This window comes from Pinus tabuliformis, chromosome 6 (genome assembly GCF_031772625.1).
Source record: "Pinus tabuliformis cultivar Carrire ecotype Pingquan chromosome 6, CPIR1, whole genome shotgun sequence".
Classification (NCBI taxonomy): domain Eukaryota; kingdom Viridiplantae; phylum Streptophyta; class Pinopsida; order Pinales; family Pinaceae; genus Pinus; species Pinus tabuliformis.
Genome location: NC_142292.1, coordinates 66,664,782 through 66,808,960, shown reverse-complemented (window position 1 = coordinate 66,808,960; position 144,179 = coordinate 66,664,782). Strand labels below are relative to the sequence as shown.

General features: G+C 40.5%; 1 protein-coding gene across 1 annotated transcript; it reads right to left on the bottom strand.

Moving 5' to 3' along the window:
* Positions 1-111,424: 111,424 nt before the first annotated feature.
* LOC149257257 (uncharacterized) lies at positions 111,425-111,967 on the bottom strand. The gene has a single exon (XM_089367274.1). It carries the CDS (start codon positions 111,965-111,967, stop codon positions 111,425-111,427), a length of 543 nt encoding a protein of 180 aa, XP_089223400.1.
* Between the last annotated feature and the right edge of the window lie 32,212 nt (positions 111,968-144,179).

The following is a 144,179-nucleotide window of genomic DNA, read 5'->3' as shown; positions in this document are numbered from 1 at the left end:
CGATGGATCGGTAGCATTACCCCAAATATGGATGGTATGGCGAGACCATGGTGATGTGACCGGTGAATGAAACAACCCAACCCAATTGTGGTATGGAGGAAAAGTGTCATGTTCAAGAGCGACTTGCTACCATCAAAGTTTTCTTTAGTTTCTCCCAATTTTTCCCCAGTCATTGCTGACCAGTACCTCTTTATTTTTGTTAAGCTTGAGGAGGATAACATATGCTTGTTCTATAACCTGCCCTTCGGGCAAGCCCATCGCTATGTTTTAACAAGCCTAGCGATAGTGAAACTCGTTCTCGTCTAAAGACAAGTTTGTCGCTATTTAATAATTTTACCGAGTCTAACGACAAGGATAACTCGGTCCTTTTCATTTTTAGAGAGTCTGAAAAGGTACATAAATTCAACTCCAAAATTCATTTTTCGTCATCTAATCCCTTAAGTCTGAAAAAGTATAAAACAATACAGAAGGGATGAGTTTTCGATAGTTTTAACGAGCCGAATAAAACAAGCGCTCGATCTTTTTGTGCAATAATCCCTCAGGTCCAAAAAGATTAAAATCTAGAGGAGGGATAGCTCTTTCGGTCGCTTTAACGAGCTGGAAGGCCAAAACTCGGCAATTTTTTCATATTTTACAAGTCAGTTGAAAAGAGCTTAAAGGAGACTCGTCTTTTGAGGAACGAGTGATAAACAGGGATAGCAGCTGATTCCAGGTACAGGTTGGAATTTTCCAATCACGGCAGTGTCACAAGGATGGCTAGGTGAAATCACTCTTCGCAGCTGTTCCTCAAAATGGGTAAACAATCATATGGAGGTGAACGATCGGCCAAATGAAAAGTGGAGGTGACAGGTGCAAACACGACCAAGGCTTTAATGGCTGATGATATTACATTCACGGTGGTTATTTACCGGGTAGGTTCATTTTTTATTTTAAAATGAGCTTAAACACTGGAGGAAACTCTTGCTCATTGCTTATGTTTATTTTTTAACGAGCATGAAGTCCGCGTTAAAACTGCTCGGATCTTGCGTTTATTTTTTAACGAGCATGAACTTTATGCTAAAACTGCTCGATTATATAGTCAAATTTTGATTTTTTACCATAACTAGCTTTTCTCTTTTCAGGGATAGTACTTCATTCTCAATTGCTGCATCAAACTCAGTTAGAAATGAATAACATTTTCTTGAAAATGAGATCAAAACCCTAATATTTCGCTTTGAACTACGTAAAAAACAATTTAAAAGTGTTTTTACCTCTCATTTTACCATTTCATTTGAACTTGGTTTGTTGGAGCTTTGGAGGTGCCTCTTACCCCTTGATTTTCACCAGCTGATTTCGGGAGATTCTGTGGACGATTCTCGGCGCCGTCTGGACCAGGTAGGAGCTAAACCCTAGCTCTTTCTTTTCATGGTTTCATTTTTCCATTCTGTGCCTGTTTCCCTGTCTTTCTGAGCACCTGGGGTTTTGTCAGGGCGCCCTGCCATCAACGCAGGTGGTCCATTCGAAACCTGCGTTGAATGTCAATCTGCCTTAAGGCAGTTTGACCTTCAACGCAGGTGGGACACTGGTTACCTGCGTTGGACACAAAAACTGGTCTTCTTGCATAGTTTTTTGATGAAATTTTGCCAGTTTCTCATCAAATCCAGGAACTTACTCTCTCTCTTGTTTGTTTTGCAGGGATCTTTGAGCAAAATGTCCCTTACATGGCGAGAACGAGAACATGAAGAAGAAGATATGATCGCTCTCCATGACCCTGTCACGATGAACGCGCTGCGGAACTGTGGCCTGCTGAAGTTTTTCCGTATCTCTAGCATGAGAGCACAGATCTCTTTACTGCAGTATATGCTTGATGCTTGGGATCCCATCAACCAAGTATTCCAGATTAGGGGAAAATCCATCCCCTTGACCATAGTGGACATTTACTTCTTGACTGGGTTGTCAAGGCGGGGTGCCCCCATTTCTTTGTCAGGTTCGGCCCGGGGGAATGACTCCGTGAGAGATTATGTCCACCAGTATTGTAGGGAAGGTTCCCAGCCAAGCAGAGACGACAAGGTTGTTATCCGTGAGATTACTGACAGGTCTCTCAGGTCCATTCTGTATACTATTGGTAGGATGGCCGGTAGTGCATCTCTTCATGTTGCCAACAGGTCTTATGTACAACACGCCTTGGAGTGTCTCCAACCGAAAGTATTCAACTGGTGTGATGCAGTACTTGTTCAGATGAAAAGTCAATTGACCAAGGTAAAGGACGGGAAGCTGAAGAACTTTGGATTTGGTTCTGTTTTGACTGCCTTTGCCTTGGAGAAAATACCACTGATGCAGCCTCAGTATATTGCACTCGACCTGCCTTCTCCTACCGAGCCACGCATGCAGAGATGGGTTGACCACATGTCTAGGCATGCTGGTCAATCTCAGATTACTTTCACTGATACCTTCTTCAGGTGGTTCGAGCGCCAGGAGATGGTCTATTCCGAGTACCCATACGTCGGCATGGATTTCCGAGGTGATCCGGATTTGGTGTTACCGGATGGCGAACAATGGGGCGCTATTGGTAAAATCTTCGACCATATTACTGTTTACTGCTCTTATTTATAATGTCCTTGTGCTTTATTCTATCAAGACTTTAATCCAACTCATGTGTGCATGCAGATGTTGGTCCCGTTCGTCCAGCAGTTCGCCCGAGAGCGCCAGTTGCTTCCCCAACAGGGGAGACTGCTGGGAGAGTTATTCTCCGCGACCTTGACGTAGCCGAGACCCTTACAGCTGTGCAGGAGCAGGTTGAGAGCCTTACTCTCGGCATTCCTGATGTGAGGATTGATGAGTTACCTTTACAGTTGCAGCGACATACTACTGGCGTGCCTAGACGATGGACTCGTCTCTTGCGCATGATTGCACAGGCCGTGACGTGCTATCATGAGCATCACTAGACTAGGGTGCCCCCTAGCACTTTTGAGTTTTTGGGTCATATATGACCGATTTTGTCTTGGTTACAGAACATTATGTATGAACAATAAACTGCGTATATATATATATATATATTTTTTTTTTTTTTTGATTTTCGAGGTTTATTATGGTTGAGTTATATAATCCATATGTACAATCATTGATGATGTGTCCCTTTTTATAAATGTCGCAAATGTCTATCTAACACATAGTTTGCTAATGAGTCAGTTAATGTGTTTAAGTTTCTGGAAATATGCTGGTATTGAATTGAATCGAATTGTCTTTCCAAAATCTTAACCCTTAGGAACATCCGATAAATAGCTGGATTGCGAACGTAATATATACCATTGAGTTGTAGTATTACGAGCTGTGAGTCTAGCCTGACGATTAGTCGGCATATACCACGGGTGATGGCATCAGAGAGTAGTTCTATCAATGCGCTATACTCAACGATGTTGTTCATTGATTGCCCAATACACACACCTCTGAAACTTACTAACTCGCCGCTTGGATCAAAAATGGCCCAGGCTGCGGAGGATAGGTTCTGCGAACTACGACTCGCTCCGTCGGCATATCCAACACATGTCTCCAGAAGGTTTGACATCTGCAATAAATGTAAAAAGGTGGATCACTCGACCAAACAAACACTTTAGCGAAAACAAAATACAACAAAAGCATACAGGTTACTATTTAAGCATAGTAACGCTTGAGGTACAACCCGTTGCAGGTTTGCGCCAGTGGAATTCCGTCCTAATCCATTAACTTGTAGGCTCCTTTTGCTAACACTCGTTTAACAATATAGGGGCCCATCCATAAGGAATTAAATTTACCTGCTCCCAATTTATCGGATTCTTGGTCATAAAGCAAGACCAAGTCACCTTCTGAGAAGACACGTGGTTTGACATTTTTGTCGAACTGCGCCTTGACTCGTTTCTTATGGGCTTCGTTAGCCAAAGCGGCGTCACGACGGGTTTCATCCAATTAGATTAATTCCAAGAAAAGTGCCTCTTCTTCTGAAGTTCCGGGGAGGAGATCAATTGCGAGTTTAAGAGACGAAATTTCACACTGGACTGGTAAGACTGCCTCCAGGCCATACACCAGTTGAAAATGTGTGAACCCAGTCACATTCTTTACCGATGTTCGGTAAGCCCACAAGGCTGAGTACAGGATTAGGTGCCACCTTCTTTTATTAAACCCGTTCATCCTTTGCAACATACGCTTCAGGACCTTGTTGATTGCTTCAACTTGTCCGTTGGATTGCGGATAATACGGGGTAGAGCTATCGTGAGATAGCCCTAGCTTGGCAGCTAATTCGACCATCATGTGATTGCGAAAATGCGATCCATGATCTGTAACTATAGCCTTTGGTACGCCGAACCTGGCGACTACATGATTGAAAAATAAAAGGGCAGCTGTTTCACCAGTGTTATCCAATGTAGGCATCGCCTCGGCCCATTTGGTAAAATAGTCAACGGCGACTATAATATACCCATGCCCCCCGGTCAAGGTTGGGTTACATTGCATGAAATCGATGCCCCATTTGGCGAAAGGCCCTACAACAACTATTGGCTGTAAAGGTGTGGGTGGTCTTCTGGTTTTGCTATCAAAAATTTGACAAGCATGGCAACTTCTGACTGCGATTATGCAATCTTTGAACATGGTTGGCCAGAAGTATCCTGCTCGTAAGATTTTTTGTGCTGTTGCATATCCAGATTGATGCCCCCCACACGCGCCTGAATGACACTCATTCAGGGCTTTTTCGGCCTCCTCAGGACTGTATCGATACCACGAAGGTAAAGTGTATCACCGACGATCATGTAGTCTTTCGCTTGGTATCGTATACGTTTCTGTTCTGAGTGAGAGGTGTTAGGCCTGAAATTTTGGGTTTGGAGATAAATTATTATATCCCCATACCACTCATTGCTTGCAGATATCAGAAACAAACTCTCGTCCACGATTGATTCTTCGGAGGTTTCATCGTTAGACGACGATGGGAGATCGCACAATAATTCTGCGAAAACTAGAGCTTTCTTTGATTTGGATTTTACAAATTCCAGATCAAACTCTTGAAGGATCGCTATCCATTTTGAATATTTGCCCCCCAGCAACTGTCGCGACAGTATATAAGTCATGGGGTTGCAATCTGATAAAATGGTAGTTTTCCGAAAGAGGACATAATGTCGAAACCTTTGAATCGCTTGAACAACTGCAAGCGCTAGTTTCTCAACATAAGAATATTTACTTTCTGTGTCATTTAAGTTTTTACTTAAATAATATATAGGATGTTCAATTCCATCGACTTCTTGAACTAAAACCATCGTAATGGTCGTATCCGCTGTAGCCAGATACAGGTTAAAATCTCTTTCATAGTCTGGGGCATACATTAATGATGCTTTTACTAGAGAATCTTTCAGAGCATCAAAGGAAGCTTACGCCACCTGATCCCAAACAAAAGGTATATCCTTTTTCAAAAGACGAGTATAACCTTTAGCAAGTTCTGCGTAATTTGGAATGAGCCTCCTCAGAAAGTTTGCTTTCCCTTGGAGTTTTTGAATCTGAAGCAAATTTGAAGGTGGAGGCAAATTAATGATTGCCTGAACCTTGCAAGGATTGAGTCGAATCCCATCCTTAGAGACTACAAAGCCAAGTAAATGACCAGAACCGACGCAAAACACACATTTGTGTGGATTGAGTCTTATCTTGTAGTGTCGGCAACGTAGAAATATCGCTCTTAAATGCTGCGGATGATCCATCCGCTTTCGCGAATGAGTTGGGAGGTCGTCGAGATAAGGTTGAACGATGTTCTTGATGTCATGGAAGGCATAATTCATTGCCCTCTGAAACGTCGCCCCTGCGTTCTTTAAACCAAAGGGTAATTTTCGATAAGCGAATGTGCCCCACGGACAGATGAATGCAGTCTTTGACTGGTCCTGTGGGCGGATATTTATTTGATTATACCCGGAAAATCCATCCATGAATGAAAAGATTTCACATCCGGCGCATTCATCAATTATCTGGTCGATGAAGGGTGTAGGGTAGTTGTCCTTTGGACAAGCTTGGTTTACATCCCTATAGTCGACACACACTCTAATCGTCCCTTGTTTCTTCATAACAGGGACAATATTCGATACCCAATCGGTTAGAGGAACCGGGTAGATGAAACCAGCATGGAGAAGCTTTTCAACTTCCGCCTTAATGGCAGCGGCTTTCTTGGGGTGCATCTGCCGAAGCCGTTGTCTTACTGGTTTGACATCAGGATACATTTTAATTTCATGTTCAATGATACTCGAGTCAATGCCTGGCATTTCATCATATGATCAAGCAAAGACATCTCTGAATTCGCGAAAAAGAGTGTTATATATTTCCAGTTCTGAAGGGGAACAACCTTTTCCGACATAAATATTCTCTACAACATTTGTTTTAGTCGAGATATTTATGGCTATAGTCTCTTCAATATTGGATAAGTTTCGCTCGGAATCCACCGTATTTACAGTATTTGATAGGAATTCAAAAACTGAAGGGTGATAAAGGTCATGCTGAGTATCTTCTTCATATTCCGGAAAAAGGGAACGATGGTGGCAATCATTCCATGGTGCCCCCTCAATCAACATCGATTGTAGTATTCCTTCGTCAGTCCCATGTACTTTCGACCAAGGATCTAACGGGGTACCATATTCTCTAGACCTATCTACCCAAACGCTTGATGAGCGTTGATTTGGGTTCTCCTCCCATGCTTGAAACATTGATTGCTACAATATTTCTATAGGGCTCGGGGGCAAAACCATTGCATGATCCATTTCGACATCGTCTTCTGAGATCTTCGTGGAAGATATCATGTTGCAGGCTCTTACCAATGCTACTTCCCCTATATATATTGGAGGTGGAAGTGCGAAAGTTCCCATTAATGTGGGGTCTTTCAGTAGGCCTACTCCGATGTCTTGAAGCGAATGGTTACTTCCATGGATCATGGGAATGCTTCCTGTAACTTGTGAACCATTAAGGAGGAAGTTTTGTTGGTCGACGATCGTAATCCCTCCTTCAAACGAGAATGCGATCTTCCTAAAATAAGTCGACACAACAGCTGCCATGGCATAGATCCATGGTCTTCCCAGTAGGATGTTGTAGTCAAGATTCCCATCGATGACTTCAACATCTATTTCTATTGTTTTTCCTCCCAGTTCAACTTTCAAGTTATTAAGGATACCGTACGGGGTATAAGTCCTTCCGTCAAAAGCTTTTAATGTCTTCGAAGATCACGACAAGGTTGGAGATCCTAAAGTTTTCCAACAACTCATCGACATAATACATGTAGATGCTCCCTCATCAATAATTGTTCGGTGAACAGTTTTGTTGAGGGCTTTCACTTGAATAAGGAAAGCTAGTTGAGTTGGTAACTGAGGATCGTATCCTTTGTGATCAAAGGATACAAGATTGGAATCCTTAGCATCAACCCCACCAATAGCCGATAACAAAGGCTGCCTTTGGGATGGGCAATTTTCTAATACTTCAAGAGTCGACATAGCGGATGGCGATTGGGCCAAATCTTCCACTATGTTATAATGCTGCGCCACTCTGGCGCGAGGATTAAATATCGACTTGTGTACTACTCCCTTTGGTGGTTTTATTGTTAATTCAGGAATGATGGGTGGTACAACTTCTGTCGAAGTTGTTGTCGAACTACTTGGTTGATCTTTACCTTTGTCGTTCGACAGCCGCGGATTCCCGTAATCTTTGTTCCTTGTCAAAATCAAAGCATCATTCTGCTGTTTTGAAACCGACAACATAAGTACTTGCGACGGGGAAGCATTTCCAGTATCAACCAGATTTTGACCTGGATTGGGAAATGGATCAGTTAACACGGCTGAGGTTTACGAACTTTTAAAGAACCTCTTCAACTCAGCTTTGTATGGACAATTCTTTGTCCAGTGATCCTCCTCGTCACATATTTGACATGGATATTTCCTATTTCCAGGAGGGTTTGAAGAAGTTTTTTCAGGGGATGACTCACCCTGTTTCTTCTTCTTCCCTTTGTTTTGCTTCTTCTTGCTCCCTGGTTGTTTGGTTTCTTTGCCTTTATCTGCTGATACAGCATTTACTTCCGAAGCAAGAATTTCATCTTTTGCATTTTGATCCGAATTCTTACGGGCTTTCTTAGACGAAGCCTTTGTCGATTTCGCGTTTGCCATGCCAATCACGCCATCGCCGGCATGAGAGTCACTATTTGATTTAGGAGGAGGAGGAATTGAGAATTCCAGTCTAGGGGCGTCAGGTATTTTGTCGTAGAGCGTGCCAGACTGAGTATAAACTAAGTCTAGATATTGTGCACGAGAAATAACTTGCTCCTCTGTTACGACTCCCCCCTTTGCCACATCTTCTGTTATAGCAGGAAGTAACGACTTTATAAACCATTCATTAACAGCTGATCGGGAACGTATGTTTTCACCATCCTACGACGACGACGCCATTCATGTATATGATCGGATATATGAGTGGCAGTTGTTTGTTTGAAGTTGGTTAATATTTCGGTTCCCGTTTCATACCTTATCGGTAATTGAAAATGGGTTAAGAAAGTCGTGGCTAGGGAGCTAAAATTGTCGAACGATGCTCTAGGTAATTCAATATACCATTTTTCTGCTGGACCCGTTAACGTCCTCTGGAAAAGGCGAAGCCTTATCGAATCATCATTTAGGGTGTTTGATGAACACCACAGATGAAAAGTCATCACGTGATTCGATGGGTCTTCACCTGGATTGCCATTGAATTTAGGAATGTCAGATGGAAGTTTGTGAGGAATCGCTGGCCACCAAGGGGCGTAAGCAATCAGATTGTTGGTTAACCGGTGTAAATCGGGTAACTCTAAAGTTGCCACAAATGGTAACTGTTGATTCAGATTAGGTGAAGCATACCCAGGGTACGATGGGATTGCCTGAGCAGTGGGCCTTTGCATACCAGCATAATGTAATTGATGTTGGTATGACTGATACGGTTGGTGGACTTGACCACCATAAAATGGTTGGTTTTGACCGTTTTGAATATACAGTTGTCCACTGTTCGCAAAGATCTACTGCTCAGAACCTTGGTACACTTGCTGGAATTGTGGTTGTTGGTATTGCACCAACCATGGATGTGAAGCCATGTTATGTTGCGCTATACTAACTGTTGGACCAAGGTGTGGGGTAATTGTACCCGTTTGGACCTGTGTCGCCCCACCAGTTGGCGATTGTGGTTGTGACCCAGGATCAAGGGGCTGTTGCATTACAACCTGAGAAATCTGAGGTTGACATACAACAGGCATCGCTTGAACTTGTGACACTGTTACAATAGCCGGTGTGGTCAGGATGTTCGACATAGGTACACACTGTTGCATAGAATATACAACCCTTGGTTGTTGAGGTAGCATAGGTACCCAACCACTTGATGTAATTCCAGTATAACCTAAATACTGTTGTGAACTCCCATATGGATACCCTCCCGGAGGGGGTAATGAAAGGGCATACTACCCCCCATACGGTAGCAATCCGGAACTCAAGGGGATTGTTTGTCCTTGTGGACTAGATTGCCCAAATTGACCTCCAAATGGATCAATCTGGCGAGTCTCAACATAAGAGTTGCCGGATGTTATTCCGGATGAGCAAACTGGAACGGACCACACTGTCGAAATAGTCCCTTGGTGGACTCCTTCTAGCGGTTGTGAGCTAGTCGGGACAGATGGTATGCCGGCAAACATTGTCAGAGTGACGACAGGGGCTTCTGCTGTCGCTGTGTCGTTCGACACAGTCCTAGATGTTGACGGTTGTTTAGACATTTTGAGTCTATCCAATAGATTGCCTAGCGATTCTACAGGAACTTCCACTTGTGGTGGATTAACTTCTGATGAAGGAAATAGAGTGACCCCGACTCCAAAATGGGTTGGAGTACCTGCTTGTGGATCTTCTACAATTTCCTCTATCGCAATCAAACCCGGTGGAAGAGGAAGACTGTCAGGTCCGTAAAATATTTCTGGTGCCGAAGAAGGGGTTGAATCGACAGCGACAGTTGTTTGGGGAGCAAGACTCTCTAAACCGGTTACAGATGGAACTGGTTCAGTAACGCAAGTATTTGCCCCCAGACTAGGATCAGTGTTACTGTCCCTCTGTGGCTGTTGAACTTCTTCTATAGAGGCAGGGTTTCCAGAAATGTTTGGAGTAACCGGAATCTCAGATGTGGTTGGAACACTTGTTCTAACTTTGATAGGAGATTTTGAACCAGTTAAACGAGTTCGCTTTGTCCGTACTGTTTTCGATTCCGGAGACAAAGACGGTTGACTCGTAAGCCTCCGCGAACGACGGGGTTTCAATTGACTTTCTTCCATGATTGCGGATTACTCGATCAACTAAAATACAAAAGGGAAATTGGTGTTTCCGAATTGAATGAATTTTCTTAGACGCTTTAGACACAACTTGCTTTTTCACTTTTAAAGAGTCGAGAAAAAGCTAAAGATGACTCTAGTCTCCTTCGATGTTTTAACGAGCCCGAAGTGACAAATGCTCAGATGGACTTTTTCTGTTATAGAGACTGAAAAAGGCCAAAAGAAACTGCTCTGGAGTTCTAGGCAGAGGGTGTGCCAAACTTTTCGGAAAACCGCAGAATACTTTTTAAGGTACGGGCGGTCGATCTTCATGAATGCTGTGTTCACTGCATTGCGATTAGTAGGGCGGCCGACACGGCTTCCTAAGGATAAAGGATATATGCCTATATGGGTCTCCCAATATATACGCGACGGTACGTGGGAGCACAATCCGTACTAGCGCTATCGTCCCTCAGGAGGAATCACCCACCTTCCACGAGATCAACAGTCACTAGGCTTAACGACGCCGGAACACGTCTCTAGCCTAGACCTCTATGTTGTGCGTTATGTTACAAAGCGTTGTTAGGTTCATTCAGTTTATTTTAGGTTGATCTTTTTTTAAAGTTTGCCTTTCAAGGTTCACCACGAGATGTATGATACAAATTCCTAAATGCAGTCTAAAGATGATAAGCAAGCTTTATATCTTTTCAACTTTGAAAATCCTAGCTACTAAGGGAAAAGAAAGACACCATCTTTTCTCAAAGAGCATTCAGCACACTCTAATGCACTTTTCCTAAATCCAACATGCAAGCTATCAAATGCAAAATGCACAATGCAGGTGTTTGTTTTCCGCTTTCTTAGTATTGATGCCTACAAAGAAAGCTTTTTGTACAACTTTGAATTTGCTTTTAAATGATCAATACAAACAAGTTCACTTTTCGAAATCAGAGAAGATAGAAGAGATTACAACACTTAACGATTTTCGAAATAAAGACTTGTTTTGACACTTAAAAGAGACAAATTCAAACCAATAAGAAAAAGTAAATGTATAATCAATCTGCAAATAGCCAATGAACTCTCTTCTAAGACCACAATTAATCAGATCTGAATCAAAGGCTACAGGATGATTACTTTACTCATGCAAAGGAAAACTGTAAATGACGCCACAAACACATAAAACACTCACAGTCTTTTTGTACAAAAGGAGGCGGAATCTAAGCAAAGAAAAGGAGTTATCTGACTGGTACCTATGCTGGTTAAAGGCTGCAAAAAACAGAGATCAAAACAGGGCAACAGAGAGCAGAGAACCCCAGCTGCACAAGGCCAAACTGGTTCAGCGCAACCTCAACACTGAGGATTTGACATTCAGCGCAGGTAGCCCTCACGGGACCTGCGTTGAAATGCAGACTGCCTTCACAGCAGTTGCGCTGAAGGAGAAACTCTCGTTTCTCCTGGGTTCTGGGTCACAAATTGCTCAAAAATCAACAGTTTCAGGCCAAATCAGAAACACAAGCAAGGTATAATCAAAGGGATGCTTTGAAAGCTACTAAGATCTATCACAAGGATCATAAAATCCTTTGTGAATCCATTGTTCAGATCATAGACAAGTCCAGCAACTGGATCAAAGCAGCAACTTTCTACTTTGCATCCGGGAAAGATGCAGTTCGATTGTTGTTGTCAAGTCTATGAAGTAAACAAAGGATGGAAACACAAATGAAATGACTAAACAAATCGTCCCCAGCGGAGTCGCCAATTTGTTGTGGGGAAAAATGCCTATGCAGGATGATCCTATCCACCTAAGGTGTGACAGTGCCTTAGCAACAAACGAATACAGCTACACTGGTTTCTTCCTTTATGAAATGTGAAAGAAGAGAGATCAATAGACTTACCGGTGTCTTCCGTTTGTCCCTCGATCCAATCTCCCTTCTCTTTGGGTGTTCACAGCTACTTGTCTTCTTGCTTATCCAGTTACAACTTCCTGCAAGATCACAAGAGAACAGTTACTTGCGACAAGAGAACAACTACTTGAGACAAGAGAAGAACACTACACAAATACAGATGTTCACATTCATAACTAGTTTAGGATTAGAAATAAACCAAATACACTAATACATTTATACATCAAAATACATCAGCATATAGGAGAAACCAAGATAGCTTTATTGATGAATAACAAGGTTCAGGAAGAGATACAACCCAGAGGGCTCCAATCTAGCATCTCCTTCCCAACAAATGGAATTCCTATCTTCAGCCCCTTCAAAGCATTAAGCACCCAATGATCCCAGTCTCAAACCAACAACAATTCTTTGCAATAATAAAATTCCAGCCTCCAGATCTCATGGAGAAGAGATCCATATATAGATGTTTGGAGAGAGGATGAGTCAGCTTGCGATCTGACTAGTGTCCTCTCCCTCTATTAGTTCTTGAGTCCACTTGGAGGTTCTTGCTTCCACTTGGAGATTTGGAACCTCTTACTCATCACCAGTCGAATTCCCTAAGGCAAGTGTCATTTTGGAAGCTTCCTGGGTTCTGACACCTTGAGGAATGAGTCTGCCACTTGTCCAATCTCGCTCAGCGCAGGTAGCCAGTGTTGGAGTTGACATTCAGCGCAGGTAGCCAGTGGAGCCATTGACATTCAACGCAGATGGTCAGTGGAGCAGTTGACATTATCTTGAATTGACTTGTTTTTGAGCAGTTTCAGGTAGAGAACTTTTGTGAATTGCTGTGGTTTATTAGCCTTGTTCCTCTAGGGGTAGGAACAACATGTTTAGGGACTTTGGATCCCTTAGATTATGGACATTTCATGCTCAATGCTGTAAGGCACAAAAATTTCTATAACAAGTGTTGTTGCTCCAACAACTCTAGAAACAAAAAATATACAACCTAAATCAGTATGATGCACCTGTCATCAAAGTCTCTGACTGCTATTGCCTCTGTCGACTGAAAACTCTGCACCTCTGTTCTCTTTATTATCTGACTACTCTAGCCTCTGTCACTTTGATCTCTGACTACATCAATCACATTGATTCCTCCTGCTGCATCTGTGCTACTGGTGGTTCTATCTCCCAGCATGCATCCGCACTGCACCTCCTCTCATCATGTTGCATCGTGCTGCCCACTGTTGCATTGCAACTCAGTTACTGAGAAGTAAGTAACTGATCTCCCAACTGACCTCCCTGTTGTGCTAGAAGCACCCTATGATGCTGAAGCGCCCTCTACCGCTCCATTTGCATCTGTCTCTACCCACTTAGCTAGTCCTCCTACTCCTCGTCGGGGCTCCCGTAGCAAGGTCTAATCAAAGAGGTTGGGTACCTCAAGGATCCCACCCCTATTTCAGCCTTCATGGGACTATCACTTCACATCACCCCACCTCACACTTAGAGGTATGATTGCATGTGATCCCTCTACTGGCTTGGCTCAAAATTTCCTCCTACTAGAGGTCTTTGCATGAGTGGATGCCTCCACTCGGTCTCCTCTTGAATTCTCTAGTTGTGGCTACTCCACAACCTCCTTAAGCTGCTTCACCAATTGTGGCTCCTCCACAATTGTCTGAGACTTCTTCTGGTGCTGCATGTTGAGAGGTAATGTACTCTCCCTCTCAACCACCAAGTCTCGAACAGTTGCCTTGCTCCTCAAGGAATTGCATGCATCTTGAACCTCAAGAGCATACAGGTTCTTGACTCATGAACCGATCTGCTTCACCTGTCTTGTGGTGATGTTTCTAAGGAAAACCTTTCTCTTACTAAAGACAACATTGTAGCCTTTGTATTTGACCATCAAGATTGATACCAAGTTCTTCTTCAGTCCTGGCACATACTTCACATCTATCAAGGTGATAGAAGCTCCATGCTCCCTCTGAAACAAAACCGTACGTTCACCTAAAGCATGGTACTTTCCATCATCACCCATCTCTATGCGCATCTGGAGGTCCTTCTCCTTCAAGGTACTGAATAAGCTCTTATCGCCAGACATGTGGAATGAGGATCCACTGTCAAGAAACCAACCACAACCGATCATCGATGAAACCATGCATGCGATGAGGGTAAAATACAATTTGAGCTGAGAGGCTAGGGCCTCACCTTTAGATCCTTCCGAGGATCCCTTATTGGATTTCTTCAATGGAAAATTTGTTTCATAATGGCCCACCTCATGACAATTAAAGCATCGCACTTTATATTTTTCAATCTTCTTCCCACCATGGGAAGAACTTGATTTTGAATGAGAATCCTTCTCCTTCCATTTCCTTTCCTTACTGGCTAAGGCTAGATTTTCTTCATCCTCCTTGGATGAAGAACCATCTCTGGTGCTTCTGCTGATCTCCTCCTGCATCAGATCCGACCATAGTCATTCCCAATATAACAGTTTCTCTCTTCCATTCACTGAGTCCTGGTAGCTATGCCAGCTCTTAGGAAGACCGAGGAGAGCAAGACTCACCATATCATCATTGGCTGTCAGGATTCCTACATTTCTAAGCTCATCTCTATAGGTGGTGATCTTGTTCAGATATGTGGAGATCGTGTCTCCCTTTTAACACTTGATTTTCCGAAGCTTGTCCTTCAGTTCCAGCTTCCTCTGGTCACTGCTGTTATGATATAGATCCTTTAATGTATTCCACATTGAAAATGGTGTCTCCTTCCCATGGAGACTCAAGACAATGTGGTCTCAAACTCCCTCGAGAAGAATCTTCCTCGCTCTCGCCACACATTTCTTCCATTCCACCAATTCTTGGGGATTAGCTACTGCTGGCTTGGGGACTTCCTGATCAATGAAGTCCTTCAAACTGTTATCCTCTAATACTGCTTCCATGCGATCCTTCCAGGTTATGTAATTTGAGCTGCCGTCAAGGCATACTCAAGTCTCAAGCCATTGAACGCCATTGGTGAACTTTGAGATGTGATAAGAACTCGATTCTGTACCTACAATCAAGAAATTCAAAACATCAAACTTCTCCCTTCTTTGTATACTATTCTCCACTTTGATCACCTTTGCTCTGATACCATGTAGAAATTCTCACTGTAGATCACTTGATAATGCAATGTAACTAAAACAAAATACTAGATCTACTTCTACTATCAAAATTGCGGAAGCTTAATCGATTTTGAGCAAGATCAACCAGAACACATATAACAAAGAAGAATATTCAATCACATATGAAACACAGAAGAATACTCTAGGGAAAGCCTCAGCTAAAAACCCCACTATCTGTATTATCATACAAGTGGACATATCTCAGGATTACACAAAGCTTTAGCTCACAAGCTATCCAATTCTTAGTATAATCCCTCACTGCTACTCATAGATAGAATAGACAACACATATGCCTTCCTTCAGTCCTCCAAGCCTCCTATTTCCTTGCGTAGTTTCTCCTGGGTCCTCTAGCTGCAACCTGTGTGATTCTCACCTCACACACAACACTGACCTCTGAATTAACTGTGCAATCCTGAAGGAGTTAATTCCTTCTGCATGGATGAGTTTCCTTTATAGGAAAATTCCTCCAAGTGATAGTACATTGTCCTTTCCTTTAATCTCAACTGGGTCTTTCTCTGAACTGACATGCATGAGTTATTTATGAGAGCATATTCAGTTATCTGAAGTACACTAGTTGCATGCATGCATGCATTGACTAATTGAACTCACAATTAGTTCCACAAACTGTTGGAACTAATCTAATTGGACTTAACTCAGTTAACTGAGCCTAATTACAACTCAAATACAAATCATCCTTATTTCCTTAATTAAGGGATAACTTTCTCAATCAAAGGGATAACTGCTGCTTGTCTTCACATAGACTTCATGTTTGATTTTCTCCAACTAATTAACTCAAGATGAATTAATTAATTATTTTTCAAACAACTAGTGAGACTAAATTCGAATTTTAATTCTCAATTTTGATTCAAGGACGAATCAAAATTGGAATATATCCTAAAATGCTATTTATAGCATTTCTATTTTTTTCCATTTCCAACAGAGTTGGAGTATATCCTGAAATGCTATTCATAGCAATGCTATTTTTAGCATTTCTTGTTGCTATTTTCAATAGTGGGGTGGATTCGAAGCTGAGTGGGGTGGATCTCTGAACTGAAAAACCCATGACCAAGTGGTCCCTGAGCCGGATTGTGGATCACAGTAAAGCCACTGGCTTAGTAACCCATGAACCTGATTGTGGGTTTCTATAAAGCCAGATTGTGTGCCTCGATGGGCCTAGGAATCCTTACCGATGAATGGTGAGATATACGGTAAAGCCAAGAGGTGCATTTTCTCTCCGTTGGGCCTAGTAGTCTCAAGATGGGATGTACAGTAAATCTTGGAGAGTATTTCTCGGTGTAGGGCATAATGATCCCTGGATCAGACTGTGGATTACGGTAAAGCCTGAGAGACTAGGATGCACTCAAGTTCCTCACAGTGTAGGTAGAGAACTTCGGTGGCATCCATGCTTGTTGGTGTTTTTGGTGTGTTCTATGAGTCCCACATTCATGCTTGGAATATGGCACAGGGGTGATTGTATGAAGAAAGACTTGGCTCAACCAATCTATGGTCAGGTGGAACGTGGTAGTCCCATCTCCGATCGGTTTATTGCATCCATTAATGAGAAATCCATTCCCTTTATTTTGATGTGTAAATGTACTAATGTATATGTGGATTTCATGGTTGATATGTTATGATATTTCTGTCCCTGTTATGCTGGTTATATGTATGTTTTATGATAGCGACTATGTATGGCTCTCAACATGTTTTTACTTGTAAATGAATGGATAATGTATCTATGGCCTAATATATGATAGTGCTTCAAATGATATGAGGGAACAATGGTTCATAGCGATTCTTAAATAAGTATGAGATCCCTACACTTAATTCTATTGTTTGCACTTGTAGGTTACATGTTGATGATATGTTTGACGAACGCTTGTCAAGGATAACAGGGGTTTGGTTAAGGTATTGTTCAACTTATTGCTTTTGAATCGTTGTTTCCTTGTACTTTTACTAATTTTAAGCTATCTACCATTCTGGGCAATGACCTGGGCTCTAGGCCTGAAAACGTTTCCTAAATCCTAGTGTCGTTGGCACAAAATTGGCAATTTTAGTCTCTGGTCACTGGTAGGTAAGCCTATGAGAGCGAATTTGGGTTTCTGTATGCTTTCTTTCTCGTAGCATGGGAAATACTGAGGCCTAACATATCTAGAACATCAGTGGGACCTAAGGAAAGGTTTTCTGAGTGGCTAACATGTCTCCCGAGGATTTTGAAGGTTTTATTGGATGACTATGTGTGATATTTCTGTTGATTCCAATTTCCTTAAGGTCACATAGGAGGTAAAATCCAATCATAGTAGCCTCTCATCTCATGTTTACCTTGATTGGATACTTAATTGTGTAGATGTGGGAGGAGGGTGTTACAGGAATTATAGGATGAAGGTTGTATGAATTTGAGGTCTGCTGAAAGGAACCTATGCTCAAAATTGGATCCAAGATAGGGTTTAAAGGAGGGATGGATTTAAAAATATTGTCCAGAGGTGACCAAGGGCTATCTAATGAAATATTATTAGAAGGCATAGGCCTGGTGGGACTAGGCCCCAAAATAGAAGAAACAAAGGCAACAATACGATAAAAATCATATGAAGTTAGAGGAGAAATAGTACCCAAAAGCACTGGGAGCTATCCATTTCCTTCAAATATCTCTTTGAAAATGACTGCCTCAACTTAAGGTTCTTTACGCTCATCCTCGTCGACTTCCATACCATCTTCTCCACAACCATGGATAGGCGAACTGACCACTTGTGCTGATAGGGAAAAACCCAACCCTTCACCCTATTTTTGCATACTGCCTCTTTCAAAATACCACCTTGGCCCTCCATTTTCCACTAGGGATAAGCTCTTCCTTCTTTTTCCTCTATAGTCCACTGGGAAATCTCTAACTAGATGTCAAATCCTATGACAACATTTGCATCTGAATGGAAGTTCTTTGTTATATAATTGTTAACATGAGTGAGTCCATTGATGGGAAATTTGAGGTTTTCAAACAAACCTTCCCTGGGATCAATCTGAACTAGAATATTGGCCACTCTTCTTGTATTTTTAGTTAGAAAAGAGATATCAATTTCTAAGAATTCACCAATTTTATCTCCTATTTCCTTAAAAATATCTTCAATCCACATCTAGGTTGGAAGAACAGGTAGTCATATCCAAACATGGACTGCCTCCAACCTTTCTCTATGTGCATCAAAAAGAGGGTTCCACCTCTTTAGGATGATCAAAGAAGTTTCTACGCTCCAATTCTTCCCAAGAACCCATAAGACTATAACAACCGTGGTGAAAATTTCATGTAATAAAAGTTAATAAAAGCAAAATAATAAGCACAGTTATGGGACACTTATTCCAAGCTGAATGTTGGAAAAAAAATCCTAGTGTGGGTGTTCATTTCAATTATTATGGTTAAAGGAAATTTGTAGAGGCAATGACAAAAGCTTTGGAAAATAAAAATGGCATTTTTGGCACTTTAATTATGAAAATAATGGAAATTAGTAGAAAAGGAAGGTGAAAAGTACCAAGTTGCATACGAGGAGGAAAATGAAGGAAAACAATGGAAAATGAAGAAAATATAGGCCACATTAATAAAAAGGCTTCTGAGGATCAGTTCATGGAATTTGGTTAGTTCAATTTTGGAGTTTTCTCTCTATTCTCTCTCTCTCTCACTCTTGTACACTTAGAGTTTTCTTGGAGCACTTCAAATTTGGACCAAGAAAGGAAAAGAAGGAAAATATGAAGCAAAAGATGAAGCAAGACAAAGTAGGATCAAGTTGCTACAACAGGTTTACTTGCAGGTATCGATTTGCATGTGTGATTTCCTTGCTATATTTGGCATGCATGGTTATGCATGTGTGTTATTGGTTCTCTTGCTATCATGGGCATGGATTTTTTAAGGTGTGACAATGTTCTTCAGCCTTGCCTTTCCATTTCTAGATAGCCATGGTGTGATGGGGTTCTCATGTTTTGGTTGAGCTGGATTGCCAGAAGGATTCAATGTTGAGTGAGGTGGACCTCTAAATGAAAGAACACATGAACTAATGATCCCTGAACCAGATTGTGGATTGAGGTAAAGCCATTTGCCTAGTGACCCTTGAACTAGACTATGGATTGCAGTAAAGTCGGGTATTGTGAACTTCGGTGAGCCTAGGAATCCTCGAACGGTGAATGGTGGGATATACGGTAAAGCCTAGAGGTGTTTGCCCTTGAGCAAGCCTAGGAATCCTTGTCGGTGAATGACGAGATATATGGTAAATCCCAGAGAGTGGTGTCTCAATTATGGCAAAGTGATCCCTAATCAGACTATGGGTTGTGATAAATCCTAGAGACTAGGAGACATGAAAATTCCTCACGGTGTAGGTGGAGAAATCCAGTGGCATCCATGCTTGTTTATGGCCTAGGGATTCGGTGATGATTGCAGTAAATTCTGATTCTATCGATGAGGGTGAGGTGATTTAGCCTCAGGAAGCCTTGGTTGGTTATTTTGGTTTGAGTTCCACATTCATGCTTAAAAAATGGCATGGGGGTGATTGGATGAAGAGAGATTTGGCTCAGACAATCTATGGTTGGGTAAAATGTGGTAGTCCCATACCAGGTTGGCTTTTGCATTCAATAGTAAGAGTTCCTTTCCTTGGTATTTTCTGTGTAAAAGTATTGGATTATATGTGGAATTTATGGATGTTGTATCCTCATTATTTCTATTATGTATATGATGGTTATGAATATCTTTTACGACATTAAAAATGTATGGTTATCATCATGTTTTGATTTGTAAATGATTGAACAATGAATCTATGACCTGATAAATGATAATTCAACCAATGTGATAAGGCATCAATTCTTCTTAGTGATTATCATATAAGTATATGACCCATATGCGTAGATATATTATTATGACCTATAAAATGCATATTTGTGACATGTTTGACGAAATGCTTGTCATAACTAGTAGGGGTCCAGTCAAGTCTTTGTTCAAGAATTTGTATTGGCATTATTGTCTTTATGTTTCTTTTAATTTATATAAATTCTATGAAGTTCTGGGAAGTGATTGGGTCTTAGCACTTGAATTTAGCTTTAAATCTCGCAGTTGCTGACATAGCACTAGAAGAAAAAGGCTACAGTTGCACTCAGGTAGGCTCATGGGAGTGACTGGGACCCTCGGTTTCCTAGAGGGCTTAGCAAGAGAGTGATTGGGGCTCTAGGTCCTTGAACTGCTAAGTTTCCTCAAGGGTTGGTCACCTGGAAAGGTGGGGTAGCTCCTGAAGATTTTGTAGGATGTGTGGATTGTCAATTTGGTTGTGTTTTGTTGGTTCCACTTTTGTAAGGTGATCTAGGAGGTTGAATAAGATCATAGTAGCCTCTCATCACATGTTTACATCGGTTGGCCAGTTACTTGGGTAGAGGTGGGAGGAGGATGTTACAAAGTGGTAACAGAGCATCTTTCACCCCTTGGGCAGGATGAGTGGTGTGTTGTTCATGCGTTCATGTCAGTTGCATATGTGTTCTTATGTTTGTGGTCTATGTACTAGATTTGCATGCATGGTATTGGTTATGGTTATAGTGGTGTTGCCATGTGAAAAGTTAATGACGTTGTTGTTGGATGTGTTTATCATGAATTTATGCCAGTTATGAATTGGATAAGCATGTCAATTTTTGTATGTAATGTGTATGCATGTGTGTCATACATATGTTGTTATGCATACAATGATATGGTTATAGTGCCATGCATGAGGTCATCATGTGTGGTGGGTATGGTCATGCATTAATGACTGGATAATGGGTTAGATGATGATTAAATGATGATATAATTATGTTTATATATATGTATGTATGTATGTATCACGCTAATTTGGTTGATCTTGTAGATGAAATATGCTCCCTGAGTTATACTAAGGTACTTTGGTTTAGTTGTGATTTGGTTTAGCTGACATAGTATGCATTGCAGGAAGAGATCAAGATTACTAACAAGATGGTAGACTACAAATATTTTCCCTATGAATAAGATGAGTAGAATGGTATGGGGCACTCTTTTGACTTAATATACACATTGAGGAGTTAGAATGAATAAATAAGGAGTTGTAAAGCAGATAATGACAAATTCATGCAGGCACAGGGGAAACAAGCATAAGTTAATGCAATAATTATTTAGAATTTGTTAGGATTGCAAAGACAGGGACCACTCTAAATCAAATATGGATAGGAGGGTGGGACTAATGGGGAATATGGCAGTAGGTCTCATGGTGGTCACATGTCAGATATAGATGATACAATCAAGGATGGTAGATTCTTGGATACTCCAGATAGGAGTGGTGATGGACACAGGTACTATGCTAGTTCTGGTTTTGATAGGCATCAAGGTCATCGTCATTATCACCCTTACAGGAGGAGTGATAGGGGATACTTTCCAGATGAGTTTAAGAAATAAAATCCACCCACTTTTGATGGAGAGTTGAAGAAGCCCGAGGATGTAGAGGCTTTGTTACTTGGCATGAATAAGTTCTTTGCACTGCATGAGTATACAAAGAATATGAAGGAAAAAATAACTATCTTCATCCTCAAAGGGAAAGTGGATATCCAGTAGGAAGATGTAAAATGGGTCAAAGACATTAGGAAAGAGGAGTTGAGTTGGCATGAATTCAAGAGACTCTTCAGAAAGAAGTAATTTTCTGAAAGGTACTACGACATCAAAGCCAAGGAATTCTATAAGCTCAAAATGGGATCGATGACAAATGAGGAGTATACAACCAAGTTCTTAGAGCTATTGAGGTATGTACCATATCTTAAAGGTGAAAAGGATAAATTTCAAATATTTTTTAGTATAATTCCATTAGCATTTAGAGATCAGATTGAATATGATGAGCCTCGGTCACTTGAGGAAGTTATTTGGAAACTAAAGCATTGCTATGAACATTCAACGCGTAAGACAAAATCTTAGCAAGGATGGAAAGGGAAAGATAAAAGTAAAGGATGACAGCCGAAAAGAACAAGGCCTCAGAATGCAGAAGAGAAAGAGAATGTTGCACCACTGAGAAGTTCAATGCAGCTAGACAGGGACATGGGACACACCAACAACATAGAGGTGATGGTACAAGACGGTTGGAGTGTTAGACGTGTGGTAAGGAGCATCTTAAGAGGGATTGTATGCAGAATCAGGGTGGTAGGCCTCAAATCTATAGTGCAAAAGAGGCACAAACTGTTGGGGATGTTGGGAAGAGAATTCCTTGTATCTATGCAACATTAGATAATAGGCAGTCAAATCATCAAGAATCTATCATTGAGATGGACGGTAAGCTTTGTGATCAAGTTGTTTTTATTTTGATTGACCATGGATCTAATTAAAGTTATATTAGTTCTGACGTGGTGTATAAGTGGTTTGAATAAAGAAGTGCATGCAAAATCATGGTTAATACAATTGAATATAGGTACAAAGAAGAGAGTTCATCATTGGGTAAGAGCTTGTGCATTTGAACTGAATGGTATGCCTACATCAACACATTTGAATGTATTACCATTGGGATCATATAGTATGTTGTTGGGTATGGACTGGTTATATCTGCATAGGACCAAGGTGGATTGTTATGACAAATCCATTGAATGCTTGGATGACAATGGAGAGCAAAGAATCTTGCAGGGCAAGAAAAAATCAACATCAATTAGGATGGTGACAACTATGCGGGTAAAGCGCAGTCGGAGAAAAGGGTGTGTATTATTTGCAGTACATATCTCTAGTGACAAAGGTAAGGAGGATGAGGATACATAGATATTGAGTAGGTACCCAATATTGCAACAATTTTAGGATGTGTTTCCAGCAAAGATCTCAGATTTTCCACCTCACAGAGAAGTGGAATTCTCCATTGAGTTGGTACCAGGGGCAGCACCAACATCAAAGGAAACATATAGAATGAACACTCCAGAGTTGGTAGAGCTGAAGTTACAGTTGAAGGAAATGCTTGAAAAGAGTTAAATTAAGCCAAGTGTATCACCGTTGGGTGCAATAGTCTTATTTGTGAGGAAGAAGATTGTGTCAGACAGGGATGCAAAGTTCACTTCCTATTTTTGGAAGGAGTTGTTTGCAAGTGAGGTACAAAGTTGGCCTTTAGTATAACTTATCATCAAAAAACAAATGGAAGGATAGAGATGGTCAATAGGATATTGGAATATATGTTGAGGATTTATTTGATGCATCAACAATGAAAGTGGGAGAGTATCTTCCACTGGTTGAGTTTTCTTACAATAATGGTTACTAGGAATCACTGAGGATGGGTTTGTTTGAGGCATTGTATGGGAAGAGTTGTAATACCCCCATCAGTTGGAGTGAACCGGTGAATAGGTTATTGATTGGACCAGACATGTTAGTATAAATGGAACAGGAAATGCAAGTAATCAAGAAGAATCTAAAGGCAACACATGACAGGCATAAATGCTATGCAGATTAGAATAGGTTGTTTAAGGAGCTTCAGGTTGGGAAAAAAGGTGTACTTTCACATCAAGCCAAAGAAGAGCTCCTTGCTGATTGGATCGTGTGCCAAGGTGACACCTCTATTTTGTGGACCTTTCAAGATTCTTGAAAGAATTGGACTAGTATCCTATCGACTTGCACTGCCTCTAATAGTGAAAGTCCATGATGTTTTCCATGTGTCATTGCTTAAGAAGTATGTTAAATATTTTAATCATGTGGTTGAATGGTCTATAGTGCAAGTGGATCCATATGGAGAATTCCAGCTGGAACCTCAGTGTATATTGCAGGGAAAGGTTCTCATGCGCGCTATGTATCCTTCTTTATTTGTTGGTTGAGTGAATCTCCTTGATATATGTTTTGGTATATGTTTTGGGTATATGTTTGGTGTGATGTTTTGGTATATGTACATGTGTATATGGATGTAAATACCACCACGATCTATGTTATAAAGCTCTAATAAGCGGTATGGGTGTCATGTCATTATGGTTTCCATGTTGTTATGTTGTCATGTTTGTTTGCTTTTCAGCAGGTTGATCATTGTAAATACTGCAACGAGCTAAATTATAAAGCTCCATGGGCAGTATGTTTTTCTTTCAGCAGTCTTGTTGGTTGTAGGTGTCATTGAACACCGAGGATGGTGTTCCCCCAAGGGGGAGGGTTTTGTAACAGTCCTGGTGAAAATTCCATGTAATAAAAGTTAATAAAGGCAAAATAATAACCACAGTTATGGGACACTTATTCCAAGCTGAATGTTGGGAAAAACATCCTAGTGTGGGTGTTCATTTCAGTTATTATGGCTAAAGGAAACTGGAAACAACAATGAAAAAGGATTTGGAAAGGAAAAATGGAATTTTTTGGAATTTAATTATGAAAATAATGGAAATTAGGAGAAAAGGAAGGCAAAAGGTCACAGGTGGCATGTGAGGAGGAAAATGAAGGAAAATAATGGAAAATGAATAAAATAGAGGTCACATTAATAAAAAATACTTCTGAGGATTAGTTCATGGATTTTGGTGAGTTCAGTTTTGGAGTTCTCTCTCTATTCTCTCTCTCACACACTCTTAGACACTTAGAGTTTTCTTGGAGAACTTCAGAATTGGATAAAGAAATGAAAAGAAAGTAAAGAGGAAGAAAAAGATTAAGCAAGATAGACCAAGATCAAGCAACTACAACTGGTTTACTTACAAGTATTGATTTGTATATGTGATTTCCTTGCTAGATTTGACATGCATAGTTATGCAGATATGTTATTGGTTCTCTTGCTGTCACGGGCATGGGTTTTTCTAGGTGTGACAATGTTCTTTAGCCTTGCCTTACCATTTTTAGATAGCCATGCTGTGATGGGGTTCTCATGTTTTGGTTGAGTTGGATTGCTGGATGGATTCGAAGTTGAGTGAGGTTGATCTCTGAATGAAATAACACGTGGTCTAGTGATCCTTGAACCATACTATGGATTGTGGTAAAGCCACTGACCTCGTGACCCCTGAGCCAAATTGTGGGCTGTAGTAAATCTAGGTATTATGTGCCTCGTGGGCCTAGGAATCCTCGACCAGTGAATGGTGGGATATACGGTAAATCCTAAAGGTGGTTTCCCCTTGTCAGGCCTAGGAATCCTTGTCGATTAATGTCAGGATATATGGTAAAAACTGGAGGGCGGTGTCTCAATTATGGCCTAGTGATCCCTCAATTGAACTATGGGTTATGGTAAATCCAAGAGACTAGGAGATAGGAAATTCCTTATGGTGTAGGCGGAGAAATCTAGTGGCATCCATGCTTCTTTATGGACTAATGATCTGGTGAGGATTGTGGTAAAGTCTGATTTTATTGATGAGGGTGAGGTGGTTTAGCCTTGGGAGGCCCTGGTTGGTTCTTTTGGTTTGAGTCCCACATTCATGCTTGGAATATGGCACAGGGGTGATTTTTTGAAGAGAGATTTGGCTCAACCAATCTATGTGTTGTCTCCTTCTATAAAGAGAGTTCCAGTTGTACAAAGATAGAAAAAGAACAAGGATGTTTGGAGCTAGCCTCCAAGCCATATGTTATCCATGATAACCCCTAGAAATAATTTTTAGTTTGATTAATCATCTGCATCTATCTGCTACTTTTTTGAAGGAGGTTGTTGTGCTTTGAAAATTGGAGATTAAAGGAGGAAGAACAGGTCCAGTTTAAATTGTTTTGGAGAAATTTTCATATTCTCTTAAAACCGTTTCTTTCACAAACCCCATTTTTTCCTTTGTTTTTTAAACTCTAGCCGTAGTGACCCATTTTTAACTCTCGCCGAAATCCCTTTTTATATTCAACTCTAGCCATGTTTCCCATTCCCTTTTGAAATATTTTAAAACATTCAGAAAACATATCAAAACCATTTTTAAGCTTCGGGACTCACAAACCATAATCTCTATCAGCCCCTTCCCTTTTTGTGATACATATCTGCCCGTCACCACTCCTTCTCACTAGCTACAATAATCCATCCTCCGCCGATATCACATATCGCAAAGTTCCCCGCCGAGTATCATATCGTAAGTCCCTCCTTAGCTTTTCCAATTGCGATATTTACTCTGCTTGCCAATTGGGATAAAATATTTTTCGCCGATCACGATAATTCCTTCCCTTGCTGATTGGGATATTGAAATCGAGGATCACACAAGTCAAAGTCCGTCCTTCACCGATTTCCTTCCAAATTACGATTACGATGTGGGAGAACCCTCTTGAATGTGATATTTTATGAGATACATTCTATAAACCATCACATCCAAAACATTGGAAATCACCCTAAATTAATGTTAAATACCCTTTTCCCTTTTCGATGGCGATATGCGAGTCCTGGTTCCGGATGCGATATTTTATGTATCATGCTTTATGGAAATTTTGCGTTTGGACAACCAGAAAGCAATATGGAATGTGGTAAAAATTCCCTCTCATGTATTGTGATTGTGATACTAACAGGCCCAGATCGACGACCTATATCAACAAGCATTAAAATGTCTATTTCACTTCCGCTTAGTGCGATGATGAGGGTATTTTTCTGTGTATATATAGTAGCATGGTCACCAAACAGAGAAAAAAGAGGTAATACTATGTAATGGCCAATTGTGATTTCCCAGGTGGGCCCAACCCTTGCATATCAGTGATTGCAAGTGTCAAGGGGAGGCACCGAAGGTGAGCATCAGAAATCACTGATATGTAGGATTTTGTTTAATAAATGGCCGAGTCTCACCGACACGATCCCAAAGCTCCTAACACCAAAGGACTAAAATCTTGATCGTAGCCCCCAGTCACATGAAGCAAAAGGGGATAAAGTAGATCAGAATGTCCGGTCCCACAAGGACCTTTAATGGAAAACCCCGATGCGATAACTCTGTGATAAAGTAACACAAAACTTTAAAGGCATGGTGGGTTGGAGATTGAGAAATTTAAGAAAGGAGATGCAACATTCAAATTCGGCATGGGATGAACCAAAAAGGCCCCTTGTGACACGAAACCAGGGTTGACATTGATAGAGTAAATGAAGAAATGGAAGCTCGATAGGACATGATTATCCAACATGGTGCTCCATATAGAGGGAAGATGAAGTACCGCCCATGCATCATCTACTTTTGTACTGTGGCATTAAACTGATAGTTGGCTGCTCCCAGTTTTGAAGAACGAATGATCCAAGCAATAAAGGTAGAAGCAATGGGAATCGGCTAGGTGGCACAGGAGGCCAAACCGTGGGCAAGCAACAACCTGAAGCAAAGGTGATCACAGGTATGAGAATCGAGATATTTTATTGGCATTTTCATCTTCTCGATTTACTTGTTTTTTCATCCTGTAATGTGTCACCATTTATTGAAGAAATTCAATTTTTGTAGTCATTTTGGGCCACAAATCCATCCTCGACCAAGACATCTAGCCAATCTAACAACTGAGGCTTGGCTAAGAAATTTTGTTGTAATTTCTAATTCAGTGTTCCCCTCTCCAGATAAATAGGGGGAAGCGACACTTCACAAAGGTTTAGAATTCTAAAGAAAGAACTACATGTTGTTTTCAAGATTGTATGATTTTATGATATACGTCTGTCAGAATATTAAGAAAATGGCAGTGATTCCTCCTTCAAGTACTACAGTATGTTATCCTTCTGTTAAATTCCATTATGTTCATGTTTCCTCTTTGAATTCATGTAATCGAAGTTGCTAGAAAGGCTTCATATGTTTGTATTGTCTCTTTAATGCATGTGCCTGTATGGATATTTGATATTATATATTTAAAATTGCACTCCATGAATCATCGCTGCCATCCTCTTTCATCCATTATGTCTACCTTTAGCTCAAATAAGTGTAGAATTCTGGAGGCTTCAAGCTCTATGCGATAAGTGTAGAATTCCTGACACTTCAAGCTCTATGTGGTGAGTTACTCTATCTCCTTATCCTCTCTCATTGCTCTGCTAAAGCTTATTAAACTGTAGGTCCTTGAACTACTCAACCTCCACTAGTTTATACAAACATTTCTACGAGTCGTATATGTGAATAAGTACCAAAAATACATGGCTTATTCCTTTAGATGAATGAAACAACCCATGTTTTTAAATATATATATATATATATATATATATATATATATATATATATAAATACATATATACAAAAATATATGTGATTTCTCCAACTTCTTGAGAATCATATGAGACACATAAAATCTACGTGGTAGTCCCATACCGGGTTGGATTTTACATTCAATAATAAGATATCCTTTCCTTGGTATTTTCTGTGTAAAATTACTTGATTATATGTGACATTTATGTCTGTTGTATCCTCATTATTTCTGTTATTTATATGCTGGTTATGAATATGTTTTATAACAATGAAAATGTGTGGTTCTCATCCTGTTTTGATTTGTAAATAATTGAGCAATGAATCTATGACCTAATAGATGGTAATGTAGATAATGTGATAAGGCATCATTGCCTCTTAGCAATTCTCAGATAAGTATAAGACCCCTATGCTCATATATGTTATTATGACCTGTAGAATGCATATTTTTGACATGTTTGACGAAATGCCTGTCATGGCTCGAAGGGGTCCTGTCAAGTATTTGGTCAAGAATTTTCATTGGCATCATTGTCTCACGTTTCTTTTAATTTCTGTAAATTCCATGAAGTTCTGGGCAGTGACTGGGTACTAACCCTGGAATTTAGACTTATATCTCATAGTCACTGAAATAGCACTGGAAGAAAAAAGCTACAATCGCACTCAAATAGGCTCATGGGAGAGATTGGAACCCTCGGTCACTTGTAGGGCTTGGCGAGGGAGTGAATGGGGCTCTAGGTCCTTGAACTGATGAGTGTTAGTGTGAAAATCTTGGAAGGTGTACCAAAAATACTTCACTAAAGTCACTAGGTGACAAGTGACCCTAACAACAAGTTGATGGCTACTGTCGTCTTAGATCTAAAACACAAATATAATGATATATGTTATATTGAAAAAATTATATGTAAGTTTTTTATATAGATATATTGAATTTAATGGTGAAGTTTATTGAATTTTTGTATGGGGTGATTTTTCTATGAATTTGACTTTCAAACATGAACACAAACAAGGTGACTATGATTATGGGGATATGTACAAGGTGAAGTGTGCTACTTATGATGGTTTTGAATACCCTTCCACATCTCTTCTCTATTGGAGCTTTATGAGTCAAGCCTATGGTATCATGGGTTTAGTGCAATACCATTAAACCTTAGTCGAAAGAGGCTTCAATATGCCTAGCCACTTTGACTTTATGAAAAAACCATTCTGGATTGCTCAAGCTGAGTTATTAGTGATCTTATCATTCTATATGTGCAAACCTTGATATGGGGCGTAACTCTTACAACAACCTTGGGATTTCACCATTGTCTAACGCATGCTAATTTATGGAATCTATTTGATCAAACATCATTTATATGAAAATATTGGTTGAGTAGTATCCTTGGGATTTCACCATTTTCTGATGCATGGTATTGGGTGGAACCCCTCTGATCAAACATCATTTATATGTAGGTCTCGGTTGAGTTTTATTCCTGTGTCTCCAACGGATTATGGAAAGGAAAGAAGGAGCCTAATGGCATGAATTCCACTGTCTTTCTATGGCATGAGGTTTGTAGTGTGGTTTACAACATTCTTTTGTGTGGATATATTCACATGACTGTTCTTGAATGATTTATCTAATTATTCTCATGGTTTTTTTTTTTTTAATAAGAAAATGATTTAATAAAAATGGTTTACTAAATTATTTTCCACAATGAAAGTGATTTTACTATGGTAAAATTAAAATGGAGGGGGTGAGACCTATAAATCTTATAGAAGTCTCCTTTTATGTGGTAGTACATGATCTTAAATGACGTGGGGAGGCATACCCATACCCGTCAAGATAACTGCGTACAAAGAATAATGGTGAGCCCAACAATGTGGGTCTGAGCTACAAAGTACATGATATATGATACATGATACACCGGCATCAATGGGCCAAAAAATAATACAATGAATCCCATATACATAATGCGCTTGGAAAACATAGGCCAAGATTGAATACAATAACATCTGAGTACATGTGATCTAATTCCCCTCAAGATGACATGGGGAGGAGGGATCACAACCAAGGAAGCCCCGCTGATCAGGAAAGGGCTCTGAATACCTGAATGGATCATTTGGAAGAGACATGGATGCGGTGGGCACTGCAAGCGGCAGAAACCGAACCCATCAAATTTGTGGAACTACATCAGAGGTTGGATCAACATCTGTGGTCATCCAGGCATGTGGGGGGCTACCTGAAGGGCCACCCCCTCATGAGTTCTGAAAACATATCACACACACACCTGAGAATCACTAGGATGATCGTTTAGATCACCGAACCGTCAAACGTATGAATCTCAAGCATGCGATAAGGAGATGATGTCGAGGACGTGAGAAACAACCAAGTGAAAAGGAAATAATGAGGTCCTTTGATTGATTCTAGGCACTGAACAAATATGGAATATGGAACCAAGATACACTACCTTCTAGACTACTCTTCTGGAATAAATGTGCTGAGGCCGACAGAAGAGAGCCCGGCAGAGTTGAGGCATTGAGGAATCCTCAACAAAGGCACAAGGGAACATAGTAGAGTGAATGATGGATTCACACCAGGAATGATGATGGAAGGGGAAAAGATGTATGGCATACTAACAACTTCCCTTGTAAGAGCATAAAAAAGTGGTTGACCTAGAAACGATTGACTCCATTCCAGAGGGGATGGTCAATGACTCAAACATGGGTTCAGCAAAGATGGAGTAGAAGTACTGGAGGCCAAAGATGAGAAAAATGGAAGAAATTTAGCATTATGATGAATGAAACACTATAACGGGAAGCAGTGGGGACTCAAAATAAACTCCATAAGTACAAGGGTGACACATATCGGATGCTTTGAACAAGGGTGACTCAATGATGCTGCCACGTGGGGGAGGCCTGGTGGAGACCATGAAAACATGAGAAAATGATGCTTACTCATGATGAAAGTCGACACGTGAGTCAACCAGTGCAAAGGTAAAGTGGTACTGGAGTACAGGTGTCTCAAAATGAAGAGAATCAATTTTAAGAGGCGACAAAGTGAGACCTCATGGAAAAAATGGCTTTCGGGTGAAGTTTAAAATTACCAAAAATAAAGAGAGACCCATTATAGAAATCAATGAGAGTCTTCCATGTTGGCATTATGTTTTCTGGTATGACTGTATGTTACAGATGTTGTACTTGATGGCAACTCCAGTGGTAAGGCTCTCAGTTTGTTGAAAAATTAAGAAGGACGCAGGCAATCGGTTCAGAAAGTGCGTCCCCGCAGGTATACCATGCAGAACCCGCGTCCAGGGACGCCGGCCAGCCGTTCAGGGGGTGCGTCTACCCAGTGCACACATTTCAAGGCAGAGAAAAGCACGTGGGGGTTTCTTGTGTGGTATCTAGCCGACGGTTTTATGTTTCTATGGTGTCGGCTCGTGGTATTGTTCCATTTTTTGGGGAGGAGCTTGCATATATAAAGCAAAGGAGTTCATTTGGATTGTGCAATTGTCTTGGGTTGAATATCTTATTTGGTGAGATCTAGTCCAGATCTAAGAGGGCGAATCTTCTAATGGACTGTGATCTCTATGGCGCATGATCAGATCTGTAGATCTGACTGATTGGGTTTGTCTTGAAGCCTTCATATCATTTATATCTGAAGGGTCGCAGGTTCAGTGAAGGGAAAGTGCGCCGGGACGCAGGTACTGTAAAGGGAAAGTGCGCCAAGATGCAGCACAGTAGAGAGAAACCTGCGTGTGGACGCAGAGCGATCAAGGTTCAGGTGCGTCTCTGAAGCAGAAGGACGCGGCGCGATAGTGTTTTCAGGTGCGTCTCTGTAGCGAAAGACGCGGCGCGATAATATATTTGGGTGCGTCCCTGAAGCAACAGAACGCAGAGCAGTCAAAGGAACAGTGCGTGGACACGCAGCAGAGCAGAAGGATATCTGCGTGCGGACGCAGAGTAGCAGAAGGTTAACGGCGTCTGGTCGCAGGCCACAGAAAGAAAATCTGCGTCTTTGTTTTAAGATGTTCTGTTGATTGAATTTCTCTGTTGATAAGGTGTTCTGGGTTGGTTCTGTTATTGCTGATCTGATATCTGTAGTGGTCTATATCTGTTATGTACTTGTTGATCATCTGATGCTTTATGAAAAGAAGTAGGGGGTTGTAGCTCCCTTCCAGGAGTAGAGTAAAAACGAGAAAGAGAGAGAGTTGTAGCTCTCTGCAGGTTGCAGCCTGCGTACTGGTAAAGGACTGCACCAGTACAACATCATTGTAAAAGAAGTTTCTAAATTGAAAGAAGATAGAGACATATTGCAGCAGGTGGTTTTCACCCACATTGGGTTTCCACCTTACATCTTGTGTTCTTTGGTGTGATTATCTGTTTTTCATGCTCATTATTTTATGGTACTGACATGCAAAAATAATTCAAAGATCAAATAAGGAAGACTTATTAAATTACTTGACAATACTGATTCACCCCCCCTCTCAGTATTATTTCCAACAATTGGTATCAGAGCAGGTCCTTCAGAGAAGCTTGATCGCTTGAAGGTAGATCGTGCATCATGAGCAACTACGAGAGAGAAGCATCAATCAGGCCACCGATTTTTGATGGGACAAACTTCAATTATTGGAAGGTAAGAGTTACTGCATATCTTCAATCTCTTGGTACAGAAGTTTGGGACATTGTAGAAACAGGCTATGCTTTTCCTTCAGCTACTCCTACAGATCCAGCTGAGAAAAAGAAGTATGAAACGAATGCAAAAGCAGTCAGTACTCTATTAGGAAGTATATCCCAAACAGAATTCATGAAGGTAATGCACTTCAAATCAGCAAAAGAGATATGGGACAAAATGGTCACGAGCTATGAAGGAGATGAACAGGTAAAACAAGCTAAACTTCAAACTCTCAGGATTCAATATGAGACTCTCAAGATGTATAATGATGAAAGTGTGGCTAATTATTTTCTTCGGGTAGATGAGATTGTTAATTGTATGAAAAATTTGGGTGAAGAAATAAAAGAGGCTATAGTAGTTCAAAATATTCTAAGATCATTATCCCCCAAGTTTGAATCTAAAGTATCTGCAATAGAAGAAAAGGAAAATCTCCGTGTTCTCACTATGTCTCAGCTACATGGAATTCTAACTGCTTATGAAATGAGAAAGGGAGGTCCATCAGACAAAAGGGAAGCTGCTTTTAAGGCATCAGGCAAAGAAGATTACTATGAAGCAAGCCATGTTCCAGAAAAGGAGGAAGAAGAATCAAATTTTGTCAGAAATCTTCAAAGGGGTTCTGGAAGGTTCAGAGGTAAGCTACCTTTCAAATGCTTTGCTTGTGGAAGAGTAGGTCATTATGCTGCAAAATGTCCTTATAAGGATAAAGGAAAGGAACCTGCTAGATGGAACAAGAAACAAAGTGCAAATAAGAAAAGCTACTACACCCATGAAGATAGTGATGGCTTATCAAACAGTGATGAAGATGAACAAGGTAATAAATATACGCTGTTAATGGCATTTGAAGATGATGATTATGAGGATGCTGTAGATGTGGATAATCTCTATGATGAAATTACTAGACTCAAGAGATGTATAGAAGAAAAGAATGTGATCATTGATACTCTACAATTTCAAATTGATGAAAAGGAAAAACATCTTGAAAAACTAGAAGGTGAAATTGTTGGTCTCAGAAAAGAAATTGAGAAAACAAAAGCTATTAATCTTAAGTTTGTCAAAGGATCCGAAACTTTGGATGAGATTATCAATGTGCAACGGTCTCCTCTAAACAAGACAGGTTTGGGCTATAATGGAGAAACCTCTCAAGCATCCACCTCAAAAAGTTATCTTGATGCAGCAAGAAGAAATGAGCAAAAGAACAATGAAGATAATCAGGTAAAGCAGGGACGAATTACAAATAGAAACTATCAGGGGCAATCCATCTTAAGGGTGAACAAAAGCTACAACCAGCCACAGGTAAAATCTTCTCAGTTTGGTTCAAGAATAGATGAAAATAGAAATTTCAATCAGTTGGCTGGTAGATTCAATAACCGCAGAAGCTTCAATGGACAATGCTTTTCTTGCCATAACTTTGGTCACAAAGCAGCTCAATGTGTTGCATATAAAACAATCATGACTAGGGAAGCCAAAAACAAAGAAGTATGATTACAAAAAGGACCTATAACAACTTTTCGGCTCTTGAAAATGAAGTTGAATGTTCTATTTGCAATAATTTTGGTCATGAAGACTCTGAATGCAGGAGCAGGTTTCAGGAGAAAAAGGAACAAGAAGGGAAAAAGGAACAAGCCACAAGCACCAAAACATGGAGAATAAAGGAACCTCAAACAGAAAGATGTGGGATAGCATTTTATGCAGAAGGACAGGAAAATCTATGGTACATTGACAGTGGATGTTCGAAACATATGACAGGTGATAAAGAAAAACTTGAATCTTATTCTACTTTAGAAAAGGGAAAGAAAGTTTCTTTTGGAAATGATACTCCTGCAACTATAAAAGGAAAAGGTATTGCTCCTTTAAAAGAAAAGGTCAAGGCTGGAAATGTTTTGTATGTTGATGGATTGAAGCATAATCTACTAAGTGTCAGCCAGATGTGTGATCAAAGAACCGAGGTTATTTTCAGATCAAATGGATGTCTTGTTCGTGATCTTGATACAGGTAAAACAGTACTCAAAGGCAAAAGAACTCCAAATAATCTGTACATATTTGAAGAAGGACAACAACAATGCTATCTAAGCAAGGATGAAGAGCACTGGTTATGGCATCGAAGGTTGGGACATCTAAGCTTCTCACAAATAAGGAAAGCATGCAAATATCAGGCAGTTCGCGATCTTCCAGATATCAAAATTCCTGACAACACCATATGCAGATCATGTCAGTTTGGAAAACAAACCAGGACTAACTTTCCAGAGAAAGAAGGGTCAGCTAGCATGCCTCTTGAGCTAGTACATACAGATACATGTGGTCCATTCAGGAAAAGAACACCTAGAGGAGAGGAATACTTGATATTATTTATTGACGATTTCTCCAGGTTTGTCTGGTTAGGACTTATGAAGCACAAAGATGAAGCATTCGAAAAATTCAAGTCCTTCAAAGCCTTGGTTGAAAATGAATCAGGTCACAAAATTAAGTGCCTCAGATCCGACAAAGGTGGGGAATTTACTTCAAATGAATTTTTCGATTTCTGTGATGAACATGGGATAAGGAGAGAATTCTCTACAGCTAGAACTCCTCAGCAAAATGGAGTTGTTGAAAGAATGAACAGAACAATCCAACAAATGGCTCGTGCTATGCTTGATGAATCAGGAACTCCCGCAACTTTCTGGGGTGAAGCTGCACATGCTGCGGTTATTATTCTCAACAAGACAAATGTCCGGGTGAACAGCACTCAAACTCCTCATGAGCTCTGGAGTGGTAAAACTCCCTCGGTAAAGCACTTCAAAATCTTTGGGAGCAAATGCTATATCAAGAATACTGATGAGCAGCTTGGCAAACTTGAACCTAGAGCAGATGAAGGCATTCTTCTTGGCTATTCTCCACATAGCAAAGCATACAAATGCTACAATAAAAGACTTGGCAGAATTGTTGACAGCATTGATGTAGTGGTTGATGAGAAGGGATATATTCCTAGGCAAGTACATCATGAAGATATAGAAGAAGATGAAGGCTACCCTCAAAGACAGAATGATGAAGAAGAAGAACCCCAAGGAGAACCTCAAGAAGAACCAGAGGAGCAGACAAGAATAGAAGAGAAAACTCCATCCAGATATGTTCAGAAGAATCATCCAGAATCTCAGATTGTGGGGCAGAAAGAAGCAGGTGTACAAACAAGAAGAACAGTTGCAAAAGCCTCAAGCTATTTGGCATTACTCTCCTCTACTGAACCACAAAATGTGAAAGAAGCATGCAAAGATGAATGTTGGGTGAAAGCAATGAATGAAGAACTTGAGCAAATCGAAAAGAACAACACTTGGGAGCTGGTTCCTAGACCAAAGGATAAGAATGTTATCGGAACAAAATGGGTCTTCAAAAATAAATTGAATGAAAATGGAGAAGTAATTAGAAACAAAGCCAGACTTGTTTGTAAAGGGTATGCGCAGCAAGAAGGAATAGACTTTGAAGAAACTTTTGCTCCTGTTGCAAGACTTGAGGCCATCCGAATGTTCCTTGCTCTCTCAAGTTTTCAAAACTTCAAAGTATTTCAAATGGACGTGAAATCAGCCTTTCTGAATGGAGACTTGGAAGAAGAAGTGTACATTGAACAGCCAGATGGGTTCATTCTTGGAAATGATCCAAATCTTGTATGCCGATTGAAAAAGGCTCTCTATGGTCTCAAACAAGCTCCAAGGGCTTGGTACTACCGGTTGGACAAATATCTCCATCAACAAGGTTTCTCAAAAGGTTCAGCAGATAGCAATCTGTATATAAAAGTTGAAAATGACAAATTGCTAATACTTGTTGTGTATGTAGATGACATTATTTTTGGCAGCAATGAAGAAGCTATGAGTCAAAGCTTTGCCTCGGTCATGCAGAAAGAATTTGAAATGTCCTTGCTAGGAGAACTGACATATTTCCTTGGTTTGCAAATCCAACAAAAGGAAGGAGGAATCTTTTTATCTCAAACCAAGTATCTCAAGCAGATTTTGAAGAAATATGGCATGGAAGATGCAAAACCAGTATGTACACCCATGGTCACAGGATGTAGTCTCAGTACAAATGATGAATCTGCAGCAGTACATCAACCAACCTACAGATCTATGATTGGAAGTTTACTATATTTGACAGGTACCCGACCGGACATCATGCATGCAGTTGGAATAGTTGGAAGATTTCAGGCAAATCCGAAGGAGACTCATCTTCAGGCAGTAAAGAGAATTTTCAAATATCTTCAAGGGACTCAAAATTATGGCTTATGGTATCCTAGAGATACAGATCTTACTCTTCATGCTTATACAGATGCAGATTGGGCCGGAAGCGTGGATGACAGGAAAAGCACAAGTGGTGGTGCGTTCTTTATGGGTTCCAGACTGGTATCTTGGTTCAGCAAGAAACAGAGTTCGATTGCCTTGTCTACAGTTGAAGCGGAATATGTTGCTGCTGCATCTTGTTGCACTCAACTCCTTTGGATGATGCAGACTTTGCAGGATTTTCAAATCACTTGTACACCACCTATCCCCATCTTATGTGATAACACAAGTGCAATCAGCATCTTAAAGAATCCGGTTATGCATTCAAAAACCAAGCACATACCAATCAAGTACCATTTTCTCCGGGAACAAGTACTTGAACAGAAAGTCAAGTTGGAGTATGTTCCTTCCAAGGAACAAGTTGCTGATATTCTTACCAAACCATTGCCCAGGGACACGTTTGAATACCTCAGGCAAAAGCTGGGGGTTGTTGATGCATCATCTTGTTGAACCTCTTCTTATTGGTGGTACAGGCTCAGGGGGAGCACATAATGCATTGTTGGCATTATGGAGAAGGAGATCTTGGAAATAGCTGCAATATGTCTCTATCTCTTTCATGGTGGTGCGTTGCTACAGATCTGGTTCATATTCAGGGGGAGCATGAGCTTAGGGGGAGCATACCCTTTGCCCTTGATGTCAAAGGGGGAGAATAAAGCTGAAGTTTGTGAGGTTGCCATCAAGTCCAAAGGGGGAGATTGTTGGCATTATGTTTTCTGGTATGACTGTATGTTACAGATGTTGTACTTGATGGCAACTCCAGTGGTAAGGCTCTCAGTTTGTTGAAAAATTAAGAAGGACGCAGGCAATCGGTTCAGAAAGTGCGTCCCCGCAGGTATACCATGCAGAACCCGCGTCCAGGGATGCCGGCCAGCCGTTCAGGGGGTGCGTCTACCCAGTGCACATATTTCAAGGCAGAGAAAAGCACGTGGGGGTTTCTTGTGTGGTATCTAGCTGACGGTTTTATGTTTCTATGGTGTCGGCTCGTGGTATTGTTCCATTTTTTGGGGAGGAGCTTGCATATATAAAGCAAAGGAGTTCATTTGGATTGTGCAATTGTCTTGGGTTGAATATCTTATTTGGTGAGATCTAGTCCAGATCTAAGAGGGCGAATCTTCTAATGGACTGTGATCTCTATGGCGCATGATCAGATCTGTAGATCTGACTGATTGGGTTTGTCTTGAAGCCTTCATATCATTTATATCTGAAGGGTCGCAGGTTCAGTGAAGGGAAAGTGCGCCGGGACACAGGTACTGTAAAGGGAAAGTGCGCCGAGACGCAGCACAGTAGAGAGAAACCTACGTGTGGACGCAGAGCGATCAAGGTTCAGGTGCGTCTCTGAAGCAGAAGGACGCGGCGCGATAGTGTTTTCAGGTGCGTCTCTGTAGCGAAAGACGTGGCGCGATAATATATTTGGGTGCGTCCCTGAAGCAACAGAACGCAGAGCAGTCAAAGGAACAGTGCGTGGACACGCAGCAGAGCAGAAGGATATCTGCGTGCGGACGCAGAGTAGCAGAAGGTTAACGGCGTCTGGTCGCAGGCCACAGAAAGAAAATCTGCGTCTTTGTTTTAAGATGTTCTGTTGATTGAATTTCTCTGTTGATAAGGTGTTCTGGGTTGGTTCTGTTATTGCTGATCTGATATCTGTAGTGGTCTATATCTGTTATGTACTTGTTGATCATCTGATGCTTTATGAAAAGAAGTAGGGGGTTGTAGCTCCCTTCCAGGAGTAGACTGAAAACGAGAAAGAGAGAGAGTTGTAGCTCTCTGCAGGTTGCAGCCTGCGTACTGGTAAAGGACTGCACCAGTACAAAATCATTGTAAAAGAACTTTCTAAATTGAAAGAAGATAGAGACATATTGCAGCAGGTGGTTTTCACCCACATTGGGTTTCCACCTTACATCTTGTGTTCTTTGGTGTGATTATCTGTTTTTCATGCTCATTATTTTATGGTACTGACATGCAAAAATAATTCAAAGATCAAATAAGGAAGACTTATTAAATTACTTGACAATACTGATTCACCCCCCCTCTCAGTATTATTTCCAACATTCCAATGGTGTTGACAATTCATCAAAAAGAGCTATGGTTTGGTTGGAATGGGCAACAAAAACTAGGGTTTTTACTATAAAAGGGATTTTTGTCTCCAAATCCAATTCATTTGCATTGTGAGTTGTGGAGAATTTGGAGAGGAGGAGAAGGCCATAAATCTTGTGGAGATCATAGCAGACAAACCAACTGTCAGAATTAGGATGTACGACTTTCAGGTAAGTGGTCTTACTTATCTAAAATGGCCTTATAACTTCTTGGAAGGATGGTTCTCGATGAAGAATTAAGGAAAGAAAGGAATACATGAATGAACTACCAGAAAAGGTCTAGGATCATCCCTGCCCACCAAGTTAAACATTGGGACTAGATGGTAAGTGTGGAATCACATAGAGTATAATGTTTCAATGTATGGTATGAATCATCTATGATATGCGATGTATATATGGCTCGCTGGAGAGGTTGATAGGACAAACTATCCAAGAAATGAAAGGATAATTGACCATACCTAGATCGTTGAGTTATAGGTTGAGACTTATGTTGATCAAGTGAGAATGTGGATAAGGGGAAAACCATCATGCCCCCAAGCATGGGATATTTCCCTCGAGCATATGCCATGGAGGGAATTGATCTAGTATGCAAAGGTGGAAATGATGCCCCCTAGAAGAAGGAGTTTTTGGATTGCCATTGTGTTCCAAGTACTTGAATAAGGGATTCAAGCATATTGGACCAACTAGCATGAGATCCTTCAAAGAATGATGAGGAAATGTATGGGAATATGTGCCCCCAATCATGCTATGGGTATACTAGATGCATTTAGAGTAGTGGACTCAAAACAAATTTTGATGATGTGGTTCACCATTTGCTTATGGTATGGATGTATTCTGGCGAGAAGAGTGGATAGATACAATTAGAGAAATGAAAGGGTGGATTACCAATCTCGTTTGGCACTGCATGTATGAATCAAATGGATTGAATTTCTAGGTTTGCATACATGGTGTCACTATACCAAATAGTGGCTTTGGATATAATGAACCAACGCTCACCTAGAAAACATGGTGGTTGAACAACAACAATGTCTAAGGGACTGGGTTGTTGAGGTAAGATGGAGGGATGAGTAAGTGGATCATCCCAAGAGTGATCTAAAGTGATATGAGACTCTAGAGGTTCTTCTAAATGGGGAAGAATAATGGTACTAGAGTTGACACTAGCAAATGCACTAGGAGGGTTGGGGAGAATTGCTTCTCCTGGACTCTCAAAAATGGATTCCCCCTTACCCAAACATTGTGTGGAAATGTAATGGCCACAAGGTGGATGTGGTTCGAATTCATGGGTTCGAAGTAAGGGGTTATTGAACCAATCAACCTCACCATGGATGAAGTCTTTGGACTCCACAACATATTGGTCATGGGTTTGCTGTGGAAGGAAGTACGCACAATGGTGCATATCATCCCAAGGATAATGAGGAGTGGTCATAACTTCCATGATGTCTTCATCAAGATGGAAGATGGGCAGACTGGAGGAAGAAAGACCACATGATGGTGAAGAGCTACATGAAGCCTCTTCATGAGAGACAAGGTTCACATACGCATTGTCAAAAGTGGGAGACTTATGACTAGTAGATGGAATATTTACCGATGTTGAGACCGATGTGCTAGATGATGAAGGTTCAACAGAAGCACGAAATGAAACGTCTGGGGAGGTTCTAGATAACAATCTCATGAATGATGATAGGTAGAGAATAGGAGTAGAACTATCCATCATCTCGACATCAGGGGGAGGGATCACGATAGGTGTTGTAGAGACCTCTTGTTTTGGTGTAGAAGTGGGACTAGAATCTGTAGGTAAAGGAGAAGTGGACCCATTATGAGCAGCCTCTAATTCAAGAAGAACTTGATGTGTATCACGAAAGTCTTTGAGACAGGGATGGTTATGGGAATAGTGGCCATAGTTATCACACAAGGCACAAGGGTGGTTTGTGCGTAACGATCAGATCTTCTTAGCTGACTCAGGTAAGGTGACATGCACCTTAGGAATGTTGGAATCAGGGAAGGTATAAGTGACCACATCCTTAACATGAGGGATTTCAAGACAGTTATTGGTGGGATGACCATCAACATCACACAAAACACAAGCAGGAAGAGGCTTAGGAGGAACTAGAGTTGCAGGGGAAGTCTTGTCTTGGTTTCCCTTGTTTTATGCTTCCCCCCGCTCGCTATAAGCTTTTGCAATGGGAATAGGCTCCTATTGAGGTTGCTGAGGAACTGAAGCAAAGGTAGGGGTAGGAACAACCGGTTGGACTAGGGTCAAAGCGGTGTAAGCTTTCAATTGATTAGGTGGAATATTTGTGGGGGGATTGATGTACCAGATTGGGATCCCTAAGGAAATATTGGGTAGACTCAATGTAGCCATGACAAGTGTAGAATAGACTTCGAGAGGTGGGAATAAGAAAGGTATATGACTAAAAGGATAGTGGCTTGGAGGAACTACTCCATAATAGTTAAGGCCTTGGGGAACAATTCCGGGCGGAAATGGATTAGGAGAGATACTAGGAGAAGGAAGTGATCCTTGAGGAATTGTACCGACAGGCAAAGTTAAGTCAGGCACAATAGGTTGTGAAGGTGCAGATTATTGTGAAGGCATAGTGACCCATTTGTGGGCAGCTCGTGATGCTTGGAGCATGCAAACACTTGATGAGATAGGCTCATAAGGAGTAGGTAGTGAGACATAGTAAGCACCAATTAAAGAGGAATGTTTATAGACTCCAAGATAAATATACGAGATGGTCTTATTATCTTCCAAAAAGTAAATCTTGGTCTAATGTGAAGTCTGGGATTTTGGATCATAATTCATCAACTGATCAATTGTGATGATCTTTCCATTGTGAGGAAAACACATCTTACAATGAATTGTAGAGGCGGTGACTGATGTGGCGTAAGTATACTTACGACCGAAAAAGATGTTATAGTCGAGGGGAGCATCAATTAATTTGATGTCAATAAAGATGGTCTTGCGAGCAATTGTGACTGGCTAGTTGCGGTATAAGCCAAGGGACTATGAAGGATGATCGTCGCATGCATGTAGAGTGATGGTGGATAGAGATAGGTCAGGGGAACCAAGTGGTTTCCAAACATTGGCAACCATCACACAGGTAGATGTGCCTTCGTTAATGATACACTACTGGATAGTGGCGTTTCAAATGGAGACTGGAATTTGGAAAGCAATAGATGAAGGTAAGGGAGGGTTATTTGACTTGTCAATATGAAAGAAAATAGTCTGATCATCTTGAGGATCCATGATGCTAGAGAAAATAGTAGAGATTTTTTTGTTGTGATGGGCATGTCTTGAGAACTTCTAGCATTGACATGGCTGCAGGAGACTATGCCAAATCATCTACTATGCTATATGTATGGGCGGTTTTGGCAAAAGAAGCATTTCAACATAACGACCCTTTTTGGATCTTGGGTATGAACTCAACCTTAGGTTGAAGGACCTGTAAGGTACCGTTTGGTGACAATAGAGGCTCGGTAGACCCTTTGGGTTGGGACTCAGTCATAGACTTAGCAGATGGCTTCTCATATTGGCCAGATTGAGTCTGGAGGTTAACTTGTTCGGTGTTTACCTCATCAAAATTCATCATGAGAATTTTATAATCACATTGACCAGGTGGTGGAGCTAGTTGGGCTGCTTGACCTTATGTGGGTTGAGATACTATGTATCCTTGTTGGGGAAAAAGATCGGTAAGCACGACTGGTTGGGATGAAGTGGGAGGAGGATGAGGAGCGGTGGGTTGCAATCCTCGAGAAGTTGCTTGAGCTTCCCATTCTTGTCACGTCCAAGGTAAGAGAGGACACTCATGGGTATACTGACCATAGAATCTACAACAAGAACAAGGTCTGTTCATATGAATATTCTTGTTCTGCCTGGGCTGACCGCCCTATTGCTGGGTTGCGAGATTAGGTTGAGTACCTTGAGGGGCATTGGGTGGAGGACCCTGGTTGCCTTGATTACCTTGTGGTGACTAGTGGGTATTACCCTTTCCCTTGTTCATTTTCTTGGGGTTAGGGGGATTGGGTCCACTCTGTGGAGCATACATTTGTCCTTGTGGAGGAGGTGGTTGCTGTGGTGGAAGGGGAGTAGGCATGGGGGGTTGTGGCACTAGTGCCGAAGGGGTTGGAGTGCTAGACTGTGCATACAGATAATAGGGAGATGGGGTAACATTTGTATAATCAGGAGGAGAAACAACTAGCCTAGGCATATGTTGATACGCAAGAGGATATGCATATGATGTGTTAGGACCTGGGTAAGGATTGCCCTGTGGAGGATTGGGGGAGGGATAATTGTACATGGAGCTGATCCCTCCCTGGGGGTGACCATAAATCATCTTAGGTGGAGAATATGGCTGAGGGTGTGATATGGTTCCAACTATGCAATTAGTGGCATGAGATGCCCCCACGCGTTAGTAGCACCAGGCTAAGGTAGATTGAGGATGAAAGTGTAAACATAACCTTACTGGGCATAAATGAGATCAAATTTGAGAGATATTTGGAGGGCTTCTTCCTTGGATTGAGGACAGTGTGATGTGACATCTTTTGCAATGGGGGAAAACAATGATCTAAGAAACCAATCCATATGGAATCGGTCTTCAAGGTCAGGAGCTCTACAGATACTCCTGCTTCTATGCCATTCCTAAACATGGCCGGAAAGGTGGGTGGCAGAAGTTTGATGGAATGAAGTCAAAAGTTCAGTACCGATGTCATAATGGAGAGGTATCTGGAAATATGAAATAAAGGATATGGTAAGAGTCGCTAAAGTGGAATGGGTTTCCCTGGGATGGTCGACATACCAGTTAGCAGCAACTCCAGTGAGTGTGTGCTGGAACAACCAAAGACGAATGGAGTTAGATGAACACCACATATTGAAGGAGAAAACATGATTAGTTGGATATTCTCCAGGATTAACTTCAAACTTTGGGATGTCTTAAGGGAGTTTAGTAGGCATTGCTGGCCACGTGGGATAGTGGAGAAGAGGATCATTGATAATATGGTTAAAATATGGGAGACTTAAACCAATGAAAAAAGGAAGTAAGGGAGTAGGAGTGACCACAACGGTTGGGGTTCTGCTAGTGGGGGAACCCTCGTTAACACCTGTGTTACTGCCCTGGGTTCCTGCACCCGTATTGGTGCCTAACATGATGGAGATATGTGGTTAGAGAAGATGTGGAATTAGAGGATTAACGAGATGAATCAACAGAATCATAATGATGACTCGATGGAGGACTGGGAGGATGAAATTGAACTCAACATGGAGGATTAATATGGCCTAACGGGATCTGAGGGTGAAACCCTCAAATTCGACATGAAAAACTCCTTGGAGGTGCTATGGTGTGTACACTAAAGAGATAATGATAGGAATAAAAGAGCAACAAACAACAATAGAACACTTAGTGCAATGGTGCCAAGTGTAAACTAACTATTTTAATGATGTTACTCTAATACAAGTGAACACGTCCTATCAAATAAAAATACCTCTAGCATATAGGCGATCAAAATCCTTAAAAAAAAACAGATCTACTATTTTAGATGGCCTTCCAAAGAAATTTTTACTTGACAAAATCTCATCCCTGCAAGCAGAGCTATCCAAAGAAAGGTGGGGTAGGGGATCAACTGTTTCCCATATTTGGTCCTATAAGGTGTTTTCCTAAGATCTGTCACTACGGTTACCTTCATCCCACGGGGGTGGTCGATTCTTGAGCTTCTCGGTAGTTAGCCACTACACAAAATTACCTGCCACGGGTTGGGTAGCCCCAAGGAGAACTGCTCACATAATGACCTAACCTAACCCTCTCTGAATCAGGTTTCTGATGCACTCTTACTTTGACCGTGGGATGGTGAAGGATTTTATGCTCCCTAATATGTCAACATCTATGTCTCAATGAAAATCGATCGATGGGTGTTATTGGAAGCCAATCCCACTGACCCTACACATACACTAAAAATATTGTTTGGACCTGATGCCCAAGTGGGATTAACCTATGCATGTTGATTTATTAAGGTGTAGTGTTTCAAGTCGTGGCTTGGCGGTGTTAACCAAGCTCACGTTCACTTAAGGTGTCAGTGTGTGAAAATGATGTGTCAAGTGGATGAGTTAATTAAACATGTTTCATGATGCCATATGCTGCTAAAAGTAATGTAGAAATTTTGAATAATATGACACATATTCACAGAATTTCTACATGGTATCGGAGCTAGCTGATTTGTAGAAGAAGTTCTACATGGTATCAAAGCTGCTTGATTTGTAGAAGATATTTTTACAGGATATCAAGCGAGGATTGATCATCTGATCTACTATTCAGGAAGTGTTTACATTCTATTTCTACAGGCAGAGTCTGTAATCGGGCCAGGTAGCCTCTGGGTTCATCCTTCCTTTGGAAAGTGAGATATCCGGTGAATGCCCATACAGTCAATCTCTGTACGAGAAATATTGTGTTCTCACGAATCTTAGATCCGAGGCGGTTGAGTTGGTTGCTGGTGGAATTCGAATTTGCAGTAGTGTTTTCTTGGTGGCAACGCAACAATGTCTTTCAACAGATTGAGATTGGAGTATGCTCTTGAGGGCAGCTCAAACTATATTGCATGGAAGGACAGGATGGAGGTAGTATTGGATGATAACGGGCTGAAGGAGTTCATAGATACAGACTTCCCAAAGCCTACTGATGCTACTCAAGCTGATGCTTGGCAAAACAAGACCGCAAAATGTCGAAGGATTCTGTTGGAGGGCGTGAAGGATCACATTGTGTCCAGCCTCCATGGAAAGGCTACTCCATATTTGATGTGGAAATCATTAACAGAATTATTCCAAAGCAAGAGTGATCAGAGGAAGCTGGCGCTCAAAGATAAACTCAGAAACATCAAATGCGAGAAGGGTGACTGTATGCCCAAGTATCTCACGAAGTTCACTCAGTGTCGAGATGAGCTGGGAAGTGTGGGGGTTACTATGGATGATGAGGACTTGGTGAGCTTGGCTCTCCTTGTTCTTCCAAAGAGTTGGCATTCCTATCAGGACTCTGTCAATGGTCGGGAGAAATTTCCAGGATGGGAAAGACTATGGTCAGTTCTTGTGCAGGAGGAGATCAGGCGGAGTACCAGGGATGGATCTTCGTCAAAGGGAGCTGATGAAGAAAATTGCGCTTTGGCTGCCAAAGCAAAAAAGGGGAAGAACAAGAAAGCTTCTCAGTCTAGTGCGAAAGGCAAGAAGCAGGATATGTCCAAGGTGAAGTGTTTTCACTGTCACCAACGGACACTATGCCACTAATTGTCCGCAAAAGAAGAAGAACAAGCAGGTTGTTGGATCTTTAGTAGGAGAGGCTCTAGCCTCACAGTTTGAGCTTGAGTTTTCATTGATCGCATGCTTGGTTTCAAGTGTGATGGGATCGGTGTGGTTCTTGGACAGTGGTCCGTCTTTTCACATGACGGGAGATAGAAATTTGTTCTCTGATCTGGAGGACAAAGATCTTGGAGTGCACATTGAGATGGGCGATGATGGTAGATACAGTGCGACCGGTATCGGTACCATTTCCTTTGAGAGGAAGTTTGGTAAAACCTTCGTATTAAAGGAAGTCATGCACGTTCCAGGATTGAAGAAGAATCTTATCTCAGTGGCGATGTTAGAAGACAAGGGGTATGATGTTGTTTTCAGCGAGGGAAAGGTCTTCCTGCGCAGCAAGACAACTGGTGAGACCCGGAATATAGGGGTTCGAGTGAGGAATCTTTATCAGTTGCATGTAGATGGATACGCAGCAATGGCAAGCAAGGCAGAAGGATTGGTGAGCCGGGATGATGGCGAGTTGTGGCATAGGAGATTGGGTCACCTTCACCATGGAGCCTTGAAGATACTGCAGCAGATCACTACAGGGCTTCCTAAAGGCACACTTGTGCAGTCAGATCAGTGCAAGGGGTGTACTTTGGGGAAGTTTGTGAAAGCCACCTTTCACGAGAAGGATAGTCGCGCCCCGCCAATCCTTGAGAGAATTCACACAGACGTGTGTGGACCTTTCTCAGTTGCTTCAACAGCAAAACACAGGTATTATGTGATTTTTGTTGATGATTTCTCTCGTAAGTCTTGGATCTTCTTCATGCAGAAGAAGAGCGAGACATATTCAAAGTTCTGTGAATTCAAAGCACTGGTTGAGAAGGAGTCGGGGAAGAAGGTGAAAGCTCTTAGGAGCAATAATGGTGGTGAATACATCTCGGATGAGTTCAAGGATTTCTGCAAGGCAGAAGGGATTCATAGAGAGCTCATAGCTCCCCATAACCCACAGCAGAACGGGGTAGCTGAGCGGAAGAACATAACGATTGTGGGTGCTGCACGGGAAATGTTGCATGATCAGGGCCTACCCCTTCACTTGTGGGCGGAAGCATGCAATATAGCAGTTTATGTGCAGAACCGTTGTCCTCATAGGATACTTGGCATGAGTACACCCGAGGAGGCTTATTCTAGTAAGAAGCCTGATCTTTCTCATTTGAGGATTTTTGGTGCTAACGTTTACATGCATGTGACGAAGGATGCCAGGAAGAAGTTGGAGCCAACCGCAGAGGTTGGGATATTTGTGGGGTACACTGATACGCGCCACAACTATCGTGTGTATTTGCCAGACAGTGGTAAAACTGTTGTGCGACGGGATATAAAATTTCAGGAGGAGAAAGCCATGAAGTGTTCGCTTGAGAGGGAGCTACACTTGCATGCAGATGAGGAGCTATTAGTTCCTAAGGATGAGCTTCAGGACGTGGATCAGCCACAGGACGAGGTTCATGGGGTGGAAGAGACCACTCATGCAGCGCCAACCATCAGAGGGCGAAAGCGCTTGACAGAAGCTGAGCGACTCGCTCAAGATGCAGAGAAAGTTGTAGGACCATCTACAGCCCAACGCAAGTAGAGACAGTCACCTAATCGGTACACTGGATACATGGCTCTTATGAGCAAGTGTGTTGTGAATGAGCCATCCTCTTTCGAGGAAGTTGTGAAGGATCCCGCATGGGTAGATGCCATGGTGAAAGAGTATGATTCTATTATGAGAAACAGTGCATGGGAGATTGTTCCTAGACCAGAAGGGAAATTAGTGGTGGGTTCGAGATGGATCTACAAAGTTAAGCAGGCAGCTGACGGGAGTTTAGAGAAGTACAAGGCAAGATTTGTTGCCCGAGGCTTTTCACAGATAGAGGGGATCGATTATGAGGAGACCTTTGCACCTGTTGCAAGGTATTCTTCCATACAGACGATTCTTGCTCTCTCAGTGCAGATGGGATGGCACATTCACCAGATGGATGTGAAGATTGTGTTCCTCAATGGAGTCATTGAGGAGGAGGTGTACATTGAGCAACCCGAAGGCTTTGAGGTCTTCAACAGCGAGTCGCATGTGTGCAGGCTCAAGAGAGCGCTGTATGGGTTGAAGGAAGCACCACGTGCTTGGTACACACGGATAGATAGCTATTTCACAGGACTTGGATTCTCCAAGAGCGAGGCCGATCCTAACCTATACCAGATTGTGGTTGAGGGTAAGTTGCTTATCATTGTACTGTATGTTGATGATTTGATTCTAACGGGTGATGAGCTGTTGATACTGCCATGCAAGAAGAATCTTGCTATAGAGTTTGAGATGAAGGACTTGGGCCTCCTTCACTATTTCCTAGGATTGGAAATATGGCAGCGTAGTGGTGGGATGTTTGTTTGTCAGGGCAAGTATGCTCGGGAGATATTGGAGAAGTTCAACATGCATGGCTGCAAGCCTGTTGATACTCCTCTTCTTGGAGGTTAGAGGAAGGAGGATGCCACTTCGGGAGAAGAAGTGGATGCCACTGTTTATCGAAAGTTGGTGGGGTCGCTGATGTATTTGGTCAATACACGACCCAATATATGCTATGCAGTTAACCAACTTTCACAAGCTATGGTTAAGCCTACCAAGCTCTTCTGGAAGGTGGGAAAGCATGTATTTCGCTACTTGAGAGGCACATCGGGATATGGATCTTGGTACAGACAGGAGGATCCAGATTGGGCAGGGAACTCAAGAGGCCGAGTATATGGCAGTAAGGACATCAGGTACCATCATATTAGAGATTGTGTGCAGCGGAGGATCATGTTGCTTTCATACATTCCAATGGAGGATCAGGATGCTGATATTCTGACGAAGGCTCTCACCAGGAGAAAATTCGAGTACCACCGAGGTAGGATAGGGGTTGCTGATAATCCATATCTTGTCGAGAGGGAGTGTTGAGATCTCAACAAGATGATGGAGCTTAGTGAAAAGAGTCGCCTTCATCAAGTGGGCCCGTAGGCAAATTATGGCGCAAGTTCTATTTTTGGATCCCAGCAGGGATGATCACAGCAGGAGTGACCACAGCAGGGATGATCACAGCAGGAGTGACCACAGCAGGAGTGATCACAGCAGGAGTGACCATAGTAGGAGTGATCACAGTAGGAGTGATCAAAGTCTATTTTTAGACTGGATGTCCAAAATAGAAAAGTCAAATATTATTGTCTCATAATAATATTTGGACTATAAACTTGATCTTATTCTCTTGGAGCACTTCAGTTTGAGCTACAGATGTGGCCCATGCAACTGTTAGAAGGAAGTATGCTTTTCTTATGAGTCATTTGAGTTTTTGCATGCATGACTTCAGTTAGAACTCAATCAGTTGAGTTTGGTGGAGTTGATTGTGGAGTTGATGGAGTTGTGTTCAGTTTGACTTGGTTAAACTAGTTGTAGTTAGTCTAACTGCAAATAGACTAATGATGAGTTGTTAAACTAATTATTAACTCATAATACAACTATAGAATACATCAGTTAACTCAGTTGCATGTCACTGCATGTTCAGTTCAACAGGGACAGGTGTTAGAGGATCAAATTGCTATAAGTTGTGACTATAGTTGTGCATGATGATTTGCACAATCAAAGGGATTGAGTATGCCAATGAATTGGCCAATACCAAGTATTATAGCCTCTTCTCACGTCTTTCCCAGTGTAAGTGATTCTTTGGAGGTTAAATACGAGTTCGGTAAACCATTCTCATTCATTCTTGAGCAGGTATTGAGCTGTGGAGGCAGGCAAGCAGCGGGGGAGATTTGGAGATCGGATCTGAGCTGTATTATGTGTAGCATGTGGAGATAGTACTGAGTACTTGTTAGGAGTATTTTACTATGTATTTTTACATGATTCAATCACTATAATATACAGATAGTTGGGGTTTTTAGCGAGATGCTTTCCCCGGGAAAATACTGTGTTGATATGTGTGATTGATGCTTCTATGTACGCCTGTGAATGTTTCTGCTTCTGTAAATTGATGATCAACGTAGAGGAGGTTATGTATTATTCATGTTCCGCTTATAAGTGTATAATCAGGATAATCTCTATGAATATGTGTCATATTATTCAAAATTTCTTCATAAAATGCCGAAATGCTATAAATAAATCTGAAAATGATGGAAAAATAAACAACCAATAATGCACACAAAGCCAACCCATAAGGGTTACTAAGCATCTAAGAAAGAGAAGGAAAAAAAATCAACTCAAAGACACAAAGAAGAGTCCAAAAGGATCTAATGTTAAGGGTCTGGGATCTAAAGGCTCTAATCTGTTGTAAATGATGTAGACAAGCAACAAAAATCAGAAGTGAAAAATGCTGCAAAGGACATGTGTAAAGCTCAAAGACCTAGGATGCTCAAGGGGATCCTAAGGGGAAAATGGAAAACCCAAACTATAAATGGAGAAAAGGTTAAATAAACCTATCCAATGGATTTGAAAAGTAATGGATCAGATTTGAAAAACAGTGGATGAAAATGTTGAAAACCCTAGACTCCTCACGAAGCAAATATCTTCCTAACAATGTGGAGGCGTACTCTAAACCCTAGAGGGATTTTTCCTACCTCAAAGATAAAAATCAAGTGGATCCAAGCCTAAGGGAGACTGGACAACAAATATGAAGTGCCCATATCAGTATGCAAACAACACTCTCGACAAATCTGTAAAAAAATTGAAAAATTTCCGGAAAATTTCCAGAATGAAGGCACTGACATGGAATTGAGGAAAACAAGTTTTTGAGCCAAAAAGTACGCTCTACAACTCATGTATGGGGCTGAAAAGTGCTCCCTATTCTTGGGAGTCTTGTTCGGTAGATCTTGCATATATTTTTCCATCTCTTGCTCGACTAGTACCTGTGACCCGCAAAAAAGACCAAAAACCCAACATATCCGGAAAATTGACAAAAGAGGGTTTAATACTATAAATAGAAATTGAGAGAAAAAATAGTTGAATAAAACCTTGAAATTTTCTGAAACGTTAGTCATCCAAGAACATTGTTATTACACCAGTGGAGTCGCCATTTGTTAGTGTGAAAATTCTTGGAAGGTGTACCAAAATTTCTTCACTTAAGTCACTAGGTGAAAAGTGACCCTAACAATAAGTTGATGGTTGTTGTCATCTTAGATCTAAAACACAAATAGAAAACCTGCAGTAAAAGAAGATATAACCCAAAACAAAAAGAAACAATATAAAGTATCCAATATAATAACCCAATTGGAAAGACAATTTTAAATGAATTAATATTTTATTGATAACACCTGGTGAAGGAGATCTACAGATTGGTCTGTAAGTCCCCCTCTGTGGGATGGGTCCTTTGATATCCTTGATGCTTCAGAAAATTGTTCTTCTCTCTCAATGTGAAAAACCCAAACAAAAGTGAAGAAATCAAAATGGGAGCTCAAGAAAAATGACGATAATGTTGACAATGATTATGATCATGATGAAGAATGATTGAGAAACCCTCCCTTATATAGCAAAGTGATGAGCCTCATCATTGGGTAACTATATGGACAATAATTCACCTCCTAGCTTAGTCAAATCAACTATTCTCACAATTTATTACATGTTTTTATTATATTTTGTTTAATGAGATGATTCAAAGTGAGATATTATGCCTAGTGGACTAATGTGCATTGAATGTAGGTTTGTGAGAGAAAATCCAGGAATTTTGGCAATATTAAGGGCTAAAACTTGAATGGGACAAGGAAGAGAGATTGTATGAGGTAAATCCTCCTCATTTACTCCTCCCCATTCGAATATTCCTCCATCAATCACACCATCTCGGAGTACAAGAAACCAAGTCATGAAGATCAAAAGGCAACCCAACAAGTGGTAGTCAAAGAGTTAGTTCATCTCGAGTTTGGGAGTTGAGCCTCCATATATTTAAGGAAGTCATTGGAAACTTCAGTTGTATAAATAAAGAGGCTTAGAGCCTCAATAGGATTCGATTTTTTTTTGTAAAAACACTAGTTATTTTTGAGCTCCACACTTGTGGAAGACATTACTATGTAATTTTCTGTTTTGATAATGAGAATGAGCTTCTTCTTGATCCAGTACTGACTTAACTCAAAGGGCTAAAGCTCTTGGGTTAGGGCCCAACCCTAGTAGCAAAGGCTCCTCCTCTTGTATCTGTATGCTTAGATTTATTTCATATATTCATGGTTAAATTGTCCTTAGAAGTATTTCATTGCAAGTAGTGTAGATTTGATTAGTTTATTTATTAGTTTGCTTCCATTTGTGCTTTACTTCTACAATAGTGTAGAAGAGATAAAGAACCATAAAAAAGCTGTCTATAGGTGTTTTGGCCTCACTTCTCCCTTCAGGGATCATGATTTGAGGAAAGGACTCCTATGCAGCCCCAATTAGATAGAATTCTACTTTTTCATAGAATTTAGAGTTTTCTGCACTTAAGCTAGCATTTGATCTAGTTGCAAGAGTAGGACCTAGTCATCACTTTCTTCCATCTTCAGCCTTACAATAGATATCATCAATGATTCCATCTTATTCTACAAGTTTTCCTCATGCATGAAGTAGACAACTAGCTCATTAAAAACTCTGTTTTTCTAGCTTATTGAAATTGTCCTTGTTTACATGATTTTTGGGCAAATATCAATGTTTGATGCAATGCAGGTGTTTCAGAAGTATAAAGAGATCTCATAGCCAACAACCTCCTTCAAGCTTCATCCATTCATGATCATTCCTTTCTTTCACTAAGACCCTCACCAATTTCATCATTTTACAAGGAAACTTCTCCAAGCATGTTGAGCAAATCCAATCATCTCCCAACCTTGGTTTTGAGTTCTGAGTGATCATAGGCATTTTCTTGCTTCATTCCATCAACCAACCACCTTCCTTAAGCCTTCCATCACCTTCAACACCCATCATTTTTCTCTCGGTTGTATCTTGTAGAAATACAGGGAATCCTATAGGGTTTTAGGACATCTTGTAGGTTTTCCTGTAGTGGCTTGTTTTGAGGCTGAATTGAGGGAAAACCTCTAAGAATCTAGGCACGGTCACCTAAGGGTCTCCCAAACCTCCCAACCATCCACCAGAATCCCTAAGCCACCTGCCACATCACCAAGAGAGATTAGATTTCACACTTCTCCATAAAAAGGAAAAAAGACAAAATGAAAAAATAGATTGATTTTAGCTATTTACATGCACAGTAATAGAATGTTGATGTTTTGAATATACATGCTTAAGACAATAGAATTTCATACATGTTAATCTAGCATTCTTTCTAAAACATAGTCTCTTAGAAGTTCAGTAGGAAATGGTGTGTTTTAGCATTGGATTTCAGTCTTTTTCCTTACTGCAGTAGACAAGATTTCTCTTTCCCTCATCGGTAATCAAGCTTCTTCTGAACCCATAGAAGTTTGGCTTGAAAAACCCTAGTGGCCTCTTGCCAGTTGAACAGTGACAAAAGGAAAAACCATCACTTTTACTTGTGTATACAATACTGTCACCTCCAAGTTTGTACGAACCCCTGGTTGATAAAGTAAAGTTGGTAGCCCCAGGAGTTGCAACATTCTTGTTGCAATACTGGTGCTCATCACTTTTTGGCACCATTACTAGGGAGGTGTTTGAGTAATATGTGATTACTACCTTCTTTCTTCCAGTTCTTGTTTTTGATATTCTGCTACTAGTTTCATTTCTGCAAGAGTAATTTAGTTGCTTTCTTTTCCATTCCGCATTCTTTGCTTTCCTTTCCATTCTGCAAGTAAGATTTCGTTCAAGTAGTTAATCTTCATTCAGTCTAGAATTTCAATTTTGCACTCAATTTCAAAGTTTGAAAAAAAAAACTCAAAACAAAAGAAAAACATTTTTTTCATACCTCATAGGAATAGGGATAACTTAGGGAATTTTTTTCCAAACACCCGCACTACTTCAAACAACCAACCTTCCCTCTTCTTTGGTGGCTATGAATTGGAGGAACCCTTAGGTGAGCAACCTGAAATATTTGGAGAACCTACAGTGGAAGAAGAAGAAGAAGAACCCATTCCTACTAATCAAATGGCTAAAAATAGAAATGACAGAGGAAATAGAGAAAGAGTTGAGGTTGCCTTCCCCATCAGGGAAACAAATGGGGATACTAAGATGAAGAATATAAGCCCCTCTGCACTTCCTAATTTCCATGGCTTGACCTTAGAAGATCCAAACAATTTCTTATTTGAATTTGCTGTCATATGCCGAACCTATGACTACACCAATGATGATCAGAAGTTGAAACTATTCCCATCCACTCTCAAGGATGCAACTTAGCGCCGGTTCATGGGTTTACCTGGGGATAACATCACAACTTAGGCTTAGATGCAGTAAGCCTTCAACAACAAGTATCAGGACTACTGTAGATCTAATGACACTAAAGATGAAATTTTTATGATGACCTTAGGGCATGATGAATCCCTAGAAGATTATGAAGAAAGATTCCAACTTAGCTACAAAAGGGCCAGGTGCACACTTGACCCTGAGTCACTAAAGCTAGTCCTGCTTAGAGGAGTAAGGGAAGATCTTCTGGATACCCTAAACTTGTTAGCAGGAGGGGACATCTACCAGTTACCCTATGAGGATATCAAGACTATCTTTAGAAACCATTCTAGGGTAGCTAGGAAAAAGGGTAGGGGTAGTCAACCTATGGTCAGTCCATCCTCTTCCAATTCATCCATCAAGGGTGAAATTGGAAACATGCTGGAGGATTTCAAGAGTGAGATGCTGCAAACCCTTGCCCTATAGATGGACACTATGCACATTAAGAGAAAACAGGAGGAAGTAGAGAGAGCCTTAGCAATTTTCTGCCCTAGATGCACCAGGAGGCACCCTAGGAATGAATGTCCATTGAATTTGATTGAAATCTACTTAGTCTGCAAAGAAAACCACTCCATAGACAAGTGACCTTATCTTCCTAGACTAAAAGATATATGTCAAGGAGCTGAAGGGGTAACCGAACAACACTGCTACATAAACCAAAGGAGACCCCATGGGCCTAGGCCATACCAAAAGGGCATGCAAGGTTCGTCCCATGCATATTACAACCCCAACGAGACCACATCCATTCCCTCTTGGGACCCCTTGCTCATCCTTCCTGGTCTACACCTCCTCCTTGGTCCTTTGCACCTCAGTATCATTCCCAGCCAACCAGCTAGTCATTTCAACCCTATGCTCCACCACAACCTCAGTGGAATGCACTGCCATAGGGGTGGACGCCCCCATACAACAATGCTCCATATTTATTGCCTTCACCACATGATAAACCACAACTTTTACACTTTACTCCACCTAAACAACCCTAGATGCTTGCCTAGCCAAATCCAAACTTGAACAACAGACAGGAACAACCAGTATATAGTGGAGAGACATCCTATCCAGCTTATGCTATGGAAATTCAAGAAATCAACTTGAGATCAAGGAGAGTACTCCCATACAAACAACCTCTACCTCCACCTAGGGACGTTGAGGAAGAAAGAGAGGAAAGAATTCCTAAAGTAAATCTGCCACCCTTTCCTGAGAGATTAACCCAACCCTTCAGCCTACCCAAGAAGAGACTGAACTTCTAGGAGAATTGAAAAATCTATGTGTCAAAATTTTACTTCTCCGAGCTATATAAGATGTGCCCGTTCACAAAAATTTGATCAAGGAGAAGTTCTTCAAGAATCTAGGGAGGTGAAGAAGAGATGCCCCTACCATTAATGTCATTGGACAACTGTCCGACTTAATGCTGGGGAAGGTGATCTGTCCAAAGTGTTTGGACCCTGGAAGCCCTGTAGTAGATGTGCACATTAATGGCACCATTGTCTCACACTTTGATTGATCTTGGGGCTGCCATTAATGTGATGACCAATGACACCATGCTCAAGCTCCACCTCCAGGGTTCATTGAGAAATACCACAATAGTCTTGCAATTTGCAGACCGCTCCACAATGACTCCCGAGGGGATTGTGGAGGATGTGACGGTCTCCATTGAATCATGGGAATACCCTGCAATTTTCATAGTTCTTTAGCCTAAGGCTAGGCTTACTGGTTACCCTCTCATCCTTGGGAGGCCTTGGCTAGCCACTGTCGATACCTACATTAGCTGCAGGGCTAGAAATATGACTATCAAGAATGGGCTAATGTCCAAGTAGTTAGTCCTATATCCTCTTACTTAGACATCTCTAGAACGTGACTTACCTTTATGGCTGGAAGAGGAGGAAGAAGATGAAGTTTATTCCACCCAACTCTATACCTTAGAAACAACCATGGGCAGGGACAACCAGATGAAGATGATTTGATTGAACACATACTCCAAAGTCCAACTCCCAGTACATTGTCCTTAGATGAATTAATAAAGGAAACTCAGAACAACCATTAGATTGATCTATGCTTAGTCGATTCCAATGCTATCCATGTCAAAACCATAGAATTCAGCCCTGAGAGAACTTTGAAAATCAACCCATCCCTTTTTGTTCACCAAGAAGAAAAGTTGTGCAACATTCTAAAGGAACACCTTGATGCCTTTGCTTGGAGTTACAAAGAAATGAAGGGAGTGCACTCCTTGGTGTGTACTCACCAAATTTATATCAAAGAAGGTTGCAAACCAGTCCGACAACCCCAAAGGAGGATGAATCCATCTCTCAAAGATATATTCAAAGAAGAACTGCAAAAACTGCTAGATGCAAGATTCATTTATCCTATCTCCGACAGTGAGTGGGTCTCTCCTTTGGTGTTGGTTCCAAATAAAAATGGTAAGTGGAGGATTTGTGTCGATTATAAGGAGTTAAACAAAGCCACAAAGAAGGACAATTTCTCTCTACCTTTCATCGACCAAGTGCTAGATGGCCTGGCAGGGAAAAAGTTTTTCTCTTTCCTAGATGGATTCAATGGGTACAATCAAATCCAGATCAGCCCGAAAGACTAGGATAAAACCACCTTCACTTGTCCTTGGGGTAATTTCGCCTATAGGGTCCTTCCTTTTGGCCTATGTAATGCTCCTGCCACTTTCCAGAGAGCAGTCCTGAGTATCTTTGCCGAGTTAGTCCATGACGCAGTAGAGATTTATATGGATGATTTTACACCTTATAGATGTGATTTCTAGGAGGCTCTGTCCAACTTAGGTAAGGTGCTGAACAAATGCATTGAAATGAACCTGTCTCTTAGTCCTGAAAAATGTGATTTCTTGATGACTAAAGGGATTGTGCTAGGTCATTCAATATCCCAGCAAGGACTGCAGGTGGAACCAAACAAAATAGATATCTTCCAAAGGGTCCCACCTCCACAAAAGCAAAGAGATGTCAAAAGTTTCCTAGGGTTAGCTGGATACTATCGAAGGTTTATAAAAGACTTCAACAAGTTAGCTTCTCCTTTATTTGGGTTGTTGGCCAAAGACTCTGAGTTTGTATGGTCAAAAAGTTGTCAAGAGGCCTTGGATACCCTGAAGGACAAGTTAGGCACTGCACTGATTCTCCGAGGGTAAAATTGGGCCCTTCCTTTTCATATACATGCTGATGCCTCACACAAAGCCATAGGAGAAGCTCTAGGCCAGATAGATGAAACATTGCCTTATGCCATTTACATTATTAGTAAGAATTTGTCAAAGGCCAAACTGAACTACATAGTGACCAAAAAGGAACTCTTGGCTGTTGTGCATTCATTGAACAAATTTAGGCATTACATTACAGGTTATCAAACATTTGTACATATTGACCATGCTGTACTCAAATATTTAATGAATAAACCTGATGTAAATGCTCGATTATTAGATGGTTACTTTTATTACAACAATTTTATCTAACCATTGTTGATAAGCATGGTAGGAAAAATGTTGTTGCAGATTTTTTGTCTAGATTAACTTTTCCTGCAGGCGAGGAAGGAATGGTTGATGATCCGTTACTGAATGAACACTTATTCGCCATTTCAGTTCTCTCTCCATGGTTTTCTGACATAACAAAATATTTGGTATCTACACAGTTCCCACCGATTTTTTCCTCCAAGGAGAAAAGTGAGATTGTGAGGAAGAGCACCCCCTTCACTTGGATTGGGGGCAACATTTTCAAACTAGGCCCGGATCAAATTCTAAGAAGATGTGTTAGGGAGGAGGAAGTCTTTGACATCATTATGAATTGCCATGATGGGCCTTGTGGAGGTCACTTTGCAACAAAGAGGACATCATTCAAAGTGTTACAAGCTAGTTATTATTGGCCCATTATTCATCAGGATGTGAAAATATATACTAGTTAGTGTGATCGGTGCCAAAATATGGGAAAGCCTACTCCAAAGGATGAAATTCTTCTCCAACCTCAAGTGACTTTCGAGCCATTTGAAAAGTGGGGCATGGATTTCATTGGACCATTGACCCTCCTTCCAAGCAAAAGTAGTATATCATTATGTGCACTGACTATCTGACTAAGGGGCTGAAACCAAGGCAATCAAGGTAGCAACAAAGGAGAAGGTGGCTGAGTTCTTAAGGGAGAATGTATTTTACAAGTTGGGTACCTTAGAGAACTGGTCACTGATCAAGGTAGCCAGTTTACATCCAACATGATTAAAGACTTGTTAAGCCAGCACAAGATCAAGCATAGGAACACCACTTCCTATCACCCATAAGCTAGTGGGCAAGTGGAGGTGACCAATAGAGTGCTGTAGGGCATCCTGACCAAAGTGGTTAGCAGCAACAAAAAATATTGGATAGATAGACTAGTTGAGGTCACCTGGGCCTACAATACCACTTGGAAGACCACCACTAGATTCAAACCCTATGAGTTGGTCTATGTGAAAAAAGGCCCTGCTGTCCATTGAATTTGGGTACAATACATTGAGGATGGCAGCCCAACTAGATCTAGATCTTAGCAGTGCACAAAAAGAGAGATTTCTCTAGTTGAATGGGTTAGATGAGTTTAGAATGCAGGCCCTCCTACACACATAGGTAACTCAAATTTAGAGGAAGATCTAGCATGACAAGAACATCAAGGACAAGCAATTTCAAGAAGGTGATTGGGCTTTGTTATATGATTCTAGATATAAAGAATTTAAGGGCAAGTTAAGGACTATATGGTTAGGGCCTTATGTCATAGAGAAATGTCCTGATAATGGTTCAGTGCAGATCAGAACCATAGATGCAGAAGCCATTCCTTTACTTGTTAATGGGCACCAATTGAAAGTTTACAAAAGGCCATTATCAAAGAAAGAGTTCATTGATGGTATCAACAAGAAAGTGATGGTGGTGGAGTGAGTCTCATCTATTACCTCATCAAGTCACTGAGAAAAAAAAAAGAAAAAAAAGGAGACTCAGGTGAAAACATCCATAAGGTGCTTGAGTCCCACTGTTGGATTGAAATCCTCTTGAGGCAGCCCAATGGTGTCAAAAAACAAAAAAGCAGAAAAACAGAAAAAAAAAGAAAAAAAAGGAGAGAAAAAAAGGATCTCTGGGTGAAAACCTCTCTTAAGGCACCCAGGGAAAGCAGTTAGGATTCAACCCTCTTGGAGGCAGACTAGTTGTTTTTCAAAAAATATATAAAAAAAAAGAGAAAAGAAAAATTATGAAAATATTGTTTGCAGGTCAGTAGGAGAATGATCAGAGCAACAATGGAGAATTCAAAGGGACCTATTCAACTCATATTTTTATTTCTACATTCGCAATTCCACCATTCCTTTCATTTTTTCACTCATTTGTCTCAGCTTGAAAGGGTTCTGTGTTTTCTACAGGATTCCCTGTAAACCTTCAGGATCCCCTGAAAACCTACAGGAAGATCCTATATGAATTACAGTGGCTTGGGAATCCTAAAGGAAGTAACCCTAGAGCAAGGAAATGACCGGCCCATGTCAAAAAAAATAAAATTCCTACATTACCATCTCATTACCATATCTCTCTCCACCTTGATCACCCCTGCATTCATCATCAAAAAAATCAGTTTTCATTTTTTTTTTTTACAGTTTTCAAGAAAAAAACACAGAGAAAAAGGATGAGACAGAGAACAAGGGGACAACACCTGAAGGTTATTCACAAACCCCTAGAGCTCCTCTCTTTCCATGCTCATCCTCAGGTCCCAGCAGTAGAATATGATTAAAATTTTTGAGGGAGAAGCAGCTACAGGACATCCTGTAGGAAATCCTATAGCAGCCTATCCCACAAAACACAAATCATAGGTTGCAGCAAGTTTCAAGCAAGGCGACCCAAAGGTAGAAGAAGATCCTCCAGAGTAGCAACAATATCATCATCATCGACACTAGGTACCTACACATCAAGAAAATCATCAAAGGACAACAAAAGGGAGGGAGAAATCACATGCAACTAACACACAATAAAGACCTCATTTCTTCAACAAACTGCAACAAGGTATTGTTACCATAGGTAAGTATATCGCTTCCACTCTCTCATTAGCATGATGTGATCAAAGGATGTAAAAATTGTGAACGAGTTGGTTTATAAGCAAATGGTGGCCAGTTAACTTGGCCACCTTCATTCAGTCAACAAGGACAAAATAGTTAGTCCTCACACACATGCCATCAGTCAAGTCAAAGAAAAGGAGGATGAGGTCGAAAGAAGTTAAGACTACGGATGCCGGAAGTGGGAGTTGATTACAAGATAAGGAGAATGATGATGTGGTAGTGGGACCAACGGTCCAAAAATAGAGATTCTTACCTCGGTTGCTAGCACACCACCTCAATTGAATAAACCATAAGAGGAAATAAACATTGATCCCCATTCATAGATGCCTTCACATTCTCGAGGCTCACACTAGCAAAGTCGCTCTTAGCCCCTAAGCAGCCTATAGGAGAGGAAAATTTCATCTTTTTCCTGTGCAGGACCTCCTACAGGATCCTATAGGAAATCCTATAGGATCCCACAGGAATCCTACAGGATGCAGTCAGGCAGTTTACAGGATTGGCAGTGACCAATTTCAGAGGGAGAAAAACAGGGGTTGGCTACATCAAGCATTGTAAGGAGGTAGGCTCTACATTTCCTCCTATTTTTCCAAGTGAAAGGAACAAAAAAATCTTCTAGTTTGTTAAAATTGATTGCAGTAAAAGGGAATTTTACCCACATAAATTTCAGTTCAATTTCCTCCTTCATTAAAATTTTGTATCAGAAATCACTACTTCTCCATTCATCAGACAAAATGATAGGGGGGTTTAATAGAAGGGAGCCCATAAACACCATGAGGATTCACCAACACCCTCCTGTGCTAGAAATATTCACAAGGCATAATTGGATGGGGAACTTTGAGAAATTGAGGGGGTATGATGATGAAGTAGCCAAAGATTTTTCTCTCTCCCTCATTCCACTGACCAGGACCCATGCCACTATTGTGGTGAGATTCCTCTCCATAGAGCTCACCCCTGAACTCATAAGAATGATTACCAAACTTCCCTTAGGAGTGCATTGGAGAAAGGAAGACAAGGGAAATAGCAAAACTTCAAAGAATAAATTCTTTTTAGAGTGAGAAGAGCAAGCCTACCATACCCCTGGAATGAAATAAACTACACCTTATAAAATACATATCATGTGAAGGTAGGTATAGTGTGGTATATGGATACCACTTTAGGCTTCTTGAAGAATTGAGGTTTGGAGCAGATACAACCCCTCACCACAGACTTAGCATAACCTACTTTGTTTTTCAATCACTGATGGATATGAGCATGAAGATGAAAGAAGGAAACTGGCAACATTTGGCCCATCATGGGTTAATTAGACTCATCATAGAATATGCCCTTCACAACCTTATAATTCCTATCACATGGGAAATTTTCAGAGACATGCAAACAATGGAGGATATAAAAGCCCTCACATATGACAAGAGCCCTACTGCCAGTGAAAGGGAAGAAGAGGAAACTGAAACAGATGAAGAATAAGTAGAGAGGGATGAAGAGGAAATAGATGAGGAAGAAGAGGAATAGAAAGGGAAGGAAAGTGGTGAAGAAACATAGGAATATGCCAAGGAGGAAACTGATGAACAAGGTGAGGATCTAGAGGGAGAAGAAGAGGAGAAAGGAAAAAATGAGGCAAAAGACAAGGAGGAGTCACCCATGGTGTCTACAGAACCCATTGAGAGAGAGGTAGCAGCAACGCTCACTACCCTTAGCACCCCTATCAAACAAAAAGGAAAAAGACAGAGACAAACTCCACACTTCAGAACAAGAAGAAGTACAAGGATAAGGTAGGGAAAACCTCAAACTCCCACCAAGTTCCCTATTGTTATTGAAGACTCACCTAAATAGTAGGAGAAGATATCTCCTCTTATATTAACTCAAGGAGAAGGATCCTCAGGACAAACCTCCCCTAAGTCTCCTATCACTTATGTGAGAAGGCCTGTGACTAGATATGCCTCATCCAAGGGAAAACACATCCTACAAGATACACAACAGGAAGCAAAGGCAATCCTACAGGATACACAACAGCACCTACAAGAAGCAAAGGCAATCCTACAGGAAACCCTGCTAAACCTACAAGAAACTCAAAAATTGGATAAGGAAGGGAGTATGAAGCAACAAGAAACAAAGAAGGAGGAACCGAAGCTAAAGGAACCTAGTCCTCTAACCTTGACTCCTACTACAGATTTATTGATGGGGGTAGGGTCATTCCACAAAAAATTGTCATCCCATTATTCTTTGAGCTTGAGAAAGAAAGAGAAAGAACACATAGATGGATGCAGATTGCCAAGTCCAATGGAGTGTAAGACATAGGTCACAAGGAGGAAAAGCTCAAAGAGATGGGTAGAGAACTAAGCAGCCTAAGGGATAGAGAGGCCACAATGAAAACTTAATTGGAGGCAGAAAATGCATGGTTGAAAGGACAACTGCAAGAAAGAGAGAATCAATTGGAAACCATGGCCAGTCTATCTTTAGAGGTAATCTAGTGTAGGATGCTAGCTAAGTCCTATGCATTATACCTTAAAGAATAGTGGCTGCAATTCCAAATCAATACCCTATCACAGAGATGAACTATGCCATTCCAGGATTACAGACAGTTCATTAATATTTGTGATCAAAGCACACTAGAGGATAGGGCCAAGATGTCTAAGTTCTACTTGCATAACATGGGCTTGACAGATCTGAATGTATGGGACCCTAATGAAAAACTAGGGGATTTACAGTTGATGGCTTTGGCATCATGGATGAACCATGAGGAAGCAAGGGCTGCAGAAATGAAGAAAATATTGGCAAGGGAACAAACAAAGCCTCTCATGAATAAGTGCTGAGCAATCAAATCCAATGGCTATCATCAACACACATAGTTTAGTTAAAAATGATCCTCAACTTGCACCCAGGTATATTGCGGCCCAAGAGCAAGAAATTACACATTTTGAGGATATGTTCACACTGTTAGGAGATGACAACATGCAAGCTTGCCAAAGGATATGGAATACTTTGCCATACATCTTGAAAATCAGAGAGTACCATTCTCCTCAAAGAATGAGAGGAGCACTGAACATGACACCCATGTATAAGAAAACCATCAAAAGGCTCCAAGTCAATTGGATTGGCTTGAGACTCAGTCCACCAATGCTCTTGGGGATGTTAGAAGGAAGGAAGGAAGAGGAAGAAAGAAAGAAGTGGGAGTAGATAGAAAGGAAGGCAAGATTCTATGCACAAGAAGAGGAAACCACAACAGAAGCATGGGATGTGAGGGAGGCCACTATAGCTATGAAAGACATGGATATTGATTGAGTTGCTCAAAGGATGAGAAACACTTTCAGAAGGGGGTGATGATGAGCCTCATCATTGGGTAGCTATATGGACCATAATTCACCTCCTAGCTTAGTCAAATCAAATCTTCTCACAATTTATTACATGTTTTGATTATATTTTGTCTAATGAGATCAGTCAAAGTGAGATATTATGCCTAGTGGACTAATGCGCATTGGATGCAGGTTTGTGAGAGAAAGTCAGGGAATTTTGGCAAGATTAAGGGCTGAAACTAGAATGGGACAAGGAAGAGAGATTGTAGGAGGTAAATCCTCCTCATTTACTCCTCCCCCATTCGAATATTCCTCCATCAATCACACCAGCTTGGAGTACAAGTAGCCAAGTTATGAAGATCAAAAGGAAGCCAAGCAAGTGATAGTCAAAGAGTTAGTTCAGCTCGATTTTGGGATCTGAGCCTCCCTAGATTTAAGGAAGTCATTGGAGACTTTAGTTGTATAAATAAAGAGGCCTAGAGCCTCATTAGGATTCGAATTTTTGTTGTAAAAACACTAGTTATTTTTGAGCTCCAGACTTGTGGAAGACATTGCTATGTAATTTTCTGTTTTGATAATGAGAATGAGCTTCTTCTTGATCCAGTATTGAGTTAAATCAGAGGGCTGAAGCTCTTGGGTTAGGGCCCAACCCTAGCAGCAAAGGCTCCTCTTCTTGTATTTGTATGCTTAGATTGATTTCATAGATTCATGGTTAAATTGTCCTTAGAAGTATTTCATTGCAAGTAGTGTAGATTTGATTAGTTTGTTTATTAGTTTGCTTACATTTGTGATTTACTTCTACAGTAGTGTAGAAGAGATAAAGAACCATCAAAAAGCTATAAATATGTGTTTTTGCCTCGCTTCTCCCTTCCGGGATCATGATTTGAGGAAAGGACTCCTATGCAGCCCCAAAAAGACAAAATTCTACTCTCTCATAGAATTTAGAGTTTTCCGCACTTAAGCTAGCATTTGATCCATTTGTAAGAGTAGGACCTAGTCATAATTTCTTCCTTCTTCAGTATTACAGTAGATATCATCAATGATTCCATCTTATTCTACAATTTTTCCTCATGAATGAAGTAGACATCTAGCTAATTAAAAACTCTGTTTTTCTAGCTTATTGAAATTGTCCTTGTTTACATGATTTTTGGGCAAATATCAATTTTTGATGGAGTGCAGGTGTTTCAGAAGTATATAGAGATCTCATAGCCAACAACCTCCTTCAAGCTTCATCCATCCATGATCATTCCTTGCTTTAACTAAGACCCTCACCAATTTCATCATTTTACAAGGAAACTTCTCCAAGCATGTTGAGCAAATCCAACCATCTTCCAACCTTGGTTTTGAGTTCTGAGTGATTCTAGCGTTTTCTTGCTTCATTCCATCCACCAACCACCTTCCCTAAGCCTTCCATCACCTTCAGCACCCATCATATTTCTCTCAGCTGTATCCTGTAGAAATACAGGGAATCATGTAGGTTTTTAGGACATCCTATAGGTTTTCTTGTAGTGGCCTGTTTTGAGGCTGAATTGAGGGAAAACCTCTAGGAAGCTAGGCAAGGTCACCTAAGGGTCTCCCAAATCTCCCAACCATCCACCAACATCCCTAAGCCACCTGCCACATCACCAAGAGGTATTAGCTTTCACACTTCTCCATAAAAAGGAAAAAAGAAAAAAAAGGAATAATAGATTTATTTTATCCATTTACATGCACAGTAGTAGAATGTTAATGTTTTGAATTTACATGCTTAAGATAGTAGAATTTCATACATGTTAATATAGCATTCTTTCTGAAGCATAGTCTCTTAGTATTTAGGTAGGAAATGGTATGTTTTAGCATTGGATTTCAGTGTTTTTCCTTACTGCTATAGACAATCTTTCTCTTAGGGTAGACTTCTCTTTCCCTCATTAGTAATCAAGCTTCTTCTGAATCCATAGAAGTCTGGCTTGAAAAACCCTAGTGGTCTCTCACCAGTTTAATATTGGCAAAAGGCAGAACCATCACTTTTACTTGTGTATAAAACACTGTCACCTCCAAGTTTGTACGAACTCCGGGTTGATAAAGTAAAGTTGGTAGCCCTAGGAGTTGCAACATTCTTGCTGCAATACTGGTGCTCATCACAAAGTATGGAGTTAATCTTGAAAATAGAAAATAATAAAATATTATTAACCAAATTTAGATCTAACTAGGAATACTTTAATATATTTATTGGAGAGGGAAAAGGAATTTAAAATGGTTAAATACATTTATTTAGAAATAATTAACAAATAAAATGATTTATTAATAATTTTACGAGAAACAAGAAAGGTGTAAAATCAAAATAATTATTAAATAGCAATTTAATAATTATTCTAATAACAAAAAAAAAGGAAATTCAAATAAATAATGATTTATTTAAATATTCCTAAGGGATTTAGTCAAATGTGACAAGGAATAATTATTAAATAATGATTTAATAATCATTCCTAGAGCAAAATAAATACATAATGATTTATCTAATCTTCTCATAGGGTTTTTTTGATTTAAATCAAAAAATAATTTAACAAAATTAGTTTACTAAATTATTTTCCATAGTGAAAGTGATTTTACTATGGAAAAATTAAATCTACACGGTGTATTTCGATCCACCTAGTTAGAAATGGCTAGGTGATCATTTTTTGGGGATAACAATGAGTTTCCTCAGGGGTTGGCCACTTGGAAAGGTGGGGTAGATCCTAGAGATTCTGTAGGATGTGTGGATGGTCAATTTGGTTTTGTTTTATCGGTTCAACTTCCTTAAGGTGACCTAGGAGGTTAAATCAGATCATAGTAGTCTCTCGTCCCATGTTTACCTCGGTTGGACGGTTAATTAGGTAGATGTGGGATGAAGGTGTTACAGAGTGGTACTAGAGCATGATTCACCCCTTGGAATGCATGGGTGGTGTGTTGGTGATGCATTCATATCAGTTTCATATGTGTTCTCATGTTTTTGGTCTATGTACTGGATGTGCTTGCATGGTATTGGTTATGGTTGTAGTGGTGTTGCCATTTGAAAAGTTAATGGCATTTTTGTTAGATGTGTTTATCATGGGTTTATGTCAATTATGCACTGGATATGCTTGTCAATGTTTGTATGTAATTTGTATGCGTGTGTATCATACATGTGTTGTTATGGATACAATGATATGGTTATAGTGCCATGCATGAGGTCATGATGTGTGGTGGGTATGGTCATGAATTAATGACTGGATAATGGTTGAGATGATGATTAAATGCTAATATGATTATGTTTGTATATATGTATTGTGCTAATCTGGTCAGTCTTGTAGATGAAATATCCTCCTTGACTTATACTAAGGTATGTTGGTTTGTTTATGATTTGGTTTACTTGACATAATATGCCTTATAGGAAGAAATCAAGATGACTAGCAAGATGGTAGACTACAAAAATTCTCCCTATGAATTAGATGAGCAACGTGGTGTGGGGCACTCTTCTGACTTAGTAAACACATTGAGGAGTTTGAAGGAAGAAATAAGCAGTGGTAAAGTAGATAATGACATAATCATGCATACACATGAGAAAAAGGCAAAAGTCAATACAATAATTCTTCAGAGTTTGTAAGACTTGCAGAGACAAGGACCACTCTGGATCAAATATGGACAAGAGGATGGGACTAATGGGGCATATGGTAGTAGGTCTCATGGTGGTCACAGGTCAAATATAGATGACACGATAAAAGATGGTATATTCTTGGATACTCCGGATAGGAGAGGTGATAGGCACAAGTACTATTCTAGTTATTGTTTTGATAGGCATCATGGTCATCATCATTATCACCCTTACAGGAGGAGTGATAGGGGATACTTGCTGGATGAGTTTAAGAAAGCAAAGCCACCCACTTTTGATGGATATTTGAAGAATTCCGAAGATGCAGAGGTTTGGTTACTTGGCATGAATAAGTTCTTTGAATTGCATGAGTATACAAAGGATATGAAGGCCAAAATAACTATCTTCAGCCTCATAGGGAAAGCAGATATTTGGTGGGAATATGCAAAGCGGGTCAGAGACATCAGGACAAAGGTGTTGAGTTGGCATGAACTTAAGAGACTCTTCAGAAAGAAGTACTTGTTGGAAAGGTACTACGTTAGCAAGGCAAGGAATTCTATGAGCTCAAAATTGGATCTATGATAGATGAGGAGTATACAACCAAGTTCTTGGAGCTACTAAGGTATGTACCGTATCTTAAATATGAAAAGGCTAAAGTTCAGAGATTTGTCAGTGGATTTCCATTAACATTTAGAGGTATGATGAGCCTCAGTAACTTGAGGAAGTTATTGGGAAACTAAAACATTGTTATGAACAGTCGAAGCATAGGACAAAATCTCATCAAGGATGGAAAAGGAAAGAAAAAAGTAAAGGCAAATGGCAACCGAAAAGAAAAAGGCCTCAAAATGCAGAAGAGAAAGAGAATGTTGGACAACATAAGAAGTTCAATGCAGCTATACAAGGACTTGGGATGCAACAACAACATAGAGGTGATGGTATAGGATGGTTGGAGTGTTGAACATATGGTAAGGAGCATCTTAAGAGGGATTGTGAGCATAATCAGGGTGGTAGGCCTCAGATCTATAATTCACAGGAGGAGCATACTGTTGGGGATGTTAGGTAAAGAATTCCTCATATCTATGGAACGTTGGATAATAGGAAGGTAGATCACTAGGCATCTATCATTGAGATGGATGGTAAGATTTGTGATCAAGTTATTTCTATTTTGATTGACCTTAGATCTAATTATAATTATATTAGTCCTATCTTGGTGGATAAGTGTGATTTGAATAAAGAAGTGCATGCATAATCTTGGTTAGTATAGTTGGCTACATGTACAAAGAAGAGAGTTCATTACTGGGTAAGAGCTCATGCATTTGAACTGAATGGTATGCCTACATAAACAAATTTGAATGTATTTCCATTGGGATCATACATTATGTTGTTGGGTATAGACTAGTTGTATCTACATAGGACCAAGGTTGATTTTTATGAAAAAGCTATTGAATGCTTGGATGAAAATGGAGAGAAAATAATCTTATAGGGTAAGAAGAAAGCACCAACAGTTAGGATGGTCACATCTATGCAGGAAAAACGTAGTCACAAAAAATGAGGTGTATTATTTTCAATACATATATGTAGTGACAAAGGTAAGGAGGACGAGGATGCGTAGATATTGAGTAGGTACCCGATCTTACAAGAGTATCAGGATGTGTTTCCAGTGGAGATCTCATAGTTCTCGCCTCACAAAGAAGTGGACTTCTCCATTGAGTTGGTATTAAGGGAAACACCAACATCAAAGGAACCATACAAGATGAGCACTCCAGAGTTGGTAGAGCTGAAGTTGCAGTTGAACGAAATGCTTGAAAAGAGATACATTAGGCCAAGTATATCCCCATGGGGTGCACTAGTATTTTTTGTGAAGAAGAAAGATGGCACTCTCAGGTTATGCAATAATTAAAAGCAGTTGGACAAGATGACCATCAAGGAAAAGTAGCTGTTGCTGAGGATTGATGACTTATTTTATCAGTTAAAGGGAGCAACAATGTTCTCAAAGATTGATTTGAGATCCAGATATCATTAGGTATGAATCAAGGAAGAGGACATTTACAAGACAACTTTCCAGACCAGGTATGGCATTATGAGTTTTTTGTAGTTCCATTTGGTTTGACTAATGCTCCAGTTACCTTTATGTGCTTGATGAATAGTGTGTTGCATCCTTATCTAGCCAAGTTTGTTATTGTATTCACTGATCACATTTTGATATATTCTAAGAATGAGGAAGAGCATGCCAAGGATTTAGCTGCAGTGTTGAGATTATTGAGAGAGCATCAATTATATGCTAAGCTTAGTAAATGCAGTTTCTTTCAGACAAATGCATATTACTTGGGGCATATGGTATCTAAGGAAGGAATATCAATAGATACAGAAATATAAGAGCTATCATGGAGTAGGAAGCTCCTAAAAATGTGGATGAGGTAAGATCATTCATGGGGCTAGCAGGATATTATAGGAGGTTCATCAGGAACTTCTCTCGGATTGCATATCCTATTATGTCATTGTAGAGGAAAGATAAATTTAAATGGACAAAGAAATGTGCAACAAGTTTTGAGAAGTTAAAGCAGTTTTTGACAAATGCTTGAGTGCTAAATATTACAGACCCATACAAAGAGTTTGTAGTGTGTACAAATGCTTCCAAGAGAGGACTTGGTGGAGTCCTTACGAAGGAGGAACTGTTGGAAATAATACTGAGGGGGGGGGTGAATCAATATTATCAAATCAATAAAACTTTTTCATTTCCATACTTAGATACATATACGCTACTTCAATTAAGGGAACCCGTGTGTATACACAACTGTGTCTAATGCAACTAGCATATATCCAAAATACTTATGATTCAGTTAATCCATTAAATGTTGATCTTTAGTTAGTGCATCAAAACTTCATTAACCATATGTACAGCAAGTAGGTGTAGTAAAACAAAACAGATCATCACACACAAGAAGCACACATGAACACCATGATATAAGGTGGAAGCCCAATGTGGGTGAAAACCACCTGCTGCAAGTCGTCTCTATCTTCTTTTAATAAGAAACTTCATTTTACAATAGTTCTGTACTGGTGCAGTCTTATACCGGTACGCAGGCTTCTACCTACAGAGGGCTACAACCCTCTCTCGTTTTCCAGGCTATCCTGGATGGGAGCTACAACCCCCCTAGCTCTTGTACTAGCTGATCCATTTACTAGTACGTAGGTGCTTGCCTACTGAATGCTCCAATCTTCACTCATTCTCTAGCTGCTACTGGAAGGGAACTACCACCCCCTTTGCTCTTGTACTAGCTGATGTACTAGTATGTAGACGCCGACCTACAATCTCCTTTCATCCTCCAGGGACCAAATTTCATACATTTTCAGACTAGATACACCTAAAGCACAACATTATAATCTGAAGGCCACGTTTCATCCAATTTTCATACTAGACCCATCAATATCATTGAAGCACAAAACAATCAATACTAGCATCATCAATTTCTGAATCACTGAAACACTGAAACCCTGTCAACAACACAGTCACCAGAACACAGAGCAGACAACAGAACTCTGCAATAACAATCAGACCCAACTGCAACTTCAAATATCATACTTCATAATGTATACACTACTACGATGAACCAAACCCGCGTAGTGCAGGAGGGGTTGCCCTAGGCCATAAGTGCAACATCACAAACCATAAGAGTGAGATTTGGAGCTATAACAGATGCCCCCTAATGTATGAGGTCAGAAGGGGAACATGATGGCCGAAATATATTAAGTAAGTACAAGGAAAGGAACTCTGCCGAAAAACCGATGAGGACTTCACCAGAATTCAGCCTGCCAAGCCACCGAAAGGAGATCAGAAAGAAACACTGTCTGAGGCGGGCATACCCATGCTCAGGAAAAGTAAAGCATGTCCGCATATCAAGTACAAGCGGATCCACTAAGTATACAAGTATAAATGACTGGAAAATACATAATGGATCATCTGATCATAATGAGTAAGTACATGTCTGAATATCACATATAAAACTGTCAATGATGCTGAAAGATGCAACGGATCACTGAAATCAAAGACTGATCCCATAAGGTACCAACTGAACATGATGGAATAGGATGGTACTACACTGCAAACTCAGGTGCCAACATATAGAATGTCGCCATGACTGACTGCAACATATAAGGTGGAGTGGTATCAACTAGCAGCAACAGGAGCAACTGTCAAGTGAACCAATGAATGCTGATACAACCTGAGGTCTTCACCGACCGCCGTGGTACATTTCTACACCATGGGAATAAATGATCTGAAGTCGACCATGTGAGAAATCGTTTGATTACCGGTCATTGATGTATACCGTTAACAAACGCGAGACTACTCACCGATAATGATAATGAGCGTCAAGGTACCCAGTACAATCTAACAAGTGTGAATAGATGAGCTGAAGTCGAACACCTGTAAGAATCTATCAATCAGGAGAAAATGATGGTTTCCCACTGTCGATAGCGAGGAATCTGCCACTAATGACTGCAAACCCCAAGGTACTGCCAAATGGACTCTAGATCTTTGCCCCAGAGCAATGAGTCGGAGTCGATAGGGAAAGATCCGCTAGAAGGAAGGCATTAAGGCATCCTCCATCAATCTAGCGCGAGTGTAACCCGTAGGCCAATAATGTGGAAGGAATCAGACGAAAAAGATGTAGTAACCCAACCGAAGTACGTTTCCGGCGTACACAAGATGTGGCTAGCGCACGGCAGAAACCCTCTGAACCAACCAATAATGAAAGCTGACACAGAGGCGAGGTATCCACCAATAGGGTCAAATGGAAACCAAGGTACTGCACGAATCCCAATGTGTGATAATGTATGCTGATGTCGAACACAAGGGAAACCACTCAGTCAAAGACCCATGATACTGATCGATGCTGAGCACAAGGTGACCTATCAATAATGAAAATAGGGCCAGGGTGCGGTCTCTAGGTCTGCCCTCAGAGCAATGTTTCATCGTCGATAAGGACAAGACCCGCCAGCAAGAAGTCAATGGGGACCTTCTCAAACCGGCACGAGTGAAGGACCAATATAACTGATGTGATGATAGACATGACACTGACAACCAGGGATGGCCGACTGAAAAATGAGTCAAGAGACACCGCAGAAAGGCCGACTCAGGCTAACTTCCGTTGAACAAAAGCACGACTCAATATGACTATGTGGCAGCATAAAATGAATCTGTATAAATCCGTCATGCAGGAGGTATGAACGAACCCTCCATATGATTGGAAGAGATAACCAATCGGGGAGAACTGACTCGATAACAAGGTTATGGCTTACCTAAGTCAAACTAAATCCCACCCACGCGGAGGAGACTTTGCTTTGAGTGCTTTGTTCAAGGGCGACACGACTGACTCTAGCTGCCAACAATAAATGGAAATAACGTCCCTATTCCCGCTCTTTTTGGAATATTTACTTTTTTTGTCTTTTTCTGATAAGCCGGAAAAAGAATAAAAGAATGCTATGGTACAGTGGAAAGAACGAGTGTCGGTGAAACAGATGATCTAGTTCCTGGGAAAGGAACGTTCCTATGCTCAATGCAGAGAGGTGAAAGACTAGTCAGTGACACTCAGAGGTAAGTTCCTTCCACGGATCTGGGTATGTCAAGCTGCAGAAGTCAAGGGCATGCAAGGTTGATTTTGCAGACGTCATGGTCAAAAGTTGGCTTAAACACGAGTCCAAATGAAGCCGGCTATAGGCCAAAAGGTGAAAATGGTCAACATGCAATGCAGAATACAACTCAACACACATAGGAGCCTCTAGGGTATAAGGCCAGAACGAAGCGAAGAAGCAAAGAGGAATGAGTCTTCAACGCATAAGTCATGGCGGGACTACAGAGGACTCCCGAGCCTAGGGATGAAAAATCAGCATGAGTGCCAAGTGACAAAAAGGTACTAACTAGGGCACCCATGATAAGGTAGGCTCTACCACACAAGTCATGATACTTCTAAGCAATGAGAAGGTTCCGCACCATAACTTGGTGGGGTCGATCCTAAGGCAAAATGGGAAAGGAAACTGATAAGTGCACAATGCAGGCGGAAGAACCTAACCTATATGCCAGTTTCGAGAACCAATACCTGTCAGAACGGACCAACCATAAACTTCCAAAGGAGAAATCTTCCAAGCTCTGTAAACATAAATAGGAACACTAGACACGAAGTTAATACATCCCACATATAAACTTCATATAAAATCTTTGTGTTATAGGATACAAAACTTGAAAATGCGTACCTCGTATATACAATATGGTACAGGGAACCACGCAGCCTTGCGGCTTACGCATAATAGTTCTGCTGAACAAACCCCTTGCAGGGCTCAGGCCAAGGGCTCCTTTGGTAGTCATAACTCATGGCTTCAAAGAGTTCCTCTTGTGAAGGCAAAACAAGATCTGAGAAATCATGAGAACTACAAGGATCAAAAGAGGGAATTAAAGGGTCCCATGTCCCTATAGGAAGAATCTCTCGGTCAACTGCCAGGACCAAGTCCCAAGAAGGAGAATCATAAGTCAAAGGATCCTTCTCAGAAGCGATTGAACATTGAGGACTCAATGCCACATAATTCACCCGTGGCTGGGTAGAGTCTACTTGAACACTTGGAACAAACCAAGGGGCATTCTGCAGTAAAGTCGAATTAGGGTGGTGATTATCAGATGCAAGCTGATCAATAGTGACAATATTCCCGTTATGAGGAAAGCACATTACCCGAAAGAGTGAAGACACCACAACATTCATAGCATAGACATAATCACGCCCAAGTAGCATATTAAAGTCTAAAGGGCTATCAACCACCATCATATCGATTAAGACAGTCTTCCCACCTAAAGTGATAGGAAATTGAGGAAGAACACCCATAGATTCACTAGGCCTTCTATCATAGGCTAACAACTGACTCTGAGTTGTCAACAACTTTGGGGAACCCAAAGCTTTCCAAGTCAAAGAGGATATAATACTTGTAGAGGCTCCTTCATCCACCATACATCGATAGACATTTGTGGAATTAACTCTGACCTTTATTTGAAAAGGTGCAACGGAAGGAAGACGAGGCTCAACAAGACTATCCCAATCAAAGGAAACACTCTTAGCACTTGGAGGGGGAACATTCGAAGAAACCGGAATGTCCCCTATACCAGAAGACTCTGTACTAGAGATCAAACAGACTCTTTTGTTAGGCACTTCACCCCCCAAAAGATAAGTGTAATCGGCCAGCGATTGCACTGACTCTACCACATTTTCAACCGATGGTTGATGGGATTGATGAGAAACCATATCAGGTCTAGGAGTAGAAGTACTTTCAGACTCGGACCATATCCTTTGAACCTCTGGAATACCAGGGCATAAATGAGTAAGATGGTCTCCCTTGCATATCTTACAAGGGAACTTAGGTTTAAAACTTCTACGTCCAGGTTTCTTATCAACCTCCATTCCGCCAACATGACTAGCAGTGGTTTGCGGAGAGTCCTGAACATGACTTGCAGAGGTCGATGACTCTTTGCTAGTATGACTCGCATTGACTAGACTCATGCCCCCAGCATGACTTACAGTGGCTGAAGACTCATCTCCAACATGACTGGCAGAGGTTGAGGATGAAGTGCTAGTATGACTTGCAGTGACTAGACCTGTGCCCCCAACATGACTTGCAGCGGCTGAAGACTCATCTCCAACATGACTAGTAGAGGTTGAGGATGAAGTGCCAGTGTGACTCGCAGTGACTAGACTTGTGCCCCCAGCATGACTAGCAGTGGCTGAAGGCTCATCTCCAACATGACTTGCAAAGGTTGAAGACTCATCTCCAACATGACTCGCAGAGGTTGAAGATGAAGTGCTAAAATTATTCTTCTTCTTTGACTTCCTTTTTCTCCTCTTTTTAGATTTCTTGTTACAAGAAGGAGGAGCAGAAGGAATCCCAGATTTCTCTTTAAAAGAAGATGAACAATTAACACCCATGTGATGCCCCTGAAATAAAGCATTCATCTGAGAAGCTTCAAGAGCATTCGGAATATTCGGAGTGGACCACAGCCAAACGGGTAGTCCAACATTCAACCCAGGAATATTCAAAGTGGCCATCAAGGGAGTACCAACGTTTCCAAAGAAAGGAAAAGCACAAGGATCCCCTTTTGGAAGGGTACCTTGGTTGGTTTCCACAGGAATATTAGCCATATCTAACTATTCCAAAGACCCTTTCCCTTGCGGGAACATAGAAATAACTCTTCAAAGAATATGGATAAGCAATCAAAACCTTTGCCCTTGAGGAGGCAACTCCACAACTTCCGAAAGAACGACCAAAAGCCTTTCAAGATCGGTAGAGCAGTAAGCCAGTCACTCAGACCACAAAGTCCAAATGTGACTAGACAAAAATACCTAAAGCCAACTATATACAAGGAGCAAAGAGCACTCACTATAAAGTCCCTAAAGATACAGCCAGTCAAAAAACTTCCGAGTATTTCTGCTCCGGGTGGTGAGGACCGGACACCAAAATACAAGAAAGCGGAGTCAGGGGCCTTCCGAAGATAGTCTGGGATAATGACGGCCCAGCCCTATCAGCGAAGGTAACAGAGGAAGATACGCTGACCTCCTAACAACAGCCTGCGCCGGAGCAAGCCCCCAAGCTTCGCAAGGGTGCCCTCCAGTAGTACTGTCGAGAGTGATGCAACGTCAACCTCAGGTGCCACGGGATTCCCCTCCGCAGCCACCTGTGTAGATCCCTAGGAGAGGCAACTATGGGTACCAACTCGTCACAGAAGCCAGGTGGAATAGTCGTGAGGTAAGTTCGGACAAGTAGGAGAGGGGGTATCTCTCTTCCCTGTCTTCACAGACCCTCGTGCTTAACTCCCAGATCCGGAGCTTTCCTGGTCTTCCTAACGCTATTGGATTTACTCTCTTTAATCAGACTCTTATGTTTGACGTTTTGTGTGGCCTTGGAGAGTTAACTCTCCACTCGCCTAATCCAAGGCCCTAAAATCCTAAACTTGTTGGTGTAATAACTAAAACAAAAAGTTCTAGTGGATTTTAATTAAGCGCTTGATTTTATTAGGTTGTTCTTTAAGTCAAAGGTAATGGAGGTGAAACTAGTGGTGTTTTTTGACGCAAAAGAAGTTAATAAAAACTTAACTATATGCACATGCACTTTTTCGTTCGATGAAAAGTAATCTCTATGAGGTTCAGAGGTACTTCAAATTAAACAAAGTTTTTTGCTTTCTTTTCAAACTCCACACTCACAAAAGCTAACAAAACTATGCATGCCTAAAAGAGGATGCAAAGCTATGCTAATGCAAGAACTATATGTGAATGCAAGATTTAAAGACTACTCTGAAAACAAAGAAGGAAAGTTGCTGCTTTACCAAATTTTGTCTTGCCACTAAAATGCTTAGATAGAAGATGATTTGTTACTAATCATTTCGTCCAAACAATAAAAACAAGTTTTAAGATAAAAAACAAAGCACTTTCACTTCGCAAAAAAGGAAATCAAATGAGAAGCAAGTTTAAGAAAGCGAAACTCAAAAACTTTCAAAAGATTTTCTTTCAATCAAACCAAAAAGTCTTTTTCAAAGGAAAACTCTCAAAAATACTGACACTAATGATTGATAAACAAGCCACCAAACACTTTTGTGAATTGACACCTTTCAAATGATGAAAACTCAACAAAAATAAAATGTGTTCGAAATCGCTTTCGACAATCAAAAGCAGCAATGAAAGTCCAAAATATCAAAAGACAAGTTTCAAGAAACTGGTAACAAACAAATTTCCCGAAACAAAGGAGCAAATGGTCATAAAAATGATTTCGTTAAGCAAACACAAATGTCATGAAAACAAAATGGACACAAAGATTGAAAACAATCTTCCCACTCTGCCAAAACAGAGCAATCAAGATTCTTAAACAGAAATCTTGTGTGTCAAAAATCAATGACGCTTGCAATCAACGAAAAACAAGACTAGCACTCCTTATAACTAGAGAGAGTTCGAAACAAGATGCCCCCTGTTAAACAGAGAACTGTCACTGGGAATTGACTGTTTTAAACTGACCCAAACCACCAGACAGACATTCAGCAAAAAGAAAAATTATAAATCTTGAAAATTATGTGATATACGCACTTGCAATTATTTGCAGAATGCATGTATACGCGACTGTAACTAAGGAAACCTGCGTATACGCGGGTTTACTTAGTGCAACTTGCGTATATACGCTTCTGTAATCCAGAAAAAGTGCGTATCTGAAGTCTTTCAAGAAAAATAAAAAAAACACAGACTGAAAAACTGGAAAAGCTTGGAGTTCAAGAAAATATCAGACAGTCAGAACCAACAAACAGAGGGACTGAGCCTTGATTGGCTTGAGGACTACCCAAACTAGGAACAACAAGAGTGTTGTCCCCAGCGGAGTCGCCAATTCTGGTTGAAGGGAAAATACCCCTAGGGTCCTTTGGGCTAAGACTCTACCAGACTGAAAATTGCTTATTCAAAGAAACACACACACAGCCATCATTCTTACTTTTAAGCAAATTCTAATGTTTAGGGTACATACCTAAGGTCCTACGTTCGAGAAGACCGTTAGGGTGCAAACCCTTCTTGGAGTTCCCTTCTTCTTTCTTTGACCTGCAAGACAAACAAATCAAAGAACACAACAGTACATGTATAGAAGTTTATATATAAATCATCTTTATGCTATAAAGTTAGTTATAAAAAATCTTTAAGTAACCTCTTTCATAAGAATTCAACACAAGAATTTCATAAGCATAAAGAAAGATTATTCGGGAACAAAGACGTGTTTCTTTATATATAAAGGCAAATAAAGTACATATATCGGAAAGATATCACCTGAACACCTTCAGCAGGCTCCAAGCAAGCTTCCTCCCGGATTCGTTCCAGCCTCAAGCCTCCGACAAGAGCTCCTTCCAAGTCTTACTCAATGATGATATCAAGGATGAATGATCACCAATACACATGGAAACAAGGGTTTCCTATGCAAGATGGGGGAAGTGCAGAAAGCACCAAGGACTTCAGACCTGGTCAAAGGGGAAAAATCTCAGCATAATAATCTTGCTCTCCTTTCTCTCGCCCCTTGGCCTTCCCCTTGATGTCTTTTTATACCCTCTCCAAAGTAGTTTTTTAGTTAGGAGTTGGTTGGGAACAGTTGGGCCATGGGCACTAACAGGTGATCCAGCAGGTAAACCCGCGATCACCGCCCGAAAAAGAGGAATTTATTATTTTTTTAAGTGTTTTAATAGATACACGCGGGTTGGGTATGACAGACCCGCGTGTACACGCGTTTAACACAGGGCAAAGTCGCGTATGGGGAATAAAACACTGTTTTTTAAATTTTTGGACCAGGTCTGGAAGGAGGGGTTGCCCTAGGCCATAAGTGCAGCATCACAAACCATAAGAGTGAGATTTGGAGCTATAACACAAGACAACTTTCCAGACCAGGTATGGGCATTATGAGTTTTTTGTAGTTCCATTTGGTTTGACTAATGCTCCAGTTACCTTTATGTGCTTGATGAATAGTGTGTTGCATCCTTATCTAGCCAAGTTTGTTATTGTATTCACTGATCACATTTTGATATATTCTAAGAATGAGGAAGAGCATGCCAAGGATTTAGCTGCAGTGTTGAGATTATTGAGAGAGCATCAATTATATGCTAAGCTTAGTAAATGCAGTTTCTTTCAGACAAATGCATATTACTTGGGGCATATGGTATCTAAGGAAGGAATATCAATAGATACAGAAATATAAGAGCTATCATGGAGTAGGAAGCTCCTAAAAATGTGGATGAGGTAAGATCATTCATGGGGCTAGCAGGATATTATAGGAGGTTCATCAGGAACTTCTCTCGGATTGCATATCCTATTATGTCATTGTAGAGGAAAGATAAATTTAAATGGACAAAGAAATGTGCAACAAGTTTTGAGAAGTTAAAGCAGTTTTTGACAAATGCTTGAGTGCTAAATATTACAGACCCATACAAAGAGTTTGTAGTGTGTACAAATGCTTCCAAGAGAGGACTTGGTGGAGTCCTTACGAAGGAGGAACTGTTGGAAATAATACTGAGGGGGGGGGGGGGTGAATCAATATTATCAAATCAATAAAACTTTTTCATTTCCATACTTAGATACATATACGCTACTTCAATTAAGGGAACCCGTGTGTATACACAACTGTGTCTAATGCAACTAGCATATATCCAAAATACTTATGATTCAGTTAATCCATTAAATGTTGATCTTTAGTTAGTGCATCAGAACTTCATTAACCATATGTACAGCAAGTAGGTGTAGTAAAACAAAACAGATCATCACACACAAGAAGCACACATGAACACCATGATATAAGGTGGAAACCCAATGTGGGTGAAAACCACCTGCTGCAAGTCGTCTCTATCTTCTTTTAATAAGAAACTTCATTTTACAATAGTTCTGTACTGGTGCAGTCTTATACCAGTACGCAGGCTTCTACCTACAGAGGGCTACAACCCTCTCTCGTTTTCCAGGCTATCCTGGATGGGAGCTACAACCCCCCTAGCTCTTGTACTAGCTGATCCATTTACTAGTACGTAGGTGCCTGCCTACTGAATGCTCCAATCTTCACTCATTCTCTAGCTGCTACTGGAAGGGAACTACCACCCCCTTTGCTCTTGTACTAGCTGATGTACTAGTATGTAGACGCCGACCTACAATCTCCTTTCATCCTCCAGGGACCAAATTTCATACATTTTCAGACTAGATACACCTAAAGCACAACACTATAATCTGAAGGCCACGTTTCATCCAATTTTCATACTGGACCCATCAATATCATTGAAGCACAAAACAATCAATACTAGCATCATCAATTTCTGAATCATTGAAACACTGAAACCCTATCAACAACACAGTCACCAGAACACAGAGCAGACAACAGAACTCTGCAATAACAATCAGACCCAACTGCAACTTCAAATATCATACTTCATAATGTATACACTACTACGGTGAACCAAACCCGCGTACATACGCGCTTTCACCAAAGCCAACCCGCGTATAGATCTATAAATATTCAATCATGACTTGCAGCTATTTCCAACTTAAGTTATAACCAAGTCAGAACATTACAAGCGTCAGTATACAGATCTAGAATAAGCACAATCAACCATATAGAGATAGTTCATTTCAAACCATTTGATCCCGATCTATCCTTAGATCCTGTTCTCCATCAACCGGTGAGATTCCTCAGCTCAGATCAAGCAATACATCATGAACCCATAACCTGCATACTGAATCTCATCCTTCATCAAATATTCAATACTTTTCTATGCCTTTGCCTAATGATCTACTTCTCCTTTTATATTCTTAGGCCTTACTCAATCCCATGGTCTAAAACCATTGAGAACAAATACTAGGGACCCAATACCTAGGTTCAACACTTCGGACATAATACTAAGGACCAAAACCATAGGTCTAAATACCACAGACCCAAAAATAAGATTTCCCACATGTATGTGCTTTTCCGTGCATGAAAGTGCGTGCATATGCATACGCGACTTTTGGTCGGCAATCCCGCGTGTATATGTGCCTTTGTATTAGTGAAGCTGCATGTATAACCTATGTGTATACCCTACTTGGTATATAGCGAACCTGCGTATATACACAACTTGGTACATAGTGAACCTGCATATAACCTGCTTGAATACCCTACTTGGTATATAGTGAACCTGCATATGTGCTCTGAACCTGCATATATACTCTTCTTTCATCATTCTTTGTAGTCTGATCATCAAATCTTTGCTACTGATCTGCTGCAATATGATATGTCATCTGTGTGATTTGCCATCAAGGACAACACTTGTCTCATAATTCCAATAATCTCCCCCTTTGGACTTGATAGCAAAGCTAACTTGTCATACTGAGAACTGTCATCTGATTCCTTTGAGCTGTCCTGCATCCCATGCATTCAGTCACATATGATATCTATTCTGTAGATTCATATATTTATATATAAGTGAGTTGTTCTTCTACGAGTGGGTTGCCATCAAGTAAAACACATGCATCATAATGCCAACAATCTCCCCCTTTGGACTTGATGGCAACAACACCAAATCACTCTCCCCCTTTGACATCAAGGGCAAAGGGCAGACCAAGATATTCTCTTTCCTTGATAAACATTCCGCTGACCATACTCCCCCTGAGTACTTGCTGAAATCTCTGAATGAGCTCCCCCTTTGTATATGCCAAGGTGTACCAATCTGTCCATGCTCCCTCTGAGTACATGCTGAAGTCTCTGCTCTGCTGAAGTGTGTTGTTCATGCTCCCCCTGACTGTAAGCAAGGTCTGCAAAAAGATGTTTTACAAGAAGAACATGACTCGACCTTCCTATCACCAAGGACTCATACATACATCCATCTCCCATCAAAGTGGGGATATACCAAAAGTTTACACATGATAATACAAGAGTATAACATCATTCATCCTAGGCATAGTGGGGAAACCAACATAGGCCGTTACATGACCTTGATAAAAGAAATACATGACTGAAATATTTCATCATCCTTCTTATGCATAGAGGGGTTACAAATTACATCATGTGACCAGAAGAGATTTCATCAAATGACTACAATAGATAGAGACACACTATTACATCATGAGTCTTGATATGACCCCTTACATGAGACCAAACATCTAAATCAGACCATGATAATCATTAGCAACTATCATACACAATGTATGATCTGCTCCATAAGCATCTGTCAACAACATCTAGATCAGCAATCATGTTCTCCCTCTGTGCCTGTTCCAGCTGTGCCAGATGGTCTCTGTCAGGCCCATATCAGACTCTTCTCATCCGGAGTTTGGCCCACTGATTTCCTTCAAATTAACATATATGTGACTGTATCCACAGAAACAGGCTTATATACGTGGATCCTCCTTATGAAACTCGCCTACAACAACTTCCAGATCAGCAACATGTAAATTTCCCATATCATCAACAAGATGACCTTATATATCATCCATGTATAATCACTTGGGAATATCTGCATCAATCAACATATGTAAGTATCAACCTATCATCATATAGGTAAGAACTCATCATCATCATGTCTCCAACAATGCAACTTTGAGTAATCATCCATGTATCCAACATAGCACTGTGTATCTTGATATCATCAACAGCATCAATCCTCATCCACATGAGTGCCCAGAACTATAGGAATCCTGCAACATAACTGTATTACATGATCTTTATGCATATGACGACAACAGCATAGGAGTGACTCATCATCAAGTAATGAAGATGTATATTCAAGCTTTGTACTTCTCCTTATCCTTATGAAGATCACCATGTAAGCGCCATATATGCATCATCAGAGAATCAACCCAAAATCTGATCTGAACTATGAGATTTTGTCATGGACAACTCATAACCATATCATAGCAAAATGTATCATTTAGCCATATAAGCATCATTACTAATGATTACTAACAATAATGCCAACAATGCTTTATTTAAAAGCATATGCTCCCCCTGAACCTATGCCATCATGTCTATTGTCAGATCTGATCATGCATATATTAGCAAGAAGTATCAAGGCATCAAGTTAGGAAAAAACAAAACATCTTATGTGTATCAAGACATTTCCACACAACATTAGCAAAATGTAACCATTATCAAATAGAGCAAATAATGGACTGAATCATATTAGACCCTTTTCTGAGCTTGTCCCTATTGCTTTTCCTCAGACTAACATATATGCGACTTTGCAGTGTCTAACTCGCGTATATACGCGACTTCCATTTATGAAACTTGTGTATTAGATTTAGGACACTGAAGTTTTACACTTTCAGCTACCCCTGAGTCTGTTATGCCTGTACTGTGCTGTGTCTGAGTATATTGTGCTGTGCCACATCTTTCTGACTATACTTCCTTTTTCTTCCATATCTTCAAGCGTGATGATGTTTTCTCCTTTTGGTATGGTGTCTGTACTTTGTTCCTGCATTCCTTTAATATATGTCCAAGCTTGTTACATGCATAACATCTCATATGTTTCATATTCCCTTATAGCAATCACCAGTTTTGTGACCAAACATATTGCAAGAAAAACAATATCCATTAAAGTACCTGGAATGTGATGATCTTTCTGCATGATGGTCTTGAACCAATCTTCTTCTGCATCTGGCTGCAACATGTCCAGGATTATGACATACATAACATTCAACCTTATTCATTGGAGGAGTAAAAGATTTTCTTTGAAGAATTTCTTTCCTTGGCTGTTGATGGTGTTGACCTCTCATCTCCTTGTTAAGCATTTTAGATTTTGCATTAGATTCCCTTGTCTTACTTTGTGAACTAGATTCTCCTTCAATAGATTCATGAAAACCAAGACCAGCTTTGATAGCAGGAGATATTTGACTACTAAGAATATCATCCAAGATCTTAGTACTATCTTGAAATCGTAAGAGCTTATCTTTTTCTTCTAATTTATCTTTTAGAATATTTACCTCAACCTGATGTTGCTCTTCCTTTTCAAGATTCTGCTTCTTCATTTTTTCTTCAACATTTCTTCCTTCTTCCAATTGATGCCTTAGATCAAGAACTTCATTTTCTTGTTTTTCATGAGCTTGGAGTAGTTCTCTATTCTGCTTCTTTGATTCTTCAAGATCTTCCTTTAGCGAGAGGATCGTAGCTTCAAGTCGTTCATAGTAATTGGATCTATCTCTGAGTTTCTTGATTGTTGTGCTTCTTTCATTTACTTCATTTCTTAATGATGTCACTTCATCCTGCAACTTTTGATATTTTTCCTTGAATAGCTTCCTTACCTTGTTACCTTCCTCTAGTTGAGCTTTTAGTCTGGTAGCTACTTCCTTGAAGGCACATTCCCTTTTGTTCAATAGATCTTGTTGATCTCTAATTTTGTCTGTTAGCCTTTTAAATTCTGCCTCTATTTGATATCTTTCTTGCTCACCCATAAGACCAAATTCAGTTGTTTTGCTATCGCGTTCATCATCTTCAAATGGAAAAATAGATGTATCACCAGAGGATAACAAAGTCATACCTGAGAGATCTTGTTCATCTTCATTCTGAAGTGATTCTGAATCTGAGGTGCTTCTTCCACATAATCCCCAATCGCTGCTCCCACTGTCATAGTTCTTCTGAGATGTCTTCTTCTTCTTAGGTGCTTTCTTCTTAAGCTTCTTTCCCATTGTTCCATGGATCTCCTTTGAGCGATCAAGCTTCTACCAAAGGAACTGCTCTGATACCAATTGTTGGAAATAATACTGAGAGGGGGGGTGAATCAGTATTATCAAATCAATAAAACTTTTTCATTTCCATACTTAGATATCATATACGCTACTTCAATTAAGGGAACCCGCATGTATACGCAACTGTGCCTAATACAACTAGCGTATATCCAAAATACTTATGATTCAGTTAATCCATTAAATGTTGATCTTTAGTTAGTGCATCAGAACTTCATTAACCATATGTACAGTAAGTAGGTGCAGTAAAACATAATAGATCATCACACACAAGAAGCACACATGAACACCATGATATAAGGTGGAAACCCAATATGGGTGAAAACCACCTGCTGCAAGTCATCTTTATCTTCTTTTAATAAGAAACTTCATTTTACAATAGTTCTGTACTAGTGCAGTCTTATACCAATACGCAGGCTTCTACCTGTAGAGGGCTACAACCCTCTCTCGTTTTCCAGACTCTCCTGGATGGGAGCTACAACCCCCTAGCTCTTGTACTAGCTGATCCATTTACTAGTATGTAGGTGCCTACCTACTGAATGCTCCAATCTTCACTCGTTCTCTTGCTGCTACTGGAAGGGAGCTACCACCCCGTTTGCTCTTGTACTAGCTGATGTACTAGTACATAGGCGCCGGCCTACAATATCCTTTCATCCTCCAGGGACCACATTTCATACATTTTCAGACTGGATACACCTGAAGCACAACACTATAATCTGAAGGCCACGTTTCATCCAATTTTCATACTGGACCCATCAATATCATTGAAGCACAAAACAATCAATACTAGCATCATCAATTTTTGAATCACTGAAACACTGAAACCCTGTCAACAACACAGTCGCTAGAACATAGAGCAGCCAACAGAACTATGTAATAACAATCAGACCCAACTGCAATTTCAAATATCATACTTCATAATGTACACGCTACTATGATGAACTAAACCCGCGTACATACGTGCTTTCACCAAAGCCAACTCGCGTACAGATCTATAAATATTCAATCATGACTTGCAGCTATTTCCAACTTAAGTTATACCTAGGTCAGAACATTACAAGCGTTAGTATACAGATCTAGAATAAGCACAATCAACCATATAGAGATAGTTCATTTCAAACCATTTGATCCCGATCTATCCTTAGATATTGTTCTCCATCAACCGATGAGATTCCTCCTTAGCTCAGATCAAGAAATGCATCATGAACCCATAACCTGCATACTGAATCTCATCCTTCATCAGATATTCAAGACTTTTCTATGCCTTTGCCTAATGATCTGCTTCTCCTTTTATAGTCTTAGGCCTTACTCAATCCCATGGTCCAAAACCATTGAGAACCAATACTAGGGACCCAATACCTAGGTTCAACACTTCGGATGCAATACTAAGGACCAAAACCATAGGTCTAAATACCATGGACCCAAAAATAAGCTTTCTCACATCTATGCGCTTTTTCGTGCATGAAAGTATGTGCATACGCATACATGACTTTTGGTCAGCAATACCACATGTATACGCGCCTTTGTATTAGTGAAGCTGTATGTATAACCTACGTGTATACCCTACTTGGTATATAGCGAACCTACGTATATACACGACTTGGTACATAGTGAACCTGCGTATAACTTGCTTGTATACCCTACTTGGTATATAGTGAACCTGCATATGTACTCTGAACCTGCATATATACTCTTCTTTCATCATTCTTTGTAGTCTGATCATCAAATCTTTGCTACTGATCTGCTGCAATATGATCTGTCATCTGTGTGATTTGCCATCAAGGACAACACTTGTCTCATAATGCCAACAATCTCCCCCTTTGGACTTGATGGCAAAGCTAACTTGTCATACTGAGAACTGTCATCTGATTCCTTTGAGCTGTCCTGCATCCCATGCATTCAGTCACATCTGATATCTCTTCTGTAGATTCATCTATTTATATATAAGTGAGTTGTTCTTCTACGAGTGGGTTTCCATCAAGTACAACACATGCATCATAATGCTAACAAGGACATGTAGTATGTTATGAGTCGCGAAAACTAAATGAGCACGAGAAAAACTATCCGGCACATGATCTCTAGTTGGCAGCGATCATTCATGCATTGAAGATGTGGAGGCACTATCTTCTTGGTAGGAGGTTTATATTGATGAGTGATCACAATGGGTTGAGATACTTGTTTGACCAACCTAATGTCAATGCCAGGAAATATAAATGGTTGGCCATGATCAATGAGTTTGACTTTGAGATCATGTACATCAAGGGTAAAGAGAATAAGGTTGCAGATGCTCTTAACAAGCAGATACAGGTAAATCAAATTGACGTTATGAGTTCTTATAGGATAGAATTACAAGATCAGATTTTACAGGCACGTCAGCAGGATGAAATGTATAGAGAGCTTATGCATAGGTTCTAGTAGAGTATAGGTACATGTATAGGTGCATATGATGCAGACTATCATCTCTCAACATATGGCTTGATTAGATTTAGGGACAAGATATGCGACAAACAACAATGAGTTCAATAAGATTATCTTGAGGGAGTTTCCCTTCCTATTTTACCATCCTTATCCAAATTAAATCCTTTAGTTAATGTGCAAACCTCGTAAAACCCACATTGTTTTCAACTCCATTGCCTAAAGGCCCGGGAACACCATTCTGTGCATTAGGGGAAAGGGTTAGCAGTGAAAGTGAGAGAGAAAATGATCAAAGTTTGAAGACCTTCATGCTTGTCTACATGCCGATCTAACATCCTGACACAACCTCTGATGATCACCTATCGTAGCCAGGTCTACACAACCAAGCCCTTGTTGCAGAAAGACCCTTCATCCCCAAAAATATCACTTCAAGAGATGATACATTTGAAAAGTTGAATTATTTTGATAAATATAATATTTTAATATGTTTATACATTTCTTTAATCAAAATTAAATTATAAAAATATGATTAAAATATAAGTACAAAAAATTAAAATATAAAAGATAGTTAAATTACAATGCACAAAGTATTTAAATATTTTATTCTTTGAATTATTTTTTTACTCTTTTTTAACATTTATTTAAAATTTGATTAAAAAATTAGTCTAATTATTAAAATTGCAAATATATATAATTGAAACTACATAATTTAGGTGGAAAGGGTGTTTCATAGTGTTATAATACATTTCTATATTAAAAAATATAACTTAAATATTGGAAAATTATAATTTCATCAATAATTATATAGCAAGATTACGATGATGACTACCAAAAAAATTCCAAAGTAAAATATTTAAACTTGTTCCTATAGTATTAGTTTTACATATAAATTTAAGCTAAATGAGAATAATTAGAATATGATTTTATTAGAGGTAGTTCGATACTAATGACAAGGTACACTAACATTTTTACAAATATTATCTACGCTGAAATTATTTTTTGGTTCTAGAGTCATATTTAAAACTCCCTGTAATTAACTAAGGGCTCATTTTCATTAGTTGTAAGGAAATAGGTTAACGACCCAAGACGTAAAGTTATATAGTGATATGTGAACATCCACTCAAGGAAATCATTTTAGATAGTATCATTTTTTCTTAAATAATAATGATGAGTCACAAATGACAACCAACCTATAATAATTATCCTTATTATCAATTGAAAATTAAATTATAATACATTTTACCACTTTCAAATATATATGAATTTGTAGAATTTATATATTTTGCTAATTTTTTACATAAAATAAATGTGCAATCTAACTAATAGATACTTTGATATTTTTGGTCCAAATTTAACAATACAATTTTGTGTGAGATTGTGATTTCTTTGATTTAAAATACATTTTTAAATTTATAAATGAATTTAATGCCATGAAAAAGTAAAGGCCACTCCAATTCTACATATTTCATAACTCAAACATATAATTCAAAAAAAACTTTACCAAATTTGAGACAAAATTAACCAAGAAAAAACCCCCAAAAAACCAAAATATTTATTTATTCAACTTCACTTTAAAATGTTAAATAAATGCCCATGAGGCATAGAATAGATGGTGGTGGGGTGTATTGTTAAGAAACTTTATGATGTGAAGGTCATTCATGTTAGAATTTAGTAATTTTCTGACGTTGCAGAAGAAAATCACCAAGGTGGTTACCACAAACCAACTTTGGAAGGTGAGATCTAGACCTTCCAGCTTCAGAGAGGGCTCTGTTTGTAAGATTTACCTTTGTTTGATTAAATATTAGGCTAGTGATGAAGTTTTGGGTTTGATTTGTATTTGACTGGTTGATTGATAACTTAGATTTTCATTGGGTTATGGAGTCTGTTACATAAAATACAGATTAACTATAGCATTTACAGATAGATCTCACAGGGCAAGGTAGCCAAACCAAATGGATTCTTTAAATTCTATGAAATGGAAAGAAGAACAGATAAAGGTTCACTTTAAAATATAGAGAATTGTCACCTAAATTCTATATTCAAATATTAGAAGAAAACATAGAAATTATTTGTAGCCAGGTGCAGAGTGTAGATTTAAACAATTTATGGCCTTTATTTATGTATTGAATAATTCAGTTTTGAAAACAAATATGTGCTATAAATAGAGAGTTATAAACACATAAAACAGATAGATATAATTCACCAACAACTTGACACATGAATCTTGTGAAAGAGTTTCTGTTACTTGGAAAATCTGTTGATGCTTCAGAAGATTATACAATACTGTTTCTTCATACAAAACCAAACTATACTACTTCAACAATTGAAGTATTTATAACTAATTTACAAAAAATATCCTGTCAAGATGACAGGATGTATCTACAAAATAATAGGACTCAATTAAGCTAACTTATTACAATGAAATGAGGAAAATCGAATTGTCTAAAGTGGTAGCATTGAAATGAGGAAACAACTGGCTATCTGGCGCTGAAATACTGTATGTGCTGTAACGTTGAGTTGTGCCACCGAAATTACCTTTTAATCTAGTAACTCACAAATTTTATCCCAACACTGTTCACTTGGGATATTCATCTTCATTAAATTCCTGTACACTTTGTCAACTTCAGTATACCTGGAAAATGTTGGCCGGGGGATGAACAAGTTCGGAATTGCGTATTGAATGTCAAGATCACATGATAGTGCTTCAAGGAACGCCTTTCCTGTCATGTTGAGTCTTTTGGTTGTAACTTTTGAGCTATCTCTTGCCTTGTTCATAACTTGCTCACTATAATATGGCCACGTGTTGAGCTTGTCATTAATTACTAACAGGTTTGGAAGTCCTTTTTTATAGAAAGGCTCGAACTTGGCAAAGAATCTCTGTATACTTGTGTTCATGATTTGACCCTTTTTTTCAAGCTATCTCATCAGATTCCTTTTAGTTAGCACTTTCCTGACATCCAAAATTGTTTCAGTCCTGTCTTCAATTTCTAATTCTTCCAATTCTTGGTTGTTCTCGGAATTTAGAAAAATTTAATATGCTTATTGGCCTCATTTGGTTTATCTCCTAGCTACTTTCTAACCTTCTCAATGGCTTTATTCGACCTTTCAATAAGCTTGTGTTGTTCAAAAATGATTTCGATTGAAGATGAAATTTCCCCCATATCTTCATTAATCCTTTTCCAGATATTTTCCTTCACTGGTGCCAATGTATTGCCCATGGCACAATATTTTTCCATTTTCTGCAATCTTAGGCATTTTCAAACCTTGTACTCTGCTCTTGTAAAACCTTTATCTCCAGCTTTAGCTTCTTTAGCTCTTCTTCTTGTATTGACATATTTTCCATAGATTTCTCTAACTTAACTGAGTCATCAACAACTGATGTGGGCAACACTGTTGATGAGCCTCATAAATAGGTAATTATATGGGCTCATTTTACCTCCTAACCTAGTCAAATCAACTATTCTCTTAGCATATTGTATGATTTTCTGATTATATTTATGCTTATAGGGTGACTTGAGTTAGTTATTATTCCATGTGGTCTAACATGTATTTAATGCAGACTATTGATGGATTTTTAGGTCAAAGTCAAGGATCTAGTGGTCAAATTGCAACAATAACTCGAAGTAGATAGAGGAGAGGACTTATAGGAGGGAATCCCCCTCATTTATTGCTCCTCACTTCGAATTCCCCTTCATTCAGCTCGGAGTACAAGTAGCTGAATCATGCACTAGAAGGCAACCGAGCAAGTGGAAGATGATTGATAGTTATCTCGAGTTTTGGAAGCCAAGCCTCCTTGATTTTAAGGAAGCTGTTGGTAGCTTCAGATGTATAAGTAGAGAGGCCTAGGGCCTCACTAGGGTCGACTTTTTTTTTCTTGTGTAAACTCTGCTCAAATTTCGAGCTTACTATTTTATGTAATCTTACTATTTTTTGATAATGAAGATGGAATCCTTTTTGAGCTAGCACTGAGTTACCTCAGAGGGCTGAAGCTCTTGGGTTAGGGCCCAATCCAAACAACCAAGCTTCTCTTTACTTGTATTTGTATGCTTTACTTCAGTTTGTAGATTAGTTTGTTGTTAGATGTATTTCTCTTATGGTTAAGAATAGGTTGCTTTTGATGATTTAGTAACTTTCTTCCATTTGTGCTTTATGTAGCAGGTTAAGAAGTGATAAGATAATATTCAAAAGGCTAGAAATAGTGCCTTGGCCTCTCTTCCTCCCCCTGGGATCATGATTTCAGGCAAAGACTCTCTTGCTGCCCCAAAAACATAGATTTTCCTCATTCCTAGGACTTCTAGTGTTTGTAGCTCTCTAGTAGGTTGATAGTCCAGTTTTGCTTCGATTTAAATCTTCTTTATCATGTTCACTTCCTAATTTTCAATATTCCTTTTGCATGCTTTCATTTCTTAGAACATTTCCCAACATTTCCTTCTATACATCATAGTTTAGGCCATTTTAATGCAAAACTCTATTTGTCCTAGGATGCACTCATTTCATTGGTTGCTTGATTTTCTTGGTTGACTGTCAGTTTCTATGCAACAGATCTCTTCCAGCAGTAGGCCATCTTACCAGCAATCACACCTTCCATCTGATCCATTCCCTATAGGTCTCCCAAACCTCACCTCAGTTCTGCCCTAGTTTCCTTCATTTTTCATAGAACTTCTTCCTCTCTCCTTGAGCAAACCCAATCATCTTTCTCTTTCCTGGTGATTCAAGGTAGACTTAGATGTCCTAAGACCTTATTCCAACCTTCATCCACCTTTTCCATCCACTCTCACACCCTAAAAACAACGAAAATTTCTCTCAGCCTCCTCCTGTAGGCCTCCTGTAGTTTCCCTATTTTCCCCTTGTAGTTTTCTTGTGTCCTCCTGTAGTCTTTCCTGTGCTTTCTTTTGAAGGCCGAGTGTGGGAAAAGCCTCCAGAAGGCCACCTAAGACATCCTAGGACCCATCCACACCATCCTACATCCTCCCAAGCTCCAAAACCGCTCTCTAACGCCACCTGTTCGCTGCCACACTCACACACAATAAATTAGATGCATGTTAAATTCACATAAAAACACATAAATTTCCCAAAATATGTTTTTTTGCTTATTTACTTCCAGAAATAGCATGGTTAGATGTTGTTTACTTCCTTGAGTAGGTAATGGCATTTATTTCATGGCTTTCATAGTGCTTTTTGCAAAAGTAGAATTAGCTTGTTAATTAGGGCTTACTAGGTTTTGCTTTACATTCTAGTCTTTCTCCTTTTTGCAGTCAGAATAGCATCTGTAGAGTAATCTTTCTTTCCTTTCATCACACATAGAGCTTCTTCTGAAATCTATAGAAGTTGGCTTGAGCTTCTAGTGATCTCGCGTCGACTGACCAAGTGACAACCTGCAGTGAGAACTAGTACTTGTGCATATAGCACCGATACTTCCAAGTTTGTTACGAACTACCGGGTTGATAAAAGTAAAGTTGGTATCCCAGGAGTTGCAACATTCTTGCTGCAATATTGGAACTCACCACTTTTTGGCGCCATTGCTAGGGAAGCATTAGAGTATTCTATGATTACTGCTTTCTTTTATTTCATATTGAAACATTTTGCTAATAGTTTATTTTGGCAAAGGTAGACTAGTAATTTCTTTTCTTTCAGTTCTGCATTTCCTTGCTTTCCTTTTCAATTATGAAAATTTCCATTCAGCAAGTTCATTTCAGCTAGTTGTAATCTGTTTTGTTCAATCACAATTTTAGTTTCTGTAGGTACTTTTAGTATGGGGAAAAAACAAAAAACCAACCAAAAATATTTCCTTTCATGCCTCGTAGGAATAGAGATAACTTAGGAAATTTTTTTCCCAACACCCCCACTGCTTCACACAACCAACCTTCTCTCTTCTTCGGTGGCTACAATCAAGAAGAACCCTTAGGTGAACATCCAGACATATTTGAAGAACCTATAGGGGAAGAAGAAGAAACAAACATTCCTCTAGAGCCAATGGCTGAAAACAAAAATGCTAGGGGAAATGGAGAGAGAATAGAGGTTACCTTCCCCATTTGGGAGACCAATGGGGACACCAAAATGAAGAATATAAGTCCTTCTGCCCTACCTCACTTCCATGGTTTGACTACAGAAGATCCTAACACCCTCTTGTTCGAGTTTTCTGTCATCTGTCAAACTTATGACTATGCAGAAGATGAGCAAAAGTTGAAACTGTTCCTTCTACTCTCAAGGACGCAGCACTGCGCTGGTTCATGGGATTACCTAGCAATAACATCACAGCTTGGGCTCAGATGCAACAGGCCTTTAACAAAAAGTATCGAGACTATTGTAGGTCAAAAGATACTAAAGAAGAAATCTTCTAAATGACCATAGGAAGTGATGAGTCCCTGGAAGACTATGAAGAGAGGTTCCAGCTCAGTTACAAAAGGGCCAGGTGTACACTTGACCCTGAGTCTCTGAAGTTGGTCTTGCTCAGGGGAATTCGGGAAGACATTTTAGACACCCTCCATCTACTGGCCAGGGGAGACATCTACCAACTATCCTATGAGGACATAAAGACTATTTTTAGAAACCATTCTAGAGCAGCCAGAAAGAAAGGTAGGGGGAGTCAACCCATAGCTAGTACTTCTTCTTCAAATTCATCCATTAAAGGTGAAATTGGTAACATGCTGGAAGACTTCAAGAGTGAGATGTTGCAGACTCTTGCCATGCAAATGGATACCTTACATATCAAAAGAAAACAAGAGGAAGCAGAAAGGGATTTGGCCATTTTTTTCCCTAGATGCACCTGGAGGCATCCTAGGAATGAATGCCCATTGAACTCTATAGAGGTTTGTTCAGTCTGTGAAGAAGATCATTCTATAGATAAGTGCCCTTCCTTTCCTGGACTTAGATATATATACCAAGGAGCCGAAGGAGACACTAAATAGATTTATTACATAAACCAAAGGAGGTTGCATGGACCTAAACCATACCAGCAGGGGATGCAAGGGACATATCAGGCATACTACAACCCCAACCAAGTCACCTCCATACCTTCTTCCCCCCCCCCTGCTCATCCTTCCTGGTCCACACCTCCTCCTTGGTCCTTCACATCTCAATATCATGCCCAACCAGCCACCCATTCATTTCAATCCTATGCTCAACTGCAACCTAAGTGGAATGCATCTCATTAAGGGTGGAGGCCCCAATACAACTCTCTTCTTGATCTTCTGCCTCCACCACCTACCCAACCACAACCGTTACCTTCTGCTCCACCAAGGCAACCCCAAATGCTTGCCCAGCCAAATCTGAACCCGAACAACAAACATGCTTAGCAAGTGTATAATGGGGAACCATCATGCCCAACTTATGTTGTGAAGATTCAAGAAATTAACTTGCAATCTGGAAAATTTCTCCCAGATAGCCAACCTCCACCCAGGGAGGTTGAGGAAGATAAAGAGGAAAGCAAACCTAAAGCAAATCCACCCTTTTCTGAGAGACTATCCATGACAATCTAGCCTACCCAGAAGAGACTAAACTCCTAGGATAATTAAGACATTTATGTATGAAGATACCACTTCTCCAAGCCATAAAAAATGTGCCTATCTACAATATGTTGATCAAAGAGAAGTGCTTTAGGCATCCAAGAAGGCACAAGAGAGATGCCCCAACCATCAATGTCATAGGACAACTGTCCAACCTGCTGTTGGGGTAGATAATTTGTACAAAATATCTGAACCCTGGAAGCCTAGTAGTTGATGTCCACATTAATGGCATAATGGTCCCACATACCTTGTTTGATCTGGGAGCTACCATTAATGTGATGACAAAGGAAACAATGCTCAAAAGCTCCTTGAGGAAGACCACGACAATGCTACAGCTAGCAGACCGCTCCACAGTGACCCCTGAGGGGATTGTGGAAGCTGTGATGGTCTCCATTGATTCTTGGGAGTACCCTGCTGATTTCTTAGTTCTCCAGCCAAAGGAAACGCTCACTGGGTATCCTCCCATTCTGGGAATACCTTGGTTGGCTACAACCGATGCCTACATCAGTTGCCGAGCTAGGAACATGACCATAAAGAATGAGCACATGTCCAAGTAGTTAATCCTATATCCTCTTGCCCCACCCTTGCCAGAACATGATCTACCTCTCTGGTTGGAGGAGGAGGATGAGGATGAAGTTTATTTTACACCACTTTGTACATTAGAAATCGCCATGGGGGGAACCACAAGATGATGATAATATGATTGAAAATTTGATTCAGAATCCACCTCCCAGTGTATCACCATTAGAAGACATAGTAAGAGAAACCAAAAACAACCCCTCAACTCATCTCTATGTGGTCGACCCCAATTCTCTCCGTGTTAAAAATATAGAGTTCAGCCCAAAAAGAGCATTGAAAATTAATCCATCCCTATCTACTTCCCAGGAGCAGGAGCTATGCAGCATACTGAGAAAACATCTAGATGCCTTCACCTGGAGTTATAGGGAGATGAAGGGAGTGCACCCTTTAGTATGTACTCATCATATATACATCAAGGAAGATTGCAAGCCAGTCAGGCAGCTTCAAAGGAGGATGAACCCAGCACTTAAAAGATATTGTTAAGGAAGAACTACAGAAATTGCTTGATGCAGGATTCATCTATCCCATCTCTGACAATGAATGGGTCTCTCCTTTGGTGCTAGTGCCAAAGAAAAATGGTAAGTGGTGAATCTATGTTGACTATCGGGAATTGAACAAAGCCACTAAAAAGGACCATTTTCCTTTACCTTTCATAGATCAAGTGTTAGATGGTCTGGCAGGGGAAAAGTTTTTCTCCTTCCTAGATGGGTTTAGCAGGTACAATCAGATTCAAATCAGCCCGTAAGGCCAAGATAAGACCACTTTCACTTGTCCTTGGGGTACCTTTGCATATCGGGTCCTTCCTTTTGGTTTTTGCAATGCTCAAACCACTTTCCAAAGAGTGGTATTGAGTATATTTTTTGAACTGGTTCATGATGCAGTAGAAGTATACATGGATGATTTTACTCCTTACAGCTTTGACTTTCAGGAAGCTTTATCTAACCTAGGAAAAGTTCTATATAAGTGTATTGAGATGAACCTATCCCTCAGTTCAGAAAAATGTGAATTTTTGATGACTGAAGGGACCGTGCTAGGTCATGCAATATCGCAACAAGGACTACAGGTGGACCCCAACTAAATTGCCATCATCCAAAGGGTCCCACCTCCTCAAAAGGTGAGAGATCTCAGAAGCTTCCTAGGCTTAGCTGGATATTATAGGAGATTCATTAAAGACTTCAGCAAGTTAGCCTCTCCTTTGTTTGGCCTCCTAGGCAAAGATGTTGAGTTCATATGGTAAGAAAACTGTCAAGAAGCCCTAGATACCTTGAAGAGCAAGCTAGTGACAGCCCCAATTCTCAGAGGCCCAAACTGTGCCCTAACCTTTGACATTCACACAGATGCCTCGAAAAAAGAAATAGGAGTAGCCTTAGGACAAATTGATAAAAAGTTACCTTATGCCATATACTTTATAAGCAAAAACCTGTCAAAGGCAGAGTTAAACTATATAGTGACTAAGAAGGAACTCCTATTTATTGTGCATTAGTTAAACAAATTCAGACAATATATCACAGGCTATCAAGCCTTTGTGCACACTGATCATGCTACAACTAGAAATTTAATGAAAAAACCAGATATAAATGCTCGCATTATTAGATGGTTGTTTTTACTATAGCAGTTTGATCTGACCATTATTGATAAGCCTGGTAAAGAGAATGTTTTTGCTGAATTTTTGTCTAGAGTAAATTTTCCTACAGGTGAAGAAGGAACGGTGGATGACCAAATTCTAGATGAACACCTATTTTCTATATTAGTACTCTCTCCATGGTTTGCTAATACAGAAAACTACTTGGTTTCAACACAGTTCCCACCACATATATCCTCAAAAGAGAAGAGAAAGATAGTAAGGAAAAGCACCCCTTTCACCTGGATTGGAGGCAATCTCTTCAAACTTGGCCCAGATCAGATATTGAGAAGATATGTCAGGGAGGAGGAAGTCTTTGACATCCTCCTGACCTGTCATGACGGGCCTTGTGGAGGTCATTTTGCAGCAAAAATAACCGCCTTCAAGATATTGCAAGTAGGCTACTACTGGCCCACTCTTCATCAGGATGTGAGGAGATACACGAGCTAGTGTGATCAGTGTCAGAGGATGGGGAAACCCACTCCAAAGGATGAAATGCCCATGCAACCTCAAGTGACCTTTGAGCCATTTGAGAAGTGGGGCATGGACTTTGTGGGGCCTATCAACCCCCCTTCAAAGCATAAGCAGTACATCATTGTGTGCATCGACTACCTGACAAAGTGGGCGGAGACAAAAGCAATCAAAGCAGTGATAGAGGAAAAAGTAGCTGAGTTTCGAGGGAAAACATATTCTACAAGTTCAGGTATCCGAGAGAGTTGGTCACAGACCAGGGCAGTCAATTCACTTCCATCCTGATTGAAGACCTGCTCACACATCATAAGATCAAGCACAGTACTTGCACCCCTTATCATACACAAGCCAATGGGAAAATGGAGGTCACTACAAGAGCATTGGAAGGGATCCTAACCAAGGTAGTGAGCAGTAGCAGAAAAGACTAGGCAGACAGATTAGTTGAGGCCACTTGGGCCTACAACACAACATGGAAGACCACCACCAGGTTCACACCCTATGAACTGGTCTATGGGAAGAAGGCTTTGATGTCAATAGAGTTTGAATTCAATACCTTAAGGATGGAAGCTCAGCTGGACCTAGACCTCAGCCATGCACATAAGGAGAGATTACTTCAGCTCAATGGATTGGATGAATACAAATTGCAAGCCCTTCTCCATACAGAGGTAGTTCAACTTCAGAGAAATATATGGCATGACAGAAATATCAGGGAGAAGAAATTCCAAGAGGGAGATTGGGCACTACTCTATGATTCAAGATACAAGGATTTCAAAGGCAAGCTGAGGACAAGATGGCTGGGACCCTACACTATGGAGAAATGCAATGACAATGTTCAGTTCTAATCAGAACCATTGATGATGAAGCCATCCCCATGTTTGTCAATGGACATCGGTTGAAAGTCTACAAGAAACCCCTCTCCAAGCGAGAGTTTATTAAAGATTTGAATAAAACAGTGATGGTAGTGGAGCATGTCTTAACTTCCACTTCACCCACTCACTGAATAAAAAAGAGAAAAAATAAGGACTCAAGTGAAAACCTCCATGAGGTGCTTGAGTCCCATCATTGGGTTGAAAACCTCTTCTGAGGCGGCCTAGTGATGCAAAAAAAAAAACGGAAAAGAATAAGATCCTTGGGTGAAAACCTCCCTTGGAGGCGCCCAAGGTAGGTAATTAAGGTGAAAACCACTCTGAGGTGCCCTAGTTGTTTAAAAAAAAAAAAGAGAAAGAAAAAATGAATTTTTATTGCATTGCAAGTTTGCAGGAGGACTACAGGGAGAACAAGGTGCCAACAGGACCTTGACATTCATACCAGCATCCATCTCATCTTCTCCACACCTTCCTCCATCATTTTTGGCATCTCTTTCACCCCACTGTACCTCTTCTTCCAAAACTGTGTTTTCTACAGGAGGCTCCTGTAGGAATTACAGAGAGCCAAAAGTGTCTACAGGAGTTAGTTTGAGGGACAAGAAAAGCTTCATGAGGAACCTATAATCCCTCTTACCATATTCAAACATCCTTGTCATCATTTCCAAGCCTGCATCACACTCCAAGCATCATTATTATTTTTCCTTTCCAAGAAAAAAAACAGAAAAACAGTTTTTTAGTTTTGAAAAAAAAAAAAGGAGGAAAAGGCACCATTAACTTTACCTGAAGCTTACCTACTATCCCTCCATCATTCATCTCCACCTCTGGAATCATTCTCAAGTTCCAAGCATAGGGAAATAGCTGAAGTTTCAAGGGGAGAAGCAACTACAAGAGCTCCTGTAGGAATTCCTGTAACAGTTGATCCCATAGAAGTCCAACACCACCAGCAAGGGACAACACATCTGAAGGTTGAAAAGGCACATGTAGCTCAGCTCCAGCAAAAGAAGAACTTACAAAAACACACAACAACACATCAGCAAGCAGAGACAACATGCATGAGGGAAAATGAAGGCATGCAATAGAGAAAGCCACAACACCTCATAGTCGAAGGCAGCAAATACACTTGGATTACAGGTAAGTAGCTAAGTCATTCCTCTATCTACATTTGTGTAATTAGGAATCATACGAAGGCAATGAGATGGTTGAAATCTAAAGAGGGAAAGGTGGCCAGTTAACATGGCTACCTTCATTTAGTTCACTCCACTTAACCGAGATATCACCCACACATGCGCACAATCAACTCAAGCAAAAGATGCGAAGGACAGGTAGTGGGAGGAAGAGTTAACTCTGATGCAGTAATGAGGGGATGATTATGAGGGGGTCATGAAGACCAAGAAGGTGGGGACCAACGGTCCTAATCTGGGCAACGTACACCTTGCCAACTCAACACTCATAATCGAAAACAACCATAAAAGGTAATGAGCACTCCTTCGCGTGCATTCTCACCACCTTTTCTTCAGTTTCTCCTCGTAACTCAGCCACACAACTATCTTCTTACGCCCCCAAAACCTCGTATACACCATCCTCCATTGATTTTCTCCATAATTTTTCTCTTGGCATCTTCTATAGGAGCCCTATATGTTTTCTACAGGAACACCTACAGGAAATCTAAGGGAGGGAGAACAGACTTCTACAGGAGGGGCAGTGAGTCATTTTGAAGGGAGGAAACATGATTTTTGGCATGAATTTCAGTCTGAAGAGGTAGGGTTCATGAATTCCCTCTGTTGAATATCAAAATGGGAAAGAGTTGGTCTAAAATTGAAGATAAAATGAGTCTTTAAGAGGGTAGAAATACATAAAAAAAAAAATTGTTTAAAAAAAAAAAACACAGTCCCTCTATTTTTCTATTTCACTCAAAACTCTTTGTCTCCACCTGCATAATTGGTTTTTCAAAAGAAGTACAGGTAGTATGATAGGGCAGTTTATGAGAAAATAGCCCACTAACTCCACTAGACTCCATGCACATCCTCAAGTGGTGGAAATATTTACGAGGGAAAACTAGATGAATTTCTTTGAGAAGTTTAGAGGGTTTGATGATGAAATTGCCCATGAATTTGCTCTCTCTCTGGTCCCTCACAGAAGAAATAATGCTACTATAACCATTAGAGGCCTCTCCATTGAAATAACCCCTGAATTCCTCAGTAGGGTCACTACCCTTCCTCTTGGGCTGCTTCGGAGTAAAGATGAGAAAATAATTGGCCAAGCTGCCAAGAGGAAATTTTTCCAAGATAATGAAACCCCTATTGAAGACAAAAATGGAATTAGGAGGGCTAGTGTACCATATCCCTAGGATGAGGTTAGCTACTAAGTGATCAAATACATTTCTTGTGAGGGGAGGCACATCATTGTTTATGGGTATCATTTCAGAATCCTCCAATAATTGAGATATGGCATGGATACCCCAGCACATCAAAATCTTAGTATCCATTACTTTCTCCTTCAGCCCCTCATTGACTCCAGCAGAAGGAAATTTGTAGCAGCTAGCTCACCATGGCCTAATCAAGATCCTAGTAGAAGAAGCCCTCGATACCCTTACAATCCATATAGAATGGGAATTTTTCAGAAATATGACAGCTGAGGATGACATCAAGGCATTAACCTATGATGTCAGTCCTGCTATCAGTGAGGAGGGAGAACAACAAGGAGGAGAAGATGAAGCCATTGGTGACATAGCAGAGTAAGAGAGGAAGGAGGAAAGAAAATAAATAGAGGAGGGGAGAGTTGAAGAGACAGAACAGGAGGTAGAAAAAGAGACAAAGAAGGAGGAGGAAAAAGAGGCAGAAGAGGGAGAAAAGGAGGCTGAGAGGGTAGAGCAAAGAGAAGAGTCCCCTGAAACTTTGGAAAGAGAAGCAAAAACTACCCTCACTACCCTCAGTTCACCAGTCAAGCAAAAGCAGAAGAGGAAAAGAAAAGCATCCATGTATTTCAGGGCAAGGAAGAGTACCAGAATTAAAACAGGCAAACTTGAGCCCTCATCAAAGACTCCCATTAACGTTGAAGATTCACCATCTGCCAAGGTGAAAGAATATCCTTCCAAGACCCCCATAACCTATGAAAGGAGGACTACAAGATCTTCTACATGGAAGGGAAAGGCAATTCCACAGGACGCCAAACCAGACCTACAGGATGCTAAAACAATCCTACAAGAGACACTGTCCAAACTACAGGAGACACAAAAAATTGAGGAAAATATAGGAGGACAACCAAAGGTGAAAGAGGAAGCATAAGAGCTACAAGAACCTAACTTGCAGCCAAATCTTGACTCCTATTACAGACTACTTGAGGGAGGCAAGATAATCCCATAGAAATTTGCAATTCCACTGTTTTTCGAATTGGAAAAAGAGAGAGTGAGAACGCATAGGTGGATGCAGATAGCTAAGTCCAAAGGAGTTGAGGATATTGGCCACATGCAAGACAAACTCAGGGAAATATGTAGGGAATTGATTTCTCTAAGAGATAGAGAAGCCATTACAGGAAGCCACCTTGAGAATGAGAATGAATTACTAAGGAGGTAGCTTTAGGAGAAAGAGACTCATTTGGCATACATGGCCAACTTATCCATAGAAGCAGTACAATGTAGAACACCAGCAGAGTCTTATGGCCTCTATTTGAAGGATCAATGGCTTCAATTCCAAATAAAAACTTTGGCACAATGAGGCATAATGCCTTTCCAAGACTACAGGCAGTTCATGGATTTGTGTGACCAAAGCACCTCCGAGGACAAAGCAAAGATGGCAGAGTTCTATCTACACAACATGGCCCTCACAGACCTGAATGTGTGGGACCCCAATGCCAAGCTAGGGGATCTGCAATTAATGGCCATGGCATCATGGATGAACCATGAAGAATTGAGGGCAGCATAAATGAAAATATTGTTAATAAAAGAGCAGAATGAACCATTGATGATAAGAGTTGGGCCATCAGATCTTATGGCACTCATTAATACACACAACCTAATTGCCAGTGATCCTCAGATTTCCCCTAACTATCTAGCCAATCAAGAACAAGACATTTCACACTTTGAAGACATGCTTAGGCTACTTGGGGATGACTGTGTGCATGCATGCATGAGAAGATGGAACACCCTACCCCAAAGCTTGGAGATCAGAGAATACCATTCCCCCATGAGGATGAAGGAGGCATTGAAAAGAGTGCCAATGTACAAGCACTCCATGCAAAGGCTGAAGGTCAACTGGATTGGCCTCAAACTGAGTCCTCCACTCATATTAGGCATGCTGGAAGACAAAAGAGAAGAAGAAGAGAAGGAGGAGTGGAAGGACATAGACAGAAAGGCAAGATTTTATGGAGAACATGAGCAGACCACATCAGAAGCCCAAAATGCTAGGGAGGCCACCAGGGCCATGAAAGACCAAGATATTGACTTGGTTTCTTAGAGGATGAGCAACACCTTCAATAGGGGGGTGATGATGAGCCTCATAAATGGGTAATTATATGGGTTAATTTTACCTCCTAACCTAGTCAAATCAACCATTGTCTTAGCTTATTGTATGATTTTCTGATTATATTTATGCTTATAGGGTGAGTTGAGTTAGTTATTATGCCATGTGGTCTAACATGTATTTAATGCAGATTATTGATGGATTTCGAGGTCAAAGTCAAGGATCTAGGTCAAACTGCAGCAATAACTCGAAGTAGATAGAGGAGAGGACTTATAGGAGGGAATCCCCCTCATTTATTACTCAGTTCGAATTCCCCTTCATTTAGCTAAGAGTACAAGCAACCGAATCATGCACCAGAAGGCAACCGAGCAAGTGGAAGATGATTGATAGTTATCTTGAGTTTTGGGAGCCAAGCCTCCCTGATTTTAAGGAAGTTGTTGGTAGATTCAGATGTATAAGTGGAGAGGCCTAGGGCCTCACTAGGGTCAACTTTTTTTTTCTTGGGTAAACTCTGCTCAAATTTCAAGCTTACTATTTTATGACAGTTTTATGTAATCTTGCTATTTTTTGATAATGAAGATGGTGTTAGGGCCTAAATCTGCCTTAGGCTGAAGGAAGGAAAAATTTAGGGTAACCACAAACCATGCTCAGTTTGGTAGCAAGCCCTAACAGAACAGGAGAGGGCTCTCTACGGGTCACACTCAGGAAAATAAACAAAAGGGTTTGAGATGACTCAAAAATGAATACTGATTTTAGGCTAGGTATATAAATATAATGGAGGTATTTTGATAAATTACTGAGTTTTCTGGGATGTGTGGGGCCAAGGAATAGCATGAGCAGAGAATTTAACTTAGAGACGCAGGTTATTTCGTGAGGCAAGACAGGCGGAAAGTCTAGCAATTAGATTTGATATAATATGAAGTGGAGAGATTGTTTGAGAGTGTGAAAAGGGCATAAAAACATGAATCCTTTTCAACAGAAGAAAACAGAGAACATGAAAACTATCCTAAGGCAGAGCAGTACACTGAATTCTACCTTTTTTACTTAGAAAGCTTTCACTGGAAATGAATATGAATGAAAATATGAAATATAACGAAATACATATGAAACATAAAGAAGATACATTTGCTAAACTCACGCCACAGGAATCTCATGAACCAGAGCTGCAATATTTCATTAATTCTCTGTCAAAATGTACAGTGAGTGACTGGGTTTCTCTCCCACAGTTTCCCAAAAATTCCAACCCTTTATAAAATGGCTCTCAATACAATAAATAAGCTTTTCCATGAGAAAGTCGATCAACCCAGGAAATGAAGAGCCAACCATCAGCAGTTACATTTAATTTTCTATGAGGACAAATTAGAAAAAAGCAAATATGAGCGTAGATTTTTTGGGTGGTTGTTCGCCTTCATTTGGCCACTTGGATAGAAGCCAAAAATGTTTTTTAAACTTTTCCTTTGATTCCAGGAAAAAAGTATTGTAAATGAGTGGGCCGACTTGGAGAAAATTGCGAATCGAAATTTCGCGAAGCGGGAGTGATTTTGGCCTTTGGGTCTCTATGTGCTACGCCAAAGCTGTATGTGTCATGCTACTTTGGAGCTGTTTTTGAGGCACCTTCTAAAGTCTAAATTGAGCCCAAGTGTGCTTGTTGGAAATCCCTGCCTGTCTACTTTCCAACCCAAGTGTAATTTCTGAATTTGGTTCCCATTTTCCCCTCCAAAACGGAAATCTCCCAAGACGGCTTCCTGTGTGTCAAAATAGAGGCAGAGAGGTCATCTTTTGGGTGTTTTTGACCTCCTTGAGGACTCAAAATTGGCCCAAAATTCTTGGCCATGCACCAAAAGTCATGATTTTCCATGAAAAATCCAAAACTATAAACGTTTTTGCATTTGGAACCTCCTATTGTAAGTGCGCGCCACGTGGCGCGACGCATAGGGAGAAAAACCCTGTTTTTTGCACAAAAATGTCCAAAAATACCAAAAATGCCCCAAATTTCTTGAAGTTTGGGCTGGAGCTTCCTTATCAAGTGTTATGCTAGGCTAAAGAGGCTTTGGCCAATATCTGAAGTTGATCGAGCTCCATTTTCCTCTTTTGCTTCTTGATTGCCTTCCTCAATTTCGCCTTCAAATTCTTGATTCGGGCCTTGCACACTTTGTTTCGCGCCATGTAGTGGAAATCCATGTGTCTCAGAAATGCATGGTCCTTGTTGGAATTGTCCAGCAACCTCTCTAAGTGCATGTTAACTCTCTCAAGATTGGCCTCCCGATCCTCATTAATCTCTTGCTCCAATGATGTGAGCTCAACTCTTCTCCTTTGCGCAGCTTGGCGATTCTCGCGAATGTTTTGTAGCTCCATGATTGCCTGCTGATCCTCAAGCTGTTTTTTCCTTTGCTCCAGATATTTCATGTTCCACTTAGCCCTCTCCAAGTCAAGGGATAAGGCTTCGATCTCTAATTGCTACTCCTGGATGATCTCTCTAAGTTTGGCGCTTTGTGGACCCGTATCTGTATCATCATCATGAAGGAGAATGAAGTCGGTCTCTCGTTCACCTGATGGCTCACCTGAAGGCCCCTCATCTTGCATTGGATCCTTGCCTTTGTCCTGTTCCTGTGATGCTGATGGAGGAAGCGAGGCCCCTTCCACCCCGGGTGGAGATAACACTCGCTTTGCTGCTGCAAACAAACGTCTGGTGCCTTTCTGATATGTGATGAAAACCGGCACACTAGCAGTCTCATGGCGCTCATACCGATGAGAAGGTTCACCCTCATGCTTAACCTCCGATACTCTCCGTGACGCTCTAAAGAAATCACGCGAGATGAAATCATCCCAAGTGATGCCCTGCAATCCAAGCTGATGAACCACCAAAATCTTAATAAGAGCAAAATGATAGACACTGTTAAGTTGCTGCTGAGGTGTTTTGCACTGTATAAAGGTGGTCATCCTCTCTATGTTCCAGCAAATGAAATACGGAATGTTCATCATCCGTACCCTGGTGAAATGCATGAGCAACCTGATGTGATAAGCATAAAGACGAGAGAATCACCCCTCACAACTAAAATATTTCATAATCAATCTCATTAGTGGAGCATATTCATCTTTCAGATACCGGAATGGAAACACTCTCTTGAGCTGCCTTAAGAAATTGGTTTTGATGTATGGCTCATAATGCTGCCAGTCAATCTTCTGTTTCTTGTGCCATGGTTCACCAATGTTCGGTATACCGGTTGCTAATGAGACAGATTCTGGTGTAAGTGTGAAGGTGACACCAGCCAAGATAGCTTAATCTCCGTGCAAGTGCAACACAAAAAGATGAGCCAACTCATGATGAAATTGGACACTAGCCACCTTTTGACAAAACTCATAGCATGACTGATGTTGAAAACAGGACATAACAAGAGGGCAGGTTTGTAATTAAGTAAGGGTGGTCGGTTCTTCTCTAACATGTCTGCCACTTTTATGAGGCCTCCGGGGTGCTTGTTCTTCCAAGGGAGAGTCATTTTGGGTTTCCACCTCATAGTCTGATGAATTCTCAGATGCCATGACTGCTATACAAAATACCTTGAAGACAAGATGACTACTGTGTATGAACTGTGGTTGAACTACTCTTTTTGGTGTTGTATTTCAATTTCTGTCACCAAGGGAAAAAACCAATGCAACAGGGACTGTTAGGGATTGTTAGGAAGGGGAAACAATATTGAGGAATGAGAATTATTGGGATAATTTTAATTAGGGAGAGGAGGGGGATTCTATAGATGGGAATAAGGTTTAGGGTTTGGGATTAGTTCTATAGGGTTGAGGAGATTTTAATAAGGGATAGGGTTTTGGGATGTTGAATGTAATGTAGGATTGATCAACTTGGTGGGGCGGTAGGAAATGAGGCAAAAAGGGAGGATGGTGAAGGATGAGTGTCCTTGGTGACAAAACGGTGAGCTCCGAAACCTTGGCAGCAAATTTGTTTGTGTTGGGTATGAATTTTTGTTTCAACCTTTATTCACCCTAACACCACCATCTCTAATCATAAAATCTGAAGCAATGTCAAAATGGAAGACCCTACCTGACAACTCCATGCAAGAGATGAGAAATTTGAAAAAATTTGACATAATTTCGGGCTCTAAGCTATGTGCGCCGTGCCCTCTATGTGCGTTGCGCCCATTCAAATTAACACTGGGCAGAAATCCCCAGTGCGCCGCGTGCTCTATGTGCGCCGCGCTCCAACCTTTAACACAGTCACGACCTTTCAAACTGCGGTTTGTTCTTCAACCTCCAAATTCGACTTTGCTATAAGATTTCATGAATATAACTTGGTACAAATGATTTATATACTTGGAGAAATATCTTTCAAGAGTTGGATTTGATTTTTTCTTTCTCCAAAACCCATTTTGTAATGTTTTCACTTTGGCACATTTTCACAATTAATTCAACTCTGCTTTTCACACTTCCTTTTGATTTCTTTGACTAAAATGATGAAATTTTTGGAAATTTTTTTGCAGGGGTAGCCGACATGGAATTTGGCTAAGGATACCAGGGATGCGCTTGGAGAAATCCACTGAGAAACTTTTGAAAATTATTACAAATGACAAACTGTTGACTTTTCTTCAAAACAGAGTTTTGAAGAACAGTGGTAATCTGTCGATATGACGATGAAAATATTTGAATCACAACTTTATAAGAGCCTCCCTTTGGCCTTGCTAGCTTTATTGGACATTGTTTGAAGACCAAATGACTAATCCTTAGACTTAATGACCGAAATGACTCTCGTCCATTAAAAGATCAAACATTGATTGTCATGGAGTTTAATACACATTGATGGAAAGACCTAAGCCAACAGGTACAAGACATGAGGGGAATGAATGATAAGGCCCTTCCTTCAGATAATGGCATGCCCCTAGCGGAATTCAGCTAAGCGAATGGAGCGAGACACCTAAAAATGAAATGCAGAAAGAGTTTTGATCTCTGATGGAGGACTGACAAGACCGACTCTAACATTGGTTCCAATGGGGGATGGTAGCTCCTTGGAGGTGCCAAGAACGGCAGATCTTTGGGAGAGTAGACAGTGCCTTCGTCCATTGGGCTATGGAGTCATTATTTCGACAAAAAACACCAGACTCTGACTCATTTATTGACTAAAACCTGACTCAAACCGACTCGATTATGAAACCAAAATGACCGAAAAACTGCCTCAAATTTGATCTTTAAAATGACTCGAAGACTAACTTGAAAAACTCTAACCAAAATTGAAATAAAATGGTATTTACAGTGACAATGGAGATAGTAGAAACAACTCAGAAGTGGTATCGCTTGAGCAGCTGACCATTGATTGGCCCTCCTGGACAATCTTCCCCGTTCATTTCCTTCGAGAGAAAGGCATTCTGACCCCGATATGCTCCAATCTTGAAGGGACCTTTTCAGAGATTCTCGAACTTACCGTGCTTACCCTTCTCCTCATTCCTTGCATCCCACTTCAGCACTACATCATCCAGCTGAAATTTGTCCGCCTTTGCTTTTCTGTCATAAATTTTCTTAATCTTCTCCTGTAACTTAGATGTGTTTTGGAAAACTTCTTCTCTGGTCTGCTGCAAATGGATCATTTGATTCAATCTTCTCTACATAGGATCATCTTTACTACCGGCTTCCTGAAGAAGTTTGACTATCGGGGCTGCAAGAGAGGTAGGAAAAAAGGCATCAACTCCATACACAAGCTCAAAGGGGGACATACCAATGGATTTCTTCTGACTGACCTGATCTGACAAAGTGCATTGACCAACTTCTTATGCCAGCTCTTCTTGTTGATTTCCAGCAGCTTTTTAATGATGTTGACCAAAGATTTGTTAGAAGACTCTGCCAATCCATTGCCTTGCGGATGATAGGCAATTGAGTGACCCAAAATGATGTGATATTTATGACAAAACTCTACCATCCTTTTCAATTTGAAAGTTTTTGTGTTATCAGTGATTAATTTATTCGGGAAACCAAAGCAAGACAAGATGTTATTTTCAAGGAATGAAATAATTACCGTATCTGTAGCTTGTTTGGTGGGAATTGCTTCGATCCATTTCGTGAAGTAATCTGTTGCCATGAGAATCCATCGATGCTGACCGGAAGAAGCAGGATGAATTTCACCAATGAAATCCAATCCCCATTGCTGAAAAGGGGCACTCACCTCAATGGGCTTAAGCGGCAAAGGCTGTAATTTCTGCCTTCCTTAAAAAATCTGGCATTTATGACAGCCCTTGACAACCTTATATACATCAGCAAACAATGTTGGCCAATAGTATACCACTCTCAGAACTTTATTTGCTGTTGTTTTCCAAAAAAGGTGACCACCACAATCTCCTTCGTGGAAATCCTCCATGACCTACTTTGCTTCTTCTTCCACCAAACAATTCAAAAGAATGCCATCGGGATCTTTCCAATAAAGTGCAAAATTTAGAATGCAAAACTTGGCAGCCTTTAATTTGAGAGTTCTAGCTTTGTTTCTAGTCATGCCGGGTGGTGGTGACAAATTTTGAAGCACATATATGATGTCTGAATACCACGGAGAAAGAGCAAACATTTCAGATACCTGAATTGACGAACCTTCCTCATTCTCATCGGACATGGTAGCGATCAAATTTATGTCTAAAGCGTGCAAGTTTGATTCGACCATTAACTTTTCCAATCCCTATCCTTTAACAAGATTTGTGGGCTTTATTTCCACATCACATTCCAACAAAGCTGCAATCCACTTGCCTCGTCTTCCTTCCGGATTAGTTTGCACTAAAACATTGATGAAAAGGTAGTCTTGGGTATTACCCAAAATCCCCTTTTCAAATAAAAATCGGCCCTTGACCTGTGGTAGCAACCTACAGGCTTTATCGGAAGCGCTTAAGGCTTTAAGCCTTTTATGACCATGGATATATGAGGAATCAAAGCCACCTTTTTATCGGCACTCTTAATCACCCATCGGAAGCCACCACCCGAGCTTTAAAGCTCGCAAGCACCATCATCCATCTATCGGGAGAGACCCATCATAAATATGTGGAAACCATATAAAACCCCCTGTTTTATAACCGTGCCCACATATATATAATTATATGGAACAATACCAAACCCCGCTTTTCCAAAATGCCGGACTTATAAATATATATATGTGCCTTTATAATCTATCGGCAGGTCTGATATCGGTCGTTACCACCATAAACATTATACCGCAGACCCGATGACCCCCCGATGAGGTTGCGGACCCGATCTGCAATTCACCACAGTTGATATTTCTATCGCATCCGCCTCCGCCCCATAGTATTTCGTCGGCGATCGGCGATCGCTCGATGCACTATACACATATATGCTTCCGCCGATATAGAACCGGACCCGACTTGGGAATTCAACCCGATATATAAAATATCGCGTCCACTTTCGTTTCTAAGGTTTCCGATGCGATGTCGTTCTGCCGATATAGAACCGGACCCGACTTGGGAATTCAACCCGATATATAAAATATCGCGTCCGCTTTCATTTTTAAGTCTTCTGATGCGACATCGCTCCGCTATCGCCGATATGCCGATGCGATGATGTTACCCGGACCCGATAAGTTCAAAGGAAAACTTAATATTATTTCAAGTCCGCCCAGTGCTCTGCTAAAGGTTTCGGCGTTGATTCTCTATGTTAATGGCTTCTCCGCTCTCGGACTCTAGTTAACCCAGATTGGCTTTAAACACAAGATTGCTTTCGGTTATGAATAAACGCACAGACAAATCGAATTGCATGAACTTTAAAAAGGTAATTTAAACACAAAAGACCTCCACGGGCTGCTTTAACAAAACGTTGCACAAAATATTGAAATTACTCATAAATAAAACACAGAGTCTCGACCTTTGGCCAGATTACACCATAAAATGACCTTTGTTACCCAAATACAGTCCACAACACACTTTGAGCTCTCACTCCACTCCAAACCTCACTCCTACCTCTCGCTCACCACATTTGTCCTCTTTTTTAACTCAATAATTTCTCTAACAATCTCTAGCAACAATATTCTATTTTTAAGAGATCTTACAGCAATCGTCTATCTCTTAGCTCTCATGCACACCTAAGCTAACAAATATTATCCCTAATCTAAATAAAACAATGCCTTATTTATTACAATAACTAACAATTTGAGAAGTCATCCTTCTCGGTAATAGTCGATGAAATTTACTGTGATTAGCCACAACATGTGGACAATCCTCCACATTGCTGGCTAATGTCAATGCTCCTGCATCAGACTCCCGAGGAAGAAAAGATTTGTCCTTCAAACCTTTAGGACTCACTCCATATTTCTATAGTTCAGCTGTTGTCAACCAACTGGAATCTTCCACTGGCTGCTCCTTCCACTTGACTAGATATTGGAAATATGTCTACCCTCTGGTTTTCTTAGATACTCTTCGGTCTAAAATAGCTTCAACTTCTTTTTGAGATGCTTTTGGTACTTGTTCCTCCCAATCCACAGTTTGAATTTCACCACCTGTGACTTCTTTCTGCAACTCTGTTTCTGCCTCTCTGAATGGATACAAGTCTGCAATATTAAAAATGGGGGATATTCCGATCCCTTCTGGTAGCTCAATCTCATATGCATTAGCTAAAAATTTCCTTTTGATTTTACAAGGTCCTATTTTCTTCAGTTTCAGTTTATTATAAGTCCTTGTAGGAAATCTCTCCTTCCTCAAATATTGCATGACTAAATCTCCTACTTGAAATTCTTTTTCTCTCCTTTTCAGATCTACTCTCTGTTTATATCTTCTGTTGCTTTCCTGTAATTTATCTTTGACTTCTTCTTGTAGATTTTGCATTTGTTCAGCAAAATATTCAGCACTTGCACTTCTGGCTTCCTGTTTTCCCAAATCTCTGAGCTCATATACTCCTCTCGGATGCATCCCAAAGACAATCTGGAATGGACTCATTCCTGTGCTTCGGTTTGGTGTATCATTGTAAGCAAATTCAGCTTGAGCTAATGCCAAATCCTACTGTTTGGGATTCTGATGAACCAGAGTTCTTAATATATTTCCCAAGCTTCTGTTCACAACTTCAGTTTGTCCATCGGTCTGAGGATGGTAGGCTGAACTAAAACTGAGTTTAGTTCCCAGCTTCTTCCAAAGTGTTCTCCAGAAATGCCCTACAAATTTTGTATCCCGATCTGATACAATGCTCACAGGTAAACCATGCAATCTTACAATCTCAGAAAATAACAAATTGGCTATGTGTGTGGCATCGCTAGTCTTCTTACAAGCAATAAAATGGGCCATTTTTGAAAATCTATCTACAACAACATATATAGAATCATTTCCTCTCTGAGTTTTTGGTAAACCCAGAACAAAGTCCATACTCACTGCATCCCATGGTCGATCTGGTATGGGCAATGGCTGATATAGACCTGTATTTTGACTCCTTCCTTTGGCATACTGACATACCCTGCATTTCTCAACAAACTTTTTAAAATCAGTTTGCATTTTAGGCCAATAATAAAAAGCATTCACCTGAGTGAAAGTTTTGTCTTGTCCAAAATGACCAGACAATCCTCCACTGTGCTTTTCTTTAATGATATTTTCTCTCATTGAACATTTAGGAATGCATAATTTGTTGCTCTTAAATAACATGCCTCCTTGAATAAGGTAGTCCATCCATTGACTTCTGTTATGGCTCATTGGATTCTGCACTATCGTGTAGATATCCCTAAAATCCTCATCATCATGATACATTTCTATCATCTCATCAAAACCTACAACACCCACTTTGAATTCTTGCAAAAGAAAACTTACCCTGCTCAACGCATCTGCCACTTTATTAGACTTACCGCTTTTGTGCTTTATTACAAAAGTGAAACTTTGTAGAAATTCTACCCACTTGGCATGCTTCTGATTTAACTTTGGTTGATTATTAATGAACTGCAAAGCATGATTATCTGAATATAAAATGAATTCCTTTGGCAGTAAGTAATGCCTCCACTTTTTCAACGCCTGCACAATAGCGTAGAATTCTTTGTCATATGAAGAATATATCCTTTTCGCATCATTTAATTTCTCACTGAAATACGCTATCGGTCTTTGCTCTTGGCTCAACACCACCCCAATTTCTTCTCCACTTGCATCAGTTTCCACTTGAAAGACTTTCTCGAAATTTGGCAATGCTAGAATAGGATTTTCTGTTATCTTTCTTTTCAACAAATTAAAATTCCTGTCGGCTGCTTCTGTCCATTGAAATGGCTGATTGACCTCCCTAATTGTCTCAAGGATTGGTGCACAAACTTGACTGAACCCTTTTATAAACTTGCTGTAAAAACTAGCAAGTCCATGGAAACTTCTTACCTCGAATACACTCCTGGGAGTAGGCCAGTTTCTGATTGCTTGTACCTTTTCCGGATCCATTTTTAAACCTTCTCTGGAAATCACAAACCCCAAATATACCAGCTCCTCTTTCATGAAACTACATTTCTTCAAGTTAATTAGTAGTTTTTCCTTCTGCAGTGTTTTCAAGACTAACTTCAAATGTTCCAAATGTTCCTCTTTACTTTTGCTGAAAACCAGAATATCATCAAGGTAAACAACAACAAATTTACCTGTATATTCTTTCAGGACCTCGTTCATTAGTCTCATGAATGTGCTGGGCGCATTAGTGAGCCCAAAAGGCATCACTAACCACTCATACAGTCCACTATTTGTTTTGAACGCTGTCTTCCATTCATCACCTTCCTGAATTCTAATCTGATGATACCCGCTTTTTAAATCTATCTTTGTAAAATACCTGGATCCACTTAAACAGTCCATTAAATCATCCATTCTGGGCAAAGGAAATCTATACCTGACTGTTATCTTATTGATAGCTTTGGAATCGGTGCACATGCGCCATTCTCCTCCCTTTTTCGGACTAAGCACCGTTGGCATAGCACACAGACTCGGACTTTCTCGGATCAGTCCCTTGTCCATTAACTCTTGAACCTGTCTTGCAACCTCTACATTTTCCTGAGGAGTTAATCTATAGGCAGCTTTATTAGGTAGACTTGATCCTGGTATTAAGTCGATATGGTGACTTATACTCCTAATCGGTGGTAATTCATTTGGCAATTCATCCATAATGATATCCATGTAACTATTTAACACAGATTGAATTTCTTTAGGCAAATCATTTAAATTGGTGGAGGTTAAAATTACCTTTGGCCTTCCTACGATAGCGAAATGCACCTCTTCGCTTTTATCAACCTCTTGTAGCAGTTCCTTGCCACTCATCAACATAATACTATTTTCAGGCAGCTCTTTGTCAACATCATTCTTTACTGGCAGCAACGTATGTTTAACTCCGTCCTTCTCTATGGTATATGTATTCCTTCTCCCATCATGAATCGCCTTCTTGTCAAATTGCCACGGTCTTCCCAATAACACATGACATACATCCATGGGCATTATGTCACATAAGATTACGTCTTTGTATGTGCCGATCTGCATTTCCACATTACACTGCTCTGTCACAATGACTTGATGACCCTTCTGTAGCCAAGATACTTTGTAAGGTGCAGGATGCGCTTTCCTTGTTAATCCGAGCTTTTCCACCATCTCTGTAGACACAAGATTGTCAGTACTCCCGCTATCAATTATAACCTTACAACACTTACGCTTTGACTTGCACGTAGTCCTGAACAAGTTCTTCCTTTGCGCAGGTTCTCCAATCTCCTTTTCTGATCTTAACAAAGTTCTTCTAAGCAGCAATGCTTCACCTTCTTCCGGTGGTTCTTCTACAAGTCGAGGTGGTTCCGGCTCTGCCTCAGCCACATTTGCACCCCTCTGGATTGCTGACTTGTTACGAGGACAGTCTCGTGACATATGTCCCCATTCTCCACAGGTATAACACCTAACATCTCTTCCTCGCCCTCTTTCTCTGGGCGCGAATCTCCCTCTACTAGATTCACCCATCTGTGGTGATCTGCTGCTTGAACTCCCTCTATCAATTTGATGCTGTGTTCCTCTAGATCGGCCAGCTCCTCTACCTCTTGCTAAGCTCTTTCCTCTGTTCCTTTGACTTTGTTTTCTTAATATCTTCTCTTCTGCCTTCAATCCTGCTTGATAGGCATCCTCAACAGTTTTCAGACTTAATAGACCAATCTCATCTTGGATCTCATACCTTAGCCCATTAAAATATCTAGCTACTTTTTACAAATCATCCTCTACATTCCCTGTTCTGATACTTAATCTGTAAAATTCTTCAGTATATTCTTTAACAGACATTCCTTTTTGCTTCAGATTTTGCATCTGCTTAAAAAGATTCAAATGATATGCTTTTGGCAAAAACTTGGCTTTCAGTTTACTTACCATTTTATCCCACTGCTTGATCTTAGATTTCCCCTTTCTCGTTCTTGATGTCTGTACCTCATCCCACCAGATGGCTGCATGACCTTTCAATCTAGTTACTGCAAATTTTACCTTCTTGTTCTCTTCATAATCGAAGTACTGATCTATGGATCTGATCCAATCCATGAGCTCCTCGACATTCAGACTCCCTTCATACATAGGAATCTCCATTTTAGGTTTGCCTCCAACCTTTGCCAGCATCTTTAGGATTTTGATATTTTCATTCTCTTCTTCTGCTTCCACATTTGTATCAGATTCTTCTGCAGGACTCTCAGCTCCCTCATCAGGTGCTCTTCTTTGGGTTGTCTCCATTGCCTCCATTCGTGCACGCAAACTCCGCACTTCTTCTATCAAAACTACATTTGGTTATGGTCTCCCTCGACCAATTCCTCTCCTTGGTGGCATCTTTACTGTAAACACTATCTCTTCTGCTCTGATACCAAAATGATGAAAAGGTAGTCTTGGGTATTACCCAAAATCCCCTTTTCAAATAAAAATCGGCCCTTGACCTGTGGTAGCAACCTACAGGCTTTATCGGAAGCGCTTAAGGCTTTAAGCCTTTTATGACGATGGACATATGAGGAATCAAAGCCACCTTTTTATCGGCACTCTTCATCACCCATCGGAAGCCACCACCCGAGCTTTAAAGCTCGCAAGCACCATCATCCATCTATCGGGAGAGACCCATCATAAATACATGGAAACCATATAAAACCCCCCGTTTTATAACCGTGCCCACATATATATATAATTATATGGAACAATACCAAACTGCTTTTCCAAAATGCCGGACTTATAATATATATATATATATATATATATATATATATATATATATATATATATGTGCCTTTATAATCTATCCGCAGGTCCGATATCGGCCGTCACCACCATAAACATTATACCACGGACCCAATGACCCCCCGATGAGGTTGCGGACCCGATCTACAATTCACCACAGTTCATATTTCTATCACATCCGCCTCCGCCCCATAGTATTTCGTCGGTGATCGGCGATCGCTCGATGCGCTATACACATATAGGCATCCGCCGATATAGAACCGGACCCGACTTGGGAATTCAACCCGATATATAAAATATCGCGTCTACTTTCATTTCTAAGGTTTCCGATGCGATGTCGTTCTGCCGATATAGAACCGGACCCGACTTGGGAATTCAACCCGATATATAAAATATCGCGTCCGCTTTCATTTTTAAGTCTTCCAATGCGATATCGATCCGCTGTCGCCGATATGCCGATGCGATGATGTTATCTGGACCCGATAAGTTCAAAGGAAAACTTAATATTATTTCAAGTCCGCCCAGTGCTCTGCTAAAGTTTTCGGCATCGATTCTCTATGTTAATGGCTTCTCCGCTCTCGGACTCTAGTTAACCAAGATTGGCTTGAAACACAAGATTGCTTTCGGTTATGAATAAACGCACAGACAGATTGAATTGCATGAACTTTAAAAAGGTAATTTAAACACACAAGACCTCCACGGGCCGCTTTAACAAAACGTTGCACAAAATATTGAAATTGCTCATAAATAAAACACAGAGTCTCGGCCTTAGGCCAGATTACACCATAAAATGACCTCTGTTACCCAAATACAGTCCACAACACACTCTGAGCTCTCGCTCCACTCCAAACCTCACTCCTACCTCTCGCTCACCACATTTGTCCTCTTTTTTAACTCAATAATTTCTCTAACAATCTCTAGCAACAATATTCTATTTTTAAGAGATCTAACAACAATCGTCTATCTCTTAGCTCTCATGCACACCTAAGCTAACAAATATTATCCCTAATCTAAATAAAACAATGCCTTATTTATTACAATAACTAACAATTTGAGAAGTCATCCTTCTCAGTAATAGTCGATGAAATTTACTGTGATTAGCCACAACATGTGGACAATCCTCCACATTGCTGCCTAATGTCGATGCTCCTGCATCAGACTCCCGGGGAAGAAAAGATTTTTCCTTCAAACCTTCAGGACTCACTCCATATTTCTGTAGTTCAGCTATTGTCAACCAATTGGAATCTTCCGCTGGCTGCTCCTTCCACTTGACTAGATACTGGAAATATGTCTGCCCTCTGGTTTTCTTAGATACTCTTCGGTCTAAAATAGCTTCAAATTCTTTTTAAGATGCTTTTGGTACTTGTTCCTCCCAATCCACAGTTTGAATTTCACGACCTGTGACTTCTTTCTGCAACTCTGTTTCTTCCTCTCTGAATGGATACAAGTCTGCAATATTAAAAATGGGGGATATTCCGATCCCTTCTGGTAGCTCAATCTCATATGCATTAGCTGAAAATTTCCTTTTGATTTTACAGGGTCCTATTTTCTTCAGTTTCAGTTTATTATAAGTCCTTCTAGGAAATCTCTCCTTCCTCAAATATGCCATGACTAAATCTCCTACTTGAAATTATTTTTCTCTCCTTTTCAGATCTGCTCTCTGTTTATATCTTCTGCTGCTTTCCTGTAATTTATCTTTGACTTCTTCTTGTAGCTTTTTCTTTTGTTCAGCAAAATCTTTAGCACTTGCACTTCTGGCTTCCTTTTTTCCCAAATCTCTGAGCTCATATACTCCTCTCGGATGCATCCCAAAGACAATCTGGAATGGACTCATTCCTGTGCTTCGGTTTGGTGTAGCATTGTAAGCAAATTCAGCTTGATACATCTCACTCTGTTGGAATCAAACGAATAGAGATCATGGTATTTCCGGGTGACGTCCAAACCCAGCTTATCCATGATAGCCTTGGGCATGAGATTGTGAGAAGCTCCGGAATCAAACATGGCATTGTGTAACACAAAATGATGCAATATTAAAATGATATAAAGAGGTGGCACATCATTATCTGGAGACTCACCATTCAATGCTGGCCCAAAAATCATTTGGGGTTGATCACCTTCGACATTCACCATATCAGACATTGGATCACAGTTTAAAATTTTAGAAACCTGCCCTCTATAACTGCTGTTCTTCATTATTTCAGTCAATGGAATGGATACCTTCAATTTAGAAATTTCATTCTCTAAACTAAAGACGGAAGTCTTTTCTACCTCTTTGACCAGGACTTCTTTCCTTTCCTTTTCTCTTGATACAATTTGCTGATTTGATTTTTCTGCTGATGGTGAATTGTTGCTGTCAGGTCCAAGTGCCTCTTTGCCTTTCTTTTGTGCAATTGACAAATCATTCTTTGATGCTGAAACTTCCTTCCTCTTCTGAATTGGGTTAACTGGCACATCTCTGTTTCTAAATGAATATTTCCGTTGCTGAGCGGACAGAGCATTCATATAGCCCCTTTGACACTCCTCTGATTCTTCTTCTAAAACTGTGTCACTTGCTAGAATGAAATCTGTGTCTTTGTGTGTAGCTGAAATTTCCGCATACTCCTCCTCTTCAATAATGTAAGTAGGCAAATCATCTGGAGTAAAGAAGTGGTTCTCTTCCCCTATTACCTTCCCTTCCTCATCAGACTCTGGTCCATTCACAAAATTTTGCTGCAGAGGTGGCTGTACTGGTTGCTGTGTTGTCTGATCTTGGGCTCGCTGATCTCTCTGCCTTATCCTATATTGTGGCTGCTGCTGGCCATGGAAGTTAGAATTTCTAACTTGTGGCTTAGGTTTGTCAAGTTTCACCCTTTCAAGCATCTGCTCTACCTTCCTGAGTAATTGATCCATCGAGGAAGACTCTTCCTTTACTGTGACCTTCTTTTCTGCTTTTTCTCTAGCCCTCTTGGTCAGCAGATTTGCTTCAACACTGACCGCGATTTTCTGCATGTCTTCCATTTTGACCGGCTCTCTTTCTCTTAGTTGATAAACCATGTTAGCATCAAAACCATCTGGGAATTTCATCATGGCTAGTCCCACAGGTGGCCTTAGATGATCATGAATTTCATTATAAACGGAATTGAATATAATGCAGTAGTCTTGGACCGACTCACCAACATTTCATTTGATCTGCTCATATTCAGCCAGAATTTGAAGAGGATTCTTTTTTACTTCCCAGTGGTCTAAAAATTGTCTTTGCAGTTCGGCCAAGGTAGCGATACGTGCAACTGGCAGACCTCTGAACCATTTCCTAACTTCACCGACAAATGTCTGTACAAAGAGTCTCATTGTCACATTCTCTGCATCAATCTCATGAAGGTCACAGAGATCTGCCATTCTGTCCACATGCTGCTGAGCGATAATGTTGTTAGGAGCGCCATCAAACAAAGGGACTTTGCTTTGATAATCTGCGGGCGTGTCATCTAGAACTTGAGGTAGCACAAGAGGTGAAAAATGGGCAGCCATCACTCTTGGTGGGTTTGGTCTTGGAGGTGTTGGATGGGTGTGTGCAGTTTGTAGGGAATTAACAATTTGAGTTTGAATTTGTGTTGCAATATAATTATCAATTGACCGGTTAGCCCTTTCAGTTTCTAGGTCTACAAGAAACTGTGGATCGGGGACAGTATAGTCAACAGCCCTTTCGGATTTGGTCTCGAACAATGATATTTCAAACCACTCATCAAACTCAAGTCCTTCAAGATACTTAAAAATGTCAAGACATGAATGGGATTTGAGCACGGGAGTTGTAGTGCTCTCTTGACGAAGGAGTCTTGGAATAAAATTGGGGTTTTCGTAGATATGAGGAGGGTCAGGATCTGGATTAGCTCTGGTATATCTTCTTGAAGCCAACGTGCTATTTTCAAAAAATCAGAAGGACATGAACAACTTACTCAGCCTATCGAATCCTAAACTTATCATCCGGAAGCTTAGAATTATCAGAAGTATGGGGTGTTTGTTGGTTGAGCCTGCCATTTACCCAATGGAGAAGACTAACAAACGAAGAATTTCGTCCCCAGTGGAGTCGTCACTATGTTAGGGCCTAAATCTGCCTTAGGCTGAAGGAAGGCAAAATTCAGGGTAACCACAAACCACGCTCAGTCTGGTAGCTAGCCCTACCAGATCAGGAGAGGGCTCTCTCTGGGTCACACTCAGGAAAATAAACAAAAGGGTCTGAGTGACTCAAAAATGAATACTGATTTTAGGCTAGTTATATAAATATGATGGAGGTATTTTGATAAATGACTGAGTTTTCTGGGATGTGTGGGGCTAAGGAACAACATGAGTAGAGAATTTAACTCAAAGATGCAGGTTATTTCGTGAGGCAAGACAGGCCGAAAGTCTAGCAATTAGATTTGAAATAATATGAAGTGGATAGATTGTTTGAGAGTGTGAAAATGGCATAAAAACATGAATCCTTTTCAACAGAAGAAAACATAGAACGTGAAAACTATCCCAAGGCAGAGCAGTGCACTGAATTCTACCTTTTTTACTTAGAAAGCTTTCACTGGAAATGAATATGAATGAAAATATGAAATATAACGAAATACATATGAAACATAAAGAAGATACATTTGCTAAACTCATGCCACAAGAATCTCATGAACCAGAGCTGCAATCTTCCATTAATTCTCTGTCAAAATGTACAGTGAGTGACTGGGTTTCTCTCCCACAGTTTCCCAGAAATTCCAACCCTTTACAAAATGACTCTCAATACAATAAATAAGCTTTGCCATGAGAAAGTTGATCAACCCAGGAAATGAAGAGCCAACCATCAGCAGGTACATTTAATTTTCTATGAGGTAATGGGTATGGTTTCTTGTGAGGTGTAGTTAGTAATCCCAACTTCTTTACAATTGCTTCAGAAATTAAATTTGCTTGTGAGCCACTATCAAACAAAGTATCAATCTTTTAATAATTGTAAATAACTCGAATATGGAAAATCTCATGTATTTTTCTCTCATTTTCTTCATTATTAGTACATTGTGCAGAATTACTAGTAGATGCTTTAGAATTTTTACCTTTTATACCTGTGGCTGCAATGGTTGTTTCATCTCCTGAGTCTGACCCCAAATATTTCTGAATAGCTACAACAATCTTCTTCTTCTTGTCGTCGAACTCCTTAGGTCTCAGCTCCGGATGTAGGATCCAACAGTGCTAATCATCATGCCCATCCTTCTTACAATGAGTGCATGAAGACTTGCTTTTCTGTGCAGTGTTGGCCTTCCTCTCTTTCCATTTCTGTTTTCTCTTATTCTTATTCTTGCTTGCAATGGGCTTGTATGATCCTCCAACTTTTGGGTTCCCATTCTTTCCTCTAACTTCTAGATGTGTAGCTTGAACAGATACCTCATCTATACTAGTGGGATTAAACATGAGGATAGTGTGCCTCATGTAGCTGTGTAGACCACCTATGTACTTCAACATAGTCTCAGGTGAGTCTAAAGAAATTCCTAGAATCAAAGCTCTTTTCCTAAATTCTTGGGTGTAACCTTGTATACTTTTCCCTTTCAATTGTCGAAGAGTTTGCTAGCTCATCATGGCTTGCTGCATGTAAGCTAGTGGATAGAATCGCTTTTTGATTGAAGAAACAAATTCACTCCAGACAGAAATAATCTTTCCATGTTTCTTCATGTCAGCTTGTGTCCTGCCTTCCCACCATACCAAGGCAGTGCCTCCGAGGCATAGGTTGACCAGCTGAATCTTACTCTTGTCTGAGTCGATACTCTGCACTATGCAATAAACATCAATCTGTCTGATCCAATTATCTAGCTTCTATGCATTCAACTCTCCATCATATATTGGTAAATCAAATTTAACATCTTATTTAATCAAATATGTTTTCTTTTTATGTTCAAGGCTATTAGGAGGTGTGAGAAAGTTTTCTTCTTTCCCTCTGCCTTTTGAGTGGTCATGGAGGAGAGACTCTTCTTCTCCTTTATCTTGTTTGGAGCTTGATGAATCTTCATCTTTATGTTTCCTAAAGTCCCTATACATTTCCTCTACCATGGACCTCATGGCTAGGAAACTATCTATAAATTGGGGCTCTAGTCCCAAGGGACTTTCTTCTGACATTTTCTTTTGAGGATAGGCTCTTCCAATTTTTGGGTTAGTTTCGACCAACTCTCCTTCTCCTAATTTAAGCTTTGATCTAGTTAGCATTCAACAGCAAAATCCAACACAAGCTTGTCTAACCTTAACAACCTAGTGCTATGATACCACTTGATCTAAAATCACCCGTAAATGACCTCAAAGAAATAATGAAGGTATTACAGATTCAAGTGTTGGGGTGTGCGTACGTTATTTTATGCAATGGATCGATAAGATTGTGAAATACACAAACACTGAAACAGTAAGAGAAAACAGTAAGCAAACACATAAACACAACAAATTTAATAGGGAGTTCACCCAATCCTCTTGGGCTACATCTCCTAGTCTAGCCTTCAATGGTGGCCTTTCTATTGTGTCTTAAAGCAGATTTTTTACAATAAGGAGCTTAATTTGAGTCTCACTTAACAAATGATGATCAATAGGATTGTACTTGGATTCCCCAAGTCTCTAGAGTACACAGACTCCCCTTAGTGAATCTCGACCTCAACTGGTCTTAGTGGTATGAGTCCAATTTGGTACTCAATACCTGACAGGTATACATAAAGGAGCTGTTTGAACCTCTCAAGCCTTCTCTGGAGTTCACAGACTCTCGGACTCTCTCTGTCTTTGTTTGCTTCATGTTGCCTTTGCTCTGCAGGTCAGCTTGGCTTCTCTGTTCTCTGCAATTCACTTCTTTCTTGCCTCTCGGATTTCTACTTCTCTTTCTCTGCTTTTATTACTCTTTGTCTATTCGTGGCTTAAAGCCAATATTCTCCCTAACTGTTCATTTCTGCTTAACGGCTCTCTGGATCTCCTACCTCTATCTGCTTGAATTCCCCTGCTCTACATCATCACCACTGTGTAACGCTTCACAGAGAGGTGGCCACTTGTTTCCTCATGAACTGAGTGTTAGTTCTCTTTGAACAGTCATTATTTTCGTTGCTCCAAGATTGCCTGTGAAACTGATTCCCTTGCCAACTCATCGGTCATGCCAGACCTCAAATCTTATTTGATTCAACCTATTTCCCAATCGATTCCTATCATCCATCAGATCATTTCTCTGCCATTGATCTGGAGTCTCTAGATCCTACGATCTCCATCCATATCGGGCAAGTAAGTAGCATGATTTTTACCTGTGCGATGTGAGTGGTTTTCTCTCTCATCCGTTGGACGCGTGTCACCCAGTGTATGGCATCGGTTGGGACTTGGCCGAACCCGCTTACCACTTGAAGCCCTTCCAATATCCTACCAGTTATAGCGCGGGGCCCACCTTCTAACGAAATTGGTGATTTTCGTACGGTTTTATGCTTTTCCTCATGACCAAGCGCTTGGGGGCTTTCCTTCACTGAGGGGGATGCCCTGCGAAGCACTAATCGCGTAACAGAAACTGCCTCTGTTTTTGGATTTGACCTCCCATTTGTTAATTTGTGCCAGTGTGCACTCACCATGGGCCAATGGTCTACGCGCTTCAATCGAGGGTCCTTGTTGTTCCATGCTGACCACAAATTGCCATTGTTCAGAGGTAATTTCTGATAAGCTTCGACATCCATAATACTTTGAAACTTCGATATGAGTTTTACAGAGTTCAGGGAACATTAAGAGTGTTTAAGGATCCAATTCAAATCACTTGGGTTTGCAAGAATGCCATATGTATTCTTCCCTTCTCTGCATCATATGCTAAGATGAGTCTGTGATGAATGGAGGAGGATTTATTTCTGAATTGAGCTAATATGTTATCATGAATGGCCTCATTCCTCTTCTTAATTTCCTTTATCTTTGAAAATGTCCAACTGTATCTGCTCTATAGATGTTTTTGGTGTCTGAGGGACAATAGCTAGAATATATTTAGTAAATGAGGAAGATGATGGAGATTTTGTAGTACCACTGTCTAGCTTGAAGCACAATAGTGCCTTGTGTGTCCTTGTTACAGATCCATTTGTGCCTTGTTGGAGATTATCCCTCTTTGTTTTGTTATGGTACTTTAATTAAAATAAAATTAATTGACCGTGGATAACATCCTCCACACTCACTCCTTAGTTGATCTTAGGTTGAAACATATGGTGAAAAATCCAGAGTTCACCAATCAAGGAATTCCTTTTGATGGGAATCCTAGTCCTTTTCCTCCTTTTAGAAATATTGGTGCTCCTTATATGGCTACATTGTCCCATCCGGGACTTACCTTTGGCTTGCTAGTATGGTTGTCTTCAACCTCCTTGGTTCAATATATCATGATTTCTCTGCAATCGAGTACACCTCCAAGTGGAAAAAATCAACCTCCAATTGATCCTAAAGTTGACCCTTTGCCTTCTTCCTTGGTTGTTTCTTCCTCCCCTTCTTCCTCTTCGCCTGGTGAAAGTATTGGTACTAGTAACCAGGTGGCTAAGAAGAAGAAGAAAGGGAAAAAGAAGAAGAAGAAGCAAATTTAGTATAAGGGCAACCAAGCAACCATTGATTTGAATGCAACATCTGATGAGAAACCATCCGTCAAGCCCCACAAAGTTCAATATCCATGCAAACTTTATGAGGGAGACCATATTCTTCGAAATTGTCCTAATATTCCTCAGATCTTAGAAGAATGGTATTCCCATTCTCATCATCCTGTGTCATCAACTTCTCAAGATCATGCTGGTGACACACCATCAACTAGTGGTAGTAGAGTTCATGGAAGGAAGGGTAAAGTTAAGTTTCCCTGTAGGTTATGTGAAGGGAATCACCCCATTCACCTTTGTCCCTATCTGGATGAAGCCAAAAAGTGTTGGATAACTGTCTTGCTTCACCGCAACGACTTCCATATGGTTACATGAAACTCTCCCTAAATCCTTCATTAATTGATGAATTGATTGACTCAAATCAACCATCGGTCAAACCTACTCTCTCTGAAATTCAATCTTATGAGTCTATACCCAACCCAAATCAACCGGTTGAGGTAATAGTTGACCCAATTTCACCTTCAGTTAATCGTACATTTCCCAAAGAGAGCGAATACGATACCACTTAGGTTCTTTTGATTTCTTCATATTTTAATGAGCTTGGAGGAAATCCTCCTGTTCCATCAAGACATGAGGAAAATCCTCCCATTCTCATAACTCAAGGGGATAATTCTCCCGTTCTTACTGTACCCCCTCCAAGTAGTCTAGTCACTTCCTTTGATTGGAATTGACTGGTAGGATTCCATCTTCCTTCTTATGTGCCTTTCAAGATCATAGTACATGTTTGTAATATGATTGTATCTCGCACTATTATAGATGAAGGCGCATTAGTGAGTATCCTTTCCTCTACTACTTGGCAAGTGCTCAGTTCGCCACCAGTTGTGCCAGTTACCCAGAATCTGTTAGCTTTTAATAGAGGAACCAATCAACCATTAGGGATCCTTCCTCAGTTGCCTATTACTTTGGGAGGAAAAATCATTTATCCGAATGTGATGGTAGTCCCAGGCCCTTTAGAATACAATTTACTTCTTGGGTGCGACTATGTTTATGACATGGGAGCTATTGTTTCAACACTCTTTTGAGTGATGTGTTTCCCGCATGAAGGAAAAATTGTCACCATTGACCAGCTTTCATTTCCTGATCCAAATATGGCTTTTAGTCAACCATCTTCCATAAATGGTCCTTTTGTACCAATGGTATCATCCCTGCCACGAGTCAATTATATGGCAACCCGTTCTGTGCCTACATAAACTGACGATCAATTCAGTGATGTTGTACATTATGTATTAAGGGCATTGGAACCAGATCTCAATTTCCTTGATATGGTTCCCTTCCGTAGAATTTTTCTCCCATGAGATGATAATCTCTTGGAAGTCATGACCTTGTATGGGTCGTGATCAAAGGTTATGAGGATAGTTCTTTTACTGTGTCAACCTCTTTAAAAAATGAAACACGTCCATGAGGATAGTTACTTGTCTTGTGTCAACCTCGTTAAAAAATGAAACCAAGGATATGAGGATAGTTCCTGGTCTTGTGAAAACCTCGTTAAAAAATGAAACAAGGAATTTGAACAGAGTTCCTTGTCTTGTGTCAAGCTCATTAAAAAACGAAACAAGGTCCCCTGGAGAAAAGTTCCAATTCAAGTCTTTGATTAGATCTCGTAAAATCCTAGTCGAGTCTTTCACTTGATGTCGTATATGAACCTTCATTCCATCCACCTAATAGCCATGAGTAGTCTACTTAGGTGAATGTAATGAAGCTTGGGGGGCATGCACTTAGTGGTAAAGTTAAGTTTCCCTATAGGTTATGTGAAGGGAATCACCCCATTCACCATTTTCCCTATTTGGACGAATCCATAAAGGTGTTGGATAATCGTCTTGCTTCACCGTAGCGACTTCCATCTGGTTACATGGGACTCTCCCTCTCTTCATGCTGGGGGCATGTAAGCCAACCTCAAGCTTAGTTTTTCATGATTCAAGCTTGTGTAAACATGAAATTGAATCCAAGCATAGTTCCCTCTAGTTCAAGCTTGTGTAAAAATGAACCCATTTCCATTTTTAACCCTCGTGATTGCCATTCTATCAGCCTCTTCATCAGATGAGCCTTGATTGTTTTCATCCCATTGCCACCATCCCTTTGGCCGATCATACACTTTCACTTGGTTGTTTTACCTTTTTTGAGGAACAGTTGCAATGAGTGGTCTTATTAGCTAGCCTCTTCACATAAATCAACATGTTTTGAGAAGTTCCAACATCACCAGAACCAGTTGCTATCCTAGAAACCACTTCTTCCTCAAATTGGAGTCCTCTTTAAGCTCTTTTCAGACTCTTTAAACATGAAAAGATTGTCAAGCGCTTGTCCTTTCCATCTCATTAACGGATTGGAAACGATACCTCTCTTGTATTATTTTACTCTTTTTCAGGCTTGAGAGATTAATTTACGAAAAAGAACCTGTGGAGTTCTCTTTTTGTACCTTTTAAAACTCTCTAAACATGAAAAGGACCAAGTTATATTTGTTGTTAAACTAGTTAAAACATCAAATAGCGACAAAATTGTCCATCTAGACAAGACTAAGTTTCACCTTCGCTAGACTTGTTAGAACATCAAATAGTGATGGATTTTCCCAGAGGGTGAAATTATACAACAAGAATATGTTATCCTCCTCAAGATTGATAAAAATAAAGAGGTACTGGTCAGAAATGACTGGGGAAAATGGTAAAAAGGGGAAAACCACTTTATTGTAGTAGGTCACTCTTGAACATGACACTTTCACTCCATCATTGTGACTATATGGGTTGGGTTATTAGCTTGATGGTTATCACACTGTTGGTCTATCATGCCATCCATCACTTTGTTTGGGTCAATGCTACCAATTCATTTCAGTGTTGCCGACATGTTCAAGAGAAGTCATTCAGTCAAAATTCATCCTTTGCAATACCATAAGCCTTCATTTTCATGACTGCCATTCCTGAACCTTGTGTCATCAACCAAATTCCATATCTAAAATCACTACACTCATTTCATGTCATTGATGTGGCATACATCAAGGCCCTCCTGCAACGAGTCACTTCTTGTCAACATCAGCACATTATCTAAGAAGTTGACCTAGAAACACCCTTCCAGTACCTTGATGCTTACATGCATCAATGGCAGGTTTCTCGCTTCTGACGATAGGCATACATCAATGGCCTTCGACCAAAAGACTTTGTATGGTTTTCGACATCAAATCATCTATTCACACCATGTGGAATGTACTGCAGTACCTTGAGGATCATTATCATTATCGGTGATTTCTCTCGCATCTGTTAACAACTTACATCATTGGCTGGTAATTAGATGGTGTCTTCCCATGTTCGACATCAGATCATATATTCACATGGTTATACTCATACTTGAGCAAAGAATTGACTGAGATAGAAGACCCCGTATCTAGTTTCATCCATCCAGGCTACAATTTCAAGAATACTAAATCATATGTACAATGGCTTTACATTGATGGTCATTCTGATAATGGGTATATATTTGTAGATGACTGTTTATGTACATGTAATGAAAGTTTATAAGTTGAGCATGAGTATGCCTTCCCTCAACAATTCATGTAAAATCAAATATCATGATATATGTATTATAATTGATGCAGGTCACCTTTCACTTCGATACCTCCTCATCACATTGTAAAGCATTTCATTCGACATTGGCATTTTTTTGACTTCATGCTTTAGGGGCAGCTGTTACAGATCCATTTGGGCACATCAATCCCATCATCCAGATCATTATTTTAGGGCTCATCAAACCCTAATTTCAGTTGCTTCATGCCCTAAACAAGTCACCCCTTTGAATGCCTCCTTCCCAGACAGTTTCATGACTTGAAGACATCCAGAAATAGCCTCTAGAGGGACCAGTGTAGGTAAGCCCATGTAAAGGTGCACTGCAGAGCAATTTAATCCACTGATAGGGTGCTCTGTAGAGCACTTAGGCTTCCTTTCACCTGCGCTGGGCGAGATTCAGCAAAATTCACATAGGGTTTGGGGAATATTCTTATCTTTTGGAGTCATTTAGAATGTTGCCTCACTTATCAACTCCTATGAACTCGAAAATGGATGAGGAATGAGTTAAGTTGCATCCTATCCTCTCATACCTTCCTCCATGGAACTAATTCTAAGTATGGAAGGCCATTCAATGCCACCATTTAAATTGACCACTCATCTAAGTGATCAGGGGCTAGATTGTGTTGAATTCTAAGGAGATAATGTTGCTATGAGATTTGGCTTTGAAGCAAGTATTGTAATGCTACAAGTTTCTCATGCTTTTGATGTGATGTGGATGGGATACAAGCTGAAGGAATGGCTTTGAATCAGACACCAATGGTTTCAATTCCTTCTTCTATCTAATAAAGTGTTTGAACCTTTTTCCCATATGTTTGTATTGTTTCATAATGCTTATAAGTGTGAATTGTATTTGATTCCATTCAATTATATTCAATAGATCGTGTGCTGATTGATTCTTTGTTTTCTGTTGTGTTTATAGGTACTTCTCAAGCGTATCAAGTATGGGAAGGAGTGACAGGATCGATACAAGGGAGACGAGAGGAAAGCAGAACTACACATAGGTATTCTCATCTTCTCATCTTATCTATTGCTTATAGGAAAAGTCTAAAACACTTTAAATGGTTGTTTTGATACAACTACTTATCTAGGGAATTAGTATTTATCCGTAGATACCAAATTCTCCAAAACAGTCCTCCATTGATGGAAATTCTATTTTAGAATAGGAGCCTACTTTAAAATTTTTAGTATATATTTTAAATTTCTTAGCTGAGACTTCGGTGATTGGAGAATCATCCTCATTTGTTTTCTCTTTGGGTATAGGAGTCTTTGAAGCTATCCTAGAAAGTACCTACTCCTCGGACTCCTACAATGTATTTTCCACCCAAGTGTGCTGGTTCATATACTTTTCTATTTCAGGGTTCTGAGTATGCACATATGATGTAGTTTTTTGGTCCACTCTCAACTTGGAAATTACCCCAAAGGGGTCATAAGACAAAGTGAAACTGAGAGGAAATTTCATTTGTTTCATTAGGAGGTCTACTTCCTCTCCTGCTCCTCCACTATTGTAAATGAAGGGTCCTACTTGTGTCTTGATCCCCAACTGAGATTTTTGATTGGGTTCCACGAAATGGATATTATCATAATGAATGATTTTCTTGATGTATTCTAAGGCAAATATTCTCATTGGAAAATACTTGGGCAGTTTTTATGGTGGTAGCTCTGAACCATATACTCTAATCTCTGTGAATGACTGGTAAAGGTACTAGTCCCTTGTTTTGACCTGTTCACTAAGCTACATAGCCTTCTGAATTTCTTCACTGATCCTTGGAACCTACTGGCCACTTAACAAACAAGTGGCTAGATACACAAATTGGTCTATGAACTTTGAGAAGTTGAATTCCTGTGATTGTTTTCTGGTTAAATAAGTCCAGAAAACAACTGAATGTGGCTCTCCTTATTGATCAAATTTCTACACTGAGAATGGAAAATTATCTGTTTGGAAAAACATAAACATATACATAAGATTTGATGAATATATGAACATTCCTTCAGTTAAAAACTGAAGGAATTGTTCATGAATTACATTTGATAAGAAGTTACCATAGTCAAAAGTGATTGATGGTCCTTCTTCAGAAGAAAGGGTGGATAGAAATCCTAGAATAGGCTCATATACCCACTCATCTGAATAATAGCCAAGAATGGATGACAAAGCAAAAATGATCTATCTTGTCCTTTGAGGGAACATAGAAGAGGGATATGGGGGATTTTTCTTAGGGATTTGAGAGTCTTCAGGGAAGAAGATTTCAAAGATGGCAGCTCTCTTAAGGAAAGTTAATTTCTGGTGAAGATTTCAAAGATGGCAGCTCTCTTGAGGAAAGTTAATTTCTGGTAAATTTCTCTAAGAGATTCATTGGAGAAAGGGGAGGGGTAATCACAATGGGGAACTGTTGTTGGGAAAAGTATCCAATTCGGAATGCCCCTATCCCACTCTAAGAGGTGATAGTGCCTTAGCAACAAACATGTAAACTTATTCGAGTATTCTTCTTTATGAAACGCAAGTGAGGAAGAAGGATCTAACTAACCTGTATCTTCCGCTAGTTTGTCAATCCAAATCACTCCTCTCTTCAGTAGCTCCTAGCTTCTTGCTCCTTCACCGGCCCAGCTTCACCGAATTCCTGCAAGATTACAAGAGAGAGAAACTACACAAAGATACAGATATACATTCATAAAAAGCTCAAGATCAGATTAAGCTAAACATGTAAGCATAACAAAACATCATTGGTATACAACATGTAGGAGAAACTAAAATAGTTTATTGATATGATAATAAAGTCCAAGAGGAGATACAACCAAGTGAGTTCCAATCCAGCATCTACCTCCCAGCAAAGGAATCCCTTCCTCTCCTCCAACAAAGCATAAATCACCCAATATACTAATCTCAATCTCAAACCAACAACAATTCTCTGCGAAGTACAAAATTCCAGCCTCCTGAACCTCTGGGTGAGAGATCCATATATAGATGTGAGCAGAGAGGATGAGTCAGCTCATGTTTTGACTTGTGGCTTCTCTCTGTCAGTTCTTGCTTCCACTTGGAGGTTGAGAACCTCTTACTCATCACTAGTCGAATTCATTGAGGCAAGTGTCATTGAGGAAGATTCTGGAAGCTTCCATGGTCTTTCCACCTCGTTGAATGAACTTGCCATTTGTCATTTCCCGCTCAGCGCACCCTGGTAGTGCTTCTACCTGCGTTGCAGTGCACCTAGCCAGTGTAATCTCTGCATTTTAGCGCAGACAGCTAGTGGAGCCTCTGAATTGATCCTGAATTGACTGTTTCTGAGTGGTTTTTGGTGGAGAACTTCTGGAAGAAGCTGTCATTGGTTGACCTTGTTCCTCTAGGGGTAGGAACAACTCATTTAGGGACTTTGGATCCCTTGGATTATGGACATTTCATGCTCAATGCTGTAAGGCACAAAAATGTCTATAACAGTTGCCCCCTAAAGTATGAGGCCGTTTATCAGGTGAAATGCTTTATTAGGAGGATCCGAAGTTCTTCCAATGCTGGGAGGAGACCTGTAATAAGATACAATACAATACATTATTTTTCATACTGCTTTCATGATCTAGCTGAGGCAGGCATTCCCATGCTCAGCTTTATAAATTCATTTTTCTGTACATAGAACAGACAATCGTTTGATGATAGACTGATGATTTTGATGAAATCATCATCCTTTCGGTAGGATGATTATCTGCTGTAATGTTGTACATGTCAATGTCTTTCTTTTTCCTGAATATATATCGTAGCCCGGATGGATGAAACTAGATCCGGGGTCTTCAATCTCGTCCGATCTTCACTCTAAGTACAAGTCGATCCATGTGAGAAATGTTCTGAAGTCGAACATGGAAAGACATCGCTTGATTACTGGTCAATGAGGTAAACCGTTAACAAGCGCGAGAGGAATCACCGATAATGATAATGACCCTCAAGGTACTGCAGTACAATTCACGTGGTGTGAATAAAGGACTTGGCATCGAACACCACGCAAAATCTTTCGGTCGAAGGTCATTGATGTATACCTGTCGCCGGAAGTGAGAAACTTGCCATTGAGGCATGCAAGCTTCAAAGTACTGAAGGGGTTGTTCCTAGATCAACTTCTTGGATAATGAGCTGATTTCGACAAGAAGCGATCCATCAAAGGAGGGCCTCGATGTATCCCACATCAGTGACACGGAACGAAGCAAATGATTTTGATGGAGGTGAAAACAATCTGATGATATATAGTTGAGGGTGGCGGTCATGAAAGAATGAAGGATAATGTACGGTAGTGGATGGGACACGGTTGACTTCTCTGGATGACTTCTCTTGAACATATCGGCGACACTTGTGTGATGGATTGGTAAGGATGGTATGGTGAGACCATGGCGATGTGACCGGTGAATGAAACAACCCAACCCGACTCAGGCACGGAGTGGAAGTGTCATGTTCAAGAGCGACTTGCTACCAATAAAGTTCTTTGAGTTTCTTCCCAATTTTTCCCCAGTCATTGCTGACCAGTACCTCTTTATTTTTGTCAAGCTTGAGGAGGATAACATTTGCTTGTTCTATAATTTGCTCTTCGGGCAAACCCATCGCTATGTTTTAACGAGCCTAGCGATAGTGAAACTCGTTCTCGTCTAAAGACAAGTTTGTCGCTATTTAATTCTTTTAACGAGTCTAACGACAAAGATAACTCGGTCCTTTTCATTTTTAGAGAGTCTAAAAAGGTACGTAAAGTCAACTCTGAAATTCCTTTTTCGTCATCTAATCCCTTAAGTCCGAAAAAGTATAAAACAATACAGAAGGGATGAGTTTTCGATAGTTTTAACGAGCCGAACAAAACAAGCGCTCGATCTTTTTGTGCAATAATCCCTCAGGTCCAAAAAGATTAAAATCTAGAGGAGGGATAACACTTCCGGTCACTTTAACGAGATGGAAGGCCAAAACTCGGCAATATTTTCATATTTTACGAGTCAGATGAAAAGAGCTTAAAGAAGACTCATCTTTTGAGGAACGAGTGATAAAACGGGTTAGCAGCTGATTCCAGGTAAGGGTTGGAATTTTCCAAGCACGGCAGTGTCACAAGGATGGCTAGTGAAATCACTCTTCGCAGCTGTTCCTCAAAATGGGTAAACAATCATATGGAGGTGAACGATCGGCCAATGGAAAAGTGGAGGTGACGGTGCAAACACGACCAAGGCTTTAATGGTTGATAATGTTACATTCACGGTGGTTATTTACCGGAAGATAGTTCATTTTTTAACGAGCTTAAACGCGGAAAAACACTGCTCAGTCTTATGTTTATTTTTTAACGAGCATGAACTATACGCTAAAACTACTCAAGCTTATGTTTATTTTTTAATGAGCATGAACTATGTGCTAAAACTGCTCGATTACATGGTCTAATTTTGATTTTTTACCATAACTAGCTTTGCCCTTTTCAAAGATAGTACTGTAACTTCAATTGCTGCATCAAACTAGTTAGAAATGAATAACATTTTCTTGAAAATGAGATTAAAACCCTAATATTTTGCTTTGAACTACGTAAAAAGCAATTAAAAATTGTTTTTACCTCTCATTTTACAATTTCATTTGAACTTGGTTTGTTGGAGCTTTGGAGGTGCCTCTTCCCCCTTGATTTTCATCAGCTGATTTCGGGAGATTCTGTGGACGATTCTCAGCGCCGTCTGGACCAGGTAGGAGCTAAACTTGAGATATTTCATTTCATGGTTTCCTTTCTGCATTCTGTGCTTGATTTCCTGTTTTCCTGAGCACCTGGGGTTTGATGGGGTCGCTCTGCCATTAGCGCACCCAGTTCACTCGAAACCTGCGCTGAATGTCAAGCTGTATGAAGGCAGTTTGACCTTCAATGCAGGTGGAACACTGGGCAGGTGCGTTGGGCGCAGAAAAAGGGTTTTGTTGCACAGTTTTTGATGAAATTTTTGCCAGTTTCTCATCAAATCCAGGATCTAACTCCTCTCATGTTTGTTTTTCAGAGATATTGGAGCAAAATGACCCTTACATGGCGAGAACGAGAACATGAAGAATAGGACATGATTGCCCTACATGATCCTGTCACGGTGAACGCGCTGCAGAACTGTGGCCTGCTGAAGTTCTTCCGTATCTCTAGCATGAGACAACAGATCTCCCTACTGTAGTATTTGCTCGACGCTTGGGATCCTATCAACCAAGTATTTCAGATTAGGGGCAAATCTATCCCCTTGACCGCAGTAAACATTTACTTCTTGACTGGCTTGTCGAGGCGGGGTGCCCCCATTTCTTTCTCAGGTTCGGCCCGAGGGAGTGACTCTGTGAGAGATTATGTCTGCCAGTATTGTAGGGAAGGATCTCAGCTGAGTAAATACGGCAAGATCGTTATCCGTGAGGTTTCTGACAGGTCCCTCAGGTCTATCTTGTATACTATTGGTAGGATGGCCGGTAGCGCGTCTCTTCACGTAGCCAACAGATCCTATGTGCAGCATGCCTTGGAGTGCCTCCAACTGAAAATATTCAATTGGTGTGATGCAGTACTTCTTCAGATGAAAAGTCAGTTAACCAAGGTAAAGGATGGGAAGCTGAAGAACTTTGGGTTTGGTTCTATTTTGACCGCCTTTGCTTTGGAGAAGATACCACTGATGCAGCCACAGTACATTGCACTCGACTTGCCTTCTCCTACTAAACCACGCATGCAGAGATGGGTTGATCACATGTCTAGGCATGCCGGTCAATCTCAGATTTCTTTCTCTGATACCTTCTTCAGGTGGTTCGAGCGTTAGGAGATGGTCTATTCCAAGTATCCATATGTTGGCATGGACTTCCGGGGCGATCGGGATTTGGTACTGCCGGATGGCGAGCAGTGGGGCACTATTGGTAAAATCTTCGACCATGTCACTGTTTACTATTTTTATTTATAATGTCCTTGTGCTTTATTCTATCAAGACTTTAATCAAACTCATGTGTGCATGCAGATGTTGGTCCTGTTCGTCCAGCAGTTCGCCCGAGAGCGCCAGCCGCTGCCCCAGCAGGGGAGACTGCTGGGAGGGTTATTCTTCGTGACCTTGATGTGGCCGAGACCCTTACAGCTGTGCAGGAGCAGGTTGAGAGCCTTACTCTCGGCATTCCAGATGTGAGGATCGACGAGTTACCTTTACAGTTGCAGCGGCATACTACTGGTGTGCCTAGACGATGGACTCGTCTCTTACGCATGATCGCACAGGCCGTGACGTGCTATCATGAGCATCACTAGACTAGGGTGCCCCCTAGCATTTTTGAATTTTTGGGTCATGCGACCGATTTTGTCTTGGTTATAGAACATTATATGTAAACCATAAACAACTTATATATATATATTTTGATTTTCGGGGTTTTATTCTGGTTGAGTTATGTGATCCATATGTACAACATTGATGATGTGTTTCTTTTTATAAATGTCGCAAATGTCTATCTAACACATAGTTTGCTAATGAGTCAGTTAATGTGTTTAAGTTTCTGGAAATATGTTGGTATTGAATTAAATCAAACTGTCTTTCCAAAATCTTAACCCATAGGAACATGCGATAAATAGCTGGGTTGCGGACGGAATATATACCATTGAGTTGAAGTATTACGAGTAGTGAGTCTAGCCTGACAATTAGTCGGCGTATACCATGGGTGATGGCATCAGAGAGCAGTTTTATCAACGCGCTATACTCAGCGATGTTATTCGTTGATTGCCCAATATATACACCTCTGAAACTTACTAACTCGCCGCTTGGATCAAAAATGGCCCAGGCTGCGGAGGATAGGTTCCGCGAACTACGACTCGCTCTGTCGGCATATCCAACACATGTCTCCAAAAGGTTTGACATCTGCAATGAATGTAAAAAGGTGGATTACTCGACCAAAACAAACACTTTAGCGAAAACAAAATACAACAAAAGCATACTGGTTACTATTTAAGCATAGTAACGCTTGAGGTACAACCCATTACGGGGTTGCGCCAGTGGAATTCCGTCATAATCCATTAACTTGTAGGCTCCCTTTTCTAACACTCATTTAACAATATAGGGGCCCATCCATAAAGAATTAAATTTACCTGCTCCCAATTTATCATATTCTTGGTCGTAAAGCAAGACCAAGTCACCTTCTGAGAAGACACGGGGTTTGACATTTTTGTCGAACTGCACCTTGACTCGTTTCTTATGGGCTTCGTTAGCCAACGCGGCATCACGACGGGTTTCATCCAATTGGATTAATTCCAAGAAACGGGCCTCTTCTTCTGAAGTTCCGGGGAGGAGATCAATTGCGAGTTTAAGAGACGAGATTTCACACTGGACTGGTAAGACTGCTTCCAGGCCATATACCAGTTGGAAAGGTGTGAACCCGGTCGCATTCCTTACCAATGTTCGGTAGGCCCACAAGGCTGAGTACAGGATTAGGTGCCACCTTCTTTTGTGAACCCCGATCATCCTTTGCAACATACGCTTCAGGACCTTGTTGATTGCTTCAACTTGTCCGTTGGCTTGCGGATAATACGGGGTAGAGCTGTCGTGAGATAGCCCTAGCTTGGAAGCTAATTCAACCATCATGTCATTGTGAAAATGTGATCCATGATCCGTAACTATAGCCTGTGGTACGCCGAATCTGGCGACTACATGATTGAAAAAGAAAAGGGCAGCTGTTTCACCAGTGTTATCTAATGTAGGCATCGCCTCGGCCCATTTGGTAAAATAGTCAACGGCGACTATAATATACCCATGCCCCCCGGTCGAGGTGGGGTTACATGTCATGAAATCGATGCCCCATTAGGCAAAAGGCCCAACAGTAATCATTAGCTGTAAAGGTGCGGGTGGTCTTCTGGTTTTGCTATCAAAAATTTGACAAGCATGGCAATTTCTGACTGCGGTTATGCAATCTTTGAACATGGTTGGCCAGAAGTATCCTGCTCGTAATATTTTTTGTGCTGTAGCATATCCAGATTGATGCCCCCCACACGCGCCTGAATGACACTCATTCAGGGCTTTTTCGGCCTCCTCATGGGTGAGGCACCTTCTCAGAACTGTATCGATACCATGACGGTAAAGCGTATCACCGACGATCATGTAGTCTTTTGCTTGGTATCGCATACGTTTCTGTTCTGAGTGAGAGGTGTTAGGCCTGAATTTTTGGGTTTGGAGATAATTATTATATCTCCATACCACTCATTGCTTGTAGATATCAGAATCAAATTCTCGTCCACGATTGATTCTTCGGATGTTTCATCGTTGGACGACGATGGGAGATCGCACAATAATTCTTCGAAAACTAGAGCTTTCTTTGATTTGGATTTTACGAATTCCAGATCAAACTCTTGAAGGATTGCTATCCATTTTGAATATTTGCCCCCCAGCAACTGTCGCGACAATATATAAGTCATGGGGTTGCAATCAGACAAAATGGTAGTTTTCCGAAAGAGGACATAGTGTCGAAACCTTTGTATCGCTTGAACAGCTGCAAGCGCTAGTTTTTCAACATAAGAATATTTACTTTCTGTATCATTTAAGTTTCTACTTAAATAATATATAGGGTGTTCGATTCCATCGACTTCTTGAACTAAAACCATTGCGATGGTCGTATCTGCTGCAGCTAGATACAGGTTAAAGTCTCTTTGATAATCGGGTGCGTACATTAATGATGCTTTTATTAAGGAATCCTTTAAAGCATCAAAGGAAGCTTGCGCAACCTGATCCCAGACGAAGGGTACCTCCTTTTTCAAAAGACGTGTATAACCTTTAGCAAGTTCGGCGTAATTTGGAATGAACCTCCTCAGAAAGTTTGCTTTCCCTTGGAGTTTCTGAATCTGAAGCAAATTTGAAGGTGGAGGCAAATTGATGATTGACTGGACCTTGCAAGAGTCGAGACGAATCCCATCCTTTGAGACTACAAAGCCAAGTAAACAACCAGAACTGACGCAAAATACACATTTGTGCGGATTGAGTCGTATCTTGTAGTGTCGGCAACGTAGAAATATCGCTCTTAAATGTTGCGGATGATCTGTCCGCTTTCGCGAATGAGCCGGAAGGTTGTCGAGGAACCGGGTAGATGAAACCAGCATGGAGAAGTTTTTCAACTTCTGCCTTAATGGCAGCGGCTTTCTTGGGGTGCACCTGCCTGAGCCGTTGTCTTACCGGTTTGACATCTGGATACATCTTAATTTCGTGTTCAACGATACTCGAGTCGATGCCTGGCATTTCATCATATGACCAAGCAAAGACATCTCTAAACTCGCAAAAAAGAGCGTTATATATTTCCAGTTCTGAAGGAGAACAACCTTTGCCGACATAAATATTCTCTACAACATTTGTTTTAGTCGAGATATTTATGGCTATAGTCTCTTCAATATTGGATAAGTTTCGCTCGGAATCCACCGTGTTTACAGTATTTGATAGGAATTCAAAAAATGTAGGGTGATAAAGGTCTTCTTGAGTATCTTCTTCATAATCTAGAAGAAGGGAACGATGGTGGCAATCATTCCATGGTGCCCCCTCAATCAACATTGATTGTAGAATTCCTTCGTCGGTTCCATGCACTCGCGACCAAGGATCCAAAGGGGTGCCATATTCTCTAGACCTATCTACCCAAACGCTTGATGAGCGTTGATTTGGGTTCGCCTCCCATGCCAGAAACATTGATTGCTACAATATTTCTATTGGGCTTGGGGGCAAAACCATTGCATGATCCATGTCGATATCGTCTTCTGAGATCTTCATGGAAGATATCATATTGCAGGTACCTATCGACGCTACTTCTGCCAAATCGATTGGAGGTGGAAGAGCGAAAGTTCCCATTAGTATAGGATCTTTTAGTAGGCCTACTCCGATATTCTGAAGCGAATGGGGGCTTCCATGGATCATGGGAATGCTTCCTGTAACTTGCGAACCATTAGGGAGGAAGTTTTGTTGGTCGACGATCGTAATCCCCCCTTGAAAAGGGAATGCAATCTTTCTAAAATAGGTCGACACAATAGCTTCCATGGCATAGATCCATGGTCTTCCTAGTAGGATGTTGTAATCAAGATTCCCATCGATGACTTCAACATCTATTTCTACTGTTTTTCCCCCTAGTTCAACCTTCAAGTTATTTAGGATACCATACGGGGTATATGTCCTTCCGTCGAATGCTTTTAATGTTGTCGAAGATCGCGACAAGGTTGGTGATCCTAAAGTTTTCCAGCAACTCATCGACATAATACATGTAGATGCCCCCTCATCAATAATTGTTCGGTGAACAGTTTTGTTGAGGGCTTTCACTTGGATAAGGAAAGCTAGTTGAGTTGGTAACTGAGGATCGTATCCTTTGTGGTCAAAGGATACAAGATTGGAATCCTTAGGATCAACCCCACCAATGGCTGATAACAAAGCCTGCCTTTGGGATGGGCAATTTTGTAGTACTTCAAGAGTCGACATAGCGGATGGCGATTGGGCCAAATCTTCCACTATGTTATAATGCTGCGCTGCTCTGGCGCGAGGATTAAATGTCAACTTGTGTACTACTCCCTTTGGTGGTTTTATTGTTAATTCAGGAATGATGGGTGGTACAACTTCTGTCGAAGTTGTTGTCGAACTGCTTGGTTGATCTTTATCCTTGCCGTTCGACAACTGCGGATTCCCGTAATCTTTGTTCCTTGTCGAAATCAAAGCATCATTTTGTTGCTTGGAAATCGACAACATAAGCACTTGCGACGGGGAAGCATTTCCACTATCAACCAGATTTGTGCCTGGATTTGGAAACGGGTCAGTTAACACAGCTGAGGTTTGCGAACTCTTAAAGAATTTTTTAAGCTCAGCTTTGTATGGACATTCTCTCATCCAGTGATTCTCATCACATATCTGACACCCGAAGGGGGGTTTCCTATCTCCAGGAGGGTTTGAAGAAGTTTTTTCAAGAGATGATTCTCCTTGTTTCTTCTTCTTCCCTTTGTTTTGTTTCTTCTTACTTCCTGGTTGTTTGGTTTCTTTGCCTTTATCTACTGATACGGCATTTACTTCCGAAGCAAGAATTTCGTCTTTTGCATTTTGATCTGAAATCTTACGGGCCTTCTTGGAGTTGGCCTTTGTTTATTTTGCGTTTGTCGTGCCAATCACGCCATCACCGGCATGAGAGTCATTGTTTGATTTAAGAGGAGGAGGAATTGAGAATTCCGGTCTAGGGGCATCAGGTATTTTGTCGTAGAGCGTGTCAGACTGAGTATAGACTAAGTCTAGATATTGCGCACGAGCGATAACTTGCTCTTCCGTTACGACTCCCCCCTTTGCCACATCTTCCGTTATAGCAGGAAGTAACGACTTGATAAACCATTCAGCTAATAGCTGATCGGGAACGTACGTTTTTACAATCCTACGACGACGTTGCCACTCATGTATATGATCAGATATGTGAGTGGCCGTTGTCTGTTTGAAGTTGGTTAAGATTTCTGTTCCCGTTTCATACCTTATCGGTAATTGAAAATGGGTTAAGAAAGTCGTGGCTAAGGTGCTGAAATTGTCGAACGAAGCTCTAGGCAATTCAATATACCATTTTTCCGCTGGACCCGTTAACGTCCTCTGAAAAAGGCGAAGCCTTATCGAATCATCGTTTAGGGTGTTTGATGAACACCATAGATGAAATGTCATCACATGATTCGACGAGTCCTCACCTAGATTTCCATTAAATTTAGGAATGTCTGAAGGAAGTTTGTGAGGAATCGCTGGCCACCAAGGGGCGTAAGCAATTGGATCGTTTGTTAACCGGTGTAAATCGGGTAACTCTAAAGTTTCCACGAATGGTAACTGTTGATTCAGGTTAGGTGAAGCATACCCAGGATATGATGGGATTGCCTGAGCAGTTGGCCTTTGCATACCAGCATAATGTAATTGATGCTGGTATGACTGATACGGTTGGTGGACATGACCACTGTAAAGTGGTTGATTTTGACCGTTTTGAATGTACGGTTGTCCACTGTTTGCAAAGATCTACTGCTCAGAACCGTGGTATACTTGTTGGAATTGTGGTTGTTGATATTGCACCAACCATGGTTGCGAAGCCATGTTCTGTTGCACTATACTAACCGTTGGACCAAGGTGTGGGCTAATTGTACCTGTTTGGACCTGTGTCGCCCCACCAGTTGGCGATTGTGGTTGAGTCACAGGGTCAAGGGGCTGTTGCATTACAACCTGAGAAATCTGAGGTTGACATACAAGAGGCAACGTTTGAACTTGTGACACTGTTACAATAGTTGGTGTTGTAGGGATGTTTGACATAGGTACACATTGTTGCATAGAATACACAACCCTTGGTTGTTGGGACAGTATAGGTACCCAACCACTTGATGTAACTCCAGTATAACCTTAATACTGTTGTGAACTCCCATACGGATATCCTCCCAGAGGGGGTAATGAAAGGGCATACTGCCCCCCATACGGTTGCAATCCGGAACTCAAGGGGATTATCTGCCCTTGGGGGTTGGATTGCCCAAATTGACCTCCAAATGGATCAATTTGGCGAGTCTCAACATAAGAGTTGCCGGATATTATTCCGGAGGAACAAACAGGAACGGACCACACTGTCGAAATAGTCCCCGGGTGGACTCCTTCTAGCGGTTGTGAGCTAGTCGGGACAGATGGTATGCCGGAAAACATTGTCGGAGTGACGGCAGGGAGTTCTGTTGTCGCTGTGTCATTCGACACAGTCCTAGATGTTGACGGTTGTTCAGACATTTTGAGTCTATCCAAAAGATTACCTAGCGATTCTACAGGAACTTCCACTGGTGGTAGACTAACTTCTGATGTCAAAGGAAATAGAGTGACCCCGACTCCAAAATGTGTTGGAGTACTTGCTTGCGGATCTTCTACAATTTCCTCTATCGCAATCAAACCAGGTGGAAGGGGAAGACCGTCAGGTCCGAAAAATATTTCTGGTGCCGAAGAAGGGGTTGAATCAACAGTGACAGATGTTTGAGGAACAAGACTTTCTAAACCGGTTACAGATGGAACTGGTTCAGTAACACAAGTGTTTGCTCTCAGACTAGGATCAGTATTACTGTCCCTCTGTGGCTGTTGAACTTCTTCTGTAGAGGCAGGGTTTCCAGAAATGTTTGGAGTAATCAGAATCTCAGATGTTGTTGGAACACTTGTTCTAACTTTGATAGGAGATTTCGAACCGGTTAAATGAGTTCGCTTTGTCCGTACTGTTTTCGATTCCGGAGACAAAGACGGTTGACTCGTAAGCCTCCGCGAATGACAGGGTTTCAATTGACTTTCTTCCACGATTGCGGATTACTCGATCAACCAAAATACAAAAAGGGGAAAGTTTGTTTCCGAATTAAATGAATTTTTGACGCTTTAGACACAACTTGCTTTTTCAATTTTAAAGAGTCGAGAAAAAGCTAAAGATGACTCTACTCTCCTTCGATGTTTTAACGAGCCCGAAGTGACAAATGCTCAGATGGAAATTTTCCGTTATAGAGTCTGAAAAAGGTCAAAAGGAACTTCTCTGGAGTTCTAGGTAGAGGGTGTGCCAAACTTTTCGCAAAACCGCAGAATACTTTTTAAGGTACGGGCGGTCAATCTTCCTGAATGCTGTGTTCAGTGCATTGCGATCAGTAGGGCGGCCGACACGGCTTCCTAAGGATAAAGGTTTTATGCCTATAGGGGTCTCCCAATATATACTCGACAGTACGTGGGAGCACAATCCGTACTGGCGCTATCGTCCCTCAGGAGGAATCACCCAACCATCAGCGAGATCGACAGTCACCAGGTTTTACGACGCCGGAACACGTCTCTAGCCTAGACCTCTATGTTGTGCGTTAAGTTACAAAGCGTTGTTAAGTTCATTCAATTTATTTTAGGTTGATCTTTCTTAGAAGTTTTCCTTTTTGGATCACCACGAGATGTATGATACAATTCCTAAATGCAGTCTAAAGATGATAAGCAAGCTTTTATATCTTTTCAACAATGAAAATCCTAGCTACAAGGGGAAAAGGAAGATACAAACTTTTCTCAAAGAGCATAGAGCACACTGTAATGCACTTTTCCCTAAATCAACACATGCAAACTATCAAAATGCAAATGCACAAATGCATGTATTTGTTTTCGCTTTCTTAATATTGATGCCTAAAAAGAAAGCTGTTGTACAAATTTGAATTCGATTTCAAGTGAAAACATAAACAAGTTCCTTTTTCAAAATCAAAAGACGATTATGACACTTTATGATTTACTTGTTTCGGCACTAGAAATGCATAAATTCAAACCAAACGACAAAAGTAAAAGCTCAATCAACTGTGAACAGCAAACAAACTCACTCCTAAGATCAAAACGACACTTATGACAGGTCTAGATCTAAGGGCGACAGTATGACTAGTTTACTTTTGTAATGGGAAACTGCAAATGATGTAACAAATACACAAAGAACAAATACAGTTTATTTATACAACTGAGGTAGAATTGAGGCAAAGAAAAGGGGTCTCAGATAGGTACACTGACTGATAACAGGCTGCAAAAAACAGAGATAAAACTGAGCAAAAGGAAGCAGGGAACCACAGCTGCACAAGGCAAGGACTGATCAGCGCACTCCCAACACAGAGGTTTTGACATTCAGCGCAGGTAGCCTTCACGGGACCTGCGTTGAAATGCATAACCTCTTCACAGAGTCTGCGCTGAAGCAGAAACGAGAGTTGTTTCTGGGTTCTGGGTTACGGTTTGCAGTTAAATCAACAGTTTTTGGCCAGATCAAAGCTATCAATTAGGTACAATTAGGAGGATGATTTAAAGGAGGACTAAGATCTATCACAAAGGGCTATTAGAGCACTTGTGGATCAGTTTGTTCATATCATAAAAACAGGCCCA

What these genes read in the sequence shown, in the direction of transcription:
- LOC149257257 (XM_089367274.1), bottom strand. Translation starts at nt 111,967, where the DNA reads ATGAGTCCATTCCAGATTGTCTTTGGGATGCATCCGAGAGGAGTATAT.